General features: G+C 44.6%; 4 protein-coding genes across 22 annotated transcripts; 1 reads left to right on the plus strand and 3 right to left on the minus strand.

Moving 5' to 3' along the window:
* Positions 1 to 4,528: 4,528 nt before the first annotated feature.
* On the minus strand, positions 4,529 to 53,589 carry NKTR (natural killer cell triggering receptor). Of its 13 annotated transcripts, XM_060022263.1 has the most exons (19): positions 53,500 to 53,589; positions 53,246 to 53,326; positions 38,892 to 38,966; positions 38,212 to 38,319; positions 37,677 to 37,721; positions 35,831 to 35,918; positions 26,848 to 26,877; positions 26,180 to 26,325; positions 24,735 to 24,957; positions 24,155 to 24,310; positions 17,899 to 17,986; positions 17,271 to 17,416; positions 13,834 to 15,878; positions 12,987 to 13,752; positions 10,508 to 10,603; positions 9,705 to 9,761; positions 9,389 to 9,421; positions 9,111 to 9,215; positions 4,530 to 7,603 (listed from the first exon to the last, which is right to left on the minus strand). In XM_060022263.1, exons 2-19 carry the CDS (start codon positions 53,301 to 53,303, stop codon positions 7,516 to 7,518), a joined length of 4,353 nt encoding a protein of 1,450 aa, XP_059878246.1. In that variant the 5' UTR covers positions 53,304 to 53,326; positions 53,500 to 53,589; the 3' UTR covers positions 4,530 to 7,515. The 13 variants fall into 13 exon arrangements, 11 of the variants coding, with proteins under 11 accessions (XP_059878247.1, XP_059878249.1, XP_059878246.1 ...); XM_060022260.1 differs by having other exon boundaries at positions 4,531 to 7,603; positions 9,111 to 9,212; positions 12,987 to 15,878; XM_060022258.1 differs by having other exon boundaries at positions 4,531 to 7,603; positions 12,987 to 15,878.
* A 3,302-nt stretch (positions 53,590 to 56,891) lies between these two features.
* On the minus strand, positions 56,892 to 60,265 carry SS18L2 (SS18 like 2). Its single transcript, XM_060021388.1, has 3 exons — positions 60,030 to 60,265; positions 59,716 to 59,792; positions 56,892 to 57,821 (listed from the first exon to the last, which is right to left on the minus strand). Exons 1-3 carry the CDS (start codon positions 60,096 to 60,098, stop codon positions 57,734 to 57,736), a joined length of 234 nt encoding a protein of 77 aa, XP_059877371.1. The 5' UTR covers positions 60,099 to 60,265; the 3' UTR covers positions 56,892 to 57,733.
* A 3,643-nt stretch (positions 60,266 to 63,908) lies between these two features.
* Positions 63,909 to 85,893, plus strand: SEC22C (SEC22 homolog C, vesicle trafficking protein). 6 transcript variants are annotated; one of them, XM_060022271.1, is made up of 7 exons: positions 63,909 to 64,316; positions 70,808 to 71,016; positions 72,843 to 73,006; positions 74,944 to 75,123; positions 77,336 to 77,454; positions 78,688 to 78,753; positions 80,938 to 85,893. In XM_060022271.1, the coding sequence occupies exons 2-7, from the start codon at positions 70,835 to 70,837 to the stop codon at positions 81,136 to 81,138; spliced, it is 912 nt and encodes a 303-aa protein (XP_059878254.1). In that variant the 5' UTR covers positions 63,909 to 64,316; positions 70,808 to 70,834; the 3' UTR covers positions 81,139 to 85,893. The 6 variants fall into 6 exon arrangements, with proteins under 6 accessions (XP_059878254.1, XP_059878257.1, XP_059878252.1 ...); XM_060022269.1 differs by lacking the exon at positions 63,909 to 64,316 and adding an exon at positions 64,332 to 64,508 and having other exon boundaries at positions 80,938 to 85,892; XM_060022270.1 differs by lacking the exon at positions 63,909 to 64,316 and adding an exon at positions 64,529 to 64,770.
* Positions 85,894 to 95,494: 9,601 nt separating this feature from the next.
* Positions 95,495 to 107,038, minus strand: VIPR1 (vasoactive intestinal peptide receptor 1). 2 transcript variants are annotated; one of them, XM_060021390.1, is made up of 10 exons: positions 106,936 to 107,038; positions 105,448 to 105,551; positions 104,889 to 105,021; positions 102,168 to 102,321; positions 101,574 to 101,634; positions 101,304 to 101,370; positions 100,839 to 100,930; positions 97,842 to 97,971; positions 97,569 to 97,610; positions 95,495 to 96,911 (listed from the first exon to the last, which is right to left on the minus strand). In XM_060021390.1, exons 2-10 carry the CDS (start codon positions 105,540 to 105,542, stop codon positions 96,720 to 96,722), a joined length of 966 nt encoding a protein of 321 aa, XP_059877373.1. In that variant the 5' UTR covers positions 105,543 to 105,551; positions 106,936 to 107,038; the 3' UTR covers positions 95,495 to 96,719. The 2 variants fall into 2 exon arrangements, with proteins under 2 accessions (XP_059877373.1, XP_069397250.1); XM_069541149.1 differs by having other exon boundaries at positions 105,448 to 105,554; positions 106,936 to 106,992.
* Positions 107,039 to 112,999: the final 5,961 nt, after the last annotated feature.

The following is a 112,999-nucleotide window of genomic DNA, read 5'->3' on the forward strand; positions in this document are numbered from 1 at the left end:
TGGTGGCTGCCTCTGGCTGCCCAGGGTCGCCCAGGGCAGGAGATGCAAGAACCTGTACCGCAGCTGCATTGATGAAATCCTTTAATGTGACAGGCCCAGAGGCCTAGGTCCCACTGTGTCCCCCAGCCATGTGGCCTGATGGCTGCTGAGAGGCCGCCCTGCTCCGTCTTTGCTGGGGAGATGCAGCCAGGCCTGCGGAATGCTGCTCTGGCATGGACACCAGTGGGGGCTGGGGGCTGGCTGTGCTGGCAGGAGGCTGCAAAGGAACACTGGCAGGCTGAGCAGGCAGCAGGGTGGGGACCACAGGGTGCTGGGCCGGTCAGGGTCTAGGTGGTGCCTGGGCCGCCATTGTGGCGAGGGGGCCTCTCGTACGGCCCATGTCATCATTCAGATGCCTTTCTGTGCCCCCAACTCCAAGCTGATGGCTGCCCCATCTTTGGTCACTCTCACATTGCCCCCATCCTGCAGTACCACAGAGTATCCCCCTACCCCTCCGCTCACATGTGCACTTGTGCTTACACACCCACCCATGCCTGGCTGTAGCAGTGTCCCCTGAGTTTGCCAGCTTACTCATGAGGAGGCAGGAACTCTGGGGCCTGTTCAGAGTGACTTGGTTCTGGGTGCCAGGGGAAGGAAATGGAGCAGAGGCCAAGATCCCCGGCAGGCGCCATCCTGTAGTTTGATGTCTGTCCTGTGAAACTGCAAGGGCCTCCCCTGAGGCCAGGATGGCCCTTACGACAGGGCCATCCCAGCGTCAGGGAGAACACATCTCACGGGCCAAGATGGGGGTGACCAGAGAGCGCCAAGAGAAAGAGGAGGAAAACACATAGCCACATGGAGGGTGAGAAGAGACCCTGGTGGGAAAAGAGATGGGAAGAGAGGAAGGGGCACAGATGGGGACATGCCCCCAGAGAAGGCCACTGCAGACATCCCGCACTTCTGTGGCCGCGGTGGGTGCAGAGACAGCTGGCTCAGCTGCCGAAGACCTCAAGCTGAGGCCGGGCCAGAGCAGCCTGCATGCCTGACCAGCCCATCGCCTCAGGGCTGCCTTCCACTTCTTCCTCCATCCCAACCCACTTCCTCTTCTGACTCAGTGGATCCTTGCACAGGCCTGGGAGGTGGTAAAAGAGGAACTGTGTACCCACTGGTGGGATAAGGACAGTGAAGGTACAGCAGGACAGATCACACAGCAAGACACCAGCGTCAGAAGCCAAGAAAAGGGAGGCTGGAGCAGTCTCCCCCGCAGGGTGGGAGGAGCCTGGCCAAGAGGGCTGCACAGGACACTCCTGGGCCCACTTCCCAGCCAAGGTTTGGCAGGGGGTGTGGCTAGTGTGACCAAGGACTGAAAGCTGAGTAACACTAGGGCAAAAGGAGAGGAAGGGTACTCCAGGCAGAGAGAATAGCACCTGCACAGGCCGGAAGGGAGGATATAGTTAAACATCTGCAGGGAACTAGAGGATTTGATGTAGCAGAATCCAGATTCTCGTCTGGTGGGAGTGGCCGGAGGGCGATAGGCAGAATTGTTCTCTTGGCCTTGAAAGAGTCCTGCCACAGGATCTTCCCCCTCAGGGTTGGTCAAGGCAGGCTTTCTGGAGGGTGTAGGGTGGGACCAGCTATCGGGGAGGGGGATCCCAGGCCAGAATCGCGTGCCACAGCGGCAAGCCAGGAGTCTGTGGAGACAAGGGCAGGGCTGGGTGACCCTCAGACACTTGGGACTGGGTGCTGGCAAGGTCAGCAGAGCCACACCCCTGCCTCCAGAGGCCAGCTCATGGGTTTTCTCACAACTTCCCTAAGCTTCTAGACCAAACTCCTCTCCCATGTCGGAGAGGAGGAAGAGATTCAAACCATGCTGGGGGGCAGCACATGTGTGCGTGTGCGCAGAGCAGGGCTCAGCCTCCCTAGGCGGGGCATGGAGCTGGGTAACTGTGATGGGGGAGGGAGCGCAGAGTGGGCAGGGCCAGAAAACAAAAAGGGACACCGCAGCATGGGGTTGGCGGGGTGGCAGGGAAGTTCCACCTTCCTACTAGGTGCTGACCCAGGGCTCTGCCGGTCTCTGGGCGTGGGGTTGGAGGGGGTGCGGATTGCTCCTGTCCTGAGCTCAGCACTAACAGGCTACAGCTGTAGGGGGGTGGGGGCCTAATTCAAACCAGCAGGTTGCCCAGTTCCCTCCCAGAGCGTAAACGTCATGGCCTAGGCATTCAGGGCCTCCCTAGCATCTACCAGGATCCTCTCCCACCCTGCTGGTTCAAGGGGCCCTGGGCCTCTCACTAGTGATTGAGCCTGGCCCTCCCTGTCCCTGTAAAACTTGTGGGACAAGCACTCCGCTCTTGGAGGCAAGCCCAGGGGCTAGTGTCCCTGAACAATGTGTGTTTAGTTCCAAGCATTTAATACTCACCACTCCTAAGATAGAGGAGTCCTTAGTACTGAGGAGTTGTATTATAAAGTCAAGCTATTTACCTAGCTATCCACCTAGAAGTGTCAGAGTGGAACTTGAACCCAGGCAGTCTGACTCAGGCCCCAAACCCTTAAGGGCTGTGCCACAGAACAGTTGCTCATCGAGATCTTTTATTTCTTCAAAATAAAATCAGATTGGGCCACTGGGATCCTTCTCGGTCTTTCTCTGGGAATCTGGCCTGGTGGTAGAGGTTTTAGTTGCAGGAGACCCTGGGTGACCTGAGACTGGGAAGTTCCAGCCCAGAGCCCTATCCCATGGGCTCTCTGGGAGGCTGATTCATCTCCAGACCGGCCCAGGAAAGGACGAGCACCCCGGTTCCCATGTCTGGTTGCACCCTCTTTCGGGGTCTATGAGCCGAGAGACTGGCAGTCTAAGGACCATTAGCCTCATGTTACAGAGGAGTCAGGCCTCCAGATGCAGAACGCAGGCGTCTGTCCTGAGAGCTTGGGTCACATTTTCTACCCCGATGTCCTCAAGACTCTAGGCTGGCGGAAGAGACGCAACCGTCCCCAGGCTAGTCTGGGTCCTGCCGACCATGAAACTCGGCTCATGAAACCCAGTCTCTGGAGCTGGAGTTCGATAGCTGTAGGTGGTGAACGGTGGGTCTGGGGTCTCCAAGAGGCAGAAGTGCTTGGCCCAAGCTCCATGTAGCCCCACTGGAGGCCTTCTGATTCACGGGGAGCAGAGCAGGCAGGGGCGATGGAGCACTGCCCCTACCTTCTACTGAAATCTTTAAAGAAAACCGTCCATGAGAGCCTCTTGGTCCTGTGTGTGTGTTGCCCAGGTGGGATTTCCTTGCCTCACGCTCGTCAGGCGCTGACTGGAGCTGCCGAGGGTCTGTCTGCAAGAGGTGCAGTCTTCTTCCAGGGTGCCAGCTCTTCTTCCTGACCTTTACAGCATCAAAGAACTTCTCCCTGCTGAGCAGGAGTCCTCTTGGCACTCTGCCCAGTTCATTCTATCACCAGTGCCTCATGGGATTCACCTCTCGCTCTGGGCAGTGACAGAGTGCATTCCCTCTCCCAAAGACCAGCCGTCTGAGCCCAGGCTCTTCCCACGTGAGCCGTGGCTTCCAGCCCCTCACCTGGCCACACAGTTTGTGTCACTCACTCTGCACCGGCAGAGCCTCCTTTCGCTTCCCAACACTGATGCCTAGCCAGTCGGTGTTCATGGTCACTCGTGAGAGGGGCATTTCCCTTGAATTCTCTTGCCAGCTAATTCAGAATAGAAAAAACCAAAGTCTTGGACACATTTCCTCCCAATACTGCCCAGCTGATCAAGAAGATCACTATCAGAATTTGATTAAAGATCCTTGTGTTCTCTAAAAAATAAGACCTTAATGGAACCTCACTTGGGGATTTCCCTACAGCAAACAGACTCTACACTTTTATTTAAATTTTAAGGCAACATATCCAGATTTGCCTGTTTTCAGGAACTGCCTGACTTGGGGGGTTTACTGTTAACTTTGAAAACTGAACCTCTGCCAATCTTACTGTGTGAGGTTATGTTGTATTCACTAAGAAAGTACAAATCCCTTTGAGTTCTGAGGAGAATAAAGTTAATTGTACTTATCCTGCAAATTCTCATGTGGATGCTAAAAATATCACCATGAATGTTTTCTCCAGGAGAGAGTGCTATGTGCCTGCCTGGTGAACCACTGTTAGGGAGGGAAGGTGGAGGCTGCAGGTGGCGTAGCAGGGAAACATGCTGTCCCTAGGCAGCATCTCACAGATGGGGGGACGTAGTCCCTCCTCAGCAAAGGCTCTGTTATATGCAGGTCACCTCAGCTGGATGACAACAGAGCCTGGAAGAAACGTGGAGTTGGCAGGGGAAGCAAGACCAAGCACCATCACTGGTTCTCTGCGTAGGTGAACATTTCTGCCTGACGTTCTCTCTAGCTCCACCTCGTGCCCTACCTACCACTAATACTCGGCCAGAAGACGAAAACAAGCCACAGACGGATGAGATGAGGTCTCTTCACTGGCTGGGTCAGCAAGGAGACTCAGTGTCTCCTTTTCCATTTCAGAAAGACTATTTGAAGTCTGGATGAATAAAGAAGGATGAAACATGCACAGACTCAAACTTAGACTAAGTATATATTTTAATGTCTACAAGGCCCCCCTTTCCAGTTTTAGGGAAATTTAAATGAAGTGTATACAAATCAGACATTACCAATATGTACAAAAGTATTTTCTACAGTTTTTGAACAATACCAGCTATATCATGTTTCATTTGCAGTAAACAGGACATTACAAAACCAGTCCAATAATGCCTTGTCTATTAAGAAGCACAATACACATAATTCAATTTTATTTAAAAAGTAACTTAAAATACAGAACAATCCCCTTTATGAAGAAAAGCTATTTCTGTAGTCCATTCAGTAAACACACAAGTTGAATGCTGCAGCTGAGGGCTGTCCTTTTCCATGGAGAAAACAAACGAGGCTTCTAGGGCCCACCTTTTCAGGGTAAAATTCTACCCACAGCACAACAGGCGAAGTTATTGCCTGTGGGAGGCAGAATTCTAAAATGCCCCTCCTCCTATTTCATGCCCCAATCCCAGGAACCTGTAAATGCGATACCACTTCTGTGATTATGTTCTGTGGCACAGCTGACCTTAACACAGGGAGACTATCTCAGTGGGCTTGATCTAATCACACAAACCTTAAAACAGAGGAGGAAGGCAGAGAGACCTGAAGCATGAGAAGAAGCCCTCGATGGGCCATTGCTGGTTTGAAGATGGAGGGAAGCACACAAGAAGGAATGCGAGCAGCCTTAAGGAGCCGAGAAAGAGGACCCCGGCTGACAGCCAGCAAGGAACTGAATACTGCTAACAATCTGAATGAACTTGGAAGCAGATTCTTCCCCAGAGCCTCCATAAAGGAATGCTGCCCTGCTGACCCTTGATTTCAGCCTTGTGAGACCCTGAGCAGAGAATCCAGCCATACTGTGCTGGACTCATGAGCTACAGAACTGTAAGCTAAGAAATGAGTGCTGCTTTAAGCTGCAAAGTTTGGGGTCATTTGTTACACAGCAATAGAAAACTAATACACTGCCCAAAGGTAACTCTTCTTAACGTAATTAGATTTGGCAGTTTTTGTTTGGGTTCTAAATGCAGTTTCTTTCCACTGCATATTATTAAAGCAATATTCTCCTCTGTAGGCAACTTCTGAAAACCCTTCATATGATCGCACATTGTTTTGTATTCACTATCAGGTATGTTTGTTTGACTTAGGTCCTATTTTCTAATGTATTCTCATCTATCAACTTGGCAAACAACTGGCCACAACCCTGTTTATGAACCTTTTATGGGTGATGGTTTTAATATATCCAAGGTCACCCCTCCATCCATCAGGGGTGGTCAGATCCCTCCAACTGAGGGCTCTTTCCCACTTCCCAAGTACACCAGGCAAGCCCTGGGGTAGGATGGCACAGAGTTCTGCATCAAACATCCAATATGAATTTCTTCTGCATAACTGGATTAAACTGGCACTAAGGTGATTAAGTACACTTGGGGAAAAAACTCAAACTAAAGGTTAAAAAAAATCTCACCAGGGCTTCCCTGGTGGCACAGTGGTTGAGAGTCCGCCTGCCGATGCAGGGGACACGGGTTTGTGCCCCGGTCTGGGAAGATCCCACATGCCGCGGAGCAGCTGGGCCCGTGAGCCATGGCCGCTGAGCCTGCCTGCGTGTCCAGAGCCTGTGCTCCACAATGGGAGAGGCCACAACAGTGAGAGGCCCGCGTACCGCAAAAAAAAAAAATCTCACCAGTTTTTACAGGTCAAATCATTTTTGCAGGAACCACCCAAGACTGTGAAAGTGTGTAATCTATGCAGTACTGCACACCCCGATTCCCTGTCTGTTGTCGTAGGTTTACCATCTCACACAAGGCTTCACTGAGTCAGTGCAGGCCACTGAAACAGGGAAACATGCTGGCGGGTGCTGAGAACAGTTCAACTGCTCTTGCATCTGCCTCTTACTTGAAAGACTTAAAAGTAAAGCCCTGCAAAATGTGCCCAGGATGGTGGCAGGGAGATCTTGGTGTTACTTTTGAAGTCCACTCTCCAATCAACTCCTCCAGGGACACACGCATCAGTTCTGTGCAGCAGACCCCAGTGGCCACACAACCCCATGCCAATCCTGCCTGCTCCCACACCTGTGCTTGAGAGAGGCCCTCCAAATATTTAAAGTGAATAGAGCTTAGAAGGACCCATGTTTGGTGCCAATGAATTTTTAAAAATTCATTTCTCTCTCTGACGGAATTCTAATGTATAGTATGTAAGAATAATGCACCAAAAGGTACCAAGCACCAAAGCATGAACTGGAATAGAACTGTCTTTTTACAAACCGAACTTCATAGTATTTATTAGAAAGCACATAAAACATTAGGGCTTTAGAGACAGTGCAGGTATTTATAGTTAAGGCTGATTTACTCTTCTTAACCTCACCCGCCAGCCTGAAATAATACACTGGGCTGTATGGTGACTACTTTTCTGATCCTCTGAGACAACAAAGAAGTAAGGAATGAATTAAGAACCCCAGAGCCACTGCCTTATACTCCTGGCTACCATCAGTATCAGTTCTGGGCAGTTTGTTTTTAAGAGCACACATGTATAAGGTTCTGTGTAATTGGTATACAAGTATTTGGTCACCTTTCACAGTTCTCCTTCACAGTTCTATGCTTGGCAGCGTACATGCTAAAACCTTAAAAACGGGCAAAAAGAATCTGTATTCTAAGAAATACATGAGATGGAGAGAAATAATCTAGCTAAAATAATATTGCAAATTATATTTAAATTTCATGATTTCTTGATTCAAGAAAATGAAATTCATTTCCATAGTTGGCTACTGTAAAATGTGGCATACAAATATTTTTAGGAGACATATCTGTATTTTAAATTCTACGCACATGTAAATGAACAAATAACAATTATAAGTGTCTATTTTTCAACTTCATCTCTAATATTGAAACAGAACAACAGACTGCCATTAAGTTTCTTAAACTTTTAAGTTACCAGATATTTACAAATAAGATCCAATTTGTATCAAAAAAAGGGGACACTTTCAACTATATCTGCTGCTTTCACTGGGACTCCGATGATGAGAGTAACTTCGGTCACTTTCACTGTCAGAGCCATAAGATCTACAACTCCTGTATAACAAAACAAAAACAGAAATACCTTTTAATTGTCAGCCCTTTGAATTCCTCTTGTAGCTTCTTTTTTGATATGAGTGGCCTGAAAGCAAGTGGCTTGAAGAGGCACAGCATAGTGGGTTGGCGAGTGGGGTACTGACTGTGGCAATACTGCAGACTTTTCAAAGATGTCAATGACAGATGGTGGTAGTATCAGGTTAAGATAAAATAAAGAAACTTCTTGGGGAATTACTTGAAATCCACTCATATATGTGAGAATAATTTTCCATGTTACCCAAAATGAACATCAATATTTAATTAGACTGAGGAAGTAAGGGAAAAAAGGCCCACAAAGAGAGTTTCATTAAAAGGCAAGGAAATCAAAATCAAATCAAAATGGGAGGCCAATGAGGGGTGAGGGTGAGGTGGGGCAGGGACAGGACCACTGGGAGAGTGAGTCAAGAAGGCTTGGTTATGGTCACCATTCAGTTATTTCGAAAAATATTCACAGAGAGCCAGTCACTTTACTAGATGCAAAGGGCACACACAGAGTAGACTATGTAGAGTTTCCTGGGGCTCAAGGATAGTATAGAATAGGGGGCAAGATAAATAAAGCACATGCGGCGAGAGGGCAACAGATCTCAGAGTGAGCAGCAGGAAGGGCTTCCCTGGGGCAGTGAGTGGGCTGCAGTGGAGACCTGCAGAGTAGTTGAGAATTGGCTATTTCAAGAGGCAGGAGGGGACATGGTGAAGTGGGCATGTGACTCTCTAGGCAGAAAAAGAAAAAGGTTCCAGGATGTTAGTGCAGGGAAGACAGAAAAGCCCAAGCTGGAGTTGGTAGGCGGAGAGGCCTCCATGCAATGCTGAGGAGCATGGACCTGCCCCTGAAGGCAGTAGGGCATCCTTGAAGAGTTTCAAACAAGGGAGTGTCCAGATCACACTGATACCCTACAAGCACGACTGACTGTAGTTGTAAGGTATGGGGGAAGGGTAAGACCAGAAGCCACCAGGAAAGGGACATTACAAAAAGCAACCCACAGTATGAGCCATATGTTACATAAAACATACCTATAAATACATATAATATATAAACATTTTTAACCGTACAAACTGCAATCCTAAGTATTATATTTTATTATGTTACAGTTTTTAAAATATTACCTTTTTAAAATTCAAAACACTGACAAATCGGCTGTTAGTTCTAGCAAGCAACCCTATTTAAAGAATGGGCCATGGTTTGAGTTGCCTTCTCTCCTTATTCCTTCCAAAAGAAATGTTTGTCCAAGGATATGTGAATATTTAAAAATCCATTTTAGATTCAAACATTAACAACCACCAGTAAATACTACCCAGCAACTCTTAATACAAAGGCCACTTTCAGTAACTGCCTTTGGGTTGATGAAGTTCAGGCAGAGAAACAAGTATTTCTGTCCTCAGAAGATGGTGCTTTCTCTTCTACAGCAGTCTCTCACCCCACACCCTAAGTGCCCACAGTAACTTACAGTGCTTGAAAGAACAGACCCACCTGGACCGCCTATTGTAGCTTCTGCCTCGGTGATAACTGTCGCTCCTCTGGCTTCTACTTCGACTCCGACTCCTGCTATAGTAGCTATCGTAGGTGTAGGACCTGCTTTAAACAGCAATAACAAACACTAAATCTTCCCGTTCAAATACTCATATATTCCCATTTCTTTTTAGCTTCTTAAGTGTCCTCTTAGAACATGGGCACTATATGACAGTATGAAGACACATCTGCAGAACAAGTACTGGAAACATTTAACAACTGCCCCAAATCAGACTTACCGTATTAAACAGAAAAATGTTATAGTTTCTTTTCTGCATTGAAAAATATCACAAAATTAACACTGAGTTAGTTCAATTGAATCTCATGGATCTTATTAGACAATTATAGTCAATAAATCCCTGCCATTACAATTCGACATCAATTATCACTTTTGACATTAGAGCACAATGGGCCAACAGATTAAAAACTGTTCAAAAAGACAAACATATGTTTTTCAATAACATACAACACCTTTTAAAAGGGAATTAAGGGCTTTATAAAACAAGGCCCTTTTAATTCTGCCCCCACAGGTGGTTTCCCAACCCCTGTCCATACCTGGACCGACTGTGGGGATCGTACGAGCTGCTCCTGGATCTGCTCCTGCTGGACGTCCTAATAGGAATCACATGAGGGGCTATCAACTTGTGGATCAGGACAGGCTACATCAAAAATCTAGACATTTATTTGCCCATCAAGGAGAAAACACACAATGAAATCCAGCAGCTATATTTATTTCATTTTCATATCAAAAGTATATTGGAATTTTTTTAAAAAGCATGTTGGATTTCGCAAGAAACGTTAGAAGTTTTACACAATTCTTCTATGAGGTGCACATCAAGAAAGTCGCTGGGGAGGAACTGGGTGGGGAAGGGGGAAGACACAGGTGGAACACTTGAAAGTAAAATGAAGCTGCAGCAGTGGTAAATACCTGAGAGGCAAAAAGGGGCTGGAAGAAGCTGGGAAAACCAGAAACTTGGGGTCACCCACCACACACACACTTCTTCCTTTGTCCTCTTGTAATAGTCCTCCTCTCCCAATATCTAACCCGAGTCAAGAGATGACTGCAGATGGAAACTTAGGTTAACGAGGATGTACTGGGGGTTCAGGTGGTAGTCAGGGCCTCTTTTAAATATTTCTACTGCTTCTCTTTCCTCACTCTGATAAGATCCCATCTTGAGATCAGCCAGTAAGAATCCAATAGCTCTTTGAAAGAAAGAACTAGGTGAGTAAGTAGGCCTGTCTGATAGTCAGCAATGACAAGACCCTGTTCAACAGCTACCCCACTCTGCCTGTGCAGGGCAGGCCTTCAAAAGAAGACAGATGGAGACCCCACAGTAGGACAGGATTCACAAGCTCACCTATGGCTTTTGTAACTGCGGTAGGAACTGCTCCGGCTTCTTGTGCGGCCTCTGCTGTACCACCCTCTGCTCCGACTTCTGGAGTAGCTTCTTGATCTACAAGTAAGAGTGGAAAATATATAAATCATATTAACTCATTATGCTGTTAAAACTAATTACAAGTAGGGCAGGAGGGGGAAAACCCAACAAGAGGAAAGGTCTCTGGAAAGGTCTCTCACGAACTCCTCACAGCGGGTATCACAGAGACGGCTAATGAGGGTTTAAACTGAACAGAATAAAATAAAGAGAAAACAGAAAAGGCTGATACAGGTATGTTCATAGGAGCCCTACCTGTAATACCAGAAGAGGAAACAATCCAAATCTCCATTAACAGTAGAATGGGTTAAAAAAAAATTAACACAGATATATACTGAAGTATTCTAAAGTAGGAAAATGAACTACAGCTGCCATGTATCAACAGAGGTAACTCTTGGGAACATAATGTTGAGTGAAAAAGGCAAACGTAGAATATCTATACATATAAAAAAGGATTTTGTTTGAAAACAAGCAAAAGCAACATTATATATAGATAGAAACATTTATAGTAAAGTACAAAGAGAAACAACAAAATTATAATAGAAGTTTAGAATAACATTTAACTCTAGGAGAGAAGAGAGAAAGTAGGGTAGCATCGGGTAGGACTACATTAGGTATATCAAAGCTCTATTTTTAAAGCTAGATACCATTTAAAATTATTTTTTATACCTTAATCATTAAAAAAATTTATACCTATTTAATATTTAATAAAACAAACAAGAAACTTAATGCAACTTTGCCCCACCCTGCTTCCCCTAGTTTATGCTTGCCATTCAGGAACTGAACAATACCCCTGTGTATGTGCTACTCAGGTAATATCTTCATAGGTTTTATTCAGTATGTACTTATGTTTTGGAAGACAGATGCAGTTTATTGGCAAAGACACATTCTGTTCTCATAAGATCCTAGTCATTTACTCAACGAACAATTATAGAGCGACTCTGTTAGGTGAATGAAAGATGAGTAGCAAACAGCCCCTGACTTCACTGAGTTTGCAGGCCAGAAGGGAAGTCAGGCCCACGTAAGTAACCGAAACAGGGAGGGCAAAGTTTAGCTATCTCAGTCTACTACCTGTGAGCTGCCCAACTTAAGAGCAAATTTCTTAGCGTTTCCATGCCTCACTGTCTTCATGTATGAAATGAGACACCACCCACTCCAAAGGCAGGGGCAGGAAGGTAGATGAGAATGGCCAGCGTCACCAACAGCTCAGAGCTGTCTGAGTGTGAACGGTAAGTACACACCGAGCGGACAGGAGGCTGGAGTAGCTCAACAGGCACCTTCATCTAGAATATGAACCCGGAGACAAAAGGCCAGGATTCACCAGCTCTCTGGGCCTTGTTGGGAGTCAGAGCAGGAGGAGGTAGAGACGCCAACAACTCAAGCATGGAATGGTCTGAGAGGGAATGAGGAGAGCTAGCAGAGGGCTTCTAGAAGGACTGAAGGGACTGAAAACATGCCCTGGCACTGGCCATGCGGAAGTACCTGAAAATCTTAGTCAGCTGAGTGAGATGGGGGAGGGAAGGCACAGAATACAAACTGCAAGCAACTGAAGAGTAAATGGGAGATGCTTATTGTAGATGGTAAATGTCGGCTCCTATTTTTAAAGAAATCTGGGTAAGGGAAGAAAATGACTGATAGAAAACTAGGAAGAAAAAAAGTTAAAGATTCTTACTGCATTTTAAGTTCAAGTGATGAAAATCAAGCACAACGTAATAAAGGATATGAGTCAGAGGCAGTGAGGCAAAACCATGAAACATTTACAAGGAAAAGAAAAGAATACAAATTACTTGTTAACTTCATACCACCATCACCAATTTTTTTAGTTTTAAAAATGCTCATTCTCTGCATTAGCCAGTCTATGCTGATGACAATAGTTAGACGTAACTTGAACCAAAAATCAACCAATCAATCTTAAGATGATCATTTTTACCATTTCCTGCCCCTTGAATAAAGATCAACTAGATGCAAGTCCTTGGCAGGTAACTTTGCCTCTCTGGCCCTCACCCTCCACTTGTATAAAATGGAGGGTTAGATTACTGATCTCGAAATCCTACATATTCTGTAAATGCAAGATTCCCTTCTAAGGCATCACTAACAGTAGAGAGAGCTGCCTCACTCCTTTAAAAATGGAGAACTTGCCACTTATCACGGCAACTCACTGCAGTTGCCATGGAGCTTTAATTGACAGCAATAGTTTTTTTACCCTGAGCCCAAATCTCTTCCCCTGAAATCTCTGCGCCCTGTGTCTTCAGTCTGCTCTGTGAGTCACACAGCACAAGCTTTCTCCTTATTCCCTCCCAGATATTGGGAAACAGTGATCTTGTCCCTAACTCTGATGTTCTTCCAAGCAAAACAATAACAGACTCTCCTTGGGAGAAAAAAAGGAAAAGAGAGTAATGCTCACCGATAAGATGATGTGGAACTTCTCGATCGACTCCTTGAGTGACTGTAGGAGACAGACCTTGTTCTGTGCCTTGACTTGGTCTCAGATTTACTTCGAGATCTGCTTGGACTCCTGGACTGGCTATCACCATCCCGACTAGGCGTCTGCTCATCACTCGAACTCTCCTGATTTCTTGGCCTCCGGTTTAAGCGTGCTGTCTTTCTTACTTCATCAAAGAGAGACCCAGGCCGAACTTTATTTTTGCTTTTAATTTCTATTCTCAAGCCTTGTGGTTTCATTTCAGGCACAGTAGTCAGTGCCTTAACTTCCACAGCACTTGATGTAGTAGCAGACGGTGCTGCCAGGTTCCCCACACCTTGCAGGGGCTTCCATTTATTATCCATGAGGCTGGTCTGGCTTTTCTCAGCCACCTCTCTCTTCACAGTGCTTTCTACAGCAGTGGCCAAGCTGGCGGAGCTGCTGTCCTGCTTTCCCACCTCACCCACCATTTTGCTTTCTGACATGCTGCTTTCCTGTTTTCCCAACTCTGCCTCAGGATGCTCTGTTGGCATATCCTGCTTTAGAACAATGCTTATATCCGGGGTGTCAAGCCTTGAATTTCCTAGAGGGGAAGCCCCCTCGGCCTTTGCTGGGGAACTCCTATCAGGAGTGCAAATCTCCATGTTGTCATCTGTTTGAAGCAGATCCTCCACTCCGCTTGGGATGCTCTCTTCAATATGCTGAATGTTCGGGGGAGAACTGACCACGTTTTCCTCAGCGTTTAAAGCTGCGGGAGACACACTGAGTTTACTATCATCTTTAGTAGGCTGATCAGTATCTGATGAAACCGTTATTGGATTATGTTTACCTGAAAGACTGCCATCTTCACAGGGCTTCTCAGTTTGGGGAATATTTTCTTTTACGGCTTCCCTGTTTTCAGAAAGTTGTTTTTTCTCTTTTGCTTCCTGAGTAACTTGCTTTTCGTTAATCTCCTCCTCCTCCTCTTCACCAAATTCTAGTGGAGGCTGCCAGTGAAACGCTTGTTTTCGTTTTGGAGCCTTGTGTTTTTTCTCTTTTTTCCCTTTCAATTTCTCTTTTGCTTTTTTGGTATGTTCCCTTTTAAGATGCTCCTTAGAGCTGTGTTTATGCTTGTGGGGTTTTCCTCTACTGTTTTCTGAATTGGAATAGAACCCCTCAGAATCAGAGGTTGATGACCGCTGTTTGCTTGATTTCCAGGCACTATTACCATCAGGCAGTAAAGTACCTGCTGAAGACTTAGTTGCTGGTTTGGCTTTGATGTGAATTTCACCCAACTCTGACTCAGAATCTGAAGTGGCTTCACCTTCCTCCTTATCAGAAGATGGCCGGGAATTATTTTTACTGTTTTTAGTTACATCTTGTTCAGAATTTGACTCAGAGTCCCATTTACTCCCAGCATAATTCTTCCTTTTGGGCTTACTGCCACTTCTAAAGTGATCAGAAGGACTTTCTTTCAAAGTTCTTTTTTTTGAATGAGGGCATTCCCGTTCAGGCTTAGATTTCTCTTCACCTCTGTTTTTCTCCTGTTTATTATTCATGTCCATTTGGACTTGCTTCTCTTTTTCCTGGGCTGACTGTGTAACCCGAACACTTGACTGTTCACTGTCTGAAGAATAATCTAAAGATGACCTGCTTTCACTGTACTTTCTATGACATGAAGACTTGTCTCTGCCTCTGACATATTTATTACGAAGTGTCTTTTCAGAGCTGCTGCTGTGCCTTTTATTGGAGGTGTTATTTTTTTTCCCGTTGGATCTAAATTTTCTCTTGGCTCGTCTTCCATCATCACTGCTAACAGAAGAGTATGAAAATGATCTACTACACCGTGAGTGGTCACTGTATTTATTTCGTGAATGAGATCTAGATGAGGGAGACCTAGACCTTGAATGTGAACTAGCTAAACTTCGAGATCTTGTGTATGACCTGGAATAAGATCTACTCCGAGAAGATCTACTCCTTGACCTCGGTGAACTTTCTGAACTTCTATCACTGTATTTTGAATAAGCGCTCCGATCACTTTCTGAATTTTTTTCTCTTTTATGGTAGGATGATGAACTACCAGTCTCTTTAACATTTGCTAAACCATAAGTGCTTTGGATGGGCAGCAAATGGGTTGTTTTAGCTTTCATTTCCTGGATTCGTTCATAAGAGGGCTTCCAGGGCTTCTGTCCAGGCTTCCACCTTGAAGGAGGGGGGCTGTCACTCAGTGGTATTACAGGAATATTTTCCGCCACCACTGGTTGTACTAAAACATTTTCATTTTGTGTCACTGTTGCTCTTAAAGGTTCTGTTTTAACAGGTTTATTTTCACTTAACTGAGAGGCTGTTCCTCTTGGTGATTTTGATGCTGTTCTTTGGTGCCCTGACTTAGAACTAGATCTGGACTTTGATCTACTTCGAGAATGTGATGAGGATTTTGACGGAGTCCTTGATCTTGAGCTTCCTCTAGAATAAGACTGTGAGTGAGATTTTGATCTGTATGAGTCTCTGCTGGAATGGGTTGAAGAGCTGTGGTCATCCTTATCAGATTTAGACCAGTCCCTCTTGGATGAGTGATGAGATGACAACGAGGAAGAACGAGATCTCCTTTCTCTATCACATGAGGATTTCACTCTTCGGGTGGAAGATTTTAAGGATTCTATGTCAGATGGTACAATAATCCTTCTCTTCTTAGTCTGTTTGTGCCTTCTGCAATGTTTCTGCTTTTTAGCTTTCTTTTTATGCTTAACCTTTTTCTCTTTTCTGCGTTTTTTATGGTGACCATCAGAGTGTCTTGCTGTGCTTAGATCTGAATAATATCCATTATAGGACCACGATCGGGATCTCTGGGACAAGCTTCTTTCATCCCATCGGCTTGAACAGGGGTCACTTAACCTATAGAAAAGGACATAATATGCATGCAATTATTTACAAGCATGTTTTCTATGCTTTAAAATTAAAACACATTTGTTGTCAATACAAATGCATCAGCAAAAGCTTAGTTAACAACCAAGTACTGACTCTGTCAACACTTTAAGCACACATAGGAAGGATAAACCAACAGCTGATAGGCCTGGTCCCAACCTTGTAATTTCAAAGAGATCATTACTATCAGATCACTACTATCAGACTTACAAAAGGATTTTTTTCAGAGCCAAGCCAAGAATTTTTCAACTTCGATAGGAAAATAGTTTTGAAAAGCAAAGCAACTACAGCAATCACAAAAGCACTGCTGCCCTACTGAGTTCCTGGCTATCATCCACTCAATAACACTCTGCCTCCAGGAATAATTTCTGAGGGAGAATCAAATCAAGTTCCCAAACAATTCTGTTAATTCTCTGCAGATACAGGATAACTGCCTGAACTTTAGGCGAAGCCTCTTTTTCTTTTTTGGCTGCACGGCTTGTGGGATCTTAGTTCCCTGACCAGGGATCGAACCCGAGCACCAGCAGGGAAAACTCCCGAGTCCTAACCACTGGACCACCAGGGAATTCCTTAAAAACATGACTACTGTTTTTATCTCAGCCTCATACAGGTAATCAACAACTTTCCCCTACGGTTTTAGTTAAACTACTTAGTACAGAAATTAGGGGAAAAGTACATTAAATAGATGCAGACTTTACAATATCTCAGTGGCAATATCAGGGCTCAAAACTCAGAGTTCTCAGTGCCACTGTGTCTACACCACTTCCACACAGCAGACGCACACCTTTTCCTCCCTCTTCTAACTTCGAACCATTCTGCTGGATGCCCATAGAGAAAAACAGAATTCTACCATGAACAATTACACAGGGTCCCATTGGTATATTTTGCACTAGCTATTCTGGGGCCAGCCCCATTTCTAAAATAGATACTGCACTGTGGAGTGTCAATGAAGACAGGACATGGATACACTTCTGAAGAAACAAAAGTCCCTGGGGTCAGAAGTTAACACACACACTGGGTACAGATTTCCCTATCTACCCATTTATTCATTAGTGACTATGAGAACAGGCTAGGAAAGAATCTGCTATATAATTTTTTTTAAGTCCTGATTATTTCTAAAATTGAACAAGAAATCTTTAAGAAATTCAGGAGGGTTATAGTCTTGTGAGGGAAAACAGAATTTTGATTTAAAAGCACCCAAAGTCAAGCAGCCCTCCTCCCATTTCACCAAGCATTCCCAAATATATTCTCTTTGGTCATAGTCTAATTTTAAAGGTAAATATTTAGTGAAAAGTCCAGAAATATGTCTCTATCCCCTTAAGACTTAAAATATAGAGGACACAGGATTGTACTTATACTTACTTATCTCCTTTACTCCACTTTTCTCCACTAGGTGGTCTATATGCTCTTAATCTCTGCATTTCTTCTTTCCAGTGAGGAGGAGTTTCACTGCTATCATCATCATCTGATTCGGAACAGGATCTTGATCTTGGAGGTGTGTGATAGCGCTTTAAAAACAAAGTTAGGAATAACTACCTTCAAAATATCTCTTAATTGTAATCTGCTATAGGACAGAGGTAGGTATAAGACCCAATCTCTGACGCCATTCAAAGGCAATAACGACTAAGTACCAAGAAGATGGTATGAAGTTGTGTCAAACTAAAAAAAATGGGAAAGCTGGAGATTCACCTGTAATCACACACAACAATTTCCTCTTTGAAGTCCTAATGGTTATATTCATTAGCCTAGATTATTCAATATACTAACATTTCTCAGCATACTGATTATTTCACATTCATTTCATATTCAAACACAGCAGTAAACACTAATCTAACAGCAGTGCCTTCCCATAACTATACAGAATACAACTAGCTCCTTGGACAGATTTTGGACTATACCTAAGATTAAAGCTAGGATTTTGCCTAGAGGTAAAAACATTTTACCGCTTAAGATAAGTAATTTGAAAAAAGTCCAGTTTTAACACACATACAATTGTGCCCCTTCCTTTAATCTTCCGTCCAGACTTTGATACAGATGGTTTCTGATCATTTACGGTGGGTGTAATATCAGGAATCTTCCTGGAAAAGAAGATTGAAAATTTATAAAAAGCAAATGCTAGGCAGTTTTCTCAGTGTTTAAATGCAGAATTTATGTTCCTATCATACAAAAACACTTCATTTAGATTCAACACTTTTGTAGAATGAGGCACTCCACATAACCCAATTTTCTAAGCAAATCCTTTAAATACAAAAACTAAAAAAAAAAAAAGTAACCGGGGGTTCCCTGGTGGCGCAGTGGTTGAGAGTCCGCCTGCCAATGCGGGCGACGTGGGTTTGTGCCCCGGTCCGGGAGGATCCCACATGCCGCGGAGTGGCTGGGCCCATGAGCCATGGCCGCTGGGCCTGCGCGTCCGGAGCCTGTACTCCGCAACGGGAGAGGCCATAGCAGTGAGAGGCCCGCGTACCGCAAAAAAAAAAAAAAAAAAAAAAAAAAAGTAACCCAACTGAGTAGAAATACACGATACTAGTATCAATCTTTTAAAGTACAGAACTACTTTCAAAAAAATCCTTTTTTAGATGTCTCTTGTCAAAACAGTAATGTTCTTAGGGAATCCCGAGGTATTGTTGACTCTAATGCTCAAGTGTTTTTAACAGTTTTAAATTTTATTTTATATATATATATTTTTAAATATTTATTTATTTATTTTATTTATCTCGGCTGTGCTGGGTCTCAGTTGTGGCACGCGGATCTTTACTTGCGGCATGGGGGATCTTTTAGTTGTGGCATGCGGGCTCTTTACTTGCCGCATGCGGGCTCCCAGTTGCGGCATGCATGTGGGATCTAGCTCCCTGACCAGGAATTGAACCCGGGCCCCCTGCACTGGGAGCACAGAGTCCTACCCACTGGACCACATTTATTTTATATTTTTAATAGTCTGTTTGTCTACCCCACTTTACTATAAGCTGCCCCTCCTTCAATGCTCTGAATCTGCTACTTTATCTTATGGGTGATTATAGCAGCTACAGTCCTCCATGCCTGAGAAGTCTTTTCATACTTGAGTTTGTTTTGTACCTGTTATGATTAACATAATGGCTAGCTTTTATTGAGGACTTACTATGTGTCAGGCGTTATATTAATAAACATTTTAAACATACTTATTTATTGGGTAAAAATACATAACATAAAATTGGCCATTTTAACCATTTTTAAATGTACAATTCAGTGGCATTAATTATACTCAAAACGTTGTGCAACCATCACTACTATCTTTCCAAAACTTCTTCATCACTTCATCCTGAAACTCTACCTATTAAGCAATACCTCTCCATTTCCCTCATTCCCTTAGCCTCTGGTAACCTCTAATTTAGCTGAATAACATTCCACTGTATATATATATACTCCACATTTTGTTTATCCATTCATCTGTTGGTGGACGCGTGAGTTGTCTCCATGTTTTTGCTACTGTGAATAATGCTGCAATGAACCCTGGAGTACATGTATCTGTTTGAATCTATTTTCAATACTTTTGGATAGGTACCTAGGAGTAGACATGCTGAGTTACATGGTAAATCCATATTTAACTTTTTGAGGAACCACCAAACTGTTTTCCACAGCAGCTGCATCATTTTAGACTCCTCCTAGCAATGTATGAGGATTCCAATTTTCTCCACATCCTCACCGACACTAGTTTTTTGGGGTTTTGTTTTAAATTACAGCCGTCCTAGTAGGTGAGACACGGTATCTCACTGTGGGTCTGATTTGCATTTTCCTAACGACTAATGATATTAAATATCTTTTCACATGTTTGTTCCCCATTTGTACATCTTCTTTGGAGAAGTGTCTATTCAAGTGCTTTGCCCATTTTTAAAATGAGTTGTCTTTTTGTTGCTATTGCTCATGCTTTTGGTGTCAAATATAAGAATCCACTGCTGAACCTAAGGTCATGAAGGTTTACCCCTATGTTTCCTTGTAAGAGTTTTATGGTTTTAGTTCTTATATTTAGGTCATTGACCCATTTTGAGTTAATGTTTGCATATGATGTGAGGTAGGGTCCAACCTCATTCTTTTGCATGTGGAAATCCAGGTGTCTCAGCACCATTTATTGAAGAGACTATTCTTTCTCCATGGAATGGACTTTGCACCCTTATCTAAAATATAATGGCCATGCAAAGTTTGAATCTCAGCATCAAAAATCAGAATTTTTATCATCTTGGGCCAGTTATTTAGCTCTTTGAGCTTCAGCTTTCACACTTGTAAAACAGAGATAACACTTCAACTTATTTATACGAATTAAAGAGATAATGTATGAAAAACTGTTAGTTCAGTGCTTTGCATATAGTAAGGGCTTCCCCCCAGAGCAGGGTTCTCAAACTCAAATGCTGACAGGCAGGTAATGCAAATCTGTGAAGTGGACACAATAGAATAGTTCACTTTCCACTTGATTATTCTTCCACTTGAAGAATAACAGTTCAAGCCCAGTGATATACTTCAACTTCTCTTGGTCAGGAGACAGCAGAGATTGGTATGAATAGGGACAGCACTCTGAGTAGCCACTAATTTTTGCCTTGCAGTGTAACAGAACCAATGTTTTGGAGGATTCTTCAATTTCTCAAGAGAAGAAAAAAATCTGAATTTTTGTATGAGTCAACAATGTTTGAGCCAGTGTATGAGCCAATGGTGACACTGTCATGAGAGGTGTCATGAACCTAAGGAATATAATGAATCCAATTCTGGACACCTGGGAGCCAATTTTTTAAAATAAAACAATAATATGAAGGACAAATAACATAGGTCTATACTCCAATGTTTTCATGATCCACCAGTTTTCTCTTCTGCTACAGAGGCTCTCAGACCATGAGTAGGTCCCATATTTCAGGGTCTGAACCTCAATCATGGGGGACCAGATATTGGATGTTCTCAGTGTCCACTATGCCCATCCTCTCGGAGACTCACACTGCTCACCTAATCCACACGCCACTGAGGTACTAACCAGAGGTCAATGTAATAAATGACACTGGGAAAAAAAAATCTAATGGCCATAGATGTATGGGTTTATTTCTGGACTCTCAATTCTATTCCATTGGTCTCTATGTCTATCCTTATGCCAGTACCACACTATTTTTTTTTGAATTTTATTTTATTTTTTTACACAGCAGGTTCTTATTAGATACCACACTATTTTGATGACTGCAGCTTTGTAGTAAATTTTGAAATCAGGACATATGAGTCCTCCAACTTTGTCTTTCTCCCTCAAGATTGTTTCGGCTATTTGGGACACCTTGCAATTCTATACAAACTTGGACATTGACTTTTCCATTTCTGCAAAGTCTACTGGAATTTGACTGAACCCATAGCTCATTCTGAGTAGTACTGACATCTTAATATTAAGCCTTCCAATCCATGAACATAGAATGTCTTTCCACTTATTTAGGTTTTAATTTCTTTCAGCAGTATTTTAGATATATACCTATAGTTTTCATTGTACAAGTCTTTCACCTCCTTGATTTAATTTATTCCTAGGTATTTTATTCTTTTAGATGTTATTTCATGGAATTACTTTCTCAATTTCCTTTTCAGATTGTTCATTGCTGGTTGTTAATAAGTGTTTTAGAGGCATTAGTTCATTTAATTCTCATAACAACACTATGAGGTAGGTACTATTATCATCTCCATTTTAAAGACAAAGAATTTTAAGATTAAGAGGTTAAAAATGTTGCCCAAGGTCACGGAAAGAAATTAAACTTGACTCTTATAACCATTTTATAGGGTTTTCCCAACCAGGAATCTGGCTCCAGATAAACACACAATATTACTATAAGAAAACCTTGACTAAAAAGTATATTATAGTCTTTTCAGTCATTTCATATTCATGACATCATTTGATTCTCACAATGAGAGATGTAACAGGGACTCTTGGCAGGCAATTGTTAACCTCGTTTTCCTCATGAAGAACAAAGCACTGAACCAAATGACTTGCCTATTAAGTGTTCGGCACAAATTAATGTTCACCTGGGAACCTTTTAGATGCTGATCCAATGCTGCCACCCTCTACCTCCTCCCCACAACATTCTGATTTAATCTGCTGTATGGCCCAGAAACTGGTATTTTTAAAAGCTTGCCAAATTACTCTGAAGTGCAGCTGAAGATGAGAACAAATGAATTAGAGCAAGTGTGGAACCCAGCTTTCGCTAAGTGAATTATCAGTGATAATGAGCTTAACTGCTGGTAAATTCAGTAAGGTGGCAAGCTCACTAAGGCTGACAGCCCCTGTTTCTTATCCTTGCATACCTTGCATTCTTAGCACACAATTCTAGCTCCCAAACAACTGATCAAATCTCAAACATTCTAATGAAATAGATCTACTTGCTATCTTTGTATGACACAACTACCTGCCAATTATGATTTAAAATAATTCTGCAGAATATAACTTCCAAAGATGTTATGTAACCAAAGAAGAGTGATGACCAAATAAACTTACTAGCAATATTCAACCATAAATACAAGACAGTGGTATAAACTACTTTAAAAATACCAGATAACAGGGGTTGGCAAACTTTTTCTTAAGAAAAGAGTCCAAGAGTAAATATTTTAGGATTTTTAGGCCAAGAAGAAAATTAAGATAACTATGTAACAAAAAGAAAACAAGTCTTCACAAATGTTTTATCAATGAAATTAGAAAGTATCATTTTTTGTGACACAGATCTACTAAGGAGAGTGGAATTCTTTTTCAGGGAGAATAACATTTCACTTCATTTAACTAGGGTTCAGTATCCCCTATCAAAGCAGATAGTGTTAATACTGTTCTTCTGGTAATGCGGATCTGTAATGAGATTTTTACATACTCCATCTCTGAAAATATCTTTCCACACAGATGGATTTTATGTGTAGCACCTGAAATACTGGAGAGTTATAACTGCATCACCGTGAGGTGTAGTGCACTGAATAGCATATAAAGCGATGAGAGCACCACATACAAACTCTCTGCAACTCTTTGATTCTGCTGCTGTATCACAAAAACAGCCCAAGAAAAACAGTGAACAAACGGATGTGGCTGTGTTCCAGTAAAACTTTATTTATGGACACTGAAATTTGAATTTCATGTAATTTTCACATGTCACAAAATATTATTCTTCTTTTGATTTTTTCCACAAACATTTAAAAACATAAAAACCACATTTAGCTCATGGGCTGTACAAAACCAGGCAATAGGCCGAATTTAGCCCATGGACGACTATAGTTTGCCAACCCCCGCTAGATGACACTAAAACTGACCTTTCAAGTTTCCTACTTTCTGAAAACCAAATGGATTGGATCAATGAATGGTGTCTTATATTTTCAGAAAGAAGGATCCCACTAAAATTTGTTCACAATATATTATGTTATATTATATATAATAATATAATTAACAGCAAAACTACTGATACCTTACAAAGCTCACTAAAAAGGTTTACAGAACTGTCATAAAGAGAATATTCAATTTTTAAAAATGAAAACATCAGTATGTTAAGCTATTAGTTCAAAGATACATCCCATTTCATAATAGCTTTTTAAAATGAGAAAATACAGAATTTTAAAATTTCTAATGAACTAAATAACCACAATCAAGAGACTTGATTGTGAACAGGGACATGTGCATAACTTCTCAGGCTTCAATATTAACTCTTCATAGGAAACGTGTCAATTACACCAACCACTTTATGGTATTTCTATTCATATATTTCCCTTAACAATTCTAAACTTGAGTCTAACACACAAAATACACTAATTACTATATTTTGACACCAAATCTAAAGCTACATGTTAGCTTTTCCAGGATAGAGGATTTATCACTGAGCAAGTTAACATATGGGACTAAATTTTATCCCCAGTCATCACGCAATAATTTTGCACTATAAACTGGAGTATGTTTTATCACTCGATTGGATCCAAAGAGTTCAACTAACCCTGTTTTGACAACCAAAATCTCACCCCTAATGAAAGGCCAAGTAAATGAGATTGGTAATGAAATCTTTCCAGATCTCCACTAAGAACTTCTCCCCGATCAACTTGCCAAACCCCCTCTCTCTACTAGCAGAATATGAATTTTGAAAGGTAGGGTACATGTCATTTACGAATTCAATATCTCCCCCAGTATAATTCAAAGTGCTCTGACTATGGGTCATGCTCAATAAATGAGTGTGGACCTGCAATGAGCTAACAGAATCACCAGTCAGAGAAACGAAAACATGTAGGTTAATCATTCTTACGGTTCAGGCTCCACTGTGACAAGAGGCATATCTCTTCTTAGTAAAAATCGGTTCTCGGGCACCGGAGGAATCTCTTCTGGGCGCACCACAGGCTTTTCCCTTTTAGCATTTGAATCGATACACCTTTTTTCATTGGTATCACTCCTCTCAGAGTGACTTAGAGAGAACAAACCGAATCACCAATTAAGATGTGTAATGTCTGCATTTTATAATAATATTAAATAACATAATAATATAATTAGCAGCAAAACTACTGATACCTTACAAAGCTCACTAAAAAGGTTTACACAACTGTCATAAAGAGAAAATATAAAACACAATGCAGTGAAAAAGCCACAGCACTAAAATTCTGATAAGAATTGCCAAATGATCCTTTTTTCTTTTCTCACCTGCAAACGCGTAAATCTTTGATATGAAACATCTGTGCTACCCTTGATTTGTTAGATTTCAATTTGAAGTCCACAGAATGCTATCCTTTTCAACAATAGGTAACAAAGCTAAGTTTACAGAATCACACATACTTTCCCCATTCCAGGGTGCTTGTTTCTTAGGTAAGACTACCTTGGTGTTTCGCACTTACCCTTTTGGGCTTATTATATGTTTATTCCTTGGCTCTTCTGAACTGCTTGCTTCCTTTCGTCTCTTTTTAGAATGTTTAACTTTTGGCCTCCTCTTATGTTTCCTTCTTCTGCTTCTCTCATGTTCAATTTCACTTTCTGAGGATGATTCTGAAGAGGAAGAGGAATTGGAAGAGGAATCCGAGACTTCTGAATGAGTTGGTTTCTTCCTTTTTTTCTCAAAAACTTTTAAGAAATATTAACAAAAATATTAGTACTGGATTTCAGTGCCTATGTTTCAGAGTAAAAAACATGATTACCAGGTATTGTAAAACATGTTTTGTATAAAGAAAACTAAAAACAAAATTTATTTATTCTTTTTTTAATTTTAATATTTTTTAACATCTTTGTTAGAGTATAATTGCTTTACAATGAATGGTGTGTCAGTTTCTGCTTTATAACAAAGTGAATCAGTTATACATATACATATGTCCCCATATCTCTTCCCTCTTGCATCTCCCTCCCTCCCACCCTCCCTATCCCACCCCTCTACGTGGTCACAAAGCACCGAGCTGATGTCCCTGTGCTATGCGGCTGCTTCCCACTAGCTATCTATTTTACGTAAAAACAAAATTTAAATAAACTTTTTTTTTCAAGTTGATAATACAATTTGCTGGTGAGATTGTAAGGTAACAAAGCCCTCATGAAGTCTATATTCTAGTTGGGTCAGAGAAGAAAATAAGCAACTACATAATATGACAAATGATAAATGCTAAAAGAAGGGGGAAGTAAAGGCAGGGTAAAGGGAACAGGGAAAGTTGAGGTAATTTAAGATAACATTTGAGCACAGGCCTGAAGGAAGTGAGGGAGGGGGTCATGCAGGTATCTGAACGAAGAGTATTCCAGAGAGAAGGAACAGCCAGCACAAAGTCCCTGAGTGCTTGACATGTCCGAATAAAGGTCAACGTGCTGGCAAGACAATGAATGAGGGGAAAGAGAGATTAGAGAAACAGCAGAAGGCCAGAATTCCTTACAGACCGTTGTAAAGACTTTAGCTTTGGCCGATGGAGAGGGAGCCCTTGGAGAAGATGGCTCTGGGTGCTGCTGAGGACTGTAGAGGGTCAAGAGTGTAAGCAAGGAGACCAGTCAGGAAGCTATCGTTGCTGAGAAAAGATTACAGAGGAGCAAGGACAGAGGCAAAGTGAACAGTAATGAGGCTATTGCTATCTTGTAAAAGATACCTGGGTTTGGACCACGCTGATAGCAGGGGAAGTAAAAAGAAGAGGTCAGATTTGAAAAGATTCCCTGATGGGTTGGATACAGGGTATGATATAGAGGCATCAGGGCTATTGCTATACTACTCGTAGGAGTTTCTTCCACTACTGAAATCTAGGAGGTATCTTTAAGTTACAGTCTTCAACATGTGTTACCTGCATCCTAGTTCCCTCTACCCCCAAAACACTCTTACCGTCTTTTGTTGACTTCGTGGCAAGCACCCCACAGTCAATAACTCGCACATCGGCATAAGGTCTACTTGCAGCATCAGTTTTCAGATTTTCAATTTGTTCGATTACTTCAAAACCGGAAATAACTAGTCCAAAGACAACATGCACCCTGTTGCAATACAAATTCAAGAAAAAATTGTTTTGAGGATAATTAAGCCATGAGCAGTAATCAAGACAACTGTTATCAATGACATATCCACAGACCTGAAAATAAGAGCGAAGTGTTTGATGTATGAAGCAACTAGAAGGAAATTAGAACTACTGCTTCATAAAAGGAAAAAAAAAAAATCTCAAACTGGGCCTTAGTTTTCTGCCTTAAAAACAATGGTTCTTAACTATTTTATAGTAAAGAGTCTGATAACAATCAGATTGGACTTGATACTCAGACACCATCCTTACAGGGTCACTCAAGAGCGCATGCCTGAGAAGTTCACCCATGAGCCCACGCAAAGACCCCTTCAGTGACATGAGAGGTCTCAAGACTACTGCACCCTGTGATCCTTAGGAAGAGCTCAGCTATGAGATTAACCCAGAGATCAAGAGCGCCCCCTTGAGGGTTCACCCATGGTCTAATCTGTCTTGAACTGGCCACCCAAACACCTCTCCAAGATAAAAAGAACATAACTCTTACCCATCCAGGTGTGGAGCAGGTTTTGTGGTACTGTGTAACAAACATCAACATAAAGAAGATGGCAAAAACCAGGTGTTCAGGTGAACAGAGCAGAAGGGTTTAAATCACAGCATGTAGAGGACAAAGAGGTAAAGATAAAAAGATAGGGGAAAAAGTTAAACATGATACACACCTGAACTTAATAAGCTTAAAAACAGCAACAGTAGTCATTTTACTGATTTAAAAAAACCCTCAAGATTATAATGAATTACAAACTCATATCTCTCTCCAACATGAAGACTATATATGTATACATATATGTGATATAGGTTTGAAATACACAGCATAAATATACATTAAAATTAAAGTTATTCTCAAATCCAAAACAATGACAACAACAACAAACTCAAAATTTATCAAGATAATTAAACAAGAATAAAAAACACCTAGCCATTTGCTTATGGAAAGAAGTGTGATCAACACTTAACACTTGCCCCACATACTTAAACGAATTTTTCTATCCATTATTTTTCATACTGAGTCAGTCTGCATCTTTTAAGCAGGCAGATGGAGGTAGGCCTCAGGAGTCCTGTTTTCAGAACTTCCTGCCCCTCTTCCTTCACCTAAGGTGACTCTCTGCCACTCACAGCAACTCTGAAAATGCAGTAGAGAGCAAACCTTCAATCTGCTAACACTCTGACAGCAAACTAAGTAATCATGACATTATAGACACTTTAAATTTCCATGGCCCAGAAAACACCCAACCGCTGCTTCTATAGTCACAAACTGGCAGTCACTCTTGGGAAGTCTTATGGGGTATATTTGGTTAAGATGTTTTGAACCCAAGCTAGTTTTCCCATAACACTTCCACAGATCTTCAGACTATGTGAATTTCAGTGGGAAAAAATTCAAAAGCAGATAACTAGACTCAGAAGTATCTATCACAAACATCTTAGTTTATAAGAAAGAGAAATAATATTTGAGAGAAAGGTCACTGGATTATCAGGCCATGTTAAGGCAGTCAATTGTACTAGAAGCTCCCTTACCAATTTTTATACTCATTTTAAGGCAATTCTATGAAACGTTAAGTCAGTAAAACACAATTTTAACCTTCACAACAATGTTAAAAATCATTCTACCAGGAAATGTAACACTTATACTTACATTAAGAATATTCAGTTCTGGAAAAGCACTACAGAATTTAGTTTTAAAAAATTAAAATATCAACTCAAGAGGTGCCAGAATTTTAAAGGGAATCTTGAGTTTTAAAACCACTGTCTCAAATTTTCCTTAGAAGATTGAGAAGTGGTAGTTTAAGCCAATGTAACAATAAAAATGAATAAAAACAGGCAGAAGAAAGAAAGAAGAAGAAAATCTCGCGAACTGGTGAGTCACTGATGCTTAAATCATGAAACTAGCAACCCGAAATTACCCTGGACAAGAACTTTAAGATAGAATTGTGCTTCCCATAATTAAAAAACTTTACCAAGCACAGTAAACATAGTAAGAAGTTAGTACATACGCTAGACAGTGATTCCACTGTATGAAAGATGGAAAGAGGTAAAAATTTTAAAGGTAAACATGTTCTACAATATAAGGGATCAGTCTCAAACATGCAGTAGTGAAAACAATGATTTATTGATTAGATATATTCCTCTCCCTTGGACCTTTCTCTCACAATTCTCAGATATTCTGGTAATGGGGAAAAGCCTACAGATAGTCTTAAAACACAAACAACCCAATTCAATTTGCATCCTGGCTAACAGGAGTGCTATGAAAACCACCTTAGAGCAAACCTTTGGAGCAAATAGTGAGATTAAAACATCTGAGCTAACTGCAGTGATGCAGCAACGTAATACTTGAAACTCAATTTGAGGATAGAACCTTTATGGACAGACTCAAGTTTTGTTTTTAATTCAAATGAAAACTGAAGACAAACTTGGTCCTTTAGTGCAGTAGTGAAGAAAACAAATGAAGACAAGAGCAATTATTTCAAGGACAAATTTCAACTGGCCGACTGTGCCTAAACTGGTGGGAATAATTAAGTCCATTACTTGCATCTGCAATTCAGGATGCAGAAGTACAAATTTATGCTTTAGTTGGGTTAGACTACATAATAAGAATACTGAAAGTATCTTAACAAAAGCCCCCTGGGGTTCTCAGCCCACACTCTAAGAGTAGAAATTCCAATGTAAAGCAAGCTTGCTGGCACTGGGCTGATGGGCCGGGGGGAATGATATGCTCGGTCCAAGCCATTCAATTCTACTAAAATGGGCAAAGAGATCTCACCCCACCAACTCTTAATTGTATTGATGTTTCAGAACTATACAGCTGTAAAGACCCAGGCAGTGGTAACATATGCTCAGTAAGTTAAGACCTTAAGGCCAGAGACTATCATAAATATGTAATTTATACATGCTTATGAAAACATACCTAAAGGAGAAACAACCACAAGAACATTTCAAATTAGAAAAGCTTTCAATATTTTCACATTTCCATTTTCTCCTGTCACTCAAACACTGATTTTCTAGTTTCCCTCACCTATGAATCTGCTTTAAAAATATATGCACATTTAAACCTTGTAAATCTTAGAAACTGCAAAGTATCACTGTTACTCCAAAAAACAATCTATATATATATTTTTACCATTATCAAAGCAGCTTTTGGCCTTATACAGAAATTAACAGTTCTGTACTGAAATGAGATCTAAACCATTATATACAATATAACCCACCCCCCAAGATGTGTGGGAACTAGGTGGTAACAAGCCACTGAAATTAAAATTATACTTCCCAGGATTAACCATGAACAATAAAACACACTTGTTTTACATGTACTGCTGCCACAGATCAAGCAGAAAGTTTTTTTTCTTAAAATGGTTCAATGCACATAACAACAGGATTAAAGAGATAAAGGCAAAGAAAGAAAAAGAGAGAGCCTTAGAGTAATGAGACATTACCTTTGGAGCGCACGGTGTAACACTCTTTCTGTAAATTTTACACAAAAATGGCAAGAAATAAATTGTAATACACTTTTAAGACAAGACTGAATCTATGTTTTAATATCAATATAACTTTGAAATTAAATACTTTCAAGTTTTATGCAAAGCAAGAAAGCTTTTTAAAAAGGAGGGCTCTAAATTTTCTTTCACATAGGATATGTATGTAGAGATGAATTATGTTTAAGAAAAGCATTGTAGTTGAAGTGGAAATCTGCTCAGGTCCCTAATATTGTAACACCAGAGTGTGAATAATAGCTAGAAACAAAACATTATATATTGCTTTACAAATCACAGAAGCTGGCTAAGTCATCAACTAACATCCTTCTCAGAAAGAGAATAATGTATCCTGAATACATACATTAGTAAAAAATCTGAATGCCCAGGAGCAGTTACTAGCAGTAGAAATCAAAAATTTCAATGGAAAGAACTGAGTTAAGAGACTTAAAACAAAATTTCAGGGAACTTTTTTTACTAATTCACTTCAAACAATTAAAGTACCTTTCATGTTTCTACATTTGAAAGCTTTTTTGGTCACACATCGAAACAGATTACCATCAGGAGTTAATGACCAAATGTTTAGACTGTAGCTTCTGTTCACTGCACTGCCATTGCATACACTCTTATAGTTGTTAAGGAACTGAAAATAATAATAATAATAAAATAATAAGGCAGCATACCTAGAATTTTAAGGATCTTCTCAAAGGATAAAAAGGCAAGAGAGAGATAAGTATAAGAAAAAGTATGCTGTCAAATCTTGGCCACAGTACTTTCTTTTCCTGTCTAATCTGATTTTCTCCATTATGAAAATTTTTTGTTCAATGAATATACACTGTCTGACCAATTTTAATTCGATTAAACTTTAACCATATCTGTTACTATTCAGACCAAAACCTGTATTACATACAGTGGACAAAATTCTTTATAGGGGTTTTGGATATATTAAATCTTGAAATATTTTAAAATAGCTTTAATTTCTTATAAAGGCATTGATACATGAATTACTGTCAAAAAAATGTTTTAAATAATGTGGTGTTTCCAATGAATGTTGAAAAAAAAAAGTGACTCTAGTTGTAAAGTAGTATGAGAGAAGGAAACAAAGACAACCTATTTCTGTCTTAAGCAGGCTTTAACATGCAATTTTTCCCTTCAACTCCTGAAACTATCACACCTGTAAGAGGCACCAAATTGTACAGAGTGACAAAGCTCATGTAAGGGCAATGGAAACTAACCAAGCCACATTACAGTGCTCTACCTATTGTTCCATAAGTCACCAAAATAAAACAGCTTTAAAAAATTCAGCACTAACATTAACATAACACACACCAAACACCATGAGATACAAAATTCCTTCCAGGTTGCTAACACAAATGTCACACAAACACTAAGTAATATTAAGACTGGATGTTAGGGATGACACTTAATATCCAGAGACGATGGATTATGGTTAAGTGTCGTGAAATCTGTTCATGAAAAAATCTTGAAATTAACATATGAAGGTATTACCCCCAAAAAAGTAGGGAAAAAAGCCAGAACTTCTCAGGTTATTAACACTTACTAGCATTTCTTCTCACACAAATTCATGAATATGTGAAGGGAAAAAGATTTCTACCCCAAATCTACTTTTGCTACCCCAAAAATATCAATATAGCTTTATAAAGCCCTTAAAACCAAACCACCCTCAACTTCCCTTGCTCTGCTACTCTGAAACGATCAGCACTTCTCTCCCATTCAGGTAAGTAGCCATTCTTAAATGACATAGAATATATCCTAGAACTTATGTTTTCCTCCCACAGTCCTATTTATGACTGTTAAAATTCAACACACACTTTTTGTTTAAAGTTCAAAGTCTGACTTTTCGACATTATCTTATTTTCTTGTATTTTTATAATTATCATGACCACTGACAGTGGCCAACGACAGAGCCTGTTCTCCAAGGCTCTATGGGTCTTTTCATTCTCTGGTTGTGATATGAGGCCCGCACAGACTAAGCCAAGGGAGACGACAGCAACCGCCACTCAAACATGTTCTAACAGCAGCCGATGAAGAGACTGCAGCCAATTTAGGCAAGATGAGCCAGAGTTTCTTTGCAGCACCTTTCAGACTGATGAAAATTAAGCAATTACAACTATTTCCTTTAGGAGAGATAATATTTGCATATAAATCATTCCACATATTCAGAAACTTAGGATCAACCTACAAAACACTTTCTTCCTTTTATGTCTGCATTTTCACACCAAAATGTTTACTTTATATTTGAAAGTGGGGTAGATATTTTACAAACAGAAAAGGAAAAACAAAACTAACTCAAGGTATATAGCTAAGTAAGACTAGATACAAGGCTTCCTGATAGCTAGGTTAGTGCTCTAACCCAGGAGAATAGTTATTTAATACAAAGCTAGAAATCACCTAACTAATCTTTTTAATGATTACTTTATGCAGTATCTTCTTTATCCTTTTGATGAATGAAAATAAAGACAATGAAAATCAGAGTCAGAATTAACAGACTGTCATGACTGACAGCCAAAGGAAAAGAAAAATCCTTTCCTATGTGTCATATTATTCTCCAGCAATGCTTGTGGTGTCTAAAACTTACTAAAATTAAAATAAATTCTGGGGAATTCCCCAATGGTCCAGTGGTTAGGACTCTGCGCTCTCACTGCCGAGGACGCGGGTTCAATCCCTGGTCAGGGAGCTAACTAAGATCCTACAAGCTGCGCAGCGAGGTAAATAAAATAAAATAAAATAAAAATAAAATAGAGTAGAATGAAGTAAAATAAAATAAAATAAATAAATAAATTCAGAGCAGACCGGTCAATAAACCTACGTAGCTTACAGTGTGCAGCATTCTCTTTCTAGCTATCAATTTCTTTAGGATTATGAGTAAAACTCCTATAACCTGGGCTGCATATGTCTTTTCTTCCTTACTCACCATTATCTATAGAACAAAGGCTCTCTAAATTCTTTTCTAGTCTAAAACTTTGTAATCCTATAGCTTCTGCTGTGACTTCTTCCTAGTCTTTGGCCTAAAAAATAAATAACAAGGATCCAGTTAACCTGGTTACTACTCTAGTCCCAGTTCTTTGAATTCCTTCAAAAATAGCTCAGCATGAACAAACCATTACTTCCTCAGTGATTCATGGGGATAGTGCCATATTTCACTTCTTCACGTTTCTTGAGAAGTACTATTCCAAAAACAATTAGTTTTCTTCTATTTAGGCCCCTAAAAGCAAAATCACTATGACTAATATAGTAGTAGATAAAAGCAGTTACTGCAAAAATTACAAATAGCTTTATAGAAGATAATCTGTTTTTTATCACACACATAATTTTTCCACCCAAAGAAAGCAATAGATACAAAAATATGTTTAATAAGATGATGTATATGCCTTAGGAAGGGGAGGTTTTAAATGTTTTAAGTAATGAAGACAATAGTTATTGCACAAAGCACAATAGTTATTCTTGAGCACAACAGTTATTGCTCAAGAATTCTTGAGGAACATTTTGCTCAAGTACCCACACTAACTGCATCAAATTTACTCCTTAGAATTACAAGGTAACAGATGTATAGCATAAACTACAAATACAATTGTGCAAGGATATGTTAAAAGTCCTTATTAAGCCTATAAAACTGGAACTATAAAGGCAGTTCTTGGCATTTTATGATCCATTCTCACACTACCCTTTCTTTTTCAGACTGCAGAACTGCTGCTCAAGGTGCCACAGGAAGAGCTGTGGGAGGAGGATGAAACGCAGAAGCCACCCTGGGAAGCCTTCAGACAGCTCAGTGACCATCAACCCTCAGAACCTCAACTTTTAGAGCGATTATCTGTGGTCATCTATACAATTTGAAGATAGTACATTATACTTTTTTACTACTTCCAATTCCAAAAGAATTTGGGCTTGTAAGACATAGACTTTCAAAGCTATTTCTTTCATGGGCTACCATCTCCATTTTACCTATCCCTTCTATAAAAGCAAAGAAACATTTTGTTTAGCAAAGTGAACATTAGTTTTATTTTATCCTGCAACCCCTGAGGAATTGGTACTTTTAGCTCACATAAAAAAAAGCACACGCATAAAAACTTCTTAAAAAAAAAAAGAGACAGAGAAGGATTTTTTGTGAATGCAAAAATGTTTACTTCCAAGATTGCTTTTAACTGAAAACTCATTTCCAGAAGTAAATGTCAAACTAAAAGTAGAAAATTTTCTTTCAATCACAAGTTCACAGTGATTTTAGTGCCATCTACAATCAGTTAATTATGAAAACAAGGTTAAAAAATTTAATACTAATTTACAGATGTTAAAATTTTAATTTGGTATTCCTTGTCAAAAAATAGTCTAATGTAAAATTAAGCTATGTAGAAAACAGACACGGCTTTAATTTTATTTGATACTAAACATTTCTAGAAAAGGCTTAAGCAAGTACTAAATAACATAAAAACAAGATACTCTAAATTTTTTGAAGAGAGAATCTCATATACTGGATTTTAACTAATGTATGTAGGTGCACGGGTTTTAACTCTAACATTTTCTAAATAAGCTAATTAGTATATAACAATGGGAAGAAGCTGCTGCTACCAGATAAATAAAAATTTAAATGTACTGATATAAAAAAGGAAATCTAAAAGAAACTTTAGAGCCCTCAGATGGTAGCTTTTTGACCAATGAATCATTAGTTTATCATGTTCACAGTTCAGATAAGCTTAAAAATGGAAATGGGAAACCTCAATCAAAGAGTAAACAGCTTCTACATCAAGTTTTTCAAAATATTTCCCCCTACTTTTTTTTTGGCCCTCAAGGAGGTTAAGAATTGAAAAATACTCTAGTAAAGTAGGGTAATAACTAATACTCTATGGGATCAAAACAAGATACAGGAATAACTGTTTTAGGCCTTCCTTTTTTCCTGCACAACTCCAAGCATTATCATCTTCTATCAGCTTTCCATTTTTAGGACATTCTTAGGAACAGAATGCCCCTTATCTGAACTTTATCAGATCATGTTGGAATCTATTTTTCACACAAACTTAAAGTGTGAGATTTATTTTATATGAATAATTTACTCCTTTAAAGACAGGGAAGCGCCATTCATACTCATCCATTCAGAAAGATGACAAAATTTTTTTTCTGGCAAACCATGGAAAAATATTTCTCCAATATACATAGCATAACTGCGGAGATTTACTTCCAATCAAAAGCATTAAACTCCATGCTAGCCAATTATCTTTCATATCTTATATCATGGGATTATAATAAAAATAGGTTTTGGAGTAGCTTTAGATAAGAATATAACTAAAAGTATGCCAAAAGTCTTTCAGATGAGAAATAAGTAAGGTTTTGGTTGTGTATACACGTACACGTAAAGGTGTTTGTTTTTTAAATATCAAATTCAGCATTCTGAAGTTTTCTAAGTGATAATATCATAAACTTTGGTGGAAATGATAGCAACATTGGGTTAATTCAATTACGCATAGAGATCTCACAAAGTTTAAGATTGTTAACAATGCTGGCTGAACACCAAATCATTTATCTCTATACAATGTCAGAAAACAATGGCACCTCTCTCAAACTGGTTCAAAGAACAGCAGTTAGAGAAAAAGCAACCATACTATGGTTTACTCAAACCAAATGCTTTCCATGCCAAGGGCACATCCAGTCCTAGTCATGGACAAGTTTTAAATGTTCATCAAGGGTTTATGTTCCAATCCAGATTTGGTAATCTGAGCCCCCAAATTCGTTAAAAGTCAAAGCCAATTTCTTTTCTTAAGATGACAACATATTTTGAAAATAATTTACATCTTTAAGTTACGCCTTTTAAGTACCATTCTTCAAATCCAGGATATATGCTTACCGCTGAGGTGGCTGTTAGAGCTTATCAATTACTATAACATAATAAAACCCAAGTTGACAGAATCTAGCATTAAACTTGGTTTATCGATACCATCTTTCTCATGAACAGCGCTTCTCTGTTTAGAAAAAGCTCATCTCTGAATTATGCCTACTCACATGAAAAACTGGGAACCATTGGTATGTTTCCCTCGATTTGCCATTGACAAAAGGAACGCTCTGTCATGTTTGAGAATAAAGTTTTCATCTGTTTGAAGAAAACACAAATTTGTCAGTCTACAATTATAAGTCACTTTTAAAGTGCAATGTTCAAAGTAATAAATAGAAAGCAAAGGATGAAATTCCTCTTCTGGTCAGTACAGATACTTGACTGAATACTTTGAAAAAAATTCTTTTAACTAATCAAATAACAAAAGCATAAAACAAAAACAAAAACTGCTACTTATTTACTACTTAGCCTTGAGAAAAAAGAACATATATTTAACACTTTTATACAAACAGCCTTAGAACAGTCACTTTTAGTAGTAACATACTTTGGTTAAATGATGTTTAAACTATTAACTTTCAGGGAAAACCAGCAAGAAAATTTTAGAAAAATCTTTACAGTAAAGCTCATTTCTTCCAAATTTCCAATTAACCTGCATAAGGCACTATACATGGGAGTTTAAAAATCCTCTTATGTGCTTAATTTCTATATGGTAAATTTATTACTCAATTCAATTGATGCTAGACTATGAAACCAAAAACCAAAATATTACAATAAGCTAAGTTGTAGGGACATGCCTAAATTAAATTATGTAGATTCTTTCTAATCAATAGGATCAAAAACTAAGGAAGCAAGTCCTGTAAGTACAAAAATTTAAATGTCAAAATACAATTTTTTGATATACAAATATCTGCCACAGGGAACAACCACATTACAGTGGCCTACAGCATTAGTTTCAAATTGTTACATGCTAATAGAACCAGCTAAAGAGCTGTTTCCTACTAGCTCCAAGGGAAGACTCTGTCATAAAGATCACTTAGAGATGGATTTAATTCCAGCAGAAATATCCTGAAAACTAATTTAAATTTCCTGTTAACACTCATACAAACAAATCTTTCTTTAAAACAAACAGAAACATAGAAAACTTTAAAAAAAAAGATTACCTTGGGAACAGGCTTCTGAAAAAGTAGTAATCCATTTTCCCCCAAAAGAAATATAAAAGACTATTATAACACTGAAGCTATCATGGCATTAAAACCTGGTAATATTGGATCCCATTATAAATTTCCACAACTGACTTTTCTAAGGCTTTTTGGGGCAAGTGCAATAGTTAGATTTATGCAAATACTACTGTAGGAAAAAAACACAATCATACAGCTCTAGTATACAAAAGAAAACATACAAACCTTTGAGAAAGGAAGAAATACCAAATTTTATTCAAAGCAATTGCTTGGTTTAGAGAAAATAAACATTAACTAGATTCTTTTCCCTGACGTGGAAATAATAACCCATTGGGTAAAGAAAAGAAGATACAGATGCATGTATGAAACAGTATACAGAATTTTCCAAGTCTTCAAGCAATATAAGAAATCCAGCCACAACCTGACCCAGACTGTCCATAAATTTATTAGGAAGGGTGCAAGGGAACAGAGTTGGAGTTTGTGTTACTGAGCTTCGTTCTCTTACCTTTTCATTTTGCAAAAGACCACATTCTCTATAAACAAAAGAATATGTTGACAGTTTTAGGCAGGAAGATAGGAGTTTTCATGTATATAGTTGCCTAACCTCCATGCTGAAAGTCATGTTTAACCATAAAGTTAGCCTTAATTAATCTTGTCAATTAAGTTATATATTACAATGTAATTTATCCCCAAGTTCATGCAAATAAAGTATTTTCATGCAGCATTAGTTTCATGCAAAAAGTGAACTATAAGTAAACCTCTTCTCATTAAAAGTACATGATCAAACTTGCTTTAATATCAGAACTGAAACAAAAGACCATAAAATATTAAGCCTTACCTTTAAAATATCCACCATAAATTGATTCTCCACCTTTTCCATTACCTGAAAATAATGAGCTACATTAAACAATAATGAAAACTAAAAATATACTAATACACATAAATTACTTTTTATGGTTTCAATTTGCTGAAGGAGTAATTACTGCAGATGATAAAAATTCTAAGACTCCTCAATTAACCTCAGTTTTAAACTATAAATCCAATCCCATTATAATAAAAACTATTTTAAAAATTCTCTCCATGACCCACTTATTTCAAACAGCAATCACACCAACAAAATTCTAAAAGAATAAAAACAATTGAACAGTACTTTGGCACCAAGTAACTGTATTAAAACTGCGTAAAAACAAACGAAAAGAAGTCTTAGTATTTTGCTTTTTATACATTCTTGGCCTATAACAGTCATTCATCCAACAACTATTCACTGACCACCTAATATTTACATCATACTGTGACACTATATTTACAATTAAAAGTAATAATGAGATGCTTTAGAAACTGACAGTTATTAAGAGCATAACTTTTAGCTCTACCTTCACTGAAGTCCCCACCCTGAATCATAAAGTTTTTAACCACACGATGGAATGTAGAACCTTTATAACATAACTTCTTCCCAGTTGTTTTCCCAAGGCCTTTCTCCCCTGGAAAAAAAAAAGAAATGAAGTTTAGCTACAAACTATCCTTCCATGGAAAGCACCATCCAATTAATCCTTTGTCAAATCCCTCCCTTGTGTTGGGCACTGTAAGAGATAAGTAACATCATAAATGTTTGTCCTCCCTATTTTTTCTACTTTTTAAAAATATAAATCCAATTACATGTAACAAAGAACAATCTCATTATGTTCTGCTTCTCTATCTTCTAATCCTAAATTTCTTGTGAAATCTGGAATGCTAAATTTGTTCAAAGTACTAAAATCTGTAAAATTCTACCAAAATAAGTCAGTTTTGAATATACTATTATTTTATAAACTACAATGGATAAAAATTTCATTACATATGGTGGTACTTCCTTTTTCATTTCTGAGACCATTTCTTTCTCCTCTCTTCCCTTTAAGAAATGCTTCCCTAACATCATATCAGTGAAAATAATATTTTTTATTTGCTAAACTCATTTCACAGATCATTACTTTTTAAGGAAAATATCTACTCTGTTAAGCAAGGTAAAACTGTAAGCCAGGACTTCTCATTGGAAATAATTTAATAATTCATTTACCTGAGCATAGGCAAAGGAAGTTTTTGCAAGTTTTTGGACATATATCTGAAAAGAGCTGAAACATAATGCGACCAACTGAAATAAAACACATGAAAAAAGGGTAAGCAAGTTGATTAAATATATCATATTTTATATGGGAGAAATAAACAGAATTAACAAATCAAAGGGTCCATTTTTGTAATTCATTTTAATTTTTTAAGAGATTCAACAGGAAAGAATTTAACTAGGCAATACCAACTAACAAGAACCCCACTCTATTAGCATTAGGATTCACATGCAACCAAACTGATTTCAGCCCTAAAACTGTAGGATTTTAAGTGTCTTTTAAAGGGACCTTATATTATTAGATTCCTTATAGTACATCTCCTACCTGAACTATTAATCTTCTTTAAAAATACTCTCGAAGGACTTCCCTGGTGGTCCAGCGGTAAAGAATCCGCCTTCCAATGCAGGGGACGCGGGTTCGATCCCTGGGAACTAAGATCCCACATGCCGTGGGGCAACTAAGTCCGCATGCTACAACTACTGAGCTCGCGCACCTCAACCAGAGAGCCCGCGTGCCACAAACTACAGAGCCCATGAACTCTGGAGCCTGCACGTTACAACTAGAGAGAAAAAATCCGCACACCATAACTAGAGAGAAGCTCGAGAGCTGCAATGAAGACACTGTGCGCCGCAATGAAAGATCCCACGTGCCTCAACGAAGATCCCGAGTGCCACAACTAAGACCCGACGCAGCCAAGGAAAAAAAAATACTCTTGATAATAGTTGTCTGATTTATGCTTGAACCCCTCCAGTGATGAGAACATCATATCATAAGATAGTCATTCTGGGCAGTACTGTTAGAAGAAAGTTCTGTCCTCTACATCAGCTTTTTACCTTTATGAAAAAACTATTTACAGACAACTTCCTGAACTGCCACTCACAACTAAAACGCACGTTCTATTCCTGAGAGAGTATAAAGAGAATAGGTATGGCTCCTAAAAAATAACCAACAAACAAACAACCCTACAATAAACAGGAAATGAGAAGGAGCAAGTCTGAAAATTCAATTTAACTATGCCAATAGGGAAGTGTTTCACAAACCTTTTGGTCTCAAGACTCCTTTATACTATTTTTTCTTTCTGTTTTAAAACTTTTAATTTTTTTAGTTTATTTAATTTTATTTTTCTTATTTTTATTTTTTTGGCTGCATTGGGTCTTCGTTGCTGCGCATGGGCTTTCGCTAGCTGCGGAGGGAGGGGGCTATGCTTTGTTGCAGCGCATGGACTTCTCACTGTGGTGGCTTCGCTTGTTGTGGAGCACAGGCTTTAGGCATGTGGGTTTCAGTTATTGTAGCACGCAGGCTCAGTAGTTGTGGCACGTGGGCTTAGTTGCTCCACGGCATGTGGGAATTTCCTGGACCAGGGATCGAACCTGTGTTCCCTGCATTGGCAGGCAGATTCTTAACCACTGCACCACCAGGGAAGTCCCTCCTTTAAACTCTTAAAAATGATTAAGCTTTTAAAATGTGGTTATATTTATTGCTATTTACTGTATTATAAATTAAAACTCAGAAACTTTCAAAAAACAAGAATACACAAGCACACATTCCATCAGCTGTCAGAGTGGTGACATCATCACTTATTGTGTAATCTCTGGAAAACTCGACTTGTGAATGAGAGTGCAAGAGGAAAACTACATTATTCTAAAAATGGTTTTGATTTTGCATACCTCCTGAAAGTGTCTCAATAAAATAAGAAATGGAATTTTGATTTATAATCACTTTCTTGAGTTCCCTTTCCCTTTATTCTACAAAATCTTTTCCATTATGAACATCTGTATATACTCAAGGAGACTTGTGGAATAAATCAAAATTAACTGTGGACCAAGCATAAGTCATTTTCAGTACAGACACAGAATGATTTACTGTGTATCACTATGATTTTAATTTATTCTTGGCCATGACAGTCAGTTCCTCTGAGGACAAAACAAAGCTACTGCGTAAGAGACAATCTTAAAGGATAAAAAGTGGGAGATGGAATCATATAAGGAGACTTTCCCAAGTCAACAGTGCCAAATGGAGTGCTGGAACCAAATTTTAAAGCAATTTCAAAACCTTCTAGCTGATCTTGATATCTAAAGGAATGAAGAAAAAGGTAAGAAAAGAAAGCAAAAAGGAGGACAGCAATGTATCTAAAATCATTTCAGAATTTTAAAAACTGCATGTAATATCAGTAATATTAAATACTACTCTTTGTATTTACATGGAAATATTTTACCAGTGTGATAAAAGTATTTCCATAACTCTTCATAAATCCCTAAGAAATGGCTGGCTAGGTGGGTGTCAAGTTCAAAATCATCTAGCTTTGCAAACTAGAACATACTTAGATCTTTGGAATCCCGTTAAGATAGTTAATTTTCAGAATAAAAGATGTAATCAAAACAACTAAAACTTCGCCTTTTCTTTTAGGACTATAGTAATAGTAACTTCAATATCAAGGTTTTTTTTTTTAATTAATTAATTTATTATTTGGTTGCACCGGGTCTTAGTTGCAGCAGGTGGGCTCCTTAGTTGCAGCACGTGGGCTGCTTAGTTGTGGCATGTGAACTCTTAGTTGCATGTGGGATCTAGTTCCCTGACCAGGGATTGATCCCGGGCCCCCCGCATTGGGAGCACAGAGTCCTATCCACTGCGCCACCAGAGAAGCCCCTCAAGGGTTTTTAAAAAAAATCTTTAATGCCTCCAAGTGAAAACTGATGAAAGTTTCAAATATTTTTAGTTTCTCCTTTACAGATGATTAGTAGTTGTGAACACTAGTGGTACAATACATATGAAAACAGTTAAATGTGATTATATTTCCAGGTCTAATATTCAGAGAGGGATATCTAACTACAATGATTTTTAAAAAAATGCTCACCTCTAATATCTTACCCTCTAACCTGATGAAGAAAAGAAATTTCTATTGACCTCTCATTCTCATGGGGCAGGGGTTAGAGCAGAGGTTTTGTCTTTTCCATCGCATTGTGTTTTTAAGAGCAAAAGAAAAAAACTGAACAAAACCAAATTGTTTTGGGCTCAATACCATGGTGCAAGGTTAAAAACACTGCTAAAGGCTCTAAAGTGAATGATGTACATATCAGAACTGTAAAATATCATACTGGACAGCTAGTTCATCCACCAACGTCAGAATTTCCTTTGCAACAACACTGACAGATGAATACCAACAAAGTCAGAAAAATAACAGAAAAGCACTGGGACTCAAACAGGGGTAGGAGGTAAGAATTAGAAAAGGAACAGCCATCTTATGTTAAAGGTAGAAAAGGAAAAAATCTTTGTATATTTCACTTGGTGTTTTGAGGCAAAGAAAGAAAAGGAAAAAGACGGTGCTAAGAAGTGAACTTTCTTCTCTCAAAGTCCCCATAAAAATCCATATGAATTTTCTTCCATGACCTTTCAACCAGGCCTGGTGTTATTACTGGGATTCTCTGGGCCCTACTTCTAATAAAATAAGGAGAAAAAGGGGTGGGGGAGAACACTCTTGCTTACTGAAATGGAAACAAGCCTTTTCCCTAAAATTGAACATGAGCTCAGTGCTCGAGCTCATGCTCATGCATGTGCACTAATTAAAGCAACTTAAAAAAAAGTGTCAGATACTGTGCTAGGTTCTTTACAAATACAGGCAGCTCTGCAATAACGACAGAACTGAAATAAACATTGCATTATCCAAAAAATCACATATAAACACAACTGTTTCCATGGGACAACAGGGGTTGGGGACAAGGGAATTTCAAGTCATAGTAAAAATGATTTTTTTCCTTAAGAGTATCAATAATAAAGGCATGTTTTTAGTTATAAGAATATGTTATAAAAATTAAACATCATTGAGGAAATCCTACAATTGATCACACCTCACTCTGGCCTTTCTCAGCACTTTCATTAGCATAATCCTTCTTGTGGTCTTTCAAATTACTATTAGGACAACAAGAATAACTCAGAATAGCAGTGCTGTTTACAGTTCTTCTCTTCCACGCCACTAGTTCCCCACCTTGTTATCTAATTGTGTCACAACACAAACGGTATTGCTCCTTAATTAATCTATCCATTAGAATAAATTCACTTTACAAAAACACGATCTGTAAGACAGATGGTTGTATTATTTAATTACTTTCCAAGAACCTTATTATGCAGGCACTATTGCACTGAAGTCCTATTAATTTATGAGTGTATAAAAAGGGGAGAAATCATTTAAATAGTGCAGACCACTGCATCCAGTCACTGTATTCATGAGCTTATGACCCAGGGTGTGCTTGAGATGGGAGATTCATTTTCCTGTTCCCTCAGTACAAATCAGATCTCATATGCTCGTTCTATCTGAAAGTATAAGCTATCTTGAGTGTGAGTCTAGAGTTTAAAGGGTAATTTTGAATACAAGCAAATTTCACTGTACTGCTATCTTTAGAACCACAATAACAAAACTCTATAGTATTTCCATTTACAAAGAGGTCAGGTGGCTTGCCCAAGGTCATAAGCAGTACTCAAACATTTGTCTTCCTCTTTACTTAAAACTTATTTCTCGGTTTCAGTTCCAAATACTTTACAATGTTTACTAAGAATACATTTTAAAAAAAAATTTATTTATTTAGTTTTAGCTGCGTTGGGTCTTTGTTGCTGCGTGCGGGCTTTCTCTAGTTGCAGCCAGCGGTGGTTACTCTTTGTTGCAGTGCGCAGGCTTCTCATTGCAGTGGCTTCTCTTGTTGCAGAGCACGAGAGCATGGGCCCTAGGTGCGTGGACTTCAGTAGCTGTGGCTCGCAGGCTCAGTAGTTGAGGCACGCAGGCTGCAGTTGTGGCACACGGGCTTAGTTGCTCTGCAGCATGTGGGATCTTCCCGGACCAGGGCTTGAACCCATGTCCCCTAAATTGGCAGGTGGATTCTTAACCACTGCGCCACCAGGGAAGCCCTACTAAGAATACATTTTTTATTCAGTTTCTTCAATTCACGTGAACCGTGAGCAGTAAAGTTAAAACACCCATTTCAATGATATCCCCATTTTATCTATTTTGATAACTTGCCAGGGTTTTATAATATTGCTCTGAGGCCCACATAAAGCAAAATTCTATAGTCAAGCATTCCTTTAAAGAAACACTTTGTTTATCACTTTGGAAAACCAACTTTAAGCCTCTGACAAATACGAAATAAGTAATGTTCTATTTAAAAAGGGAAGGTGGGGGACTTCCCTGTTGGCACAGTGGTTAAGAATCCACCTGCCAATGCAGGGAACACGGGTTCAATCCCTGGTCCGGGAAGATCCCACCTGTCGCGGAGCAACTAAGCCCGTGCGCCACAACTACTGAGCCTGTGCTCTAGAGCCCGTGAGCCACAACTACTGAAGCCCGTGCGCCTCAAGCCGGTGCTCCGCAACAAAAGAAGCCACCACAATGAGAAGCCCGTACACTGCAACGAAGAGTAGCCCCCGTTCGATGCAGCTAGAGAAAGCCCGCCTGCAGCAACAAAGACCCAATGCAGCCAAAAGTAAATAAATAACTAAATTTTAAAAAATAAAAGGGGAAGGGGCTGTATTCCTCTAAAATGTCAATGTCATAGAGACCAAAAAAAAAAAAAAAAAAGGCTATGAAAAAGAAGGATAAAGAGACATGACAGCTGAATGTAATATGGGATGCCAGACTGGATTTTGTATTGGAGGGGAAAAATGTTATAATTGACTTTTTAGGCTAACTGACAAAAATGGAATACAGAGACAGCAGATTAAAGTATTGTATCAATGTAAATTTATGAAGTTGGTAACTGCATTGTAGTTATGTAGGAGAATATCCCTATTCTTTGCTTTCTTAAAAATTTTTTTAATGTTTCTTAAGACTCTTTTGATGAATATCCCTATTCTTAACAAATATACACAAGTATTTAGGAGTAAAGAGCCATGATGTGGGTGAACTGCAAATGGTTCAGAAAAAATTGTGTGTGTAGAGAGAGAGAGAGAGAGATTAATAAAGCAAATGGTATAAAATGTAAATAGGTGAATCTGGGTAAAGAGTAGATGGGTATTCTTTTTCCTATTTTTATTTTTCAACTTCTTATAAATGTGAAATTATATCTAAACAAAAAGTTTAAAACATCTGCAGATAAAGCCCAATGCTTGAGTTCTATGAAAGCATGTGTCTATAAGAGCAGTTCTCAAACTTTTTGGTCTCAGAATCTCTCTATACTCTAAAACAATTCCTGAGAACCTTAAAGACTTTTTAATATGGATTATTTTAAATAATTTACATTTTCAAATATGAACAAAAAATTTAATGAGTGTCATTGTTTTACATTTTTGCAAATCTCACTAATGTCTAGTGTAATAGAAGATAGTTAGATTTTCCTATCTGCTTCTGCATTCAATCTGTTGTGTCATCATACGCCATGCAGCCTTTGGAAAACCCTACTGGATACAAACGGAATGGGAGTGAAAAAAATGGGGGTTTGACTCCTCCTGGCCTCATGACACCACCTCGCAGTTTGAAAACAAAAGGTCTACACCATTATACTACTATAATGTAGTATATTACAGCTATAATTTATTTTAAAATACCTTACATAGACATCCTCATGTAAAGTAATCAGATGAGTTTTAAAACTATACCTTAGGTCTCTAAGAAAGAAACACCCTTCAGGGATGATAAATCAAAGGCCGTACTCCAGAGGTGGCTTCTAATACTGCTTTTGCTATCTTTATTTCTAATCAAACAGAGGCCTTGTAATTAGCAAGATGAATGTCAGAAATGGGTTCTTATTGGTAAATTAGTGATGTTTGGAACATACAGACTGAATAAAAACATTTGGAGATAATCCATACCCTTCCATTAACAGGACATATAAATCTGGAGTCACCCTTTGGAGTGGAACCTAAGGCTGGGTCCACCAAAAAGGTCCTGGGTCTAGTCAAGATTTTGGAGGATTCCGGTGCAGAACACTAAAAGATTCGCATGACAATTTTCAAGACCAGAAATCTTTCACATAAAGAGTGCCTGGAGCACTGAAAAGGACAGAACTGGGACTTCATCAAACTTACAGAACTGGTTATATGACTTACTTGTGTGCATACTTGCTTGCCAACGTCTACATGCAGCAAATGAGACTTGCTTTCACTGTTCCCTGGTAGCAAGGTTGTGACAAAGGTAATCTATAGCCATCACCTAACTTATCGGTGACTCCCCGATATACTCTAAAAAGAACTTAATAGTCATTCTTAACTGAACTGGCTTAAATCAGTTTGCAATAGATATCTAAAACCTGGTCCCCTGGGCTCCAGTGCTCCATTTCTTGATAAAGATCTGAATAAGGCAAGTAAAAGGCAAGTTTCTGAGGCACCAAAGAAGGAAAAACAAGATTCCTATTTCATGTCTGCCCTGGAAGGTACTCAGTTTAACCAACCACTAACAACCACTGAGAGAAGTAACATTTTACCAAAGAAGGGTGGACCTACCTGTCAGAAAAATAAAGTTGTCAATGAAAATTTCATATCTATACTTCCAAACTGGGTACCATATTTCACACAAAAAGCTACTACTTTCAGAAAATATGAATTTATTTGTAAAGATGATGAAAAAGGATTGGCTAATTTCTACCAGTTAGGACCTTTAAAAAATTTATAAGGAATTCTAGGTTCAGTCAAGATGGAGTAAATATACCCCACCCTATCTTTCTTATTGAATGCACCTAAACAACCTTGGACAGAAAGCATGGAACAATTACCTAAGGACTGAAAAATAATGGTAGTAGGCATTGGGGAAGGACATCAGAACACAAAACCCACCAAATTGGTAATGAATTTTGTTTTTGTTTTTCCTCCCATATCTCTTGGCCTGGAATCAAAAGCAATCTGAAACCTGGAACTGCCTCCTGGGTACAGAGAGAAAGAGCTCTAAGAAAAGCCCTCTATTTCTAGAAAGGGGGCCCCAACAGATCAGAGTGAATAGGGGATATCTCATTCTTTGGTGTATTTTTTCCACACTCTCTTGTCCCAGCTCCTAAGGAATTCTGCAGTGGCAGCAGCAGTGACAGCAGTGGTGACTGGGCAAGCATATAAAACTCCAAGGGAGGGGAACCCTTCTCTCTGACTAGAGGAACTGAGGTCCCAAGAGCTTAGGAAGAACTCCTGTTGCATTTTACTCTCTATCCTGTTGCCAATTACCCTCAGAGACAGACACAGTCATGGGAAGCACATGGCAGAACACGGAAACTAAAACTCTTGCTTTCTAGCCAGATGACCAAAAAAGGGAGTCCCTAAGGGCCAGAATGTGTTGGGGAGATCTCTTTAAAAAAGAGGGAGCTCAAAAAACAATCCCATTAAGTTGTACATGAATTCGTGGGCTTATCCATGAACTATGCATGGATCTGACACTAAACAGCAGAAGGTGGGTGGGAACTTCCAGGCTGAACCTAACTGGGTTGACTGTTTGCTATAACATCATCATCATCAACAACACAAGTCCATATTCTCCCCAGGATTTAAACTAGATCCAGGGTCATATAACATAACATACAAAACGTCCAGGATACAATCCAGCATTTATCGACATTTAAAGAACCAAGAAAATCTCATATCTCATATGGGAAAAGAAGACAATCAAAGACAGCCACTCCGTGATGATACAGATGTTTAAATTATTAGACAAAGACTTTAAAGCAGCCATTACAACCATACTCCACTAAGTAAGGACAAACACTCTTAAAATGACTGGAAAAATAGAAAGCCACAAGCAAAACCAAAAGGAAATTTTAAAATGAAAAAGTATAATAACCAAAATTAAAGATTCACTGGGTGGGCTCAACAGGAGGACAGAGATGATAGAGGAAAAAGTGAACTCGGAAAAAAAAAAAAGTGAACTCGAAGACCAATTAACAGAAATTATCCAATCTGAAAAACAGAAAAAAGATGGAAAAAATAAATAAACAGAGTCTCAGGGACCTGTGGGGTAGTATCAAACCTCTGATATTTGTGTCATCAAAGAGAGGAAATAGTGTTGGACAGAAAACATATTTGAAGAAACAACAGCTGAAAATTCCCTAAATTTGGCAAAAGACAGACACAGATTCAAGAAGATCGGCAAACCCCAAAGAAAATAAACACAAAGAAATTCACACTACAATAAAACTGCTGAAATCTAAAGACAAGACAAATGTTGAAAGTAGCCAGACAAGAACAATACATTTACATTTGGGGGAGCAACAGTCCGAATCACTATAGATTTCTCATCAGAAACCATATAGACCAGAGGGGAGTGGAACATTTTTCAAGTGTTCAAAGAAAATAACTATTAATCCAAAATTCTATATATAGTGAAAATATTTTTTAAGAATAAAAGCAAAATAAAATTTGCAGTTGAAGGAAAACAGAGAATTTGCTGCCAGAAGTTCTGCTCTAAAGAAATACTTAAAGCAAATTCTTCATGTGGAAGGGAAATGTTACCAGAGGAACTTCAGACTTCAAAAAGGAACAAACAGTAACAGAAAGGGTAATGATAAGAGTATTTTTTTTCTCCTCTTAAGTTCTTTAAAATATGTGTGACATTTGAAAGGAAGTTTTCAGTGTTTGTAGATGTAATACATAGGACAAGTACAACATAAGGTGAGAGGTAAAGGATGCTATATGTGGGATGGTTTTAACAGTTCTCTTGAAGTGGTAAAATATTATTTCTGAGTACACTGTAAAGAGCCAAGCATATATACTGTAATCTCTAGAGTAACCATTAAAAAAACTATACAGAGATATCTCTAAAAATTCAATAGAAAATTTAAAAAATACGAATTCAAATAATCTAAAAGGCAAAAAAGAGAACAGAATAAAAACAGAGGAAGTAAAAACAATTATTAAAGTGACAAATCCAAACATAACAATTATATTAAGTGTAAATAGTCTAAATATACTGATTAAAAGACAGAGAATGTGAAAATGGATTAAAACCCAACCCATCGATTTGCTATCTCCAAGAAACCCACTTTAAATATAACGATATAAGTAGGTTAAAAGTAGAAAATGGGGGCCTCCCTGGTGGTGCAGTGGTTAGGAGTCCGCCTGCCGATGCTGGGGACACGGGTTCGTTCCCCGGTCCGGGAGGATCCCACATGCCGCGGAGCGGCTGGGCCCGTGAGCCATGGCCGCTGAGCCTGCGTGTCCGGAGCCTGTGCTCCGCAACGGGAGAGGCCACAACAGTGAGAGGCCCGCGTACCACAAAAAAAAAAAAAGTAGAAAATGATGGCTTCCCTGGTAGTGCAGCGGTTAAGAATCTGCCTACCAATGCAGCAGACACGGGTTCAAGCTCTGGTCCGGGAAGACCCCACATGCCACGGAGCAACTAAGCCTGTGCGCCACAACTACTAAGCCCGTGTGCCACACCACTGAAGCCTATGCGCCTAGAGCCCATGCTCCACAACAAGAGAAGCCACCACAATGAGAAGCCTGCGCACTGCAACGAAGAGTAGCCCCAACTCGCTGCAACCAGAGAAAGCCCACGCCCAGCAACAAAGACCCAACTCAGCCATAAATAAATAAATAAATAAAAAGTAGAAAATGACATACCATGTAAACACTAATAAAAAGCTGCAGTAGTTGTATTCACATTGGACAAAGTAGACTGTGGAGCAAGGAAAATTACCAGGAATAAAAAGGGTCATTACATAATGATAAGTGAGTTAATTCATTAAGAAGACATAACAATCCTGGGACTTCCCTGGTGGCCCAGTGGGTAAGACTCTGTGCTCCCAATGCAGGGGACCCGGGTTCGATCCCTGATCAGGGAACTAGATCCCGCAGGCATGCTGCAACTAAGAGTTTGCCTGCTGCAACGAGGATCTCATGTGCCGCAAGTAAGACCCGGCACAGCCAAAATAAATAAATAAATAAATATTAAATTAAAAAAAAAAAAGACATAATCCCAAATGTGTAAGCATCCACCTAATAAAAGAGCCTCAAAGTAAATGGAGCAAAACCTAACAGAACTGAAAGGAGAAATAAACTCACCATTACAACTAGAAATTTCAACACTCCTCTCTGGGTAACCAATAAAAGAAGACAGGAAATCAGCCAGGATATAGACGAACTGAACAACACTATTAGCCAACGTTATCTAAATGACATTTACAGAACACTCTACACAAAACCAGCACAATATATATTCTTTTCAAGTGTACCTGGGAAATTCACCAAAATAGAACATATCAAACCTTAATAAATTTTAAAAAGCTGAGATCATACGAAGTATGTTCCCTGACCATAATGCAATTAAACTAGAAATCATTATTAGAAAGACAACTGCAAAATATCCAAGTATTTAGAAAGTAAAACTTCTAAATAATTCATGAGTCAAAGACTAAGCTGCAAGGGAAATTAGAAAATATTTTGAACTGAAAGAGAATGAGCAATATATCAAAATTTGTGCGGTACACAAAATTTGTGGGGTCCTTCACAGAGGTAAATTTATAGCATTAAATACTAATACTTGACAAGAAAGGTCACAAGTCAACAATCCAAGTTTCTGCTTTAAGAAACTAGAAAAAGAGCAAAATAAAGCCAAAGCAAGCATCAGAAAAAAAGAGCAGAAATCAATGAAATTGAAAACAGAAAACAAAACAAAAAAATCAATGAAACGAAAATCTGGTTCTTTGAAATGACAGTAAAATTAATAAACATCTAGCCAAACTGGCCAAAGAAAAACAGACAACAGGCACCAATTATCAATATGAGGAATAAAGGCAATACCACTATAGATCCCACAGACACAAAATTAAGGAACGATGTTGTTTGACAACTTAGATTAAATGGACCAATTGCTTAAAAGCTACCAACTACCAAAACTCACTCAAGGAGAAATAACAACATGAAGAGTTCTATAACTATACTCAAATAATTTAAAGACACTTCCTCTTTTAATATATATTTGCATTCATTTGGTGGCTTTACAATTCAAAAGTCTAATTCACATGTTTGCTAAAAAATATACAAATTTCCACTGATAGTAACGCAAAAGAATATACACTGTGTTGTATTCAACTCAATTTTTATCAGTACTTCTTGATATCTCATTAATGTGGATAGTATGTCCACTCTTAAAGGATCTCTGCTCATCAAAGTAAATCAAACATATTACTTTATATTGATATTTATATCAAGTGAATTATTAACTATAGCAGAAGAGTATTACTTGAATAAGTACTCAATGACATACATACTAATGTTTAAATCCTGCAAAGCAGGACACCTCATTTCAAACAACTGAGGTGATCCTTAAAAGCTGTGTAAAAATCAAGTATCTATTACTTACATAATATACTGAAAAGTACTGAAAAGTGCTAGAGAAGTATTATATATGAGACTGAACCAAATGAAATTGCCAATTATCAACTGGTTCAACCTAGAACAATGTAAGCATTCCTTGTTTTCTATATGATTCAGTGTTCTCAAGAGTTCTAGTCATTTCTACCAGAAAGGTTATTATAGCGTTGGGGACCGAAGTTCATTTTACATTTACCAAACGTATCCTGGAGATGTTTCATGACGAAAGTCATTTGCAAAACTAGGATATGAACATATATACGAGGAAAGGAGTACTGTACTTTACGTGGCTAGAGAACCTTTGTTTGACCTCCACTTTCCAGGAGTCTGCTATTATTAACTCTTAAAAAAAATAAATAAGCTCTGTTATTCAAAACGTGGAATCAGGGCTTCCCCGGTGGCGCAGTGGTTGAGAGTCCGCCCGCGGATGCGGGGGGACGCGGGTTCGTGCCCCGGTCCGGGGGGATCCCACATGCCGCGGAGCGGCTGGGCCCGTGAGCCATGGCCGCTGAGCCTGCGCGTCCGGAGCCTGTGCTCCGCAACGGGAGAGGCCACAACAGTGAGAGGCCCGCGTACCGCAAAAAAAACAAAAAAAAACACGTGGATTCACTATAGAGTAAGGATTAAGATCCACAAGGCTCAAGTATGAAAAAGAGAGAATGCAACAAAATTACTAAGATCACATCATTCCTCTGCTCAAAACCCTTCAATATCTTATCTCACTGAGTCAAAGTTCTCACTATGGCCTTTACCCATTTCCTGCTACTCACCTGCCCCCTTTACTCCAGCCCCCGTGGGCTTTTCTTGCTGTTCCTAAAACTTGCAGGTACACTCTTCTCCTCAGGCCCTTTGTACTAACTACTCCCTCTACCAGGAATGCTCTTCTCAAAGATATCCACACAACTCACCTCCTCATCTCCTTCGGGTCTGCTTAAATGTCATCTTCTCAAAATCGCCTTTTCTGACCGACCTATTAAAACAGTATCCCTAGGGACTTCTCTGGTGGCGCTCCCAATGCAGGGGGCCGGGGTTCAATCCCTGGTCCGGGAACTAGATCCCCCATGCATGCCACAACTAAGAAGCCCGCCTGCTGCAACTAAGATCTGATACAACCAAATAAATAAGTAAATAAAATAAATAAAATAAAACAGTATCCCTACTACAAGACAAAAAAATTTTTTTTGGTTTATTGTCTGCCTTTCTCCGATAGAATATAAACTACAAGGAAGAGAGGTCTTTGTTTAATGCATTGCTATATCCTCAGAGTCTAGAACAGCAGCACCTAGAATCTGCTGAACAAGATTGGCACAAAGACTGTATATATGCCTCCAATTAAAACTTCCCTCACAGATACTAAAAAAGAGGTAAGAAAACAGTTTGGAACCCCGCGCGCTCTGTAACTTAGAACGAAACAACTACCCTCTAGAAGAAAATATTTTATTTTCAACAAAATATACTAACGAATGACTGGATTCCCTAAAAACAAAACATTAATGCTAAGCGCACACATGCTGCAAGTCTGTTGGTACTGAATGCTTTGGTTTATCACCCAAGACTTGTGCTAAGTCATTTTCCTACGAACCAAGAAATTCTGGCTAAAGATACTTAAGGAAAAATAAAAGCGGAGTTAACCTATTAATGCTGTACAAGGATTAGGAAATACAGGATATACGAGTCCAAAGCTCACAGTACAGTGAGAGACCAGAAATCGAAATTGGGAGTGTTTGCCCCCTAGAGACACTGAGAGAGACAAAGTCCACAAAGGACTGCACCCCTTTTCTTGGCGCTAGGCATGGCATGAACACTCACTCCGGGGGTGCAGGGGGGCATGGAGTTTGGGACTGTGAGGCCTGTTTAGGATTGGAGTGGTGTATCCGGGCCACTCTCCTCTGCACAGACTTTCGCTCAAGAGAAAAGAGAGTGCCGACTGCGCCTTCCAGCTCCCAAAAAGGCTTGGGGGAGGGGTGATGAAGGTAGACCCCTCCCCTTCCCCAAGGCAAGCCCAGGGCCCGCAGGGCTACCCAGTGTCCCTGCTCACCCGGCTCCCGGTTGATCTCGATGTCGAAGTGACACTGCGGCCGGTCCTGCGCCCCCATCGCGACCGAGGCGGCGGCAAGAGCTGGGAGAGACGGGGAGGAAAGCGGTCAGGGCGCGGGGCTAGGGCGGAGCCCGCGCCTCAGTTACCTCCCGCTGGCCTGGTGCGACAGCGCCCGAGGCCGAGACCAGCTCCCTCTCACCCCAGGCCTCCCGGCCCCCATGGAGCGCGCACACACATGCAGACTAGCTCTTCACCTGGCTGGCCTCCAGCCTGAGCTGCTCCCCGTGAGCAGAGAAGAAACCGCTGCCACCACGGCCGAAGCCCAACGCCACTAACAGACCACCACCCCCGCCCCCTGGCCCGGCCTCCCAGTGCCACGCTAAACCCCGCGAGAGTCGGGACAAATACCGCGAGAGTACGGTCTCGAAGGCGGTGGGTAACCGAAGGGGGTGAGCTTACGTGGGCGTGCCTTGGAGCTCGAAGAGCCTCCAGCCTCGGCGCTCCTATTCCTGAGCTGGCCCTGTTTTGCCCCGCCCCTTTCCCCCCGTGTACGTTGGAATCGGTCGCCCAATCTGGGAGACCCGGACGCGCCTGTGCTCTCTACGTTCTGTGGTCCTTTCTCAAGGGCTGTGTCTATGTATTTGCAGATAGCGCGAGGCTTCCCTGTTTCTGAATCTGTGAAACAGTTGGGAGATTGAGGTTGTTGAGGTTTAGTAGAGCGACAGAGCTTTGGTTTTCTTTTTCTCAAGGAGTAGTTATGGCACTATCCCGTTAGACCATTTGTCTCACTTCAAAGGCCTATTGTGCGTTCGTCCGCGCTTTGGGGCCAGCGTCACTGGTACAGTTGTGTTCAAGGCCACTCTCCCTCTTTTGTGAAGTGTTAGTTCAAGACCTTTGCCCTTGTTTTAATCGCGTTCTTCGTCTTATAGAATGCAAGGGTTCTGGATACTAACATGTTGTCAGATGATGTATGTATGTTCTGAATACAACTCTCTTGTTAGGTTTATGTAAGTGCGAATATTTTCTCCCAATCTGCATCTTGTCTTTTGTTTTGAAAGTGGCTTGTGCAAAGCAGTTTTTAGTTTTTGATTAAATCACTCGATCAATTTTTTCTTTTATGGCTTGTGCTTCTTTGTGTAGGAAATCTCTGCCTACCCCAAGCTCGAGAAGGTTTTCTCCTATGTTTTCTTTTAGAAGTTTTGTAGCCCAACCTTACACCATAGGTGTAAGTCTATGATCTATTAGAATTTGTGGATGTGGGGTCAGGTAGAAGTTGTGGTTCATTTCTTTTCCCCGTAGGTCTATACAGTAGTTCCACCACTATTTGTTGAAAAGACTTTTATCCATTGAATTACCTTGGCTTTGTGACCACGTATGTGCGATTCTATTTCTGGACTCTATTTGTTACACTGATGTATCTTTAGGCGGGGGACACACTGTTGGGTTGTAGTTGTTGTTTTCCATTATTAAAATTGTAAAATATACATAAAATTATCTTTTAACTGTTTTTAAGCTTACAGTTCAGAGGCTGTTAACTACATTCACATTGTTGTGCAACCATCACCACCATCTATCCATAAGACAATTTTCGTCTTGTAAAACTAAAACTTTGGGGACTTCCCTGGTGGCGTGGTGGTTAAGAATCCGCCTGCCAATGCAGGGGACACAGGCTCGATCCCTGGTCCGGGAAGATCCCACATGCCGCGGAGCAACTAAGCCCGTGCACCACACCTACTGAGCCTACGCTCTAGAGCCTGCGAGCCACAACTACTGAGCCTGCATGCCGCAACTCCTGAAGCCCGTGTGCCACAATTACTGGAGCTTGAGCACCTAGAGTCCGTGCTCCACAAGAGCAGCCACCGCAATGAGAAGCTGGCACACCGCAACGAAGAGTAGCCCCCGCTTGCGGCAACTAGAGAAAGCCCACGTGCAGCAACGAAGACCCAAAGCAGCCAAAAATAAATAAATAAATAAAAATTAAAAAAAAAACGAAACTAAAACTTGGTACCAATTAAACAATAACTCCTCATTTTCCCCTCTACCCAGGATCTTGTAGCCACTCTCTACTTTGTTTGTTTTTGTTTTACTTTATTGTGGTAAGAACACAACATGAGATCCACCCTCTTTTTTAAAAATTTTTTGGCCATGTCATGCAGCATGTGGGATCTTAGTTCCCCAACCAGGGATCGAACCCACACCCTGTGCAGTGGACGTGCAGAGTCTTAACCACTAGACGGCCAGGTAAGTCCCAAGATCCACCCCCTTTAACAGATTTTTAAGTGTTCAAGCTGTCTAATAAAGGGGGCAGCTGCCATCCCACTCCAGCTGATGGTTGCCACATGGATCTGTAACCCAGCATTGCTAGAAAGTCAGGCTTTTATAGGAAATCCTCTTGTTTTTTAAATATTAGCAACTAATTCAAAACTAAACACATTGCACAGCACCCACCATATCTGCTGATCAGATTAGGCCCATGAACAGCCTACTTGGCATGGAGTATGAGCACAAACCACATGAACAGTAGAGGAGGGAGGAGACCAATGATGAGTTAGAACCCTACAGATGGCAGAACGGGTGGGGGAGCGGGCTCCCTTCCAGACTTGAGAAGGCCTAGAAAGGGCCAGAGCCTTCAGCTAACACACAAAGCTAACACACTTGGTTGTTTACCATGTGCCCAGCTCTCAACTGCATTATCTCCATCTCACAACATCAGGAGGCGGATACTACTTTCATTATCCCCATTTTAGAGCTGAGGAAACAGAGCTTTCAGAGGTTGTGTTAGATCTGGGACTCAACATGAGGTCTCTCTTCACTGTTTACATGTTACAGCCTCCCTGGGTTGCAACCCTTGACTCCAACAAAAGGTTTTAATTTGGGGTTCACAAGAATCTCTTTGCCTCATTTAACAGATAAGTCTCAAAGAGGGAAAGTTCTTTATAGAACAAAGCTAATAGAGGCAAAAAGAACAATAAAATAGAAAATCACCATTATGTAATCCCTGAGGAAGTAACAGATCAAAGCTGGGTAGATCATAATTTAAGTGAAGGGCTATCAGGAACTTGATAATAAATCAGATTAGGTTATTTCCTCATGTGATGTGAAAGCAAGCACTTCCTATGATGTATTCTTGCCAAAAATATTAGAACCTGAGTCTGAATGAGCCTCTACCAGTTTATAGGAAAAGTGGGCGATTAGTGGGACAGATAAAATGACACCACAGGGATACAACAGAAATGTGAAAAATTTTAGAGCAAATGAGCTAGTTTTTCCAACAAATGGCAAAGAAAAGAAAAGGGAACTGTTAAGTATTTTTAGAGACTTAAGGGACATCAACAAAATGCAGGGTGTAAATCTTGTTTGGATCCTGATTCAGACACATCAACAAAAACACATTTTGTGGGAACAAAAGAAAATTGAACATCGTGGAATTCAGGGCATGCTACTCCAAAATATGGTACCTTGGCATATTGAATATTTCAAGCTGAAGGAATCTGAGAAATGGCAGATGCTGGAAGGACTCTCAGACCTTCTCCCATGAAAGAGGTCATGAGACCCTCATATTAGAAGTGTCCTCCCTACATCCAGAGGGACACAGATTTTGAAAAGGCCTTACTAAGTTCCCTCCAGTTTACTACACCTAGCTCAGAACCTTATGTCCTGTCACATTTTTCCATGACTTTCTACTTTTCATCAAACTTACTATAAAAATGCTCGGGTTTAACTGCTTCTTTGGGTCTTCATTTCCTTATGAAGGCTCCCATGTCATATAAAACTTATATTAAATAAATTTGTATGCTTTTATTAATCTGTCTTTTGTTATAGAGACCTAGCCAAGAACCTTAAAAGGATAGAAAGAAAAAGATACTCTTCCTCCCCTATCACATCTTCTATTAGATGATGTTAGATAATAATTAAGAATAACTATTAATTGTGTTAGCAATGATAATGGTGTTGTTACATATATTTTTAAGTCTTTACACTTTTTCTCAAAAACCAAATGGAAGACTTATTACATGAAAATTTCTATACCTCAATATCAGTCTTTTGTGGAAAGGCAAGCTTTATTTCAAAGCAACCTGAAAAGAGCAGTCAGGGGGTCCACAACCACAAACTGGTAGGAGGGCACACACAGTTACATGTCCATTGGCAGGGTCTCAGTCGGGAGTCTCGCCCAATACCTGCTCAGTTTCCTCTTCACGTTGAAACTGAAAAGGTAGACTCGAAGATGCCCCTGATGTCCGAACACACTTATTTCAGGAACGAGGACACCTGGAGTCAACTTAATTGAGCGAATCCGCTTAATTATTAAAATAAATATTCTCTCTGAGAATACGGTTAATTTAGTAGCTTTCTTTGCATTTTCACATTTTTAAAAGAGCTACAGAGGTTCCATTCACCTTCAAAGCAGGTGAGTTGGTAAGAATCCTACCTCTATTTCCTAGGAAATAGATTACATTTGATTACTCCTCACAACAGCCAACTGGAAGATTATTCCATTGCTTTTGAAGCACTGGTTGGGTTGGCGTCTGCGATGGTGGCCAAATAAATGAGATTTCTGTGTAACACATGCTGGTACCTATGGGTAAAAAACAGGTAAAAATTAGACGTTTGCTTTTACTGAACATGAACAAAAAACTGGAAAAGAATTTATCCACCCTAGTGAATGGCTCATCCACTGACTGGATCACTCAGTGTTGTCAACCTTCTTATTTAACATATTGAAGGAAAATACATCCAGAATCTTACCTGTTCTCACTTCTCACTTCCATAGCTACCTCTCTAGGCCAAGCCACTATCACTTCTTGCTTGGACTGCTGGAGCAGTCTCCTAACCTGTCTCCCTGCTCTACCTTTGCACCCCGACTCTAATTATCCGCATAGCAGCCTGAGTGATCACTGTACAATTTAGGTCAAGACCATGTCATACCTCTGTTCAAAACCCTCCAAAGGCTCCCATCTCATTACGAGTAAAGCTGAGCCCTCATGGCCTATAAGGCCCTATATGATCAGGGCCTCTAGTTACCCTCTCTGATCTCATCTCCTACCACTTTCCCTTTACTCACCGAGTTCTAGCCAGAGTGGCCTCCTTGCTATGACTTGGAGATATCCAGCACGCTCTAGCCTGGGGGCTTTTCCACCTGATACTCTCTCTGATTCACGTATCTGCATAGCTGCTCCCCCACCTAAGGCATCTACTCAAATGTCACATCAAAGATACCTGGTATAAAGTAGTGCTCTTCCCCACACTTACCCTGCTTTATTCTTATTCGAAGTGCTTATTAGTATGTGCCTAATTATATGACTCTACAGTCTAGAAGGTAAGTTCCATGAAAGCAGAGCTGGTATCTGTTTTGGTACTGATTCCCCAATGGCTGAAACAGTGCCTGGTACTCAGTATTACTTATAAAATATCTTGAACAGGGAATTCCCTGGCAGTCCGGTGGTTAGGACTTGATGCTTCCGATGCAGGGGGCACGGTTTTGATCCCTGGTCGGGGAACTGAGATCCCGCATGCCACACAGCACCCCCCCCCAAAAAAAAATTTTTTTTGAACAAACTTAAAGAAGGGACAAGACACTTCCATGATCAATGCACACTTACTGTAATAGCGATTCTCAATCAGGGGGTGGAGCTCTCCACCTAGGAAGACAAATCAGGCTAGGGGGCAGGAAGCGTGGACGGTGCAGTGTGAAACGGTCCATTAGGAGATTTTGATAACTTTCTTACCCCATAGTTCGAGAATCACTGCACCAAATGGAGTGTTTTGCAACTATTTTCCATATAGAAAAATGAGAGTGTTTACTATAAACTGTACAAAAGCAAAGTACCAAATGCCAGTGTCCAATGTAAAGACTTACCCAAAGATGGATATTTCTACTATTCCACTGAGCTGTCCAGTGAGGGATTGTAGGTTACTTTTTTAGGGGGTGGGAAAAGCATGGCTTCGGTAACAATGAAATAAATTTTTTTGTTTCTGTAATAAATGGGGCATAATTCCTGGAACGACATTTAGAAAAGAGGCTGTTTTCTCTCATTTTGGCATATAGCTAGAGGGCACGTTACATTACTGTGCCAAATTTACCTCTGTCTTAACCTGGAAATCTTTTATTGGTCTTTGCATGTGTTACAAGAAAAGTATGAGCCAGGGTTCCACGACCAGAAAGCAGCCACTGCTCTCATCATCTCCGGACACTAGTTTTCCGAGCGCTTTCCTCCCCATCCCTGTTGTCATCGGCTGACATGGCTTCACGTGAAGCAGTCTTTGTAATGAGCACAATTCAAGTTTTGAAGAGGGAGCCACGTCTGACTCCAAGCTTCACAGTGCACTGTCCGTATGGTCTTGGGCAGGTAACCTCTCTGAGCCTCATCTGCGATCAATCACTCAAGACTCCTAGTTCAGGTCAGCTGCTGTATTCCTATAGTGGCTTCCCCGCCAAACTCATTAGTCAGGGGAATAGGGAGGGGACTTACTGGACGCATTCATTCGCCCGGCCTTTGTTCTGATATTCCACAATACAGCGGATCAACTGATCATTCTCCTCGAGGAGCTGAAAGATCAAAGGGTCAGTGCAGCACGACATCAGGCCGGCGGGGACAACTGCCTCCTTCCCCGCCCCCGCCCCAATGCCGGGATTTCCAGCCCCTGCGCCTCCGCTGACTTCATTCCCATCTGACAGCAAATCACCCTACGCACACCAGTCTCAGCTGCTCACTCCAGGAAGCTTCCAGCACCCGTAGCACTTCGGGATCTCTGCTAAGATCGCTCTGCCCGCATTAGCGCTCACCCGCTGGATCGTCTCCTGATTGACTTCCGCCTTGCCTCTCAGCCAGTCCGGCACGAAGGCCACCGACATCCCGGGAAGCCAGGTTGGAAGGCTGCCTCACGCTTGCAGACCGCTGCGCGTCTAGACCAGAGCTGACCAGCAGCCCTAGACGCCCTACAGCCGCAGCAAGGACCCAAGATAAGTGGGCATACGCTCTCGACGTTGATTGGGTCCTCCCACCTAGCGGGCGGGGAACAGGCGGAACGTCATTTGTGATTGGGCGCGCAAGAGCGATTCTCAGCGTCCTCCTCCGACTCTGCTCCTGGGGCTTCGGTGCTGTTTGTGGATCTTTTGAGTTTGCGCAAGCTAGCCTCAGGGGCGGGGCCCGGCGTCAGTTCCTTGCCTTTTAGGCTTTGGGCCCTGCTTGTCTGCGGCAGCACCTTATCAAGGCTGAAACATGGATATCTGGCTCCAAATCCACACCTCTTTCAACACCACTCTGGTGCCTCCAGGCCTGCGTCTGGAGCCTGAACCCTGGGCATTGCCTTCTGCCAAGCCAAACCCGGCAGGGCCAAAGAAAACACCAGTGTCAGCTTTACCCTTTGCTGAGGGAGAAACTCGCCTATAGGCCTCTTTTTCCTTTGGGCCCTTCTTTTTTTTTTTTTTTCTTTTAAAATCAGATTTACAACCCTAAAAAGCATTATTATTTTCCCCAATTTACAGATGAGAAAACAGAGGTTAAGTTACTTGCCCAAGATCTCATAGCTACTAAGGGCAAAGTTAGTATCTGAACAGAAGCAGTCTGGCTTTAGAATTTTTGATCTCAACCACTGCCCTGCACAGCCTATGCACCATACTGCGGAGGTGGTTTGCTGCAAGATAAAGGGAGGAAGCTGGGCCAACCTCTTGGGCCACCCTGTTACTGCTGGCAACCACTAAAACTCTGAATTGGTTGTCTTCTCTTTTGTCTAGTCCATCCATGGTAAACATGGGAGCAAGGTTGGTTTTCTCTGTAGCAGAGAGTGAGAAGCAGCCACTTAATTTAGGAGGCAGATCTTGGAAGACTTTACTCCTCAAAAAGGGTATCAGGGCATTTCTGACTTCTAGAGCTTCATTTTCCTGAGTGGTGGCCCTGATCCAGAGCAGGCTCATCTGCTTTGCTGCGCTCTCTCTCCACAATTCCCTTATTCATCCCTCGGAGGAGGTTTCATCCCATTTAACAGAGGGCTAAGTGTGAGTGATAAATTAGCTGTGGATGTGTACAGTTTGAGGTGATGTCTAATGGAGATGTTGAAGTTTGTGGCTGGCTGTTTGGCTGGAACTCAGGGCCAAGGACTGGGCTGGTGATGTAAACTTTGAGAAGGATCACTTGTGGAAACTGGCATCATCCTTGAAGCTACTTTGTCACCCTTTCACATCCAATTCATTACCAAGTCCTGTTGATCTTGCTCCTATATTTCTCTGCAGCCTGCCCAGTTCTCTTCCTTTTTACCACCGTTCCTGCCTAAGCTCCAGCTTCATCCTCTCTTGCCCAGTCAACTGCACCGGCATCCCAGCTGGTCCTACCACAGTTTCCATGAGCCTTCTCCACTTTGATCTTAACATCAGCAGCCAAAGTGATTTTTACAAAATGCAAATCCAATCAGTTTTCCCCTGTCCCAAACTCTACCATGGCCTCCAAGAGCCTATATGGTCTTACCTCTTCTTCTCTCTCTAGTGGCTCTCACTCTACTCCTTTATTCTCCAAACTCTGAGTTTCAGCCAAAGCAGTCTTGAGGAAAAAAGCAGAGCTGGAGGAATCAGACTCTCTGACTTCAGACTATACTACAAAGCTACAGTAATCAAGACAATATGGTACTGGCACAAAAACAGAAATATAGATCAATGGAACAGGATAGAAAGCCCAGAGATAAACCCACACACCTATGGTCAACTAATCTATGACAAAGGAGGCAAGGATATACAATGGAGAAAAGACAGCCTCTTCAATAAGTGGTGCTGGGAAAACTGGACAGCTACATGTAGAAGAATGAAATTAGAACACTCCCTGACACCATACACAAAAGTAAACTCAAAATGGATTAGAGACCTAAATGTAAGACCGGACACTATAAAACTCTTAGAGGAAAACATAGAGGAAAACATAGGAAGAACACTCTTTGACATAAATCACAGAAAGATCTTTTTGATCCACCTCCTAGAGTAATGGAAATAAAAACAAAAATAAACAAATGGGACCTAATGAAACTGCAAAGCAAAGAAAACTACAAACAAAACGAAAAGACAACCCTCAGAATGGGAGAAAATATCTGCAAACGAATCAACGGACAAAGGATTAATCTCCAAAATATATAAACAGCTCATGCAGCTCAATATTAAAAAAACAAACAACCCAATCCATAAGTGGGCAGAAGACCTAAATAGACATTTCTCCAAAGAAGACACACAGATGGCCAAGAAGCACATGAAAAGCTGCTCAACATCACTAATTATTAGAGAAATGCAAATCAAAACTACAATGAGGTATCACCTCATACCAGTTAGAATGGGCATCATCAGAAAATCTACAAACAACAAATGCTGGAGAGGGTGTGGAGAAAAGGGAACCCTCTTGCGCTGTTGGTGGGAATGTCAATTGATACAGCCACTATGGAGAACAGTATGGAGGTTCCTTAAAAAACTAAAAATAGAATTACCATATGACCCAGCAATTCCACTACTGGGCATATACCCAGAGAAAACCATAATTAAAAAAGACCCATGCACCCCAATGTTCACTGCAGCACTATTTACAATAGCCAGGTCATGGAAGCAACCTAAATGCCCATCAACAGACGAATGGATAAAAAAGATGTGGTACATATATACAATGGAATATTACTCAGCCATAAAAAGGAAGGAAATTGGCTCATTTGTAGAGACGTGGATGGATCTAGAGACTGTCATACAGAGTGAAGTAAGTCAGAAAGAGAAAAACAAATATCGTATATTAACGCATATATGTGGAACCTAGAAAAATGGTACAGATGAACCGGTTTGCAGGGCAGAAATAGAGACACAGATGTAGAGAACAAACGTATGGACACCAAGGGGGGAAAGCAGTGGGGGAGGGGAGGGGTGGTGGTGTGATGAATTGGGCGATTGGGATTGACATGTATACACTGGTGTGTATAAAACTGATGACTAATAAGAACCTGCTGTATAAAAAATAACTAAAATAAAATTTATATGATAAAAAATAAAAATAAATTCTGAGTTACTTCTCTTTCTTTCCTTTTTTTTTTGGTGGGAAAATATACATAACACAAAACTTACCGTTTTAACCATTTGTAAATGTACAGTTCTGTGACATTTAGTACATTACATTGTTGTGCAACCACCATCTATTTCCAGAACTTTTTCATCTTTCCCAACTGAAATTATGTGCCTATTAAATAACTCCCCATCCACCTCCCCTCCCCACACCCCCATCCAGTGTTGGTTTTCATCCTTCAAGGAGCCCTGCTGCAGTCCGCACAGAGCTCTTTATACATCTCTCTGTCTGAAACACTCTTCTTCCCTTTGCCTAGTTAGCTACTACTCGTCTAATGTCACGTTCTCAGGGAAGCCTCCTTGAACCCCCAAGTCCAGACCAGAAGCTCCTGTAAATTCTTTCAAAACCCGTGCTCCTCTCGGAAGAGCACATAGCTCGGTTTGTATTTAAACACGAGCTGTGTATTGTGGGATGGGTGCTCTCACTCTGCTCTGCTAGCACAGTTTTTACTGTCAGGAGTTACTCGCTGTGTCCACAGTGCCCGGCATAGTGTCTGGTTCGCAGCAGGTGCTCAAAAATTGTTTAATGAATAAATGGATGAACACTCCTTCCCAATCTCCCTTCAGCCGGTCATCTGTCTGTGAGTACGTCCACCCTCAGACTGGGGTGTGTTCCTGGGGGTCGGACTTTGGCATCTCAGCCAGGCTGGCAGGTGGCTGTGCTCTTTGGTTTGCCTATCTCGGGCCTCCCGCCAAGCAGACAACTGAACCCACGCCCCGGGCGTGTCGCGGCGTCACGCGGAACTTCCCTGCCTCCACGTCAGTCCGTTCGCTAACCCGGCAGGAACTGAGCTTAAACTGCAAAACTTCTCTCACCTCCGGACGTGGGAATTACAGGCTTGGAACTCAAATCCCCGCGGGTGAGAGCCAACAGATGTGAGGAAAGTTGGGAGGCGCGCCCCACACACGCCCCATCTAAATTTGGGTCGCAGTCCTTTAAGAACCGCTTCATTCAAGACTCCGCCGGGACCAGGCAGTGTGGGCGCACCAGGATTGGTAGGTTCGGGTGTGGGTGTTGCTCAGCAGCAGCGAATGAGGGCGTGGGGTGGTGGTTCAAGACTCGCGCATGCGCGCCGCCGGTGACCTGGGCCAGGTTCGCCGGGTGGGCTAAGGTTGCGGAGAAGGCTGAGGGTGGCGCGGCGGCGCGGCGGGAGGGCGCCGACTCCCGGAGGCCGCTGTCGGGGCGAGGTGAGGGCTGGCGGGCGGAGGCGGGCGCTGCGGTCCGTTAGTCAAGAGCTGGCGGCGTCGGGTGTGGCGCAGGGCGGGCCTGGAGGTGGAGGGCCGTCCCTCCCCCCCGGGCCCGCCCAGCCCTCAGGCCCGGCTTAGCTCTCCAGGGCTTCGTCTGGCGTCCCGAAGTCTTCTGCCCCCTCTTTTCTGCCGCCGGCTGCTCTCCTGACAACAGGACGATCCGAGGTGCGCGCCTGCCAGGAACCCTCAGCGGCCGACGCGGGTAGAGCGCTGCCCCCAGTGGGAGGAGACGGGGTGTGTCCAAATGATAGAGGGGATGATTGTTTCCTTAATTATCCACGAAACTCAGGTAGAGTGTTTTAATAGCAAACTTCCCTTCGCGTGCCAATATTATAAGACTTGGTTTACCAAATACTGGGTGCGCTAGACCAGCTTTTCTGAATATCAGATGTTCAGAGGTACTGTGTATTTGTGTCTGTTACAGTATTACATCTAGACTTCAGAGCCAGAAGGATTAAGCACCCCGGTGCTTAATTAGGTTTGTAGACATCAAAGCCACAAAAGAATATTCCCAGTGGTTAAAAGTAACTGGTGAAATTTGTGACACGGTCAGAAAAGTAATAAAGCTCAGACGGTGGATAGGGTAAATCTTCATTAAATTTTACAAAGAAGGGAATTAATTCTGATAGAGATAATTTTAGTAAAATAAAAATGTAAATAATTGAAAGTGCATTAATATTGCTAAACAGAATTAAATTGACATCACAGTTTGCTCTGGAAAATACATTTTAGACAATGTTGTTATAGCTCTAAGAGTTTGTGTTTACAACACAGAGGACATCTTGGGGTCCCAAAGCTTTTTATTCTTAAAAGGAGCCTCAGAGATCCACCGCATCCAAAGATGACCAATGCTCAGAGAGGAAAACCAACTTATCCAAAGTAATACAATGAGTAAGGAGAAGTTGTAACTAGTGTAATCCTAGGCCTTGGCTGCTTTTATTAACAGGTCTCTGATTAGTTCTAAGTATCAGTGCTCCAGGGGAAGGAATTGTTTTCGGGAAATAGAGTAGCTGTAATCCCAAAGATTGGATTTAGAGAAGCAGAGTGTAGTGGAAAGATCATAGGCTTTCCAGTATTTTGAGTAAGGAGGTTTTGGATGGAATACTGGCTCTACCACTTAAGCCTTGGAGCTACAGTTTTCCCTTCTGTCCAGTGTAGATTATGCCTACCCCATAGATGGTTATGAGCATTAAATAACATTATCAGTGTAAAAGTTCCTAGCACAGTGCCTGGCATATAATATTAGTTGCTATCAAATTCAGCCCCCCACTCTTCTTAGCTCCTAACAAGTGACAGACTTGACCTCTACCCTCTCCCTACCCCATCCCCAAGCAATGCGGAACCAAGGCACTTTCTTGAACTACAAATGAGGTAACCAGTTCTCAAGTCCTGTGACTGAAGGTGAATTCAGTAAGGGTGATATAACTCTATTTTGTCTTCTGTATTTTTTAAAAATTTATTTAAAATTTATTTTATTTTTGGCTGCATTGGGTTTTCATTGCTGCGTGCGCGGGCTTTCTCTAGTTGCGGCGAGAGGGGGCTACTCTTTGTTGCAGTGCGCAGGCTTCTCATTGCGGGGGCTTCTCTTGTTGCGGAGCACAGGCTCTAGGCACACAGGCTCGGTAGTTGTGGCTCACGGGCTCTAGAGCGCAGGCTCAGTAGTTGCGGTGCACGGGCTTAGTTGCTCCGCGACGTGTGGGATCTTCCCGGACCAGGACTCGAACCCGTGTCCCCTGCATTGGCAGGTGGATTCTTAACTACTGCACCACTAGGGAAGCCCCTGTCTTCTGTATTTTGGATTTGAGGCGTGGGTAATGCCTTTTGGTGAATGCTTGTGTTTGAATATTTGTGTGCCAAGTGAAACTTGTTTTGCTTGTTTAAATTACTATTTTGCAAGGCCTGGTCATTTAATGCTGTTTGTCTCTCCCCCTTTCTTTCTGTCTCTCTTTTGGAGGGAGGAGAAGTGTATGTGGCAGGGGTTTGAGAGAGGGTTAAGATACAGGGACGAAAAGAAACCAGTTGGAACAAGGGGGCCCTCCAGCTAAAAAGCACAGTCTTTTGCTGGTAGAATATGGATAATCTCTGACATGAGCAGTTTATAAATAGATGCTGAGAAAAGGATTTAGGAAATGGCAGAGACAGACTAAAATATAATTTTGATAAAACCTAATAGTAACTAGAGTGCTATATTTGATTACTATTTCAGTTTCTATTTTTTAAAACTTCATTTATGTAAACCTCTTTTTTCCTCTCCAAGTAGAGATTTATCGTGGAAAAATTTTTATTAGTTTTAAAACTTAACTTTTTTTAATAAGTTTTATTAGTTTAAAAGTTTTTATATTGGGCTTCCCTGGTGGCGCAGTGGTTGAAAGTCCGCCTGCCGATGCGGGGGGCGCGGGTTCGTGCCCCGGTCTGGGAGGATCCCACGTGCCGCGGAGCGGCTGGGCTCGTGAGCCATGGCCTCTGAGCCTGCGCGTCCGGGAGGCCACGGCGGTGAGAGGCCCGCGTACCGCAATAACAACAACAACAACAAAAAAGTTTTTATTGAGGGCTTCCTAATATGTGCCAGACGTAGTGCCAGGTTACAGGGTCTGCTGGCCTGTAGAAGGAGCTAGTAAGACAGATTTGTATGTCGGGGTGAGCACTCTTAGGCTGCCTTTGTCCTTGTGTAATTGATAATATTTTTTCTGTAACTGTGACATGATTTTCCAGATTTATGCCACTGCTTTCCTGTTTTAAACTGAATACTGATTATCTGCAAGTGGCTTTTATTTTAATGAATTCAGAGATTATAGTACCTACCAGTTTAGAAATGTCATGTAGGAATGGAGCTGCTCCCTATAAAACATGCCCTTCAACATTCATGCATAAATCATCAGAATTACAGTTAATTAGCATAAAAGATTATTGTTCTACTAGTAGAGATTTTTTTAAATGACATTTAAATGTAAAAAGCAAGTATGAGCATACTTCAAGTGATATAAAAACCTTAAGGTAATACTTTTTTTTTCTGTTTTTACTTTAAAGTAATTATACTGACAGGAAATTGCAGAGATAGTACAGAGTATGATTGATAGACTGTATGATAATTGCAAGCTTAGTTTTAAAATAAAGTATTTTCCAGAGTGACTGTACCATTTTACAGTCCTACCAGTAACGTGTGAGAGATCCAGTTCTCACACATTATGTGCACATCAAATGCTGTGCATGCTTGCCAGCATTTGATATTATCACTTAAAAAATTTTTACCTGTGCCAATAAGTATGTAGTATTATCTCATTGTGATCTTAAGTTGCATTTCCCTTAATAGCTAGTGATGCTAAACATCTTTTCATGTTCTTATTTGCCATTTCTGTATCCTTTGGTGAAATGTCTGTTCATGTAGTTTGTCCATTTTCTAACTGAATTATTTGTTTTATAACTGTTGAGTTTTGAGAGTTCTTTAAAAATTCTAGATATCTAGAGTCCTTTATTAGGTATGTGGTTTAAAAATATTTTTTTCCCAGTCTCTGGCTTTTCTTTTCATCCTCTTCACATGGACTTTTGCAGTGCAAAAGTTTTTAATTTTGATTAAATCCAATTTACTGTTTTTCTTTTATGGGTTATGCTTTTGGTGTCGTACATAAGAACTCTTCCCCTAAGTCCTGAAGATTTTCTCCTATGTTTTCTTCCACTTTTATAGTTTTACTTTTTACATTTAAATTTATGATATATTTTGATTAGCATCAAAATAATGAGAGGTGTGAGATTAGGTCAAGATTCTCTTTTTTTCTTTCCTTCCTTCCTCCCTCCCTCCTTCCCTCCCTCCCTTCCTATAGATATATTCATTGCTCCAGCACCATTTGTTGAAAAGACTATCCTTCCTCCATTTAATTGCTTTTGCACCATTGTCAGAAATCATTTGGCTGTTCTTGTGTAGGTCTGTTTCTGGGTTCTGTATTCTGTTTCATTGATCTGTGTGTCTGTCCCCCTGCCAGTACTGCACAATCTTGATTACTGTAGCTATACAGTAAATCGTGAAATAGGATAGTGAGGTACAGTCCACTTTATTCTTTTTCAGAATTGTTTTAGCTATTTTAGCTTGTTTGCCCTTCCATATAAATTTTAGAATAATCTTATCTGTATCTACAAGCTATCTTGCTGATATTTTTACAGGAATTATATTGAACCTGTATATCACTTTGGGGGGAGAATTGATATCTTTACTATGTTGAGTCTTCCAATTAATAACATGATATATTTCCTTATTTATTTAGGACTGCTTTGATTTCTTTCAGCAATGTTTTGTAGTTTTCAGCATACAAGTTCTATACATGTTTTGTTAGATTAACACCTAAGTATTGCATTAAAGAAAGTATAGCTTTGGGCTTCCCTGGTGGCGCAGTGGTTGGGAGTCCGCCTGCTGATGCAGGGGACACGGGTTCGTGCCCCGGTCCGGGAGGATCCCACATGCCGCGGAGCGGCTGGGCCCGTGAGCCATGGCCGCTGGGCCTGCGCGTCCGGAAGCCTGTGCTCCGCAACGGGAAAGGCCACAGCAGTGGCCTCCGCAAAAAAAAAAAAAAAAAAAAAAAAAGTATAGCTTTATTGAGATCATTTTTTTGGATGATTGTCAGTGGTATTTTATTTTTAATTTTGGTTTCTATATGTTTATTGCTGGTACGTAGAAAAAGAATTGATTTTGTATATCGGTCTTATATTCTGCAACCTTGCTGAGCTCATTCATTTTAGGAGTTCTTTTTTAGTAGGCTCTTTGGCATTTTCCATGTAGACAATTGTGCCATCTGCAGATAGGAGTAGTTTTATTTCTTCCTTTTCTATCTCCTGAGACTTTTCACATTTTTACCCTTCAATGGAAAGTGTGGGGAGTTGGGACAAATGGGCTGAGTATGGTCTGTTGCTTGGTAGACTGATTTTTCTTTTTGCCATCTCTTATTTTTATACCACTGCCGTTTCTTCATGTATAAAATGGGAATAATTATCCATTCATCCATTACAGATGGAAAAGCTATAAAATATAGCTTTATTGAGATCATTTTTTGGATTTTAAATGGTATTTTACTTTTAATTTTGTATTGGAGACAGTCCTTGGTGTGGATTTGAATCTGGGGAGATCAGAGGAGTGTAGATATAGGCGAAGAGTGCACAGAGGCACAAAGGTGAAGAGAGTAGTGTACATCCTGGGGCTCCTGTTTCCTATAGCTCGTGGTAATTGAGATGCCAAATTACATCCCTAGTGTTCTTTGGGAGAAAAGTCCACCAGTGCCCATACCTGTTAATATCCTATCCAGGTAGAGGATCTGACAACAGGATCTGTGAAACAGGATGTGTAGGTCCATAGGAAGATGCATCAAAGCTGTACTAGCCTCCTCACTAATCCCTGGTTGCAGGGCTGCCACATGCAGAGGTGCAATTTATGCCCTGTATGAGCACCTGCAGAGTTAATAGATGGGGGCTGACACCCACCTGCCAGCAGAGCTGGTCCAGGGTTGTTTCTACCCCGAGAAGCACCTTGTTCTAATTTGCCACAGGTGCCATGAGGCCTCAGAATCTGTCTCCTTTTGTTGCTTAATGGTGGTCACATATCATGGCTCAAAATTTAGTATCTTATTTGCTAAGTGACTTCCTTTAGCCATCTGTAGGAACTCTCATCATTTTGAACACTGGCTCTGTGTCAGATGTGCAGAAATTCAGTAGGTCATACTATCCTCTCTGTTTTATTTTTGCCTTCTGCTTTCCTTGCTGCCAGCTTTAGGTTAAATGCTCAGAAGCCCTCCACTTCAGGTGAGGATATGGCAAGTAAACTGCTCAGCACCTACCTCGCTGGATGACCTGAAATGCCCAGGTCCCTGGACCCCACCCCTGCTGCATCAGTGTCAGGCTCTTCCTGGCCCTTTGGGACCATCTTGCTGCCTTTGTCCTGCTCCCCACTGTCGCTGCTGTTGCTCCTGAGCCGTTCTGGTCTCTGTTCCCTCATCCCAGTTGGTTTAATTCTGCAAATGGAGAGATTCATTAGAGAGAAGGAAAAGGAGGATTACAAGTGAAGAAGAGACAGGGAGGCTAATGGAGGGAGGACAATTGGGAGTGACATAGCAGTAGAGGGCAGGGAAATAAAAATAAAAGCCACATTCATATTTGTGGTGGGGGTGAGGGTGAAACAACCCAGAGTGAACATTTCAAGGGCGGTGGTGTCCCTGGCTCATCACCCGGCCCTCAGTAACAAGGTGACCTTCCTTCCTCAGGTGTCCTCATGACTTCTCTTGTGGACCATGTCCATGATCCTTTTTGCCTGTGTGGTTAGGGTGAGGGATGGACTGCCCCTCTCGGCCTCCACTGACTTTTACCACAGCCAAGATTTTCTGGAATGCAGGAGACGGCTCAAGACTTTAGCCTTGCGACTGGCCCAGTATCCAGGTCGAGGTTCTGCAGAAGGACTTGACTTCAGTATCCAGTAAGCAAGCATGTTCACTGCTCAAGAACATCTTAACCACGTGCAGAGGTGACATTATGCTGATGACGCTGTGTGTTAAAAGCAGGTCTCACATCAGACAGCAGTCCAAGGTTGTGTGTATTTACAATAGAATCAAAGGGACTCAAGCACTGTTGCCCCAACTCCCACCTTTCTTTCCTTCTTTTTTTTTTTTTGTAATTAGTTTTTATTGGAGTATAGTTGCTTTACAATGTTCTGTTAGTTTCTGCCGTATGGCAAAGTGAATCAGCTGGCAGAGCGGCCGTGAGCATCGGCAGGCCCTGGTTACCCAGTCTTCATGCCTTTAGTTTGGTAGTTTTTTCTGCATTAGGTGCAGGGGTGGAAAAAAGGTGAGTCGAAAGGAGATACTAGATTAAAATGTCAGGAAAGGAAAAGGACGAGAGTGAGGAAGCCAAGAAAATCAGAGAAAAGACTTAGAGTTCCTGCCTTCAGTTTTTGCTTTTTTAATTTTTTCACTTTTTAAACATTTTAAAGTAAAAAATGTTTATATGACAGGAGCAGGGGAGTAAAAATGAGCGTAAGTAGGTCCCTCTTCTCAAGGAACTCCAGGTCTAATAAGGGGACAAGAGAAATATATAACTGAATATTACACAGTGGGGCAAATGCTCCAGTGGGAGTAGGAATCAAGTGGTTACAATAATCATGGTAATAAGAGCTAATATGATTGTTTTCCATGGGCCAGGTACTACTCTAAGTGCTGTATGGGCTTATGAGGTAGATAATGGTATTATACCTGTTTTACAGAGGAGGAAACTAAGGTTAAACAGCTTCTCTAAGGTTAGACTGGTAGTAAATGGTAGAGCCAGGATTTGAATGGAGGCAACCAGGCACCAAGGTCTGCTCCTCATGTGTTATGTCATTTCTTATTCTAGGGGTTAGAGTAAAAACCCGTTCTACGGAGGGATGGGGCAAGGCAGGTTTCGAAATCTCAAAATGGCTTGTTATAGATTTTACACCATTGTTTTCCAGAATTTAGGCCTTCACTTACCAAGTTCTTTTTGTTCCCCTTGAATAGTAAATTTTTGATTGACCTGAGAAGGTGGCATCGTTTCAGGGGAACTCAGTCTCAGAATTAGGAAAACAAAAGGAAAAGTCCAGGCCTAATTCCAGGCTTGGTGGTACTGTCAGGCGAGAAGGGTCGTGGCCCAAGGAGGGATCCAGATGGTAGGCATATGAAGCTGTCACCCTGTGGTATGGGCTCTGGGTGCTCAGGGGCAAAAGCTGAGCTGCATCTGCCCACATCTACAGCTCCTCTCTCTGGGTGCCTGAAACCACCTTCCTCGGTGGTCCCTTCCTCATTATGCTGTGATTATCTAACAGTCTATGCGAACTTTGTGCTGTACCTCCAATAGGAAACCTTTTCTCTGTTCAAACAAACAAACAAAAAACCTGTCACTTCAAATGAAGTTCTGGGCACTTCAGTCATTTTTTGAAAAGTAGAATGTAAAACGTTCTACTCATTTGTATTTTGACTTAAATATTCACCATTATTTTCGCAGAGGAAACTAAGGCTTTTGTTCCTTACAGGTGAGCGGTCCCATAGCTTAGTTAATAATAAATAAGTTAGAGTGACCACACATTGTCAGTGGCAAATGCCACTATACATTTTAGAGGAAGTATAAGAAAGGCACGGTCCCCGGCAGGTCTAGCTGAAGAGATGCAACAGACAGCTCCAGGACTATTCAAGGCCCAGCAGATCCAGAGTTGAGGCAACGTGGCGTCTGGGTGTGGGATGCGAGTACATGGGTCTGTTCCCTGGTAACGCAGATGACGCTCTTTTGTTCCAGCTTTTCTTCTTCGAGGGATGTAGCCTGCATGGCTATCTGCTCCCGCCAGTGTCCAGCAGCCATGGCCTTCTGCTTCCTGGAGACCCTGTGGTGGGAATTCACAGCTTCCTATGACACCACCTGCATTGGCCTAGCCTCCAGGCCATACGCCTTTCTCGAATTTGGTTCGTAACCCTCGTTCGTATTGATTGTTCTCTCTCGCGGCATTGTATGTGTAGAATTTCCAGTTTGGATTTGGCTTTGACCGTCAGGGAAAACCACTGGAGGTGCTGTAACGTGTCACTGGAGAGCAGCCTTATACCATGAGATTTCACAGCAGTGGAAGGGGCCTGCAAGCTTGGAGGTTGAACCCTCTGGCTTTTCATCTCTCCAGAGCCTGGGGCAGGGTGGAAGAATGGCGAAACCTGTATCTTATTCTGGAGCAGGCGTCAGCAAACTGTGGGCCAAGGGTCTGTTTTTTGTAAATAAAGTGGAACATAGCCATGCTTATTCTATTACTAACCGGTTGTCTGTGGCTGCTTTTGCCCTTCCCTAGCAGAGGTGAGCTGTTGTGGTGGACCATCTAGGGCCCATAAGCCTAAAACATTGACTCTCTGGCACTCTGAGAACACTGCCAACCCCTGCTCTAGAGCAGCGCTGCTCAAGGGTGGTACCCGTTCTTCCAGCATGAGGGACGTACAGAGAGTGAGAATAAGAGTTTAGAAATTCTTACAGTAATTTGGCACTCCTGCGATATTTTCAGTTGTATTTTATCAAAGTATCTGTCTGCAACCATTTGGAAATAAGAAAAAACTGGTCCTTCATGCGGAGGTTTGAGGAGCACAGCTCTGCAAGAGCATACTCCTTTTCTAGGCCCTGCCAGAGAGGCCATGTGGAGGCTCAGGGCTTTGGAACACAGCAGGGTAATTATAGCGTATGCTATCAGTGTCTGTCAGCCGTGATTCAAGTCATTTTGAGATCCTGGAGAGGAGGAGTAGAGGTGGGAGTTGGGGGACATTCTCTGGTCTCAGTGTAAATCGCCATGGTCCCTGTGATGCTCTTGAACGAGGGGCTGGCAGCATTTGGTACTCAGGGTCAGGTGCAGGGCTGGCACCTGGAAGGGTTGCCACTTATGCTTCTGGCAGCTACTGCTCACATCCCCTCATGTGGTCTCTGGCTGGCCCATCAGTGATGGGGCCAGCACCCCCTTTTGGTGCTGGGGAGCTCCCTGATACTCGGGCCCCAGTCTGGTAGCCCTGTGACATAGACCATGAGTTCTGCCTGAGTCTCCCTGTGAGGATTGGTCCAGCTGCCGCTCTCAGCCCCACTTCTTCTTCTGAAGGGCGTGCTGTCCCCAGTCGGACCACAGCTGCAGCATCCCTTGGCTCTTATTTGATGGGCAGCTGGTAGACCTGTGTTCTTCTCTCCCCTCATCTCTGCATGCGCCTTCCTTCCAAAGCGGTGGGCTTGGTCTCACAGGAGACCCTTCCCTGCATCACGTTTATTCATTACTGAGTGCGAGTAGAATATAAGTAAAAGTATGTGGATATTAGAATTATACATGATTTTTTAGAATTATACATGATTTTGCTTTGCCAATATGTATGAAACTTCACTTCAAATACTTATTAAAACTTGGTAATGGTTAACACTAATGTAAATAAAGGAATTAAAACCAGTACCTTTCAGATATATAATCCTAGTTTGCACAACATACTCACAATGATTTGTAATTTTTTTTCACACGCCTTTTCTTGGGATAATCAGGTCAAAAATGACTGTCCCCGTTTTTCTATCTTAGAAATATTCTATGAATGGCCCAGGATTGTACGAGGAGTCGCGGCTGAGCTAAGACTCAAGCCTCTGTCCCCTGACTCCCTTGCCACTGAGGTTCCGATGGACAGACTGTCACGTTTTAATTATCCTGCTTTGAAGAGATTGATGAGACCAGTCCTGATACGTACTAATCATTTGACCTTCATGTAGAAGAGTGTAGTTGACACTCTTCAGAGTCTGGCTGACTTACTAGCTTGCTTAGAAGTGTAAACTTCATTGTGTACGTATTGTCTTATAACATCCATTGTAATGAAGACACTGAGCTTGGGTCGCTCTCTTTTCGCAGACAGCGTCATTCAGAAAGTGAAGTGGCATTTTAACTGTGTAAGTTCCACCCAGATGGAGAGCAGCTTAGAAAAGATTCAGGAGGAACTCAAGTTCCAGCCTCCAGTGGTTCTCACTCTGGAGGACACAGATGTGGCTAACGGGGTGATGAACGGTCACCCACAGATGCACTTGGAGCCTGGTAAGTGGCCTGCTGCTCTCTGACGTTGATAAAGGTGAGGTGAGATTGTGTATTTCAAATGCACAGTGACTGTTTTAGTAGGAAGTAGGAAGGTGTTTGGGTGGGGGGCAGTGTATAAAATACCTGGGGAGAAACATGGGCTGATCTTGTTCCAGGTGGCTGTTACAAAAAACTCAACTGTTGTGACCAGTGAGTCGATCTGAAGAGAGGCAACTCTTTTGACGAAATTCAGGAGAAGAGTGACTTGGCAGGTTGTTTTCTTAACCAGGGTGAAATCTGCACATTTAAATGGTGTAAAGGAGATTTTCACTCTCTTTTGCTGGAAGTCACGTATTGAACTGTACAGATTTGTACATTCTCTCTCTCTCTCTCTCTCTCTCTCTCTCTCCTTTTTTCCTTTGACAGTGAGTCCTTATCTCATCATTTAGTGAAACATTGGGAATCTCCACTGAGAAACCCCCGCTCCTTGATGGAGGGAGTGGAGGGCTGTGGGGTTGAGAGTGGGCAGGGGCCAGAGCCAGGGCTTCTAGACCTCTCACTCTCTGCTTCTCTGGGGGACCCGGGAACATCCCTCTAACCCTTTGGATTTCCGAGTCCTTATCTGAGGAATGAGGTGTTAATGAACGTGCTCACAGTGCCCTGGCGTCCGAGACTTAGTCTGGCATTAACACCAGTAGCCGCTCAATGCCTAGCACATAGCAAAGCATGCTTTTTTGCATTCCTTGTTTACAGTTACACACAATTAAACCAATCTTTAATTAAAGTGGATATTTACATTCTAAGAATTCTGTAACGGTGTAAAAGCTGCATCCTTCCCTGGAAGACAGAACCATCTGCATTATAACAGTCTAATTACTTTGTTTTAACAGTTTTATACTAAATTCATTGCTTGAATTTTGAAAGTGGTGTATTAAAAATGTTCACAGTTTTGGCTTAACTTTGTGTTTCGATTTGATCTGTTTCAACCAGTAAATTCCTGGATTGGCTCTTATGCCATTCGATAAGTTGTTGTAATTTATATTGGGATTGAACTTAACTTTTGTGGAAGGAAGACTGGGTAATCAGACCCCAAGCTTCTCCTTTGCCGTGTCTGTAGACAGGGTAACTTTGTGATGTATGTTTTGTCTTATAAACACTTAGACAAGAGGAGAAAATCCAGAAAGTGTCAACTTGCCTGTCTTTCTAGGATGTTTTACTCTGGTTTGACTCCCCCTATTGTTCCAAGGCTAGAACCTTTACAGGTAGCATGCTCTGTTCTAACAGAAACTTTGAATTGCTCAGTGGAAACTCTAACACACTAATAGTAGGCGTCAGTTGGGTTGTGGCTAGATATCTGTGTGTGTGTATGCGTATGTGGGAAATGTAAGGACAAGAAAGGATGATCTAAAAGGAGCATAGCAAGGGAATGGGTGGGACACTATTTAATTGAGTGAACCAGAATCCGTTTCAGCAGTTATCTTTAAAGAGAGAATGATCATTTGTCCTAATTAGAGTTCCAGAAACAGCTTGTAGCTGAAATAATCAATGTTTCCCTCCTCTTCCCAATAATTTTGGAATTAAAAAAATTGCATTTGCTGTGAATTGCTCCAGAAGCACACATGACACTGAATGTTGTGCTTGTCAGAAAAAGAATGGAACATTTTACAAGCTGAGGGTTGAGCTGTGTAACAGAAATGCTTCAGGATTTGACAACCAATTTACAGCTAAAGCCATAAACTGCTTTAAATCAGGATTTCTCAACCTTAGCCCTATTGACATTTTGTACTGGAAGTTCTTTGTTGTGAGGGCTGTCTTGTGCATTGTAGGATGTCTAGAAACATTCATGGCCTCCACCCACGACAGATGCCAGTAGCAACCTGTCCCCAGTGGGGACAACCCAAAATGTCTCTAGACATTGATTGAGGGGCCATATCGTCTCTGGTTGGGAACCGCTGTTTTAAATAGAAAGGAAATGAAGCACTTGAAAAATCTGTGCTTGCTCAGAGAAGTGGCCTCTTTCTGGAAGAAATTCACCTTGGATTCCCAGATCCATTCTGTCCTTCATTTCTTGCCTTTTCCCCCTCTAACTACAGCTGCTTTTTAAATTAATATGTTTGCAGTTGTGTGTTTAACATAATAAACCTTTTCATTAGCAGAAGTCTAGTTAATGTCTTTATTTTTCCTTCATATGGAAATTATTTTCACTAGACACTTCTCGTTTTTCATTGTGAAGCTCCTAATTTCCGAATGGAACCTGTGACAGCCCTGGGCATCCTCTCTCTTATTCTCAACATCATGTGCGCTGCTCTGAACCTCATTCGTGGAATTCACCTCGCAGAACATTCTTTACAGGTAACCTTTTATATACATTTTAAATCAAAAGACACATGATGGAAGAAACGGATGGGGATACATATTATTTATAAGGCTATTATGTACTACATTTTAAAATTTGAAGTAAAATTTTTACTTCTCGTTTCATTCTTTGTCGTAAGTTGAACAAATATGAAACTTGCTCTTTTGTATCTGTTTTCCTAAGACGCCAGAGGGCCCTGCTGGGATACTGGTGAGAAATGGAAAACTTGCTTCAAGGACATCAGGCCACCCCATGGCCCTGGGGACTCCAGGAGTCACTGCGGGGGCTGGCTTGTTCATCCAGGGCAGAAGTTTGATGCTCAGACTTTAACGTTCAGGCCCTCTTTTCCCCTGGGGAGAGTGGCCTCATAGTCTGATTGATATCATTCAGATACCAGCTTCCTGGTGTCTTTGTCAAAAGAACTGTGTCACCGCGAAGTTGATTCGCCAGCCTGCTCATCTCAAAGCACGTTTCTACTTCAGTGCTTTTTAAATATTATTTTTTAATTTTGAAGTATTTCCAACACTTTAAGAAAAAGTATGGAACCACTATGAACATGAACAGATAGATGTTGCTATTAAAAACAGAGCCGTAACGCTCGCACCGAGGCACGTGGTGGCTAAAGTCTGAAGCGCAGCTTAGACTGAATCTCAGGTGGCTTATGGGGACCAAAGCGTTTGGGGAACAGCAGCAGGCCTGGGCCGTGAGTGGTGGCTGGCTGTTTCCTCACCCCGTCTTTGGCCAATGTGTGGTGTGGTTCCCACTCCTATTGTTTATGACGACTCATAAGCAGATGCTTACCGAGTGTCTGTATGCACTAGAACAGGTGTTCGTTGGTCAAGACATAGTCCCTGAGTTGGGGCACATAGCAGAGTGTGACAGCATCGCTAAGGAGGTGGCAGTACCGGGGGGTGGGAGGAGTTGGGGAAAGCTTAGCACTTACAGATGAGTTGGATTTTGAGAGGTGGCAGGGCTGGGGGTGGGGGCATTCCAGGTTGAGGGCTCAGCACACATGCATGGGGACTGGAGGGCGCTTGGTGGGTCCAGGCCATTCGGAAGGATTTCATGTCACCCCCGGTGCGATGCGTGAACGGGGGCTTATTTCTCACCCAGCCGGGGATTTTGTACTGTCAACCATACCAGACCCAATGCGGAGTGAAGCACTTCACGTCATAATGTTTCGTGTCCTCTAAATATTCCTTTCCTTGTGTTCCTCATATCTATCTTAGGTTGCACATGAAGAAATTGGAAATATTCTGGCTTTTCTTATTCCTTTTGTAGCCTGCATTTTCCAGGTGGGTGAAACGTTGATGTTTTAGTGAGTGGGTTAAACCCATGGCCTTATTTTGTTCTGTTGGAACCATCAGCAAGTTTCTAGATCCTGCTTTTGTTCCACCAAGGCCTTGGTTCAAATGATGGATACAGTACCAGCCCTTAGTGGAAGGACCCTCCACCCATCCTGCCCAATCCTCTCATTTTACAGAGAAAAGACCTTTGGGCTCAGAAAGGGAAAGCCACTTGCCCTAGGCCTCAGGGCCTTTGACAGTGCAGGACAGAAACCAGGAATTTGAACTGGGCTCCCAAGAAGCGAGGGGTGAGACTGCAGTGGGGATTGGGTTGGGCCTGACCAGTATGAGGCAGGGTCCTGCCTCGTGCTTATTGTCGGGGCGTCCAAGTACAGAAATGTCCTTCTGCAGAAGTGACACCTATGTATATGTGTTTCTTTCTTTTTTTTTTTTTTGTAAGCAGATATTCATTTTTATTTATTTATTTATTTATTTATGGCTGTGTTGGGTCTTCGTTTCTGTGTGAGGGCTTTCTCCAGTTGCGGCAAGCGGGGGCCTCTCAATATCGTGGCCTCTCTTGTTGCGGAGCACAGACTCCAGAAGCGCAGGCTCAGTAGTTGTGGCTCACAGGCCTAGTTGCTCCGCGGCATGTGGAATCTTCCCAGACCAGGGCTCGAACCCGTGTCCCCTGCATCGGCAGGCAGATTCTCAACCACTGCGCCACCAGGGAAGCCCCCGTATATGTGTTTCTCTTCAAACACAGGACTAGGTTAAAAAATTTGTTGTTTTTAATAGTAATACCATCTGAGTCAAATCTGTCCTTAGGAAATGAAACAAAAATTATAACACTAACTAGAGCCCTTTGATTATTAGTCATTTTCAAATAAGCTGTGTACTTAAGGAGTCGGGTGAAAAGGAGCTTTTGAATCCCCTATAGGCAGAGTTAATTCTAGTAAAAACCTGACTCTCTTTCGTCATCCTCCACACGGACTAGGATTTTAGTACCTTTTCTGCATGATTAAGCTTCTTCTTCTTCTTCTTCTTTTTTTTTTTTAATGAAAAGTTCTGTTCTCAGGGCACTTCCTCTCTCTCCTGAATACATCCTAGATGGCCTGTTTTTAAGAATTACCTGATTGTGCAAAAAGAAATTTTCATCCCAAGATTGAAAATGCACTCATTTTTTTAGAAAACAAGTCTCTAAGACCTTGGGTGTTGCCAGGAGAAGTTTCCTGGAGCCTGCATTTCAGGGCTGCAGGTATCTTACAGTTCCACCTTCATCCCCTCAACTGCAGTCTTACTTGGATAGCTCTTTCGATGGGGAGCTCTCTCCCTCCCCGCCTGAGCTTTTGTCAGATTGTTCTGTGTTTTGAGAATGTGTCTTTTTAAAAAAACAAAAAACAAAAAACCCAACATTGAACCAAAACATGATTTCCACCTTTTGCAGAACAAGAATGGCCTCTTTCTGTGTGATAGCCCTACAGGAAGTATCAGTCACTCTCCCTGCTATAAGACCTTTCCCTGAGTCGGATATGCTTTTTTTTTTTTTTTCTCTCTTTTTTTTTTTTTAGGCTGTGCCACTTGGCCTGTGGGATCTTAGTTCCCCGACCAGGGATCAAACCCGTGCACCCTGCAGTGGAAGCATGGAGTCTTAACCACTGGACCGCCAGGGAAGTCCTCAGAGATGCTTTTGAAGACATAACAAGGAGGCTGTCTAGGGAACAGTGGTCCCCTATGCAGTTGTAACTCAGGAAACGCTAAAATAGTAAAAGCACAGCTTCTCTCAGCAGCTTTCTCACCTGTTATGACCCCCCTGAAGGAAAATTCATCTGGAGGCCTGTCGATCTTGTTAGGGTGTTCTGGCCTGGCTGTCTACCCCTGACCTGCATCTCTTCTTTCTCTGCAGCACAGCCCGGGCATTTCTGTCTGTGTTTCTTGAATTCTTTCAAGAGTGCTATGTTCTAGTTCCTCCTGTGATGTCTTTTTCACTTTTCTTACCTCTTCCAAATCCCCACTTTCATCCAGTGATTAACAGCAGCTGATCCAGTGAGTCCAAGCTCCATTGTAACGAATTCAGTTTAATAAGCTAATGTGTATGAAGTGACACTGCGTGGCAGGTACGATAAGCGAATCTTGTGTCTGACCTTGGCCATTTCATTATCTCTGATGGGACTTCCTCTTCTGGTGTCATTTCAGTGTTACTTGTACCTGTTCTACAGTCCAGCCAGGACCATGAAGGTGGTGCTGATGCTGCTCTTTATTTGCCTGGGCAACATGTACCTGCATGGGCTGAGGAACCTCTGGCAAATCCTATTCCACATAGGAGTGGCTTTCCTGTCTTCATATCAGATACTGACGAGGCAGCTTCAGGAGAAGCAGTCTGACTGTGGAGTGTGAGGATGACATCACGGGATGAACGGATCCTTTGATTTTCTTGTGAGGGTCATCGGTGTTCCCCTGTTTGCTTCTCGACTTCACCTTAAGTTTCCACCCTTGAAGTTCCTTTCAACCAAAGCGGATTGATCCCGGGAGCTGAGATTTTTCATAGGTGCAGTTGAAAGCATAAGATTGCTTGACATCCAGTCCCAGGTTTGTGCCAAGGGTTACTGCAGAATCTCCAGTTCAGCACGATTACTTCGGACGGCAGAATCTGGGGGCTTATTCAGAAATAGCATTATTGGAAGACCAAAATGGAATCATTTTGGTCTTTTAAATTGAGTGATGCAATAAACCACTAGATTCAATAACAGTAGTTTAAAGTAATTGGCAGTTGTCTCTGAGGAACCAGTTAAAAATCTGTATCAGCTTTTCAGTCTAAATGTGACTTGGTTAGGTTTTTTTTTTGAGGGCCAGTAGAGGGTGAATTAAAAACTTTAAAAAGTGGTTTATAACTATAAGATGGATAAATTTTGTTTACATTTTTTGATAACTTAGGTCTGATATGATACCTTTAGAATATTTAAATATATTTTAGATATAAGTTGAACATGGCTTCCCTTAGGGTAAGGACAAACTTAAGCTGAGAAAGTGGTTAAGAAAGCTGAATTCATTAAATTTATATATAACCTTTTATGGTAGTGGGAATGTAGGGATACAGAAATGTTTTGTATTTATTTGCAGGGTATATCTGAATATTTTTAAAATTGAGTAACCAGTGCTACCGGATCATTAACTTATAAGCATGAGCAGAAATGAGAATATCAGGATTCCTTGCAGTTGGCCACAAACTAGAGTAGGCGAGTCACATATTCATACGGTGGCACTTTGCAGTCCCAGGTGGGAGAGGCTGCTGTCATCAGCCTTTTAGGTGGCAGCCGAATACCTGTCACTTGAATCGTGTCATTTGATACTTGACCCTGTGTACTTGTTCTCAGAAGATCTCCCAAATCAATTACTCCTCCGCACCTTTCCCAATCATCTTAATTAGATTAAGGGCCTCATTTTTTTATGAACAAGAGTTAAGTGTGTGTTAACTTTTTTAGAGCTTTATAGCATATAAAGCTTTATAATTAACCCAGTGCTCTGAAAAGTTACTTTTCTTTCTCTCATTGTCAAAATATTGACTGATTATAGTTTTCCAAAATTTAGATCTGAATATGATCCCTGAGGTCTCTAGAAATTTCAGACTGGGTTGCCCAGTACCATTCAGGAGGCCGTTTTGGAAGTTTGCCCTTTAGATTGTTCTTCATAGACGTCCGGAATCTGAATAGCTCCACCACAATTGCATAGAATACTTTGGGTTGAATTATGTGATCTTGATAAATTAAAAAATCCTATTTTGGTAGTTTTTAATAGTCAAAAACTGTTGCAAGAGTTATTGAGCAGATGGGGAAAGCAAGGATGTCATTTTAGGGAATTCAGTCGTACTTGGTCATTACTGGTAGTGAATTGTTATTGAGCTACCTTAGTGTCACTTAAAAGTCCATGTGACTACGAACTGTGTCGGGAAAATGTTGCCATGGTAATTTTATTTTCTTATAATAGAATTTCCTATTCTTAATCAAACAAAGTATCTGGATATGAAAGTTATGCTGGCAACATCCTCAGATGTAAACTTCAGAGTTGTCTCTCCACTGATTTTGCATCTGCATAATTTTCTGGATAGCCAGCAGGTGAATTTTCAGGCTTTCCGGGACATAATTTTGAACAGATGGTGAAATAGGATGGGAAGCTAAGGAGGGGAGACAAATCTTTTTATATTAGAAGCACACACACAAAGCTTTAAACGTCGATTAGAACAACTTACCCAATGTATTGTTTTCTTTTTGAGCCCGTGTGCTATTGGTGTTGCCATGTAGCCCTGTACCCCAGATGGTCTGGGGTCTGAGCCTGTGATCCACATTCAGCAAGTAGTGAAGAACATTCCTTGCAGAGGAGACCCTCCTGGTGAATGCCTCCTGCCCTAGTGGAGAGGTTATTCACACCTGGTTGAATGTGGTCTGAATCCGTTAACATCTATATGGGGTTTGAGATTTACTTTTGCAAACAAAAGGGAAAAGATGCAGTCGACAAACGCTGCAAAGTAATGACCACATAAACATTCTTTAACTGAAATCCAGCTAAGAGCAGTCTCAGTTCACTGGTGGTTGAAGCTAATGATAGGAAAGGCGTTCTGGAGGTTTTAGCCAGGGGAGATCCCAGGCTCAGGGGTTGACTTGGTTCAGGCCTGGAGTTTTGTAGCCCTGTGTCATCCTTGATGCTAGAAAGTTGACCCCCACGTTACCCTCGCTCCGCCACACACCTTTGTTTTAGCTGTTCTAGCACCTTGATTTTCTCAGACGTTAACCGATCTCACAGGGCTGGATCCTGGGATAGATGAAATAATGTTGGAAAAACCTTAAAAGTGCCTTCGGGTGTCAGACGTGGCAAGATCTCGAGCATCAGTGTGTGAGGTGTCCCATATGCTGTATCTGGGCGGGGATGTGGCTCAATGCTCTCTGGCAGGGGCCAAGTCCAAGGGTTCCCATTCCGCAAGTGTGCTAGTGTGGGAACCACGTAGACACTGCTTTTCTTTCCCCAGGCTAGCCTGACTGTGACGAGGACCATGCCTGGGTTTCCTGTCCTGCGGGGGGACAGTCAGGGGTATATTTGGGTGGGATTTCCTCTCGGTACTAGAAGCCTCACTGCCCTCAGCGGGAGGAAGGTGACCATAGGCTCCTGGTTTTGCTTCTCCAGCTGACACCCCTTTTATCTGTGAATCAAGGTCCAATGTTTTAAAGCTCTTCAAGGGGTAGGAAAAAAGGGTATTGGAAGGAGAGCTGAAATTAGAACGTTTAGCATCATTGCTACCAACCCCCCCTTGAGCTCCCTGTTCTTCTCCTAGGTGCCCCTGTTCAGGTCTCCCCTGCCTCTTTTCACTTCTGCCCCCCACATTCCAGTCCTGGGGACCGAGGCTGAAACTGGAATCTCTGGAGGGGCGGGGAAGCCACCTTTCATCGTAACGGATAGGGTGGGTTCAGGAGCTTCAGAGAGGGCACAGATGGCCCCAAAGCCCAGCCCTCTTCCCTGTGCACCCGCAGGCACACAGCAAGGCTGGCTGTTTGGGGCTCAGGAAGCAGGGCTAGACGAGAAGCGGAGCTGGGGGCTGGCTGGCTGCTGGAAGACAGCAGCTGCCCTTGGCACATGGGGGCTGCACGCCACACCTTCATCCAGGGCTGCCGTCTGTTGTTCCTTGAAGGAGTTGGCTGCTCATAACATGAAGGACAGGTGGCCCTCAGAAAACAGTGCAGTGCAGGTGAGGACCGGCGGGGAGGGAGGGTTTACGGTGACCAGATGGGCGCACAGACCCCTGCCCCGACGTCGCTCACATTCCAAGTGATTCTACACAGAATCCTGCCCAGGCACAGGGAAACCCTATCTGTGCACTGTGAGCGTTAATAATGGTGGAAGAAGAGAGAGTAGATGTGCCCCGGAGAGCTGAGGTGGGAAGGAGCGCCCCGTCAGCTGGCCCGAGGCCTGGAGGTCGGCGTGGTGCTCCCACTTGGTCTGGCCCTGCAGTGGTCGAGTCACAGCCCGCTGGCCGGGCATTCTCTGGAAAACGGTGGTAACGTCGGCCGGCTCCCCTGGCGAGCTGTCAGGAGGGTAGAAGCAGTAGTGGAGGGGATGCTGGGTGAATCCATTGTTCATGTGCAGGAGGAGAAAGGCTTTGAGTTGGTTCACCCAGCATGCGGAGGTTCTGCAGGCTTCAGGCAGCGCAGCTCAGCACAGCTGTGTCTTCTGGCCTTTACAAAAAAAGACCTCATGCTTTCATTCCAGACAGGTAGCAGCCTCTCTTCCTCCCCCTGGACCTGCCTCCTGCCTTCCAGGCACGGAGCCTTTGGTTCCAGTGGCATTGGGTCCTCCAGGATCCAGGGAGGTTGGTTCTGTTGGTTGCACCAAACCTCATGGCCTGTCTGACCCAAACGAGGAGAGCTGATTCTCCCTTCTGGGAGCAGTGATGTCAAACTTCTGTTGCTGGGGAAACGTCATTGGCAGAGAACCTGTGGAAAAAGACTTGTCAGTAAAATCTGGGAATGGCCGGATATGGAAACATCTGCCCATGTGTACCGATGGCAGAGCTGTTGCCCACAAGCGCCTTTCATTTAGGGTAAAATTATCAGATCCAGTCTATTCCTCTGCCCTGTGCTTGGTACATATGACCTTCTTTAACCCTTATACTTACATGATCCTGGGTTGTTCCAGAAGTGTTATTTAATGAATGATTCATGTAATGTGCCCCCAGGATTCCATTTTGTTTAGTGGACTTTTTTACTAAGAGCATTAAAGATTGAGGCTGATATAGCCAGAGAAAACCATTTCCTTCATGTATTCATTTTGAATGCTTGCCGCCTGTGTTATACAAGCTTCTTACTGTTTTCATGTAATAACAAAGATCTATTTTGAGTAAACGATGAGTGCGTTTTAACAAACTTTCACACGGTAGTAAAGCCTAAACTTGTGTTAATGTTGGTAACAAATGTCGTATAGCCGTTTATATACTATGTATATATAAATTAAACGAGGTGGCCTCAGAGGTGGGAGGAGAGTAAATCTAAGGTGCTTATCAACTTGTGTGTCTGTATTTGTGTGAAAAATCCTGAGTTATGGGTCCATTTTCCTAGATGAGGTGATGTGGGCCTGGCATAATGGAGGGGGGTGTGTTGAGGAGAAGTGAAATTCAGGTCCTCTTGTCCAGTGAGGTCTAGACAGGTGCAAGGGCTCAAATAGTCTTCAGCACTAATCCCCAGACTCTGGAATGCAATCATGGGTCCAGGAAAGACCTTGGAAAAACCAAAATAGCAATTGCCGCACTGCCCTGGGGGCTGGAGGGGGCTGCCTTCCATGCAGGCTCTGCTTCTGCCCAGCCCTTTCCCTGCTCTGGGCTCTGAGCTCCAGTCTGTATGTACTCTGAGGGTGATGTCGTTTTCATTTCCCAGGACGAGCTCTGTCAGGAAATGGCCACCAGGGGGCACATCATCAGGTTCCCAGCTCAGGGGACTGCGCTGTTTTGCAGGATCGTTCCTTTAGCAGCTGATGAAATTCCCAGAAGGGAAACAAATGCACCAGCCTCTCCTGACGGCACTGAGTTCTGGGATTCGGGCGTTGGCAGACCCTTTAGATACCACTGGGTTCACCCCCCTTGTTGCTCAGGTGAGGAAGTTGAGGTCTGTCCTAGGTAGCCAATGACAGTGTAGCCCAGAGCTCTGTCCTCTGAGCTGAGACCAAGGTGCCATCAGCGCACTTGGCAGCACCCACAAAGAATACAAAGGGATCTTGGCCCATGAAGGATGCCCTTTCTGTGCCAGGAAGGCTGGGTGCCGGGAAGGCTGATGAATTGCCTTCCTTTTTCTTGGACTCTAACCCCCTGTGGGGTCAGGTAGCAGAAGTGATGCCTGACAGCTGCCCGGCATCCTTGGGCAGTGCCAGCGGAGGAGTGAAGGGGCTCAGAGAGAAGGGGCCCACCTGAGTGCGCCTGGCTCTGCTGAGTCAGCTCTAAGACATCCCCGGATCGAATGTGCAGGGCAAAAACTATTAAGTTCACTGAAGAGCACGACGGAGAGTATCTGTGACCTGGGGTGAAAAAGTACTCCTTAAACAAAACGTCATAGGCACGACCCTTAAGGCAAAATGGTTGATGAATCTGATGACATACAAATAAGGATTTCATGGGCAAAGTGAAAAGAATGAGAGAAGATATTTACAATGTCTGAAACCAGTAAGGGATTAATATACAAGCAATTCCTTAAATCAGCAAGAAAGATGAGCAGCTTCAATAGAAAAATGAGCAATTTGCAGAAGAGAAAACCCAGAAAGCTCATAAGCATGTGAAGATGTTTAAAATCATTAGAAATACAGAGAAATACATATTAAAATAACCATAAGACATCACCTTACGCCTGTGAGTTTGGCAAATTTAGAAACCTGGATGGGACCAAGTATTGGAGCAGTGTGGGGATCTAGGACTTCGTGTGCAGCAAATCTGAAGAGCAGTGCTACTGTTATGAGCTGAACTGTGTTCTCCCCAAATTCATATGTCCAAGTCCTAACCCCCGGTACCTCAAAACGTGACTGTATGTGGAGATAGGGTCTTTAAAGAGGTAATTAAGGTTAAAAAAAATCAGAGGTCATGTGGGTGGGCCCAAATCCAGTATGACTGCTGTCTTATAAGAAGAGATTAGGACACAGACCCATACAGAGGGGAGACCATAGGAAAGTACAGGGAGGAGGTGGCCGTCTGCAAGCCAAGAAGAAACCAGCCCCACTGACACCTTGATCTCCAACTGCTAGCCTTCAGAAATGTGAGAAAATAAATTTCTGTTCTTTCATCCACCCAGCCTGTGGTACTTTGTTCTGGTGGCCCTAGCAAACTAATATAGCTGCCTACTGAAATTTAGTGTACACACACCTTATGATGTGGAGACTTCACTTCTGGTTCTATGTCCCTGGGAACTTCTTACACAGATCCTTAAGGGGTCACGTATGAAGAGAAGTGTTTACTGAAGCATCATGTGTGTTGGCAGAAAGCAATCTGTGTGTCTACCGTGGACAGATGAAGCGTGTAGGCTCACCATGGAGCAGCAGGCAGGAGGCAGAAGTACCAGATTAGTTGTAGTCACGTGGATGCATCTTCAAAACATAGAACTAAAAAAAAAAAATAATAGAACTGAGTGAAAAATAATATTTATACGATTAGAAACATGTGCACAAAATGATCTAATATTTCCTAAGAACGTACTCCAAAGGATACATGTCAAATTCATTTGCATGGTTGCCTACGAGGGGCCAGGAGTTTGCGAGTTACATATAGAGATAATAAGGAATTTTTTTTTAAAAAAGAAGGGCTGGCTAAAGTCAGCAGTCAGGTCTGAGAGCCCTGGGAGAACCAGGGGGCCCGCATTGCCCCTGGAGAGCTTTCCCCGGGTGCCCAGCCCTGACTGGACTTGACGAGGCCGACGGGGCCTGCCCCTGGGGGCCCCCAAAGCCCCACGAGCTGCCAGAGTGTTTCGGCCTCCAGAGCTTCTTCAGTGGGCGACCAGGGTGGGGGGAGCTCGAGCCGAGTGCAGGGGCTGTAATGGGCAGAGAGGGTTTCTGGGACCCATGGGGGCAGGGGCGGAGGGGAGAAAGCAGGGAGGAGGGTGCTCCGGAGAGGGAATGCAGGCGGGTGGGAGCTGACTCTGGCCACCGGGACTCTCTCCTTCTCAGATTCAGGCCGTCTGACCAGTAGTTTCCTGATGGAAACTTTCTCCCACATGAGGCACTCAGCTGAAAGGCTCTCATGTGGACAAAAAGCACACAACTGCTGGGGGACAGAGGTGCACCCGAGGCAAGATTTTCCTCCCACCCCAGAAATAGCCTGTTCTGGCCACGGAGCCAGCAGTGTGAGCCCGCGGAAGTGAAGCAGGAGGGACCGGGGGCTGGGAGGCGTGAAGGTGACCAGGACCGTGACTGCCCTGAGGGGTGGTTCCAGACACATTTTCTGAGGCCGCAGGGATGAGAGCAAGGGCCATAAACAAGGAACACAGGGCCAGAGTGAGGATGCACTTTCTCACAGAGCTGTCCAACAGCGCTTGGAGAGGTCGTGAGCACTCCGCCATGAAGGTGTGCAAGCAGATGTGAGATGAATCAGATGGGACCTTGGAACGTGCTGTCCCCATCTCAAAGACATCGTCTTGTCTGGGATGCTGGTGTCCGCGGGGACATCTGCCTGTCTCCCGGAGTGCCTCCTGTTGTGTCCATCCCACGGGGTGAGCCAGACGCCAGTTGCAGGAAACAGCCTGTGCCAGCTCCCGTTTGAAGAGCAAATATTAGTCTTTTCAAGAGCTGCCTGTTCTCTGTCACTTGGCACGGAGGACACTGAACCGGGGGTGGGAGGGTGCCACTTGGCCCCCCTGCCCAGATGGAGTCTCTGGACCCGGGTCACTGCCACAATGTAGCTTCAAGGAACAACCCTGCCCATGTCCAGGCAGGTATCCCCTCCTGGTGAGTGTGTGAGCAGTGGGCACTGGAGCCCCTACACAGGGGAGGCTTGGATGGCACTGAGGCCCCAAGTCCCAGTACATGGCTCTCACATACTGTCCGGGCTGCTGCTGCAGAGGCAGGGGAGTGGACCTTTTGACCTAGACCTCAAGGTCTCTGGGCCCCAGTTCTGACATATATATATATATATATATATATATATATATATATATATATATATATATATATGGTTTAAAAACCCTCTGATTACCAGGAAAGGGGAATGACCTGTTGCTGCTCCACTATCTCCCTTTGGGGAGACCTCTTCCAACTACTCCAACCAACAGAGCACCCCTTAGCCAAGCCCCGCTTCTTGCCTTGTTTCTTCTGTAATTTTCCTCATTTATTATCGACTCCTCCACTGGAGGCTTAGCTCAGTGAGCACAGGGCCTCTTCCTTGGTCGCTGCTTGGAACTGTGCACACAGGACGTGCTCAGTAACTGTTTGCTGAGTGAATATGATGACGTTAATACTTTGAAAAATATTAAACCGATAGCATTCTCATCCGCTAAGCCCTGAAACCGTATTCCTCTGAAGCCCCTCCACCAGGATGACCAGGGCTGGGTGGGGTGGGTGAAGCCATCTCAAGGAGAAGGAGGATGGAGGGGGAGGGAGGAAAGCCCAGCCTCAGCTGGTGAGTGGTGGAAACAGGAGGGGGTGCATCTCTCAGACGCGTGTCCTGGTATCATCCTCTGGGATGAAATCTTGAAGGGAAAGAAACTGAAAGCTGAAGATAGAGGGGGCGTGTGTCCCCCTCTGCATTGGAAGACAGCCCCCCAGGCAGCCTGTGGCCCTCAGGTGGCCCTGCTGGGTAAAAATGGTGGAGCTGCAGATCTGATGGCAAGAAGGTCAGAGCGGGTGTCTTCTCTCAAGCCTCCCTCCACTCCCAGAGGCCTGGAAGAGTGCAGAAGGTCCTGTGTGCTCCACAGGGCACGGGGAAGGTGCCTGAGCTGGGACTGGTGGGCCTGTCTCAGCACTGCCAGGGCCAGTGCTGAGGTGAGAGCAACTCATCCCCAGGGCTGGAGGCACGGCTGAGCCTGGAGGGGTCTGAGGAGCCAGAGTGAGCTGAGGTGGACCCCAGCCAAGAGAACAGACTGTGAGCTCACGAGCTATGAGCGCCCGGCCCCCGTGAGTGTCCATCGAGACCCTAGCCCTAGCTTTGTGCCACGCTCCGTTCTCCCCTGCCAGGAGGCCACCTGTATTGGACCCTGCCTTGTATCCTCTTCACCTACCTTTGCCAGCTCCTGCAGGAATAACGGGACCATCCCCCATCTCAGCTGTCCCACACAGCTCTCGCTTTCTGCCCCAGTCCCTCTGGAGTCACAGCGTAGGATGCCTGCAGGGACCCGCTTACACTCAGGCCTGCCCAGCCTGGCAGTGTGAGGGCATTGCCGTGGGCAGACCTTGAGGTGTGTTCTGCCCACTCCTCCGAGGGTCCCAGTGGGACACGAGTTCCTGTTGGCAAAGCAGTGACCAGTTCAATAAACCACCTTGACTTTGGCTTTCTCTGTTTCCCTGCATCACACTTCTCTGTTCCTTGTTCCTGTTTCCTGGTCACAGGTTCTGCTTTCTCGGGACTCAGGCTACAAGGCCACCTGAGCCTCTGTGCTAGAAATTGCCTGTTGGCACTCGGCTTCCCTCTCTGGCCCCTTCCATATTTCCCTGTGTTGCAGGGGCTAGAAGACTAAAGACTACATTTCCCAGGCCGCCACGCTGCTGGAGATCTAGATGCAACTTGGAGGCAAGCGCTGTGGGAGAGAGTTGGAAGGCAGAAGGGAGATGGAGGCCTTTCTACCTGCAGTGCGGTGGCTGCCGGGTGGGATCTGGCAGACGTGAATTTTTGCAGCAGCAGGACACTTTGTTCCTTCTACTTCCTTGTCACCAGTTTAATGGATGTGCAAGTAGGACCCTGACAATAATTTCCTACAAGGTGGCAGCTGGGGTGGTGTGACCATGAAGCTAGGTGTGCCCTATTTTCCATTTCTCCAAATCTTTATACATTTAATTTCCTGCTTTTTTTTTTTGACATCTGTATTGGAGTGTAATTGCTTTACAGTGTTGTGTTAGTTTCTGCTGTGTAACAAAGTGAATCAGCTATATGATTACATATATCCCCATATCTCCTCCCTCTTGCGTCTCCTTCCCACCCTCCCTATCCCGCCCCTCTAGGTGGTCACAAAGCTCTGAGCTGATCTCCCTGTGCTATTTTACATTTGGTAGTGTATATATGTCCATGTCACTCTCTCACTTCGTCCCAGCTTAACCTTCCCCCTCCCCGTGTCCTCAAGTCCATTCTCTTCGTCTGTGTCTTTATTCCTGTCCTGCCCCTAGGTTCTTCAGAACCACTTTTTTTTTTTTTAGATTCCATATATATGCGTTAGCATACGGTATTTGTTTTTCCCTTTCTGACTTACTTCACTCTGTATGACAGACTCTAGGTCCATCCACCTCACTACAAACTACTCAATTTCGTTTCTTTTTATAGCTGAGTAATATTCCATTGTATATATGTGCCACGTCTTCTTTGTCCATTCGTCTGTCGATGGACACTTAGGTTGCTTCCATGTCCTGGCTATTGTAAACAGAGCTGCAATGAACATTGTGGTTAACTTCCTACTTTAAATCTCTTGCTGCACGAAAGACCTAGAGTGTTTTCTCTTTCCTGCACTGACCCATGAGTGGTTTGGCTTCCTCTCCTCCACCATCTACCACACCACCAGGCTCAGATGGAGGGAATCTGAAAGGCCACACACTTACCCAAAGAGACGTCCAAAAGGAGATTGAGAGTCAGACTCTGTTGGTTGCCTACTCAACAACCATCTTCCCTTATCAGATCAATCCTTCTTCCTTATCAGATCAACTTCCTTCTGGAAACCTGGTCTCTCTTGCAGCCAGGGCTTGGGTGTGTGACCTAGTCCTGGCCAAGGAGCCTGAAGAGAGTATGTAGAAGGTGGGTTCTGGGATAACTTATCTTCCTGACAAAAGGAGACACACAGGAAGCACTCTCCTCCCTGCCAGTGGATGGAGTTCTGTGAGAACATGATGCTTGGGGCAGAAACCGTTGTCTTGCAATCAAGAGGGGATAAGTCTGAGGATGAAAGTCAACACATTGAGGATGGCAGAGTGGACAGGTAGAAAACATCTAGGTCTACGCTGACATTATTGAACCTCTGAATTAACCCTGGAGCCCTCTACTTCTCGTGGGCATCACCCTGGCAGGACCCCTTCCCTCTGGGCCACATAGAGGCTTGTTCAGAGCTCTTCAAAGTTTTTTCCATGCCAGTATGCTGGGCTCAGAGATGCTGGGATCTCTGGGAGCTGGGCTGGGACTAGGGTGAGGCAAGTGAGGCACTGTCCTTGGATGCAAAATTTAAGGAGGGTCACAAAAAAACTCAGTAGGTGATCAGGATAAACGATATTTTACAGGACCTTAATTCCCTGACCAGGGATCGAACCTGTGCCCCCTGCAGTGGAAGCACAGAGTGACTCCTAACCACTGCACCACCAGGGAATTCCCTTTAATGTAATTTTTTTTTTTTTTTTTTTTTTTTGCGGTACGCGGGCCTCTCACTGTTGTAGCCTCTCCCGTTGCGGAGCACAGGCTCTGGACGCGCAGGCTCAGCGGCCGTGGCTCACGGGTCCAGCCGCTCCGCGGCATGTGGGATCTTCCCGGACCAGGGCACGAACCCGTGTCCCCTGCATCGGCAGGCGGACTCAACCACTGCGCCACCAGGGAAGCCCTAATGAAATATTAAAAAAAAATCAAAACTAATGTAAAAATACAAAGCGAACAAAAAAGGTCAAGATTTTTAAATAAAGACGATGAAGATTCAGGGTCACCAACCAGGTCTGCTTGTATGTTTCTACACAGGGCAATCCCAGTGAATGTCACCTATGACAATTCATACAATGAGGCAGGGTTCTGGGACTGTGAGAACTGGGTTCAAGGCCGGGCTGGACCAGTGACTTGCTGGTGATCCCAAGCAAGTCCCTTCCCTCCTCTCTGGACATAATCTGCCCTGCATGGGGGCTGGGGCGTTGCCGGGATGGCCTCCGGACACATCCTCCTCATCCCCATGACCTGCAGAGGTTCCTGTCCCTCTTTCTGGGAGGCTGTGTCCTGGCTATTAATATCTCGGCCATCCCTGGCCTGATCAGGGTGTTTAATGACTGTCAGCTGTGGCTCCGGCCGCTCCCCCGGGAGAAACAAGAGCAGTTGCTGTTCCCACATGGGAGTGGGGGGTGGGCCTTGCTCATTAAAACAGGCCCTGGGCAAGTGATGGGAACTGAGGCGCTGAGACCAACTCTTCACCCCACCTGGCCTTGCCCACCAGACGGAGGTGCCTGGGGATACAGACTCCCTGCACCCCAGCCCCCCGGGGGCTTCCCTGGTCTCCCTAAGTCCTGCCTGGGCCCTGTTGCCTTAGGTCAGTTTCCAACAGCCTTGGGACTTCTCCCCAGATGCCCCACAGACATTAGCTTCAGCATGTCCCAAACCAGGTCCTCCCTCACCTGGATGAAGGACTGGCAGCTTTTCCTCGGCCTGTCCCTGGGGCCCTTCTCAGCAGCCCGAGTGGCCTGCCCCAAACCCACCCTCATCCCCTTGGCCTCATTTAACAAGTGCCCCCCCTGAATTCCTACTGCAAAGGGCTCCCCGCACCTGCTCACCTCGATTCAGGTGTCCCTGGCATCTCTCATGCTCCCTTGGGATCTGGAGACTACTGCCTAGTCCACAGGGACTACCCCTCACCTGGGAAGATGGTCCCTATCCATTCTACTGGCAGACTGGTCACCCTCCTTGGGCAGCCTGTCCCCTGGAGTGGCAGGAGTCATCCACATGGTGGCCGTCTGTGCCGGGATGGTGAGGGGCTACTTGTCTTTGTCTTCCCAGAGGGAGCCCACCTGAGCTAACTGGGCTTTGCCCTCAGGGTCTGGGGTCAGCCTTGGTCAAGGGTCAGGGCCTAGCCTGTGGGGAACCAGAGGTCTGGTTCCACCTAGGGTCACAGCTGGGCCTGGGATGGGAATCACTGCCACAAGGTCAGGGGCCTTGATCTGAGGGCCAGGTCCTGGGTCTCCTTAATCCCACACTGTCCCTGGGGTCATCAATCCTGTGTCCTCACCACTTCCTCTCTCTTGTATCTCGTTCTGAAATGGAGCTGAGGAGAGAGGCCTGGCCTCTGTGTCAACTGGCTTCCTGGGGAGGGGCCTGCACTCAGGTATTTGGGTCCTTGAGGCCAACTTTGGTGATGTCCTTGAGGCACCACCAGGTGGCAATAGAGATGAGCTTGTTGGTCTGTGCCGGGAAAGGCAGGAGAGGGACCGGGGAGCCGGAGGAAAGAGGGGCTGCAGGAGAAATTCTGCTCGTGGTCACCCCTATTCCACTCCCACTCCATAGGCAGCCTGGGATGTCTGCTCATGACCTCTGCTGGCCAGGGACAGTGTCTCACCTTCTCCCCATTCCTGAATGCTCCACTACCAGGGGGTGGGGGGTGGGGAGCTTTTCACCTCCTGCTACCTCCGAGGTGGGGCCCCACTTCTGTCCTCCCTTTTTTGTCCCTGTCTTGGGTCTCTCTCTGTTTTATTCACTTTTTACCCTCCTGGCTGATAACTCTGCTTCTCCCCAGACATGACTCACTAATGGTGGGATTTCAGGCACGGTGGTGGATGGGCCAGGTCCGGGCAGGACGTTTGCAGGAAGTGGAAGCCAGGGAGGTCAGCTGGAGCAGTGGCTTTGAATCCATTCCTTGCTGACCAGCGTCATCTTCTTCGCCCTGCAGCCTCTGTGTCTAAACCTTTCTATTCGCTGTATTGTCTCTGTTTTGGTGACATCTGCTCTGTCCTCTATCTGCCACTTCTTGGCAACATGGTCATCTCACACCCCATGTGCTCCTTGGGTGCAGGTACCCCCATGTAACCACTTTTGGGACCGAGGGCAGCTCTGTCAGCTGTTCTGTATAGATCCAAGAATAGAACTATCTCTTCTTGGTTGGATTCAGGGGGTGGAAGGACACTATGAGGACGGGGTATAACTTCACCACACTCAGAGGAGAGAGGGTACCACGCAACAAGATGTGAGTTGAAAGCCCTTAGAACTGTGTGTTCCTCACATGGAAGCCAGAGGAGTGGTGGCATCTGGCTTCAGTGATGTCTTGGACCAGCCCTCCTTCGAAGGGGGGTGGGGGGCATGGCCGCAAGTTGGAAGCTGGTCTCCACTTTAGCCCACATGGGAACACCAACCACCAGGAAAACCAAGCGAATCCAACCCAGTGTTTATTGTTGCACAAGCCTGTTTGCAGTCCCAAGGGGATCTTCTGGCGTGAGTAGGAAGCCGTGTGGCCACAGGGGTGCAGGGCGGACACAGGACATGACAGCCACCAGGCTCTTGTCCAGATGATACATGGGCTGGGGGACTCCTCAGCCACACTCCAGGGAGGGTGGGGTGGGAATGGGGTTTGCGGGATGGTGGTAATAACAATATCAGTGGTGATACAAATAAGCAAGAGGATCCAGCTTGCTACAATATATAAAAGGCAGCAGTTAAGAGTCTGTGCTTTCACTTTCCCATCAGCAAGATCTGAGTTCAAATGCTGTCTGTGTGACAAGATGAGGTACCTGCTCTCTGTGAGGCTCAGTGTGAAATAGGGACAGTAGTGCCCGCCTTGCTGGGTTGCTCTGAGGATTAAGGGGCCCAAGAGTGTACATCTCTGAGCCCGGTCCTAATAGTTGGCACATAGGTAGGCAGCCAGGGGCAGCTCCCACAGCCCATAAGGATTGGTAGGGCTGGTGGCAAGCTCCTGGAATTGTTCCAGCCATCCCGGGATGACTCCACTTTAGCGGGGACTATGAAGATAGCTGCCCTCCCCAAACCAAAACCCCTCGTTTACAACCGCATCTGCCGGAGGCAGAAAAACTCATTCACCTTGAAGAGCTGGCAGCTATGAGGAGGCACTGAGGGAGGGGACCGCGTCTTTGGAGAGATGCCTGAATGGTGATGCTTAACCCAAAGGAAACTGACAGCAATGGTGGAACTTCAGGCACTGTCGAGGTGGCGGTGGCAGGTGACCTTTTGGGGCAAGACCTTTGTCCCCTCAGATCACACCACGTTCCCACATGCATTGTCAGGGGATAGGCGGTGGCCCTCCTCGGATGGGTAGCGAGATCTACCAGGCCGTGGAATCAGGTGAGAGTATGCAGATTTCTTGCCCTTAATGGGCGGAGGGGGCCTTTGGGGGCGGAGTCTGAAGACTGAGCTCCACCCCTCATCTTCTAGGTAGGAGCTCCCAGCTCTCCCCCATCGTCTCCCCAGGCAGGCGCAAGGGCAGCGTTCTCCAGGGGCTTCCGGACAGTGAGCTGGGGGTGCCCGGGCAGCCTCCGAGCTCAGGGCTGGGGCTGACCTCGCCTGGCAGGCCTTTGCCCCCGCTGCCGCGCGGGGTGGGGGGCGGTGCCGACGGGAGGGGCCGCCCACCCGCCTGGGCACCTGGAGGTCAGACCAGGGAGACTTCGGCCTGGAAGCTGGAGGAGCGGCGCGCGCCGGGGCTGACGCGGGTCAGCATGGAGACCTGAGTGCTGCACGTGGCCCCGCTGCTGCCTGCTGACGGGTGCTGGTATTTGGGTTTCCAACCCAAGACGCCCTGCAGATGCCAGCGCCGCCACTTCCGCCGCAGCTCTGCCTGCACCTGGGAGAAAGGAGCGTGGTCAGGCGCGCCCCTATGAAGCCTCCTGCACTGCTGATTGGGCTGCACTCTGTCTAGGGTGCGTGAGCCAGACAGTCAGAGCCTCTTGCGGAATCTAACTTGAAAGGTCAGATGCTACCTTGGGCAGTGCAGAGATGGGACCTCCTAGGGGCCAGGTCAAATCAAGGGATTGGAGTGGGGGGAGGTGGGAGCCAGAGAGGATCAGAGAATTCAGTCCAGGGAGGGAGAGGTATGCGGCCCAATCTCCTGATCCCTGCCCTCCAGCTCACCTTGAGCTCATCCCAATAGACTTCTGTGCTTTGGAACCAGGGCTCCACAGTGACTCAGGCTGCACTTCACCCATCCCCACCCACTCTGCACACAGCCACCTAACACAGCACTTCTAAAACTCTGATGTGCACATGAATCCCCTGAGGTTTTCTTAAGAGCAGATTCAGAGTCAGCAGGCCTGGGGTGGGCCCAGGAATCAGCATTCTAAACAAGGTCCTAGGTGCCGTCACTGATTTTCTAGTCTGAGGACCACACTTGGAGTAGCAAGGTTTGACTCTTCTTTGCTCTGCACATATCCCGTCAGGGGTTTTGGACCTTGGGGCTACCAGAGTTCTGTTCCTTGATCCCCAAGGTCTGAGAGGGGCTTACCTCGCCATTGAGGAAGCAGTAGAGGACGGCCACCACAAAACCCTGGGGAGGAAGGGAGCGGGAGAGGTGAGGTAGACAGACCCTGGGAGCCCCAAACCCTGCCCCACCCCTGTGTTCCCCTGGTGAAACAAAGGGCCAAACATACAGTTGGTGCTTAATAAATACTTATTGCAATGAAACGATTGGAATCTAGCGGCAAGAGGCCAAGGCCCCAGGTGAATTTCCTCCCTTAAAGCCCAGAGAAGAACGCAGCCTTAAGTCCACAGTTCATACCTGGAAAGACCCCACGACGAGCTCAAAGACCATTTTCACTTCAGCCTTAAAGTTGTCGGGGAAGAAGGCAAACATGATGTAGTGCACTCCAAACAGGGGGATCAGCAGAAGGGTGGACTTGGCCAGCCTCCTGGGGGCAGGGGAGGGGCAGGCAGTGGGTATGGGTGTCCACACGTGTACGCACATGGGGCACAGAAGACAGGGACAACGACCAGGTTGTGTGAGGATAGACTGTTGGTTCCCATCAGTCCTACGTCCACAACTGTTTCTGTTCCATATCTGCAGTGCCTATGACCTCATGCCCCCTGGGCCTCCTCTCTTGGACTTCCAGCTCCAGTGAAGGAGGGACAAAGGGAAGAGGTGGCTTTACCAGAACCCAAGGACAGGGCTACCTGGAAAAGGTTGGGATCCTATGGTAGAGGCCTTACTAAGTAAGTGCTAAAATCAACATGGGAGGAGTCCCTTGAATGAGATGGAAACATGCTGAGAAGGGCTTCTTGAATGAGCTTGAGCCACAAAGAGGTATAGTCAATGCCAGAGACCATGCCAGAGTCAATGCTGGAGCCGTGAAAGAAAGTCTGTAGCTTCCCTCCCCTTTGTCCTATCTAATACCCTTCCAGAGCCTCCCACTGGTCAAATTTAACTAGAAGTAAGTGGATAAAGAATCCTAGCCAATGTAGCTTGCAAGGAGAGAGAAACCCCTCTATTTTCACTTTCTGGAGGAGAGAGTATAAAGGAGGGCCAGGGCTCAATCCCAAGGATTACATGTAATAGTGGTATTTCAGGCTCTATGGCCGCTAATGGGGATAGTTTCTTGAGCAACAGGAGATCCTGGTTTCCCTTCCCCTGGTCTCAGTTTCTCCAATCTGTACAATGGGGCGAGTGTATGCTCAACGTGGTCAAGGAATAGAAGTGGGGCCCACTGGAAACTTGGAAGCGCTTTGGGTACTATGAAATACAGTGCATTTATGAGAGACCAATACTCTACTGGAAATGAGGGCGTTTGGGAAGGAAGTTTTTGTAATTGGGTTGCTACCACAGATGCCCAAGGCCACTTGGGAGGATGATGGGTGCTCAAGTTTGTGCCTGGTCACCAAGGATGACTCAGGGTCAACTAGTAAAGCCCTGTCTTTGGCTTCTCTGCTGTATCTACTTCCCCAGGAGTTGCCAACTTTTCTGGGATTACACCCCTTTCTGCCCCACCCCCGCTCCCCACACCAATACACGCACCCCCAGAATTCTCTGGAGGACCAGCTCCTCCTTCACTGGCCATGTGAGCTCAGCAGGGTCCACAGTCACTCTAAATGACTTGCCCCTTTCCCATGGAGCAGAGCTCATTCTGTTTCAGGCCTCCCAGCCACTTGACCTCATAGCTGGTCCAGGCAGTGTGAACCCACAGTTCCCTGGCTGGGAGAGGTCTGAGGGGTGAGTGTGTCTCTGCCTCTGTGTCTCCTGCCTTGGCAGTCAGTCCAGGTAGGCCTAGCCCCGGGCCTGAGGACCCACAGCAAACTGGGGGCAGAGGAGCTGGCCTTGCCCCTCCACTCCTTCCTGGACCTGGTCCCCAGACACGCCAGTGTCCCGAGCACTGCCCACCGCTCCTTGACTGCAAACCTATCCCACGCGCCTGAGGCTGACAGATGGAGGCTTTCTTTAAATTGGAGGCTTGTGGGGAGGTGGAGAGTGGGAGCTGACAGTCCCTCCGCGGGGAGCTCCATCTCCTACTCCCCCCACCCCTTCTGCCTGCCAACAGCTGTTCAGTTTCCACCTCACCCACGTGGACCTGGTGATGACCGGTTCTCTTTGCCTCAGATTCAAGCCCTTTCGAGCAGTTGTATGTTGGGGAAAACAAGGCCCCACAGGGAAAGTAGAGGAGGAGGGGGCACAGGCCTGATGTGCTACCCCCTGGCAGACTGCAGACCCCTGCAGGGCCTTCCTTTCTCAGACTGGAAGGGAAGCTCCACCTCCACACCCCGAGGGAGGAAGTGCTGTCACACCAGGAACGGGAGTCTTAGTCTCATCAGAGAGAATCACAGGATTCCAGAATAGAATCCTAAATCCAGCAGCTCGTGACATTCTAGCCAGGAATCTTAGAACCACAGCACAGATTCCCCAGAAAGAAGCCAGGCCCAGGAGAACATTCTGGATCACAGGACTGGAAGGCCGCTGTAGGACACCCCAGGTTTGTCTTGTCTGTGCAGTGCTGATAATCTCCTGTTCCCATCTGTGGGCACACAGACCGACTCACCCTCCCACAGCCACCCCATTCATGTTTCTGTAGCTCTGTCTTCCAGCCTTGTTGTTCTCATGAAAGCCTGCCTGTTCTCCAGGCCCCCCAGGCACAGGAAGAGCCCTCACACCTTTCCAAGCAAGGATATGACCCCTGTCCCACAGACACCGTGCCCTCCCCCTGCCAAGACGATGTGCTCCCAAACTCCAGAGGAGGAGGGAGTATGTGTCAGTTTCCTCATCTGTGAAATGGGGACAATCTGGAGGAGACCGTACAGACGGAATGAGATGATGCTTGAACCCCGTTGCACACACCTGGCATGTAACCTGTGGATGCCGTTACTACTCTCAGGGAGGACTGAGTCCCGAATATGGCCATTTCCTTGGTAGACTGGGGGCTCCCCCGGGGCATGCATCTACTGTGCCCCTTTTCTGTGCCAGGCCCATGCCAGGGACTGGGCACACGGTGTGAACAGGACACAGGTTATCTACTGTGTTCTCGAGCTCCCTGGCTTGACAGTAGATACGCAGCGGGGCCGATCACCTGCTAGGTAAGTCATGCAGGAGAAGCAGACCTGGGACTCACGGGCCTGGTGAGGGTGGGACTGGGCAGGGGACACTCGTGCACTGAGCCAGGCCATGGGGGCAGAGGTGGGCAAGAGCAAGGTGGGTTTTTGATGATTCTGGAGGGGGGCTTCCAGGGGACGTGGGATGATTTGTGGACTGGGGCTGGGGATACCGGGAGAGCCGGGGCCCTGGGCCCATACTCACGAGTATGGGCTGCTGTCACTCTTCCCGACATCTGGGGCCCGCAGTTTGTGAACCAGGATTCTGATGATGCGAATAAAGAGGATGAAGTTCACCTGGTGGGTGGAGGCCAAGGTCGGGTGGTCAGAGAGGGGAGGCAGGGTGTCCAGCCCCCTGGGCTGATGGCCTGTCTTCTTCCCCAGGGCCCAGCTATCCATCCATCTTACCTCTCCCCTACCTCTTCCCGCTTTGGGAAAGTCATCCAGGAACTCTCCCGCACACCCCTAAGGGCTGGGCCTCCCAATCTGCTTTCTCTACTCTAGAGGAAAAACTGGTGGGGAAAGGGCTGGGGACAGTCCTGCATTAGGCATTGGGAAGCCTAGGGTTCAGTTCTGACCTAGACACGAATTTCCTGTGGGACCTTGGTCAGTTGTCTACCCACTCTGGGCCTCAGTCTCCCCGTCCCTAAGTGGTGGGAGGAGGTCTTACCAAGATGGAGGCGAGGATGGGGGCCTTTATGATCCACCACAGTGAGGAGATGATGGTGTCCCAGCATCTGGGCAGGGTACGGTGGGGGAGAATGAGAGATTGTCCTCGGCCAGAGAGAGTCAGCAGTCCTCCTGTTGTCCCCGGCTCTGTCCCCAAACCCTTTAGAGACCACTGGTCCAGAGTCTGTTACTCCCTGGTCCCCCTCATCCCACCCGCGGGATCTGCCCCGAGTGACAGCAGCCAGGAGGAGGGGGGGGGGTGACAGCTCACCCGTAATCCTCAAAATGGATTCTGATGATGGTCCACACCATGGTGAATGTGCTGGGCACCCCTGTCAGGGCCAAAGGAGAGAGAAAGAGGAGAGAGTGTGGCAGGAAGAGGGGGAGATCGAGGAGGAAGAGCCAGGAAGAGGCAGGGAGAGAAAAGGGTGGGTTTCCAACGTGGCCACGTACGGTGGCATATATAGGTAGCTCAGTGCGCAAAGATGCCTCATTGAGGGGGTGAAGCTCTATGTCTGAGGGACTGTGTCTGCCTAAAGGGGACTCGTTTTCTCATTTGGGCAGAGGCACTGTATAGATTAGCAGCGGCCCTGTGTGTTTCAAGGCCTGGAGGGGAAATGGAAGGATGCTCAGAGAACCTGTGTGTTCCACGGGTCAGCTCGAGGTGCAGCCGCAGCCAGAAGGCCCTTGCCCAGGGGTCAGACGACGGGAGGACTTTTATCAACCCACGGCCAAGTGCCTTGCAGGCAGGATCTGCAGCCCAGCAAGACCTAAGGCAGCAGGCTGGGTTGGTACCCACCCCCTAATGAGCTCCCCAGGCTTTGCCCCCTTGTTCCCAGCCTGGCAGCCCTCCCTGGTACCATACCCCAGCCGATGAATATGTACCCCCAGAAGTACTTCCTCTCGGAGAAGAAGGAGACGGCGAGCAGGGTGTGCAGGTAGAGGCCCTCCACCAGCAGCCAGAAGAAGTTGGCCATGACACAGTACTGGAATAACACCACAGCAGCCTTACAGCCCACCTGCAGGGGGGGGAGAAGAGGGGGGCCCAGTGGAGCTAGCAGGGGTCCCTGCCTGCCCACATCTCTGTCTGGGGTGACAAACAGGATTGCAGTACAGCCAACTTACTCTCTTACTTATTTCTGTATTATTCCCTTAGAAATATACTCAGTGGTTTTCCCATTATCCCTAATTTTACATCATCTGATGCTTTGGAATAAGCTTGCAATTTTAATTATCCACCCATCAATTTATCATCTATTCATCTTCCTATCTATATATCTATCCACCCACCTACCCATCCAACCATCCACCTACCCACCTATCTATTTATCCATTTATTTACCCATCCACCCACCAGACATCCACTGCCAACTCACCCATCTATCCATCTACCATCCATGCATCCAACCATTAACTATCTATCTGCATCCATCATCTTCCATCTATCAGTCCATCCACAGACTCACCTGTCTCTCTCTCCATTCATCTACTATCCACATACTAGACATCCACTACCAACCCACACACCTAGACATCTATCCATCCATTCATTTATCCACTTGTCCATCAATCTGCTCATCCAGCCAACCACCAATATACCCCCACCCATGATCTATCCAATTTTTCTTACTTTATCCATCTATCCTTCCACTTAGTCATCCACACACTATTTACCCCGTCGTCCAGCTACCAACCCATCCACTTACCATCTCCGCTACTCATTTATCTTATTCCTATTACGATTGAAGGTAGCTGGAAGACGTATGAGGGAGAATTCTTGCTTGCATTAGCAAGAATCCCTTGAAAGTGTAGGGATATGGGCTGTGGACTGTGGAGTGGGGTTTAGATGGAATTGTTGGGGGAAAGATGGGGACGGAGAAGAGGGAAGAGGAGGGTGAAGTAGAAGTTAGGAAAAAGAGGAGAGTGGAGGGATGATCCTTCCTCCTGGGGGCCAGAGGAGCTAGAGGAAGAAGGGGTTCCCCAGGCAGGTGAGGACAATGGAGGAGTTAGGGAGACCCCTGGGCAGGGAAATCAGGGGCTCTGGGCGGCCCAGCTCGCATGATTAGAAGGTCTTCTGGGCCATCTGTCCTCTCCCAGAAACTATCTGCCATTTCAGATTGAGCCCAGATACCTGTAAGCCAGAGCTTAAAGCCACCCTCTTCCAGGAAGCCCCTCTGCTTTCATTCCTCCTTGTACCCAGAACACAGGTTCCCACCCTTTCCTCCTGTGCCGTCGGCTTTGAGGCACCCTCAGAGAGCAGCCTACCCTCCTCTCCCAATGGTTGGAAAGTCCTTCCTCAGGTCTTACTTCAGTCCCTCCTGTTACAGGCAGTCTGTTTCCCCCACCTTCCCTCATCTGCTTTACAGCAAGAATAACTCAGCTCTTTAACAGGACTATTAGCTGTGCTTCTCCTTGCCTTGGAAAAGCTTCACAGAGCTGCTAATGAATCGGGAAGCTCATTTCCACAATTATCCTCAACAAGTGCGCCGGCGGCTTCAGGCTGCTCCCCAGGCTCCGGAGCTCACACCGCACAGGTCTGAGCCCTGCTCCCAGGCTGGATCATCTGAGGCGCTCTGGGAATGGCCAGCGTGGCTCCCCTCCCCCTTGTCGAGATGCCTGAGATACCACCATCACTCTCTGGAGAATTTTTTTTTTTTTTGGCCACACCTCGCGGCTTGTGGGATCTCAGTTCCCAGGTCAGGGATCAAACCTGGGGCCTTGGCAGTGAGAACGTGGATTCCTAACCACTGGACAGCCAGGGAACTCCCTGGGGAGATTCACTTTCAATTTCACTCTCTGGGAGAAGGTACTTCTGACCCCTGAAATAATGCACTGTCTCTGAGGTCACTCATGAGGCAAAAAGTCACTGACCACAAGGGACGAATGGGAGCCAGGGCTGGTCTTGAGCTCCCTGTCTCAGCTCAGGGGGCACTCAGGGAAGAGGCCCTGAGCACAGAATCACCTGCAGATGGACCCCTTAGTGACGGGCCATGAATTCCTTAAATGCTCTCTTAACCTCCCTTGCCTAGGATGGTCCAGAGTGACTAAGGGCAGGGGAAGAATAGAAGAAGAGGAGGGCTGTGTGGGTTTGGACTGGCTCCAGAAGGCAACGGGGGGAGTAGGAAGGGGGGCACGGTGAGCAGAGCCATGGGTATGCAGATGGCAGAGAGGAGGGATGGAAGGAAGCTTGAATGTCCTTGCACGACGGGGAAACTGAGGAAGGGATTTCCCTAAGGTCACATAGGAAGTTAGCAGCAGAGGCGGGAAGGGGGCTGTGGGCTCTGGCACGAAGTGTACCACTTTGCACCCAGGAGAGGTGTTTTTCATTGGCAGGAGTAGGTGTGTGAACTCCCAGATGGCCAAGCAGCATCTCCTGCTGCTGGGAGGGAAGTGGGATCCAAGGAGCTGGCAGGCAGGGTCGGAGGGGGGCCATCTTTGGAGAGAGAGAGAGAAAGAGAGAGGGAGAGAAAGAAAGGGAGAGAGAGAGAGAAAAAATGGGAGACAGGAGGGAGGAGAGGGAGAAGAGGAGATTCAGGTGACAGATGGCAGAGGTGGGCCAGGGAGGTGGGCCTGGGCAGGTCCTCACCGAGCCCTTGGAGCAGTGGTCCGACTCCCCGCTGTCGAAGAGGGCCAAGTCTTTGATGAAGACAGCGGTGGCCCTCAGGATGAAGGATACGAAGAGATGGATGTGGATGTAGTTCCGCGTGCAGTGGAGCTTCCTGTGGGAGGTGGCCAGATCCAGGAGGCCGAAGGGGCCTCAGACCCCCACCCCAGCCAACAAGTCCAGTGCTCTGAGGAAGGGTAGGGCTTGTAGCCTCTGGATGCAGACCCCACCCCGAAGGGGGGTCCTGTCCCCGGGTATCCTACCCATGTGTGCAGCCTGGCTTGCAGGTGCCTCCTTCCAGGGCACAGGCCCCGCCCTCTGGTGCCCTATCCCCAGGCACAGGGCATCCTGTGAGGGATGAGGCCGACACAGGTGAACACTTCGAGCACCCTGCTGTCTCTAGGGGAGGCTGGCCTGGCGGGGGCGCTGGGGAAGGACTGTGTGATGCCTGGGAGCTGACAGTGGAGGGGGCAGAGCATGCCTGGGTGAGGAGTGACCTGGCTGGTCTGCTTTGAGACCTGTTGCAGGAGCTGGTCCTCACCTGAACAGGCTCAGGATGGCAGTGGCGACAAGGAGGGTGGCGAGGGACAGGCTGTAGCCGACGGTGTAGCCAGTCTTCACAGAACTGTAGAACATTGTCTGCTGCTGCTAGAGGGAGGTGGGTGAGGATCTTGGGCGGGGGTGGGGGGACTCACCTAGGGGGTGTTGGCAGAGGCGGGGTGCCCTATACATCCTGCCTCCCATCCCTGCCTTGACAGATGAGGAGGCTGAGGCCCAGGGCTCCCAGGAGCAGCTGAGTGGCCCCTTCCAGTTCCCAGAGCCCCTTTCTCCCTGGTTTCCACGGATGAGACAGCACTGCTTCCCAGGGTCGGGCGGGGGTTGAATGCCCTTTCTCTGCTCCTTCACAGGGGAAATGTCAGTGGGGGAAGGGGCGAAGACCTCACACGATCCACTGGTCCATCCATTCATTCTTCAGTCACGTGTCCAACAGCCCTTCTGGGCCAGCTCTGGGCTTGGCATCCTCAAGCACAAGACTGCTTGCCCTTCAGACCCCCCACAGGAGGCCCTCTCACCAAGTGGCGAGGAATGGACAACGGTAAAGAAGACGCTAGGGGGAGGGTAATTTCCCATTTGGGACTCTCAGAGGCTGGATTTAGCAGGAGGAGGGCAATCTGGCCTTTATGGGGAGGAGGGACAAAGCTGGACACCAAGGGCTTCCTGCTGGCCCCTCCCCATGGACACACACGCAGAGCCATGGTCACTGGGCCGCCCCTCCTTCCTCCCCACCTTCCACACCCTGCTGGAACAGAGGCCAGTGGTCAAGAAGGATCCTGCCCGAGGATCTGGTGGGCTTTTAAGGCCTCAGAGGAAATTGCTGCCCTTTTGGGAGGAGTGAAAGCCTTGTCTGTGAAGGGCTTTGGGGGTGGGACAGAGGTCATCACAGACAGACTACATTCACCCACCAAAGCAGCGAGGGACTCCTAGCTTGGGACTTCAGTTATACACCAGCCTCCCCATCAATATCCTTCCCTGGCTCCTGGCCCCACATCCTTACAGAAACCACCTATGCTCCACCTGCTCCAGGGCAGATCCCCATCCTGGGACTGAGGACAATGGTCCTGTCCCTGTCCCTGCCCCTGATTGGCTCCTGGGTATCTGAGGCTGGTTCATTCCAGGATCCGCACCTCAGTTTCTCTTCTGCGTGTGACAGGTGGGATGGGCTCTGTCTGCCCTGCCAGGGCTGGATCAAGGCTCCCACAAGGGAGTGGAGTGGCCTAGCCTGGGAGTGCTGCTTCTGCTTTGATGCTGTGAGTCATCCTCCTGGAAGCCCCCTCCTGGACCCTGTCAGGGGAGCCAGGGGATGCGCCCCTGGGAATGCGGGCCTGGAGAGGGAGGAGGCTTGAGGAGGGCAGACCCTGGGAGTCCTGACTCCGACATGGAAGGCAACTGTGCCCCTTGGTGGGAGAGAGTGGAAGGGGCTAGCAGGCCCAGGTACTCTAGCGTGTGTGTGTGGTGCACTGAGGCCCACCTCGTCCAAACTCGATGCGTTGTCATCCAAGCCACAGGCAATGGGGTAGGGACCAGGCTCCAGGGGCGTCCAGCCCTCGTCAGTGCAGCTGCGGCTCACGTTGCGGCCTGGGTGGAGGGCAGGGGCAGAGAGGAGAGAGGTTGAGGCAGGGAGTGGGTAGGTCGGAGGAGTAGGCATGGGGCCTGGCTGTCTCTCTGCTCAGCCCTACTCTCACCACCCCCGCGGCATCAGGCTCCAGCTGTTCTGACCTGGACACCCAGGGCATCACGGGGCAGCCTGGGGCAGGGAGAAGCACCTCCAGGGTGGCCAGGGGACGCACCAACACAGATGACAGCCAAAGCAGACATTCCTGCCCCTTGTCGTGTCCGAACCTGACCCCAGGCGCAATTTAAACTCTGATCCTTGTCACGAGCAGCCTGGATCCTTGGCGTGGAACGATCCCTGACCCTTGTCATGAGCTGAATGCTGACCCCCGTCACAGGGCCATGGATGCTGGTGTGGCAGATGCTTCCCTTGTCTGTCCTGTAGGTACAGACAGCAGCCTTCTGGCTGCGGCAAGGGGCCCAGGCCTGCCCAGCCCTCCTGGGTCAGCCTGCCTGGGCCTACGGGCCTGGGTTTCCTCCCACGCCTGGGGGCTGGGGGTTCAGATGTGCTGCTGGAGAGGGACCAAAGGTGAGGCAGGAGGTGGGTGGGCGTCGGAGGACCTCTGATAAGGGCACAGGTGTGAAGTCCTCACACACGGAGAAGGGGCACACGCCCAGGCAAAGGCAAGTATGAGAATAATTGAGCTGCACACCATTGCAGAATCTCGGGGCTGAACCACTAAGGCTGGGGTTCCAGGACAGTGGCACTGTCCGCTGTCCCCGGAGGACCAGGGCTGCAGCAAAGGGGCAGGACCACTGAGCGGCCATGTGAGGTGAGGGGTGACCCCAAGGCTCCCCACTCGCCAGGGAGGGGAGAGGCTGAATAGAAAATGGGTGAGCCAGAGAGCTCTCTGCCCCCATCCCAGGACTCATTACAGAGGCACTGAGTCCGGGACACAGCCTTCCTGCCAGACTTGTTGTGGGAGAGGAAAGGAGAAGGAGGAAGGGGGAGGGGAAGGAGGAAGAAGGAAAGGAGAGGGAGGGAGGGAGGATGAGGGGAGAGAGAACAGGTAGGAGGAGAAGGGGGTAAGAGGATGAGGAAGAAGGGGGAGGGGAGAGAAAAGCAGGGAAAGAGATAAGGTGAGGCGATGAAGAAGAGCTGAGAGAGAAGATGGGTCCTGACATCCTTGCCGTCTAGCTCCTTTCTCACCTGCACCACCACCATCAGCACCTCCATCAGCACCAGCATCACCATGACCATGACCGTCACCATCACCACGATGCACGTTTTGAGAACTTTTCCCAGGTACACGGTACAGAGCACTTCAGGCATATTGTCTTTTTGAAGCCCCTCAACCACCCAGTGGGAAAGTAATCCCATTTCACAGTTGAGAAGTAGGGCTCCAAGAGGCTGGTCACTTACTCAAGGCCACGTACATAGGACAGGGTAGAGCAGGTGTGGTCCCATAGTCTTCCCAGGTAACCTTGGCCCTCATCTGCACTGAGGTGACTGAGGACTTGTTTCGGGTGTCCAGGTGCAGAGCTGTAGGAGGCGTCAAGCCATCCCGAGCTCAGGGAGGGTCACTGTGCATATGTTTAAAATTTCCAAACCTTGCCGTGTGCTCAGAACATCCCAGGTGACTCCCTATTCCCTATTTCTGTAAATCCTCCTGGCCACCATTTGAAAGAGGTTCTTGTCACCCTACTTTATGGACGAGGAACTGAGGGACAACTAGGGGTAGGGGGATAACCAGGAAGGAGCAGCCCGTTGGGTCTCTTTCCACTGTGAGGTCCCAGGGGTGGCAGGAAGGACTTTGCTGAGGAAGGGACCCTAGGTTGGGCCAGTTTCTTGCCCTGGTGGCCCACTTCTGCACAGACCTCCCAACCGCACTGCCACAGGAGGCTCCCAGGGCATGAGAAAAATCTTCACACTGCCCCTCTGCACACCGCCCCTCCTCACCCCCTCAGCTTTCTCCCGTTGCAGCAGAGGGTGGGCCGGCCTGGAGGCTTCAAGCAGCCACTCATCAAACTGCAGGCCCCCATCAGCCCCAGATCTCAGGAGCTCACTGGGGGCCCGGAGGCCATGCCCCTCCCCAGGAGCTGATTCTTGGGGGACTGACCCTGCCAGACTGGGGCAAGTAGGAAAAAGGGGACAAGGCCAAACCAGCCAGCCTTAAAGCAGGGACACCAAAGCTCGGGCTTTGGGCTCCCCACTGGCCGGAGGATCCAGGGCTCGACGAGGCCAGGCCCATGACATAGTGGACACCTGGGATTATCACGAATGAAGCTAGCGAGCCTGGGTGACCCAACAATGTCTACACAGCAGCATCACATGCCTTCTGTGGGAGCAGTGGGGAGCAAACATTAATGTGTTAAGGCTCGTGATCAGGAGTTACCAATAGTCCCATTAAAAAGGGGGACGCCAAGAGTGAGAGAGGTTGGGTGACTTGCCCATGGTCACACAGCAAAGAAGCAGCAGGCCTGGGATGCAGACCGAGGTCAGCCTGACTCCACATCTTTTTGGGCTCCCAGCAGCAGCTGAAGGGGGACTTTGTCCCTTGGAGCCCCGATTGCCCAGAGAGCAAGGGAGGGCAGGGGATAGCGGGGCATCTTCAGGGCTGGGTGGCCACTTTGAAGAGCCTGGGACTGAAGTCCAGGACTCCAAGGGAACTGCTCTTGAGATGATCTCAGTAGAAGTCACCATGGGACCCTGAGGATCAGTCAACAGTGTCTTCCCCAGTCTGGGCTGGGGAGCCGACAGACCCTGTGTGTGTAGAGGGGGCTACGGAGGGTACGAGAAAGGGCGAGGGACTTTAACCCTGTGCTGGGAGGGCCACTCCACATCCTCCCAGTCTCCTCCCGTTTGTCATGTCTCAAAAAAGAAGTCACGGCTGCCCTGCCCCCTTTCCTCCCTCAGTTCTCCACGTGAAAAGCCCTACTCGGTGTCTGGGGCTAGAAATCGGGGGTCATTTTCTCCCCACTCACCTCTCTCCTCCCCCATCAGTCACCAGTCCTGCCCCAGCTTCCCTTTCCTCGACACCAGCACTGACCGTCTCATCTCCCCTGGATTAGGTAGGAGCCTCCTGATGGTTCTCCCTGTTTTCCTGCCCCTCCAACCCACTCCGCACCCTGAATCCTGGAGGGTTGTTCTAAAATCTAGACCTGATCGTGGCACTCTCTTGCTGAAATCCTGTCAGTGGCGGCCCACCCCAGCCAACCAGGGCAGACGTCTTAGGTTGACAAGACCTCCTTATCTACGGTTTCATGTGATGCTGCGGGGAGGAGGTGTCCCACAGACCCCATAGACACAGGTAATATAGACTGTGGTGTCTTCTTATCAAAATAGCCCTCCTACTTTTTACTCTTAAAAAAAGTCTCTTCAAATATTTAATGGCAAAAACACCACAGGTGAAAGACGTGCAGACCACAAATAAAAGGACTAGACCTCCACAGTTGGGAGACTGGGATTGACATATATACACTACTATGTATAAAATAGATAACTAATGAGAACCGACTGTATAGCATGGGGAACTCTACTCAGTGCTCTGTGGTGACCTTAATGGGAAGGAAATCCAAAAAAGAGGGGATATGTGTACACGTATAGCTGATTCACTGTGCTGTACAGCAGAAACTAACAACATTGTAAAGCAACAATACTCCAACAAAAAATAAATAAATTGAAAAAAAAAGGACTAGACCTCCACAAACATTTTGGTGCCTTGGTGAGCAATCTTTGCCTGGCCACCCCTCCTTCCCACGTTCTTTACCCAGCCTGGCCAAATGACGTCTTTTAACTCTCTTCAGCTTTCCCTGTAGAACCAGGTCCCTTCCAACCCTTCCAGAGAAGACACTCCTTCCCCAGTCCTGTTACCCAGAGGGGCAGGAGTTTGGGTTGCCATCCCTGCTATCCCACACTTCCCTTACATGCAAACTTTCGTCTTTGGAATTGAGGCTCACACCTTCTTCATCTAGTTGCCCAGGAAAACACAGTCTCTTTCCTTTACATATTCAGCCCCTAGCCCAGTTTCCTATTTCTTGCCATCATTTTCAGAGGCTAAGGCTGCCAAGTATAGCTCGACAGGTTGTTCACTGCACAACAAGGGCATCTGGCTGATGAACACTGGGGGCTAAAGCGTACTTCATATTCAGCTTGTCACTAGGTAGGTTCTGGTGAGATGTTGAATCCACCTGAGGAAGGCTGCCTTTCTCTCATCTGCCGAAAGGCTTGGTGTGGGCCCCCCTGAGGCTGGCAGCCTGGGGGTTAGCCAGATGGTGGGCTGGACTCCAGGTTCTCAAGTGAAGGATCTGCCTTTACAATTCCAGCAGGGACAGAAGGAAGAGCCTCAGGAGGAATGCAATTAGCAGGCGCTTCCAGGGATCCCAGGAAAGGCTGGTTGCCAGGCTCTGCTGAAGGAAGCATCATGAGAGCTGCCAGAGGAGCTCATCTCCTGTCTGCCCAGGTGCTGGGTCCCGCTGGAAGAGGGCTGGGCTAGGTGGGCGCTGGCCTGGAATACGGCACACCTGTGGCTGACCCTCAGGGAGGGCGTCCGGATCTCTCCCTCACTGCTGAGGTCACAACACCGGGCACTGGCAAGCGAAACTGGCCTGCTCCAAAGAGACCATTTGGTCCATCTCCCATTCCCACTTTACAAATAGGGAAACAGGTCCAGAGGGGCAAAGGCCACCTGGAGTGAGAGACTTTCTGCTCATCCTCTGAGCCCTTATCTAGGTCCCATTCATCACCAACCCTTCCCAACCCAGCCCTGCTCCTCCCTCTGTCCTCCCCCAGCTCATCAAACCCATACCTGAGCGGGGCACACTCGAGTCCTATCCCCCCTCCACCGCACCTTCCCGCTTTCCTCGTCTGCCCTGCTCTCCACCCGAGTCCAAACCATCATCATCTCTCGTCTGCCTTGGGGCTGGGTCTTCCCATTCGTACTCCTAGAATCCTGTCTTTGCACAGAAACCAGTTATCAGTTAAAAACCCGAACTGGACTGTTTCCGTCGCCTGCTTAACCCCTGCAGTGGCTTCTCAGTGAACTTAGGAAAAGCCCAAGTCCTGTCAGTCCTCAAGGCCTGCGTGGTCTGGCCTCTGCCCGCCTATCTCTTTCCTCTCCTCCCTCCCCTGGGCTCACTGCTCTAGCCACACTGGCCTCCACTGAGTTTCCTCAGGGCTCATCCCATGGGCTGTTGATCCTCTGAGTGATTCCCCCCGCCAGGACCTTTGCAGCTCTTTCCCAGCCCAGGTCTTCAGACCGCAGCTGCAGTATCACCTCCTCGGAGAGGCCGCCATGACGCCCGCCTAAGGTGGTTTCCCTCTCTTCTCTCTCCCAGCACCGCTTATCGTTTATAATACATGCATTTGTTTTCTTGCTACACGCCTCTCCAACTAGAACGTGAGCTCCCCGAGGACAGAGCATTTTATCCCTCTGCCCCTCACTGTGCTTGTCTAGCTCAGTGCCAGTCAACACAGTAGGTGTTTAATGAACATTCACTGAATGAAAGGATGACTTACTGTGTCATCTTTAATTACTGGTAGCAAGACAGCCCACTTCCTAAAGAGCTTCCTGCTTTTCCTTTCTGCCTTATATGTGAACATTCACTTAAGCAGAACTTGACAAGGTGTGTAAGAAAGGTCAGTTTCGTAAAGTCAGAAAGGTCATTGCCTCGGAGAAGTGAAAGACTCATTCGTGGCCAGCCCAAAACAATGGGAACATGGCAGCCATAACTATCAGTCAATCAGTTATCAATTGCTGAGCAAATATTTAGTGAGACCTTCCCACATGCTTATCTTTCTGTGAAGAGCTAACCAAATCCCATGAGTCCTTCAGAGAACTAATGTCAGTGCAACCTGTTCCAGGAAGCCACCCCTGATTGCTCCAGCCTCTTTGAGAGCACCTCCTTTGCCTTCTCACTTCCTTGAGAGGTGAGTCCCTACTCCAGCCGGCTCTACTCCTGCCACCAAGCCCCTGCCCTTC

This window comes from Delphinus delphis, chromosome 10 (assembly GCF_949987515.2).
Source record: "Delphinus delphis chromosome 10, mDelDel1.2, whole genome shotgun sequence".
In the NCBI taxonomy this organism is placed as follows: domain Eukaryota; kingdom Metazoa; phylum Chordata; class Mammalia; order Artiodactyla; family Delphinidae; genus Delphinus; species Delphinus delphis.

What these genes read in the sequence shown, in the direction of transcription:
- SS18L2 (XM_060021388.1), bottom strand. Translation starts at nt 60,098, where the DNA reads ATGTCGGTGGCCTTCGTGCCGGACTGGCTGAGAGGCAAGGCGGAAGTC. An exon ending in ATCAGGAGACGATCCAGCGG is followed by an intron (nt 59,793 to 60,029) that starts GTGAGCGCTAAT and finishes TTGATCTTTCAG; the next exon opens with CTCCTCGAGGAGAATGATCA. An exon ending in CGGGCGAATGAATGCGTCCA is followed by an intron (nt 57,822 to 59,715) that starts GTAAGTCCCCTC and finishes TTTTACCCATAG; the next exon opens with GTACCAGCATGTGTTACACA.
- VIPR1 (XM_060021390.1), bottom strand. Translation starts at nt 105,542, where the DNA reads ATGTTCTACAGTTCTGTGAAGACTGGCTACACCGTCGGCTACAGCCTG. An exon ending in GCCATCCTGAGCCTGTTCAG is followed by an intron (nt 105,022 to 105,447) that starts GTGAGGACCAGC and finishes CACCTCCCACAG; the next exon opens with GAAGCTCCACTGCACGCGGA. An exon ending in AGTGACAGCAGCCCATACTC is followed by an intron (nt 97,972 to 100,838) that starts GTGAGTATGGGC and finishes CCCTGCCCCCAG; the next exon opens with GAGGCTGGCCAAGTCCACCC.
- NKTR (XM_060022258.1), bottom strand. Translation starts at nt 53,303, where the DNA reads ATGGGGGCGCAGGACCGGCCGCAGTGTCACTTCGACATCGAGATCAAC. An exon ending in CGCAGTTACAAAAGCCATAG is followed by an intron (nt 9,762 to 10,507) that starts GTGAGCTTGTGA and finishes GATTCCTATTAG; the next exon opens with GACGTCCAGCAGGAGCAGAT. An exon ending in AGCTACAATAGGCGGTCCAG is followed by an intron (nt 7,604 to 9,110) that starts GTGGGTCTGTTC and finishes TTTGTTATACAG; the next exon opens with GAGTTGTAGATCTTATGGCT.
- SEC22C (XM_060022271.1), top strand. Translation starts at nt 70,835, where the DNA reads ATGTCCATGATCCTTTTTGCCTGTGTGGTTAGGGTGAGGGATGGACTG. An exon ending in GGACTTGACTTCAGTATCCA is followed by an intron (nt 71,017 to 72,842) that starts GTAAGCAAGCAT and finishes CTTTTGTTCCAG; the next exon opens with CTTTTCTTCTTCGAGGGATG. An exon ending in ACAGATGCACTTGGAGCCTG is followed by an intron (nt 75,124 to 77,335) that starts GTAAGTGGCCTG and finishes TTCATTGTGAAG; the next exon opens with CTCCTAATTTCCGAATGGAA.